At 42.5% G+C, this 144179-nt stretch overlaps 1 long non-coding RNA gene across 1 annotated transcript; it reads left to right on the top strand.

Annotated features, from left to right (window-relative positions):
* The first annotated feature begins 41917 nt into the window (after positions 1-41917).
* LOC140197251 (uncharacterized) lies at positions 41918-142606 on the top strand. Its single transcript, XR_011885894.1, has 3 exons — positions 41918-41960; positions 125696-126035; positions 142324-142606. It is a non-coding gene; the product is annotated as an uncharacterized lncRNA (long non-coding RNA).
* The last annotated feature ends 1573 nt before the right edge of the window (positions 142607-144179 follow it).

The raw sequence follows: 144179 nt of genomic DNA, 5'->3' as shown, positions 1-144179 counted from the left end.
CTTTTACCAGTCACCTCTGATCACCAACCCTACTCCCACTGGAAGCAGCTCTTCCATATCTTCTCAATCAAAACCCTCAGCATGATTGTGCACAGCTCCATCAGCTCCAGTCTTAAGCTGCACGGTAGCATAGTGGTTAGCACGATGCTTTACCATAGAGGCGACCCGGGTTCAATTCCTGTCGCTTCCTGTAAGGAGATTGCACGTTCTCCCCATGACTGTGTGGGTTGCCTCCGGGTGCCCCGGTTTCCTCCCACAGTCCAAAGACGTATCAGTTGGTAGATTAATCGGTCATTGTAAATTGTCCTGCGATTAGGCCAGGATTATATTGTGGAATGGCTGAGCAGCGTGGCTCGAAGGGCCTGAAGAACCTACCTCGTGTTGTAGCTCAATAAATAAGCTAATTTAAGGAGAACAGCTCCATCTTCTCTGCACAACTGAAGTCCCTTGCCACAGTATAATTTCATCCAGTCACACAAAATAGACCTCCTCTAAACCTACTCCAAGGTCTTGACAAACATCCTATAATACAGGGACCAGGGTTATGCACGATGTTTCATCTGAAAGGCCTAAGCAGAACTTTGTAAAGGTTTAGCATTACTTGCTTGCTTTTGTATTCATTGCTCTTCCGTGTGGATTTGCTTATTCCGTGCTTTCTTAGCTGCCTTTATTCTAGAATAGTCAGCCATTCATGCTCACAAGGGCACATGACAGGTGTTCAAAAGGAATCTGTCATCTAACGCTGAGTCCTGGCAGGAAAGAAAAAGCAATGCAAGAGATCTGAGTCAAGGAGAAGAATATGGATCAAGCATCCGAGGGTAATCTTTCTGTGTACAACCAGCTCCTTCAGGATGCCGTATACTCTCACTTCACTGTGCACTAGTTTAACTGAAGGAAGGGAGCTTTCTCGATAGATTATTCCATTGTTTTACCACGACAGATTTTCCCATTTCTGAACAACTGCTTCATATGGATGGGGGAGGGATGGTAAGATCAATTAACTGATTAAAGCAAAGTGAAAGGAGCATCCTGATCTAATCTAGGGCTTGTGCAGCACTATTTTGGAGGATTAAACGCACGCTTACTTTGTTTAACAAATAATACTTCACAACAATGTTTATTTGGAACCAACTGTAGTTTTAGAGGACAGTGTGTTGGTTTTATGTTGTCATACCAGTTATACTTCAGAATGTGTTTTCTACAGCACACCTCATATCTGTACAGTGCAACCAGCCCCATCTGTGTGAATTCCCCTATTGATCTACGCACCTTCTTTGCCCTCTTTTCACAAACCCACTCAGTCTCTAGACCTACAACTTTATTTTTATTGTTTATTTATTGTTATTTAGATTTACAGCATGGATAGGCCCTTCTGGCCCTTTGAGCCACATCGCCCTGACAACCCCAATTTAACCTTATCCTTTTGTATTCTTAACTACAAAACATAAAACTAATCAAAAAAAAACACGGATAATGTGTTTAGTTTTGTTGTTGTTTTTTGAGGTGCACACATATGACATGGTGACATAATGATGTATGTCATTCATGTGTGGGCACGTGGCCAAGTGGTTAAGGCATTGGACTAGTGACCTGAAGGTCGTGAGTTCAAGCCCCAGCCGAGGCAACATGTTGTGTCCTTGAGCAAGGCACTTAATCACACATTGCTCTGTGACGACACTGGTGCCAAGCTGTATGGGCCCTAATGCCCTTCCCTTGGACAACATTGGTGGGAGAGGGGAGACTTACAGCATGGGCAACTGCTGGTCTTCCATACAACCTTGCCCAGGCCTGTGCCCTGGACAGTGAAGACTTTCCAGGTGCAGATCCATGGTCTCACAAGACTAACGGATGCCTTACTTCTACATATAATCTGTAATGAATTATATTACTCAAGTATATATACACACATACACAGATATACAACATATATAGTTGTATTACTATATAATACAACTACTATAAATACATCAACAGCATAGTAAGTCAGGCCTAAAGATTTAATTACTGTAGAGGATTTCTTATTCTTGTGAGATATCATCTTTCATGGCAAGGTGGGGGGATCACTCTGCTTGGCAGGTGAGACTGGTGGTTGTGGAACAATCTCAGGATCTGGGGCCTTCTCCATGGTGATTGTAGGATTTGACTCTGGGACTGCAGGAAGTGGTTCTGACGGCAGGTGTACACTTCTTCTCTAACGACTGACTCCGCTCCCTTCAACTGATCAATGTGTCATCTCCAGGCGACATCAGGCGCAGTCTCAAGTTCCGTCCTTCATTTTCCCAAGCACCCACATTTGATCGTCTCTGTAGTCCCTTGTCAGGACTGCTTATCCAGGAGTGAAATATCAAACATTCTTGTTTGAGGATCCCTCAGTTTGTCTCAGCTATTTGTCCTGCATACTCCTTCTCAGATTGGATTTGAGGAGATCCAAGTGTGAGCGCAAGAGATGACCCAGGGACAGCATTGCTGGTGAGTTGTGGCTTGTGGAGTGCGCTGCATTGTGATATGCAAGAAGGAAATTGGCAAGCTTCTGATTCAGTGTCAGCACAGCGTGTTCTGTTGACATTGCTTGCAGAGTATTCCTTAAACTCTGGACAAACCTTTCCACCAAGCCATTTGTTGCTGGGTGGTACAGTATAGATGTAATATGTCTTATTCCATTCATTTTCAGGAATGACAAACTGTGGGCCATTGTCACTGACTAAATGTTCTGGAACACCAGTCCTTGAGAAGAGGCTTCTCATACATGAATAGTGTGCGAGGCTATAGTGGAGGCTATTGGGAACACTTCTGACCAATTTGTAGCTACGTCCACTACTACCAAGAAATTTGTGCCCATGAATAGTCCAGCAAGTCTACATGAATCCTCTGCCTGGGCAAGACAGGGGTAGAGAGGTGCTGCGCTTGGCATCTACTGGGAATCCCAAACGGTGCATAGCAAGCTGCTCGATCTGTTGGTCTACCCCAGGCCACTAGAGAAAGCTTCAAGCCAACATTTTCATTTTGACCACACCTAAATGACCGGCATATACCTTCTCCAACACTTTAGTTGTTGGCTTGGATGGTACAACAATACTCAATCCCCACATAAGGCAACCTCCTTCAAATTTCCCTTAGGATTATCTCTGTTGTAATAGGGTAATTTTTGATATGCGTCAGGGAGAATATGTCAAGGGGAGTGTCCCCTTTTGTAAATTTTTCATGTATTTCCTTTTCCAAGAGTAAACAGGACAATCTATCAGCATTTTCATGATTAGTTGTTCTCTTACACCCCAAATCAGATTCAAGGCCTCTCAATCAATGCGTAATTTTTCTCTGCAGCAGTAAGGAAACATGGTGCAAAGGCTCACGTTCACTTCCATCGCACAACCTGTGACATGACCGCACCTACACCATAAGGCAAGGCATCATATACAACCTTCACTGGATGATGCAGATTATTATGTATGAATGAAGTGTCAGACGTCACCATTTCCTTCACCTTTTGGAAAACCACCTCACGCTGCTTCGTCCATTGCCATTGCTACCCAATCTGTAGTAATGAGTTTAAGGAGTGGAGCACAGAAGGCAGCTTTGGCAGGAACCTGTTATAGCATTTGGCAAAACCTAAAAAGAACTGCAACTGTGACGCGTCCTTTGGCCTTGGAGCATCTACCTTGTGTAAAACTTGTGTGCCAATGGTGTGACCACAGAGAGTGATGCTTGTTTTAAAGAATTCACACTTGTTGCATCGTGCTCTGAGCCCATAATCTTCTAATCTATTTAATACTGTCTTGAGATTTTGGCAATGTTCCTTGTCATTGTCACTGATAATAATGAAGTCATCCAGGTAACACTGAGTGCCTGGGCAGCTTGCAACACCTGATGCATAGCTTTCTGCCAGAGTGCAGGTACAGCTGCTACTCCAAAAATAAGCCTCCATGTGATCTAGTTCACTGGCTATGTTATTACAGATGGTATAAGGAACTGACCGGCTTTTTTAAAACTTGGGTGTGGCATTTTCATGTAACACTATTTTACCCTTTGATGTGTTTGAGTTTTCTAATGCCATGCTTGAACACTGCTTCCAGTGGGAGAAGGGTTGGTAGTCTGTGGCATTATCAAGTCCCGTTCTTAATTTGCTTTCCGCTGACCCTAAGACCATAAGACATAGATCATTTATCCCATCGAGTCTGCTCTGCCATTCCATCATGGCTGATCCTGGATCCCACTCAACCCCATACTCCTACCTTCTCGCCATATGCTTTGATGCCCTGAACAATTGGGAAACGATCAACTTCCGCCTTAAATATATGCACGGACTTGGTCTCCACCACAGTCTGCGGCAGAGCATTCTACAGATTTACTACTCTCTGCTAAAAAAATTCCTCCTTACCTCTGTTCTAAAGGGCCACCCCTTAATTCACTGTTGAAAGGACTAGATAGGGTGAATGTGGAGAGTAGGTTTCAAAGAGATCCCCCTGCATTCTTCTAAATTCCAGTGAGTACAGGCCCAAAACTGCCAAATGCTCCTCATATGTTAACCCCTTCATTCCCAGAATCATCCTTGTGAATGTCCTCTAGATTCCCTCCAATGACAACACATCCTTTCTGAGATATGAGGTCCAAAGCTATTGACAATACTCCAATCTGACTAGTGACTAATAAACACACAGCATTATCTCCTTGCTTTTATATTCCCCTTGAAATAAATGCCAACATTTCATTTGCCTTCTTTACCACAGACTCAACCTATAAATTAACTGTCTGGGAATGAGGTGTGGCGTGCAGATGGTGGATGGATCTCCAATTAAGTTCTCTCAAGAAATCACAACCCCAGAATGCTGGTCTTCCTGTTTTTACCACATACAAGCCCAATGTAGCTTGTTAGTTGTTGTATTTCAATGTTTGGAATGTCATTCCCACAGGAGTTATCTTTTCTCCAGTATAAGTTCTTAGTTGGATATCTGCAAGTTTCAGTTTAGTATCTTTGAACTCATTTTTTGGAATGACTGAAATAGCCAAACCAGTGTCCAATTCAATTTTAATTAATTTACTAGTCACTTCTGGTGTAAACAATATTGCTTGTGGTATTGTTTGTTTACACATTATAAATTTCAAGGCTACCCAGCCCTGTATCACTCTCATCATTACCCAAAGTTTCATCAATAGCATGCAGATTAGCACTCTTTTTAAAACTGCTATTTGACTTTTTATCTTTTTCTCCTCCCAATGCAGTCCATTTATTTTTGTCTGCCCAACATGCTCTTTGAATGTGTCATTCTTTGTTGCCTTTTCTGCAAGCTTCGCCTTTAAACTTGAATTGGTCTGACGTATATGAGTCTCGGATGTGAGTTATGCTTCAGATAGGAGCCATTTTTGAATGCTTTCTTGTGAGATTCCACAAACTAAACAATCTCTCAGTGCTTCATTAATCCCATCACTGAGCGTGCAATGCTCTGACAATTTTTTTAAGTTCAATCACGTAAGCTGAAATGGATTCCCCTTCTTTTTGATTCCACTTATAAAACCTAAAATGTTCTGCAATCAACAATGATTTTGGTTCTAAATGTTCCTGCATTACTTTCACAATATCAGCAAAGCTTATTTTGGCTGGTTTGATTGGAAAAGTCAAACTTCTAGGCAAACCTTCTGCCTTTCCACCTAATGCACTCGGTAAAACTGGCACTTGCTTCTCATTGCCTATTTCATTTGCTTCAAAATACTGCTCATTTTGCTCAGTATACATATTCCAGTTATCCCTTGTGCAGTCGAATGTGTCTATCTTTCTGATGTAGCCAGCCAATTCTGTTGTTATTTGTCTATTATTATCACCCGGTACTCACCGTTTATGAAGCCATGAACTTTGCCTGTTTACTGCCATTTTTTTTACTCAAGAGTTTCTCACCCATTGCGAAGAAAGTGTACAGCACTTTTTTAAAAATTCGAAGTCTCGCTGTGCTTCAGCAAAAAGGTAATTGTCTCGGACTCTTTTTAAAACTTTCTCATTACCACTGCTATGTTTTGTAACTCTCCAAGAAATAATATTAACAAAAAGAGCCGGGAATAATGTGTCTAGTTTTGTTTTTTACATTTATTGAGTCACAGACATATGACATGGTGGTGTATTGGCATATGCCTTTCATGTACTTTTACATATAACCGTAATGAATTGTGTAAGCAACAAAGAATGCATTATCAAACAGTATATTAACAATATTATTCAATATTACTGAAATATTAAATACACAACGGGACAATTTACAATGACCAATTAACCTACCTGGTATGACCTTGCACTGTTGGATGAAACTGGAGGACCCGGGGGAAACTAGAGGACCGGGGGAAACCACAAATTCCATGGGGAGGAAATGTCACAGTTTGAAAATTCTATCCCTTGTTTTCAGGTCTCAAACCCTTTCCTTATTTCTGGAATCTCTTTAGCCCTACTGATCTCACGTTCTGAGCCCTCCTGCATGCCTGAGTTCCTTTGTTCCTTTGTTTTGTCATTGGCAGCTGTGCCATCAGCTGCCAAGCACCCATTCTGAAATTGACTCTCTAAATCTTTCTGCTACTGCTTCTCTCTCTCTCTTCCTTCCTCTTTAAGGCATTTTATTGAAACGTTAATCCGTCTACACAGATATCATATTGTATTGCTCACTGTATATTTTTGATTGATAATGGTCCTGCAGCTATATTAAATATGTCTTATCCAAATATTTTTGTTAAAGGTGCTGTATAATTGCAACTGTATAATTCCTTATTGCAAAGAAATTGATGACTACCTATCCACAAAGAGCAGGAGCAATGTGTGTGAGATGTCTCCCTGGACTCTACAAGTGTCAGGAGAACCTAAGAGATGAGAGCAGGCTACATGCATAACCCTCTGTAGTTACAGTTAGCAGTCTTTCTTGATATACCTTTGACAGATCTGGTGGATTTAGCATTTTTCTTGTAGTAAGGCACTTGACAGGAGTGCAGTCAATCACTGATGGAGATTGAGCCTCTCAGAGAGGTAGTAAAGTAGAACCCTAAAGGATTGGTTGAAGATACAATCAGAAAATGATGTAGCCATATCACCAGCCCGGGCATTCATTACAAGGCCTATATTTATTTTCCATTATCAGCTGACCTTGAGAATGTTATAGCTGGCCACTAATTTGAACCTAGTGTCATGTTAAACCGTTTTAGGAGTAGTAAGAAGCCAATCATATTGCTATGAACAGATCAGACAAGGTAAGGAGGCCAAATTTCATTTCCTTGAAGATATTTGTGTACCAGGTAGGTTTTTTTTTCAACAGACTGTCACTTCATGATCTATGTTACTGCTGCTTGCTTTTTTATTCCAAATTACTTAATTAAGAGAATTTCAGTTCCCCGGCTGTTATGGGATATGAACTCTTGTCTCTGGATAAGTGGTTCTGTAATTTAATAACTGTGCAACAGTCCTGTGCCAAACATTTACCCAACAAACATTATGAAGGACACAGGATTAAAGGATTGGGTTAAGAAAGTCCAGCAAGGGAAGGGTTTGCAGTTTCCAGCTTGCTGAACGTTTGTATTTCTCTGTGAATCAAGTCAAGTCCAGTGGATAAGTTCATCTTCTCTTGATGTTTGTGCCACCTTTCTGCAGATGGTGGAGTGCGAAAGCTGGGCAAATCGTTTGCACCCTGGAGCATCCTTTCAGTGACTCCTGTCCCTGCCGGGTTTGGTGGGCTGACTGAGAGAGTGGATTTGTGAATTCTACACCATTGGCTTGCTGCCACATGGGAGCAGATGGGGTTTGCATATTCATAGCTTCTGCCTGAGTGTAAAAAAGCCTATTCATACTGTATGAAGGGTACTATCTTCAGTTAAACACGAGAGCCAAACTGCCGTTCTACTTCCCTTTGTTCCCATCAACACCACCCCCCAACCCAAAGATCAGCTGAACAGCACAAGGCAAAATGGTTGCGCAGAGATCTCTTGCTGCTTTAGCAGCCAGAAGTGGTTTTGCATCAATATTCAGACCAGCAGATCCACCAAAAAAGTGGAAAACAATGTAATCACACTGAGATAAATACAGGTCTTTCAACTTGTTCTAGAGCTATCGATAATACCCACTCGTGTGTTTGGGTAGGCATCACGTGCACTCTATGCTGATCCTTCTAAGATTTAAAGTTCCATTTTCGAATTTGCCACGTGTATCTGCTCTGAATGCACCAGTGCATCACTTCACAATGTAATTTACATAACTTAACGCAGAATGAGTGGCCAATCAGCTCAATGTTTCGCTGGCAGTGCCTGTGCTCCATATAATCCATCTTTCACCCTTGTGCCCCCAACCACCACCCCCCCGCATCTCTGCCTATTACATATCCTACATGTCCTTTTGTTCCTTGGGCGCTTATCTAGCTTTTTCTTAAATGATTCTCTGCTGTCTGCCTCAACCACTCCATTGTTTCTTTTCATATGAGAAATAACTTGAGCAAGCTCTATACCATATTCTCATCTGGATATAATGCTACATTGTTTAAGGGGGGGTCTATCAGATTTGTTTCATTCTCCCTTTATTTCAAAGGAAAACAGAACAAGATCCTCATGTTTGGTTTTTATTGGTGTTACTTTTCAAAAAAAAATCTGCATTTTTTCTGTGTCCAGACCTTAATGTTAGGATTTAGAGAGAGTACAGGTCATGGAAATGCACTCACTGACAACCTTCACCTGGCCATAAATGTGACATTCCCCTTGAAACTAATCACAAAGCTCCAAGACCAAGGCCTCAATGAGCAACTGGTTCCTCGTTTTCCTCACCTGCAGACCCAGTCAGTTCAGATTGGTAACAACATCTCTGCCACGATCACCATCTGCACAGGTACTGTGTGCCTAGCCCCCAGTTCTGCTCACTTAATACTTATGACTATGAAGCTAAGTACAACTCCAATGCCATACTTAAGTTTGTTGAATGCACCACTGTTGTTGTCTGAACCAAAGGTGGTGAACAAACCAAAGAGCTGATTTTTGACTACAGGAGAAAGAAACCAGAGGTCCATGAGCCAAACCTCATTAGGGAGATCAGAGGTAGATAGGGTCAGTAACTTTAAATTCCTTGGCATTATCATATCAGAGGATCTGTCCTATGAGCAGCAAGTGAGTGCCGTTATTAAGAATGCACAACAGAGCCTCCACTTTCATAGAAGTTTGCACAGATCTGGCATGTCATCTAGAAGGCGGGACTTAGGAGGATAATGGCACCTAACAACAACTCCTTTGTTTGCATCTTCAGAAACAGCTCTATTTCTACCTTTAATATCTTTATTTTTCCCTTTCAGAGTTCCTTTGAAGACGCAGACCTGGGGTTACTTCAGTTCTTTGCGGGAATGGGACTTGTTTTCGGGTTTCCACGACTGGCCATTATTCGACATGCCAATGGCTTGCCTTGAGAGTCTCGATCGTGTTCGGAAGCCTAAGATCTCGGGGCTCTGGAGACGGGCGGATCGAGGATCGGTATCATAGCAGAAGACTCGTGTGTCGTTGGGGAGGCCGGAAAATCTTTTGCTGTGAGCCCGAAGACCCGAGGTCTTTACGATCTTCAGACACTGAGCTCAAAAAAAGCAACAAAATGGACTTTTAACATTGTAAACCAGCTGGTTGTGGTTGTGTCTCCTGCTCGCTGTGAAAATGGGGGACACCTCCCTCTCCCTTGCCAGGGAGAGAGAGAACCTGTGGTTTGTAGAATGTCGGATGAAATGCAAAGCCTTTGGGGTAACCTTGGTCTATGTCTTTGCTATCGCTTAGCACACACTTGGGTTTGGTGATGGTACCAATGCACGTTTTATTTTGCTGGTGGGGGAGGCGGGGGATAGTTGCTCACTGCCACTTTCGCGCGGGAGGGGGAAGTTGGGGGGAGACTTTGGGGTTCTCACGTTTAACTGTCATTCATTCTTTGGAGCACTTCTCTGTTTTCGTGGATGTTTGCGAAGAAAAAGCATTTCAGGATGTATATTGTATACATTTCTCTGACATTAAATTTGCCCTTTGAACCTTTGAACTTCTATAGCTACACAGTGGAGAGTATCCTGACTGGCTGCATCAAGGCCTTTTATGGAAACACCAATGCCCAAGAGTGGAAAACTCTATAAAAAGTAATGGATACAGCCCAGACAATCACAGGCAAAGTCCTCCCTAACATTGAGCAGATCTCCAAGAAGCATTGTCACATGAAAGCAGCATCCATTATCAAGGCCCCTGCATACAGGCCATACTCTCTTCTCGCTGCTGCCATCAGGAAGGAGGCACAGGAATCTTAGGTCCCACACCACCATGTTCAGGAACAGTTATTACCCTACAACTGTCAGGCTCCTGAACCAGCTTAGGTAACTTCTCTCATCTCAACTCTGAACTGATTTCACAACCGATGGACTCACTTTCAGGGACTCTACAATGCATGTTCTCAGTTAATATCTATCTATTTATTTACTTATCTGTCTATTTAATCAATTTATTTATTGTTGTTGTATTTACACAGTTTGTTTTTTTGTCACTCTTTGTGTGTAGTTTTTCATTGATTCTATTGTATTTTTTTCTATTGTGAATGCCTTCAAGAAAATTAATCTCAGGATAGTATAGGGTACTTTAATAATAAATTTACTTTGAACTTTGGAACTTTGAGATAGATGATTATGGGTTCAAGTCCCACTCCAGAGGCTTCAGTTCAAAAATATAGGCTAATAATCCAGTCTGGGGAGAGTGTCGCACTGCTGGAGGTGCCCAGTTTAGGATGAGGTTTCTTCTGCCACCTTAGGGTAGTGTAAAAGGTCCCATGCAACACTTAGAAGGAAAGCAAGGTCTGAAATAATCAGAAGTTATGGGAATCAGACCGGGGAAATAGGATCATCTGTGATGGACTTGAAGGTGCAACAGACACAAGGGGGCATATAGCTTGATGTGTCTTCTGTTTCTTGTGCTTCACTGCACCAATGTTGGCAGCTGAATTGATAATATTGGCTGGTGTGGGAGACAGTGGGTCTTGCATCTTCAAAGCAAATAATATAAAGGGCCAATTTAACATTTTGGGTGATCAAGATAATGAGGGTAGATGGAGAAAAACTATTTCCTTAGCTAGATGTCTAGAACAAAGGGAAATAGTCTAATATTAGATTCTGCTTGTTCAGGGAGGATATCAGGAAATATTTCTTCATAACAGTGAGAAGATATTTGGCAACTCATTTTTTTTTAAAGTTAATGCAACTTGAAGCCAATTGTAAGGTTTCAGGAAATGGTTTTGGCATTTTTGTTAATTAAGTTAAAATACAGCCCAACTACAATGTAATTGAAGATCGGAACATGTTTAAGGGTGGATTGGCCTTCCCATGGTTTGAGTTTCCAGAAAGCATTCTTCCAATACAGCTGATTCTGGTTAATTGGGGAATCGGATATTCGGGGCAGCTGCTTATTTGGGACAACACTTAAAGAACAAAAACTAATAGAGTAAATATCCAGGATTCCTTTTGTTTATTTGGGACACTGTGCCACTTAATTGGGACAGGAGGCTGTTGCTGAGCAGTTTCCATCGCATACACTAATGTGGCCATTAGACACTACACTGAACTTAGAGCAAATAGTTTTTAAATAGCGTCAGTTGCGCATGTTTGTATTCAAAAAGTAGTGACTCTTGTCACTGACAGTTGGTGAGAAATAAGCAGTAAAACTGTTCAGAACCAATTTGCTCACCGTAGTTTCAAACATTCAGGCTCAGAGATGCCAGAAACAGCTGGGAGTGCAAATGAAATAACTTCACGACATTAAAAGTTAGGAACCATGAAGAATGTGAAGGTACCGACATTCATCTTGAATGTTACAATGAATACGATGATCTGCAGTGTGCAATTGTCAAAAGCCTTATATGAAGGCAGTCCATTATCTGCACGAGGTACCTGGGCTGATTTAGTTCGTTTACAGTCAATTAAAATAACACAGCAGCATGCACTGGATGATTTCCTCCTTCAATAACTATTAGGAACTAATACACAGTTTTATAGTACTGGAATAGTATCAGTAATGTTCCAACTTGATCCATATTTCATTTCATTTAAATACATAATTTGTTATTCAATTAAACAGTAGTTCATCTTTTTTATACCCTTTTAATTGTTTCAATGTAACTTCAGCTAATTGGGGCTGCCGCTTAATTGAGTCAAAATGTACCAGTCCTGATGTATCCTAATTAACCAGAATCCGTGGTATTTCTTCACCATCAAACAACCCAGTGAGGAATAGGGGAAGAATGTTAAAAGTAGATTTGCTTTTCTACAACACCTTCTCAAGAAGACCCAAATACATGAAATACCTTTTGAAGTGTTATGACTGGTACAGTACAGGATAATGGTGCATAGCAAGATCCTATAAAATGCGACATGAAAATAATCATTTTAGCTGTTTCTTTAAGGGATAAGTATTGGCCAGCTTAGGGGATCTCCTTTGTTTCCTCACTATACAGCAACATCAGGGCACAGGAAGAATGATAATCTTATTGATGGTGGACCAAGGCTAGCAAGACTTTGAGGAGAGGTGAGGTGATTGAAACAGCTGGGTTTCTCTATTACCAACTCAAAGAATCATGTGGCTTCCTTTTGTGCCCTAACCTTTCTGTGATTTGGTGCAGCATATGTTTTATGTCAAGAACAGATGTGGATCAGGCACAATGTCTCAATTGGAAGATATGTAATATTTTGAGATGACCAAAGATGACAATACAAAGATATAAAATGGAATGTGAAGAAAATTTGGAGAAGGTGGAATGAAGGCAAACCAGTATTTTAAAAAATCAATAAAGGCAGAAGTTTACAGGAGCCAAAAAAAAACTGAATGCTGCAGGAATTCAACAACTATGAACAGAAATGGACAGTTGATATTGCAGGTCAGTATCTTTCATCTGGACAGTTCATTTCCCTCCACAGATGCTGCCTGACCTGTAGAAATCCCTCAGCAGTTTGTTTCTCTTCCAGATTCCAGCAACTGTAATTTGTGTTTCCTACAGTTTACAGAAAGATATTTGAGGATATATACATTTTATCATAAGATTTTCCATTAATAGATGTCTTCCTTTTATTTCTGTTCTATCCTGATCATTGGTGGAGGTTGCTTTTGTGAATTACATCTCATTCAGAGTCCTGGATCAAAACATATGTGCTGTTTCTAAATTTAAACCTTTCGATGGATTTATGAAGCTGCATAAACCAATGTAGGGCATGAAGGGATATGGGAAAAAAGGCAGGAAACTGGGGCTGATGGGGAAATGGATCAGCCATGAGGAAACAGCGAAGCACTTGATGGGCCAAATGGCCTGCTTCTGCTCCTATATTTTGTGGTATGTTAAATTCCATGCAAACCCATAGGATATCCAAACGTACAGCCCAGTGGTTGGGCCACTGCCTCATAGCATCTTATACCCACTTAGTTTTGACTTCTACATAATGAAAGCAAATAATCAGGGGTAAGGATTTCCATCCTTGTCCCAAGTTCTATCCACGTCGTGCTATGGCTGTGAAAGGATGGCTAGCAGTCTCCTCAAGAAGAATTAATGGACTTATAAAAATTGAGTGCAATGCCTGTCAGCCTGTCTGTGTGGAGTCTCCATGCTCTCCCTGCGATTGCATGGGTTTTCTTTGGATGCTCCGGTTTCCTGCCCCCTCCCAAAGAAGTGTGGGCTGGCAAGTTAATTGTCCCTAGTGTGTTGCCGAGGGGTAGAATCTGGGCCAAGTTGATGGGAATAAACATTGGAATGAATGTAGAATTGGTGTAAATGAATGGTTGATAATCAGATTGGATTCAGAGAGCCAAAGGTCCTGTTTGTAGAAGGTAACACGCTATGACAGTGACTCTATGCTTATTAACATTTAACACATTTCAATTTTTAATATACAACATACTAATTCCTGATGCAGCAGTTTTACCCAAAATGATGACAATTCCTTTTCTCCCACAGATGCTGCTCGATTGGCTGAGTTCTCATAGCAGATTGTTTGATATTAATTTCACATCAGTTTTGGAAATAAGATTTTTTCCCCACACAAGATAAAGACTTAGTCGAGTATGAGAACCTACTGACCATTACAGTAAAACATTCAGACATACCATATGCATTTTAAAAAAACAGGTAAATGAGAATACAGACTCCTTTAATAATAGGGATTTTGATTATTAGAAATTAATGCTGCTTTTACTGAATGCCAATTACAAAGCTTTTAAATTTCTACGTACGACAGAACAGCACAGGCACTATGGCCCAGTGTTTTGCCTACCTTTTGATCCACTCCAGGACCCAACTAATGCTTCCCTCCTGCACAGCCCTCCACTTTTCTTTCATCCACATGCCTAAAAAGAAAATCTTTATTGCTCTAATGTATCTGCTTCTATGACCACCCCTGGCAATGCATTCTACACACCCACCACCCTCTGTGTTAAAAACCTACTTCTGACATCCCTCCTATAACTTCCTCAATTACTTCAAAATTACGCTCCCTCCTATTAGTCATTTCCACCTTGGGAAAAAAAGTCACTGACTACCATTCTATCTATGTCTCTTATCACCTTGCACTTTCTATCATGTTATCACTCACCCTTCTTTGCTCCAAAGAGCAAAACCCGAGCCTGCTCAACGTTTTCTCATAAGACGTGCTCTCCAATCCAATCCAGGCAGCATCCTTGTAAATCTCCTCTGCACCCTCTGTAAATATTCCACATCCTTCTCTTATAGGGTAACGAAATTGGTGGAAATGTACATAATTCACAACCAACGAGTTGGGGTTTCACTTTAAGAGGCAGTCTGAGCTGATGACGTTATTATGTAAAGAATTTTAGTGCGCTTTTGTGTGTGTGTGTGTGTTTGGGAGTTCCTTATGGGTTGTTATGCATTTCCTTATACATAAAACATCTCATGTTGTTTTACTTGAGAAAGTCTACACTGGTGACTCCAATGGTCTAGGACGATTCCAAGTTATTGAACATGCCGGCCAATGCAGTTGCTTTGAAGCGACTGGAGTTTTGGGAGCAAAATGCCATCGATAGGATTGTACAAGCTGAGCCCAGTTTGCTCTGCGAGGAATCACCACCAACAACACTACATTCTATTACGTGGTAGCGTCACTCAGCAACTCCAAAGATGTGAGGATGGTGAGTCTGCTTGAACATGATAAATACCAATCGCTGAAAAATCCCCCTTAACAGATTTTTGGACTGTCGGAGTCTGAGCACACCAAACAGTTGCTTTCCCTACCCGGTCTTAGCAACGCTATGTCTTCAGAGCTAATGGACCATATGCTGTCTCTACTGGGAAATCACCATCATTGTTTTATTTTTAAAGAGCTCTTCATGCAGCAAATGCCTGATTAAGTTTGCATAGCCTTAGCTAATGTACCCGTGAAGAACAATAAGGAGCTTAATAAAAATGGCTGACAGTCTTCAATCAGATAGCCAGTGGGCAAAAATTAACCGTCATGTTCAGGGACCACTGGCGCCTTTTGAGGTCCATGAGCAACAATTTGATCATGTCAATGTGGACTTTGTTGGTCTTGTTCTCCCTTCTCACAGTTTCACTCCCCTTCTTACCATGGTGGACCATACCACAAGGTGGCCAGAAGTCATCCCTTTGGCATTAACAACAGTCACGGACATGGCTTGAGTGTTCATCAGCACTTGGGGTTGCTCGGTTTGGTACCCCATCTGATATTTCCTCTGACTGCGAACCTCAATTCATTTCAGATCTCTGAGCTGGGATGGTCCGGAACCTTGGAGTTAGGCTACGTCACACCACAATGTATCATCTGCAGTCCAGTGGCCTATGCAAGTGGTTTCACTGCTCCTTAAAGGCTGCTCTGAGGGCTTCCCTGATGAGCAATTGTTAGCATGATTGATTCTCATGGGTCCTGCTGAGGCTCAGAACAGCTTCAAAAGAGGACCTGCAGTTGTCCGTGGCAGAGTTGTTATATGGGGAGCCATTCAACAATGTTCCGCCTTCCTCAGTGAATTCAATCCTTTTTCACCTATTCTTACCTTCTATTATGGCGTAGAGCACTTGAGCTTCTGTTGACCTACATTCCACCTCTTTTGTTTTTGCCTGCCATGATGCGCACCAACATCCCCTTAGGCCCCCTTATGGTACCCCGTTCCATGTTTTGGAATGGGGAGAAAAGACTTTTATCATAGAAAAGAGGGGTAAACCTGAACATATTTAGGTAGATCGTCTTAAATCAGCCCACCAAGATTTGGAGCATTCCGCTAGCCTGCCCCTGGTGTCACAACATGGCCATGAGCATGTCAAAACACCTTTGAGATGAGCCAGAGGCCCCTGCTGTTCCTCCTCCCATGGAACACAGGACCCGAGTCGGGCGGCTCCTCTGAGCTCCAGACAGGCTCACAATGCTGGCTTTAGTGAATTTAGGATATCTTGCGATAAAACTTAACATTCAAACTAATAAATAAATAAATACTTCATCTGAGAGTTTGTGAAAGGTCATCAGAATAATGTGCATATATGAGGCTTGTTGCAACTCATTGGGCGCTTCTTGGATAATTCAGTGTTTCATTCAATGATTTTGGTGCAATCCAAGAGATATGTGAAGTCCTGGGTCGCAAGTCTCCGTACTGCAGTTGGGATGTGGTCAGGTCAGTTTGTGTAGCTTACGCTCTCATCTTAAACTTTCATCTGATTCTTGAAATTAGGTGAATCAAAATGACTGAATGCAGGTTCCTTGAGTGGTGGGAATCTCAGAAAGCGGGTAAGATCAATGTCACTTCTACATTCACATGATTAAGGGTTCCCAATTGCTGAGAGCAGAACTGTTCTTAAAAACTCCACCTCCTTCCATTCATTTGGCCCATCTAGTCTGCTCCACCATCAAATCATGGCTGATCCGTTATTTCCTCTCATCAGCCCAACTCCCTAGCTTTCTCCCCGTAACCTTTGATGCTGTCTCCAATCAAGAACCTATCAGGCTCTGCCTTAAATACACCCAACAACCTGACCTCTACAGCTGCCTGTGGCAACAGATTTCACAAATGCACCATCATTTGGCTAAAGAAATTTCTCTGCATCTCTGTTTTAAATGGATGCCCCTCTATCTTGAGGCTGTGCCCTCTTGTCCTAGGCTCTCCCACCATGGGAAACATCTTTTCCACATGTACGCAGTCTAGGCCTTTCAACATTCGAAAGGTTTCAACAAGATCCACCCTCATTCTTCTAAATTCCAGTGAGTGCAAACCCCCAGCTATCAAACATTCCTCATATGATCTATCTCTACTTAAAGCTGTATACGGAAGCACTGCAGAGTTTTGAACTGATCCAATTTTTATGGATCATTTGGCTCTGGCTATTGTATGGAGCTTTCAGAGTCGAACATGAATTCAGTCCTTTGTTGCAGTTTGCTGCCTCATTCGCAGCTAATGTTCCTAGTGTGTTCTTCCAACATTTCATTAAACCAGGTTTGTGAAGAGGACTATGCCGGACCACGAAATTGCCGATTGTGGTGAAATACAATTCTCCTGATGGCCCACACCACTCAATTTTTTAGCTACTATGCATTGTAAGCCTCAATGAACTTGATCAGAAATGGTGTTGCCAAGTCAGTTTTGCTGTTGAATGTCAAAGATCTCCACCTGAATATGTTTGGAGCCCTTCTCTGCTTTCAATCCATCTTGCAAGTGCTGTCCAATAGGGATGCAGGTCTTCATGCTTGTCTTGAAACTTCCTGTGATCCAGAATCAAGAGGTTATCTGGAAAGGTTTTGCTTTATTTCATCCCTTTAATACCTGATGCCTGAAGCACATAATCAGAATCAGATTTATTATTACTGGCTTATATAGCATGAAATTTGTTTTGCAGCAGTAGTATAGTGCAAAATCATAAAATTAATGTAAATTACAAAAATATGAATTGTGCAGAAGAATGGAATAATGAAGTAGTGCCCATGGGTGCATGGACCATTCAAAAATCTGATGGCAGAGGGGACGAAACTGTCTCTGATTCATTGAGTGAATGAAGTAGAGCCATTGGCATGCCTTTGTCATGATTGCATCAATTGGCTATGCCCAGAATAAATCCTCTGAGAGGTTAACATCCAGGAATTTCAAACAACTCACTCTTTCCACTGCTGACCACAATGATAAAAAAAAATTATGACCAATGCTTTCAAATAAAATTGATGAACATTTCAGTGAAATCCCCCTTTCAACGGCATTGTCAAGTTCAGCTTCATGAGATAAACGGAGTTCATTCCTGGTGCAAGGACATTATTGATATGATCACCCAAGAGAAGAATGAAATTCTGACAAACAATCATAGCCTTTTTTGTCGCACTATGGTATTAAGCTGCTGGAGAATACACAAGGAAGAATTACAGGTATTATTCCGCCTATCATTCCTGGAGGCTCTACCTATCGGGAACAATTTGACTGGATTAGACAGAAGACTTGAGGTGATCTGGATACACCTTAACTTATGAAGGATTTGATGAGGTGGACTAGAAGGTTTCCATTATGGGGGAGACAAAACATAAGTGTTATGAGGGCAGGTCCAAGTGCAGGTCACGGGGAGTAGGCAGAATAACAGTTTGACTAGGGCTAGATAGACCAAAAGGCCTGTTTCTGTGTTGTAGTATTCTATGACTATCAGGTAGAGCATTGAACAATACACCAAAGGACCATGTCCTTTGGCCCATGATGTTGTGCTGAACTAATTACCATAGTGATCTTAACCCTTCTGTCAGCCATATCCTTCCATTCTTTGCATATGCAAGTGCCTACCTAAGACCCTCTTAAATGCCTCAATCATATCTGCCTCCACTACCACTCCTGGCAGGAGATTCCAGACACCCACTACCCTGTGTAAAAAAAAAGACAGTGACCCCACACATCTCCTTTGAATTTTCCTCCTCTCACCTCAAATACATGCCATCTATTGTTAGATATCTTGACTCTGGGAGAAAGATACTGGCTATCTACTCTACCTATACTTCTCATAATTTTATCAACTTCTGTCAGATCCCTCCTCAGCCTCCACTGCTCCAGAGAAAGCAACCTAGTTTGTCCAACCTCTCCTTACTGTACATGGCCTCTAATCCAGGCAGGTTCCTTCTAAACTTCTTCTGCAACTTCTCCACAGCCTCCACCTCTTTCCTATAATGGGACGACCAGAAATGAACACAATACTCCAGAAGTGGCATAACCAGAGTTTTATAAAGCTGCAACATAACTTCCTAACTTTGAAACTCAATGTTCCAACTGATAATGAGATTTTAATAAGGTGGAGTCAGTATTAATCCAGATGGAGTTCAGCAGAATCCCCTTCTCTAGAGAATGGCAAGAATCTGGAACTCACTCCCATAAGGAGTCATTGAGGTGAATAGAAATGTCTTTAAGGGGAACGTGTTGAGTCTTGGCTGTAGGTGAATATCCCAATTATCCTGATCACTCATCCCGAAAACTATCCTCATAAATCCTTTACGTATCCTCTCCAAAGTCCTCACATCCTTCTTGGAAACTGTAGTTGGGTTTGATACTGTAACTGAGGCCAATTCCAGTTAATCAGAAGATGGCGAGACAGACAATGACTGGAAGACACCAAGAATAATTCACTTGCTGTACTTTAAAATGGTGGAAAGGACCTTTTTACATTCACTTGTGGTGGTAAGGGGAACCTCATTCTAAAGTAGGCAGCTCCAGTAGTTCAGAGCTCCCTCCCATACAACTCTGGGTTATTGGCCTAATCTTTGTTCTAAAGTCCTTGGAGTGAAACTTGAACCAACAAACCTTTGATTCATCCAAACCCAGCTGATGATAATAACTTTACTTGGTGTTTTTTAATTGTATTGTTTTAACCATAAGTGGGAATTTTAATTCCCTGAATAAAGGATTATGTTTAATTCCACCTGTAGAATATTTCACATGTTGGAAGATCATGTGCCACTGTCATCAAAAGCTAATATGTGACCTTTTCAATAAAATATTTCCAAACACAGAGAAAAGAGAATGGATTAGCTGCCAGGTGATTTACAGGAGTTAAGCGACACAGAAAGATCTCACAATAGACTTTTAGTTCTTGCATGTAGAGAGACAAATGGACATTCTCTATAACTTGCATTGATGTAGGACATGTTATACCACATATAGTCACAAAACTCAATGTAATGTCATTATTTCAACTTCAGGGGCTATGCTAATTTGTAACCCATTAACCTTACTGACAACTAAATCGTCAAGTGTATCAGCTCATTTTACTCAGAGGAAGGGTAAAGAGTTTCAATGTGGTCTGCATTATAGATATAGAGTATTTACTCCTATAGTTGTTCTCCCTGTCTTCTCTGTGAAGGAAGCCAGGCATATCAAAGTGTGCATTCCTCATAAAATGCTCTCAAATGTTCTCAGAGCCTTGGCTTAACTTAAGAAAAGAAAACAGTCCACAGAGACCTGGCAAGTGAATGGTAATTTGACCTCAGACTGAATCCCATAATGGAACTAATTGTAGCCAATTTCTGGAACAAAGCGAATGTTCTTGAGATCCAGGATGATCCTTTTCCCAATGATCTGCTTTTGTTAGATTGTCTTTCTGGATTTTTTGTTCAATGCTTTTAAAATGGGAAGCACCACCCCCTCCCCTCCTCCCTCAGGGAGAGATTTGAGCTGTCACATTGTTTAAAAAGTTGTATTATTTATGCCCTGTATAAAACCATATTTAAAAAAAATCTTCTTTCAAGAGAATCCTGCGCTGATTAATTAAATGCAGGCAGTAAGAAGTTCTACATCTTAAGCAGCTAACAGAGGTTCAGACACAGGCTGTGGAAGGAATCTGAAAATGGTGGCCAGTTTTTCAAATCATCTCAGGCATGTAAACCAGTCTACATGCCATTTCAATCCTCGCTGCACTGCACTGCACTTCCAGATAGATTGTTTGAAATGATTGCTGCTCAGATCTCAAATCCCTTGGAGCTGATTCAGTGGTTGCCATGAGAACTGCTTGATCTGACCATTCTGAAGCCTTCCACAGCAGCCATCTGTTACACCCATTTTTCTCTGCACAAATCACTTCTGAATGCCAGGAACCAGGATTCTCAACATACCTTACCCCAGTGTGTAAAGCTCAAATGCTCATGACCTACATTCAAAAGGCTTTGACTTCAGGATATGGATTAGAGAGAATCCAGCAGTCCATCAAAACAGATACAGTATATTGGATTGGAAAGATAAAATGCAGAAAGAGTCAATTGGATCTGCTGTGTAGCAACAGCATTTCTGCCTACTTTTGACGCACAAATAACAGCATACGTTGAAGGTTAAGTGCTGTCACATGGAATAGAAGCTAAAATTAAGGAAGGCAGAAGCGTGTTACAGCAAGCACAGTTATCAATGACAAGTGGATAGATTAAACAAGGATTCATGAGACTTCAAGCTCGCTAATGCTGGTTTGATGATACTTTCCCTGTCATTACAAATCCAGTCCTGCAGGAAGTGAAAGGACCAAGTGTTAAGATTGCCTATGTTGTTTTGTTCTCTGTTTGATAAGTGGCCATGGAAATTGACTGGAAGGAAGGTGGCAATATGTAGAATTTGAGCACGAATTAAACACAACTGCTTTCAACTCCTGGTTCTTACTGAAAGACAGCTTTGAGAATAAAAAGGAAGCACTTCGGGTGAAATGAAACTTAATGAATTTAAGGATGCAGCTTTATTTAAACAATTTATACTAAGTATACTCTTTTAATTCAAAATACCTTTCTATTTAATACAAGTGATTTCACCTGCTTTTTGTGCTTTTGCAGCTCAGCTCTCACACAGCTTATTTTTTACATCTTTCTCTCTTTTAGCTTCAGAGCCTATTGTCAGCACATGGAAGAGTCATCAATCAGCATGTTTTATACGCCTCGTTCTCAGATAAAGTAACCAACCCAGGAGAACCTGAATGGGGGTTGAAAATCCCACAGAACTGAAAGAGGCTGTTCTGCCCTTTGTGTTTATGCTGGCTGTCTGAAAGCAGTATCCACTTAGTTCCAAGCCTGCTGTTCTCTCCCCAAGGCAGCAACTACCTCCTTTACGAGCATTTATAGAAATTCCCTTTGAACGTTGCTATTGACACTATTTCCACTGCCCTTTACACCAGTGCATTCCAGATCATGACTTGCTGTGATTTGAAAAACGCTCTGGCTCTTTCTTCAATTATCTTAAATATGTGTCCACTGGTTACCAGCTCTCCTGCCACCGGAAACATTTTCTGCTTATTTACTTTATCGAAAACCTTCATGATTTTAAATGGTTCTGTTAGACCTCCCTACCATTCCCTGCTCCAAGGAGAATGAGAGCAGCTTCCCTCCAGTCTTTCCAAATGGACAAGGCAGATAAAAACTCCTTCCAAAATGTATGCCTAATGAGAGCCAGAGCAAAACCTCTCATCCAGCACTTAACATCAGTACCTATAAACACAATAATCACTCACAGCTGTGCTTCAAGACTGCAGATCTTTTATTCTTGGGCCACGTCAGACTGGGAACAAGTGTTCATTCTCAAATACGTTAGCAGCTGGTGGCTGCACTGGTGTCAGCCAGCATTCATTAGACAGGTAAAAGGGGACGAGAACTTGCCCAGGATGGAGGGAGGATAAGGACGGGAGGGGTGGGATAAATAAGAAGCAAACCCATCCATAGACTCCAGTGGCAGGGCAGGATTTCTTGGGTTTCTGGTGTTAAGTTCTTGTAAAATTATTTACCACACTTTGTTTTTCACTTTTCAATGTTGAAAATTGCGAGATTGGTTGGAAGGTAGAGTTTGAAACAAGGTGCATAAAATTATAAGGGGCTTGAGAGGAATTATCTATTCCCCTGAGCCGAGAGCTCAATGACAAGTGGGCAATAAATTCAGGTAATTGGCAGAAGAGGGGAGTGTTAAGGAAAAATGCTTTCACCCAAAGAGTGGTGGAGATCTGGAAATCACTGATTGAAAGGGGAAGTGGAGGTATAAATCTTCATCACATTTTTAAAATAAGCACCTGGAAGGAAATATAATGGAACCTAGAACTGTACAGCACAAGAACGATGTTGTGCTGACCTAAATAAATTAGTAATCAAATACCCTACTGAACTAATCCTTTTTGCTTACACAATGTTTATATCCTTCCATTTCCTGTACATTCATGCGCCTATCTGAAAACCTCGTTTGTCTCCATCACTCTCTGTATAAGAAACCTGACCTGTACATCTCCTTTGAACTTACCTCTCCCCCCCACCTTAAATGCATGCCCTCGGTATTAGACATTTCAACCCTGGAAGAAAGATATCGACTATCAACCCTGGAAGAATGATATTGACTATATGTCGCTCATAATTTTAGTAAATGATATTGGGTCTCCCCTTCTGCCTTCACTGCTCCAGAAAGCTCCAGTCTGCACCCTGTCCAATGTCTCCACATTCTTCATACAATGGGGCAACCAGAACTGAACACAATACTCCAAATGTGGCCTCACTATAGTTTTAAAAAGCTGCAACAAAACCTCCTGACTCTTGAACTCAGATCCTTGACTAATAATGACAAATATGCCAGACGCCTTATTTACCAACCTATTAATCTGTATCAACACTTTCAGGGAGCTTTGTCAATGAGAGCTCTCTGCACATGAACACTGTTAAAGGTCGTGCTGTTAAAAGTGTACTGTTCCTTTACATTTTATCTCCCAAAGTGCAATACTTCATGTAACCTTCTCACTGTAGGCTCATAATGAGGTAGCTATTACAGTGAATCCAAACCATCAGCAGCATAACTCTACAATGCATGGGGAAAAACAATAAGAAGGTCATTTCCAACAAATAAACATAACTAGGGTAAAGATGATTCAGAAAAACACAACACAAAAGTTTGAATGTCCCTTTAATCATTTGTATAAACACTGACACACCCATGCAACTTTACTGTTCACCAGGAAGCAATAATTTAACTAAAAAAAGTAAAAAAAACTTAAATTGAAATTGTATTGACATAATATTTTAAACTTTAACAAACAATGTAAAGAAAGGGTCCATTATAAATATATTAGCCTACAGTACAGCCTGTTAGCATAGTCACTGGAGCTCACTGTTGCGTAGACAATACAATTTACTTCACTTGGTTTACTCACAGTACCAAACAACTCTGCCTGAAAAAACATTCCAAGTGAAACATGAATAAATATCCATGCAACATCCGAGTTCAAGGTGTTGAACTTTCTCCACGGTTGTGTGATAACTAGCTAATTAAAAGTTACCTGTACATTCTCCATGAGGCCGTTGCCTGCATGAGAATTTTCCGACAGCAGTATCAGTCCTTCCAAATGGGTTCAGTGAGCATTTCACCATATTCTTTACTCATGTTTGTCATCTGTCTCCATTCTTTCATTTCTCTCCTTCTTTCTCCAGAAAAATAGCTACACCCAATCCCGCTAGAACGTTCCGGGGCATCTTATTGGGCAAAATATTAACAAGACAAATACTATTGGCTATTACAACAAGTCCAACTTAATCAACTGAATTATTATATTATACAGCAAAAAAATGTAATACCTGATTGTATAATGTAATTAAACAAACACAATGCACTTTGAGAAAATCAACAGAAAATAAAATAACAGTGTAACTGTATTCATACAATAAAGCATGGTCTTAAACCAGGATAGTACACTCACATTTAGCCAGTTTAAGTTACCTACCATTTCTCTGCTCATATCTGCAACTGATCTATATCCCATTGTATCCCTCATATGTCTTCTACACAGTCCACAATGCCACCAATCTTTGTAGTATCTGCAGACTTACAAACCCACCTGTCTATATAACAAACAACAGGAGTCCCAGTACAGATCCCTGTGGAACACCACTAGTCACAGACCGCCAGCCAGAGTAAGTCACATTGATCACTACCATTTGTCTTCTACCCGCAAGCCAATTCTGAATCCAAATGACCAATTCTATGCATCTTAATCTTCACCTTACTAAAATCCATGTTGACAATAACCACAGCTCTACCTTCATTACCTCCTTGAAAAATTCAATCATAACTTGTCCTGCACAAGGGGATGAAAACTCATAAGGCATTAGGCCCCAATGGTATACCTGACTGGATACTGAAAACTGGTGTCAACCAATTGTCTGGAGTAGTCAAGGACATCCTCAATCTGTCTCTGCTGCAGTCTGAGATTCCCACCTTCTTCAAAATAGCAGTAACCATTCCAGTGCCCATCAATGACTGTTGCCCAGTAGCATTCACATCTACTATAATGAAGAGATTTAAGAAGGTGGTCTTGGCTAGAATTAACTCTTATGTGAAGAAGAACCTGGATCCAGTGCAATTTGCTGACTACCTCAACCGGTAAAGAGAGGCCATTATCTCTATGGTTCTCCACTCTGCTTTGGAACACCAAGACAAGCGCAAGACATAATTTAGATGTCTGTTTATTGACTTCAACATGGTGTTTAATACCATCATTCCCTCAAATTCTGATCTTCTCTCTACAAATGTATCCTTGAATTCCTTATTGGGATACCACATTCAGTGTGGATCGGTAATAAAACATCCTTCTCACTAGCAACACAGATCCTCCTCAAGGTTGCATGTTTAGCTCACTGCTCTACTCTCTCTATATTCATGACTGTGTAGCTCAAATGCCATCTATAAATTTGTCGATAACAAACCTATTATTGGTAGAATCTCAGATGATGAGGAGGAGGCTTACAGGAGTAAAATGGTAGGCTGGTTCAGTGGTATCATATCAACAACCTCATGCACAACATTAGCAAGTCCAAGGAACTGATGCTGGATTTCAGGAAGGGGAAGTCATGAGAACACATACCAGTCCTTACTGAGGGGACAGCAGTGGAAAGGATGAGCATCTTCAAGCTCATGGGTGTCAATACCTCAGAAGATGTTTCCTGATCCCAACGTAATGATGCAGTCATAGAGAAGGCACTCCAGTGGCTCTACTTCATTAGGAGTTTAAGTAGATTTGGTACGTCACAAAGACTCTTACAAATTTCTATAGATAATTGGAAGAGAACATTCTGACTGGTTACAAGCCTCCAATGCACGGGATTGCAAGAGGCAGCAGATGTTTGCAGACTCAGCCATCTCCATAAGGGAACAATTCTCCCCATCATCAAAGGCATCTTCAAGAAGTGGTGCCTTAACTAAAGATCCTCACCATCCAGGTCATGACCTCTTCTCTTTGCTACTATCAGGGAGGAAGTATAGGAGCCTGAAGGCACACACTCAGCGATTTAGCAAGCAGCTTTTTCCCTCTTCCACCAGATTTCTGAATGTTGAATGAACACTACTGTTACGGTAATCGCCTGACCGTGCCAGCCTCTGGGGTTTAGACACTCGAATTCTCTGGAGTATAGATAGTTGCTGCAGCCCTTTAAAGATTCTGGCCTACTCCACTAATTGGCAGACATGTTTTGGTACCAAGATTTAGATATTTAAAGAGCACCTGAATTTAGGTTTGGTGTTCAATTGTCGGCCCAACATTGAATCAGTCTGAGATAACATTTAGGATTTCTGGCTCATTTGGATTCTTGTCTAGTCTAGTCAGGTTCTTGTCTAGCATCTATTCGAGAACCCTGTTCTTGTTTCAGTCGCAAAATCGTGTCTCAATTCTAGTCTCAGATAACTCCAGCATTTGGGTCCTTACCGTCCTCAGTTAGGCCTCTTATCACATCTATGATGTTATTCCTTTTTTTAGTATTTGTTTATTTTTGCAAGTTATGGATTTTAATGTCTTTGCTTCCATGAAACAATAATTTGACATCATAATAAATCTGATTCTGATTTAAAGCTGCGCTGACTGCTCCTAATAAGAACATAGGGTAATATAGCATAGTACAGGCCCTTCAGCCCATGATGGTGTGATATCCCTTTAACCTATCCCAAGTCAATCAAATTCTTCTTTCCCATATAGCCCTCCATTTTTCTTTCATCCATGTGCCAAATTCTATCTTTAAAAATCTTTTCCAGTGACTTTTCTGCAACTGATTTGAGACTCACCAGTCTATAATTTCCAGGATTATTCCTATTTCCAATCTTGAATAATAGAACAACATTAGCTACTCACCAGCCCTCCAGGACCTTGCCTAGAGAGGGCACAAAGATTTTGATCAAGCCCAATCTTCTCTCTTGCCTCTCTGGGTATATCCCATCAGACACTGCGGACATCCACCTTAATAGTCTTCTAGAGGCCCAACACTACCACCTTTTAAAAAATATCTCAAAATACCCAACAGGGGATCCAAACCTTCTTTATGCTATGGACCAATTCCATTAAGCAAGGAGTCCATGCACCCCCGGTTGGGAACCCCTGCCCTAGCATATTAACATCCTTCATGTGCCTCTCCTTGGTAAATACTGATACAAAGTACTCATTGAGGACTTTACATTCTGCGCTTCCAAGCACGTTACCTCCTTTATTTTTAAGTGAGTCATGCCCACTCCCTGGTTATCCTCTTGCTTGTGATTTATGTATAGAATGCCTTGCTAGCGATTTTTCATGGCCCCTCTGAATTCCCTTCTTGAGTTATTTTCTGACTTCTTTATATTTTTCAAGGGCACTGTTTGATTTTAGCTTCCTAAACCTTACATACACTTCCTTTTTCTTTTCTCACCTCCTCTCTTGACATCCAAGGTTCCCTTTCTTTGCCATCCTTGTTCTTCCTTCTTACTGGAACACACCTGTTCTGTACCCTGTGCAACAGGCCTTCAAACACCCTCCACATATCAGATGTGGCCTTGCCAAAGTCAGTTGTTCCCAATTACCTCTCCCAAGTTCCTGCCTAATAGTCATATAGGGGAGTCTAAGACAAGAGGGCACGACTTCAGGACTGAAGGATGTCCATTTAGAACAGAGATGCGGAGAAATTACTTTAGTCAGAGGGTGTTAAATCTGTGGAATTTGTTGCCACAAGCAGCTGTGGAGGCCAAGACATTGGGTGCATTTAAGGTAGAGCTAGATAGGTTCCTGATTAGTCAGGGCATCAAAGGGTATGGGGTGAAAACAGGGGAGTGGGGATGACTGGAAGAATTAGATCAGCCCATGATTGAATAGCGGAGCAGACTCGATGGGCCAAATGGCCTACTTTTGCTCCTATATCTTATGGTCTTATGGACTATCTATATATTAATTTAAGGAACCCTCCTAGATGCATTTAACAAATTCTGCCCCATCTAAACCTCTTCACTAAGGAGGGCCCAGGGTATATCAATGAAGCTGATATCACCCAAGCAATGATGAGGATTATTACAGACCCCGTGGATGAAGAGATGTAAGCTTTCATTAAAATGTCAGCCTTCCTTGGGAGTTTCTGCATTGAAGCAAATGAGATGGGGAAGGGACATAAAAAAATTAACACATTCCGGCTGTTTGTCCAGTTTGAGGAGTCTGCCTCCATTGACTCTGCATTCGAGTGTTGTCAGGTCTAATATGGATCCTTCTGGTCCGTTCCTCTGTTCAGTGCTCATTGCCGGTAACAATAGTACTGACCCTCCCCAGAGTATACTCACCATGCTCTTGTCCAGACTAACCATCCCCTTCCTTTTTCTTGGCAGCAGCTTCCATTTGGTGAAAGATCAGGAGGCCTACCTTCACTTTTAGAAGGGGGCTTGTAGAAAGCTGTTCTCAGGGGAGATGTTCAGGACAGGGTCAGCCCCAGTGATTGGTGTTTGGTTGTGGATGAGCCTTAGCTCCATTTCTTTCTTGTATGTGGGTCCCCATTTATGGAAGAATCAAAGGTGTTGAAGACCCTGCCTGACTTATCACAACAGCTCATTCCCTTCTACAAATCAGAGCAACTTTGTTGGTGGGCTCACGCACCTACACATTGAGAAGTGTTGGCACAAGTATCTTCTGTTCCGTTGGTCAATTGAATTATAACATGCTATGTCTACCATTGAACACATAGCCCTTACGTGCTCAGCATAATTCACAGCAATTATGATATTTAATTTGTAAAAGTATTCATCGTAAGATTCAGCTTTAAGCATTTAATCCTCCCCACATCAAGGTCCAGTGACAGGTCTACAAGCCCTCTCCCTCCCTTGGGTCAATCTGAATATTGGTTGTATTTGTAATTGGGCATTATGCTCCAACTGGAATCCTGCTGGTTCTTCATGGATCACTGATCCACCATGACGTCTGATTCTCCTGAGAAGGATACCCTCTCCACATGCAGAATTGTGACAGAAAGTCTTCTATAACACTTATGGCCTGTTTCAAAAAAATGACAGAGACAGATACCTTTCTGTCATGAAGCCTAGCAACTATCCATACCAGTGGTTCTCCCTCAAGTCAACCTTATTCATTACTATGTTGTGTGGCATCCTATCAAAAGCTTCTGGATATCTCCATACATTATATACATTGATTTATTCTGGTCTCCTCTCCAACAGCTTATACAACAACATAACACCCCAATTCCTGTACTCTTATATTTTGATTTATGAAGACCAATGTTCCAAAAGCTTTTTTAACCTGATCTACCTGAATTCCCAGATTCCCTTGTTCTACCGCACTCCTATCAAAGTGCAAGAGCTCGCACTTGTCTGCATTAAATTCCACCTGCCATTTTCAGCCCATTTTTTCCAGCTGGTTCAGATCCTGCTGCAAGCTCTGACAGTCTTTCTCGCTGTCCACTACATTCCCAATCTTGGTGTCTTCTGCAAATTTGCTGATCCAGTTAAGAACATTATCATCCAAATCATTAATAAAGATGAAAAACAACAACGGATCCAGCACTGATCCCTGAGGCATTCAACTAGTCATAAGCCTTCAGTCAGAGGGGCAACCATCTACTACCACTCTCTGGGTTCTCCCACAAAGCCAATGTCTAATCCAACTTACTACCTCATCCTGAATGCTGAGTGACTGAACCTTCTTGACCAACCTCCCATGCAGGACCTTATTACATGCCTTGTTAAAAGGTCTGAGAACACAAGCAGACTCATGGAAAAGACCAGAGACAAGGCGCGGGGTCATGAATGACTCCTTCTCGAAGTGACGGGGAAGGTTGAAGCATTGAGGTGAATGCGGAGGGGGTCAGGGATGGCTTGGCATGAGATGGTCGGCAGCTGGACTGGTGCATTCAGCCTGGTTTGGCCCCAGGTTGGCGGTCATTCTTTACGGAAACACTAAGTTCATGTGGCTGCTCTGCACGTGCGCAGCGAAACGACGTTTCCCATATTCTGAGATTTATGTGATTATTGAACTGTACTTTATATTGGCTTCCTTCAGTTCTTTGGGGCTTTCTTTCTCGTGGATGATTGGTGGGTGGGTGCTGGGTTAATTTTTTGTGTGTGAGAGGTGGGCTGGGGGTTTGCTGCTACAGTTGCTAGTCTTCTCTGCGAGGGAGGGGGTTTAGGATTGTTATAAGTAGAGGGCTGTTAAGGGTTGTTATGTGTAGAGGGCGGTTGTTTTTTGCTGTGAGCGAGTGGGGTGTGATTTAGGGATCTGCAAGTTTTGTTTCTTTTCTTTTTTGTGCTTGTTGGGGGTGGTGTTGATCTCTTTTCTTTCTTCAACTCCCTTGGTCTTTCTGTGTTTAATGGCCATCTGAAGTAGACAAATATCAAAGTTTTATTATACATGCATACTTTGATAATAAAGAGAACCTTTGAACCTTTGAACCTTTGAACCATTAAAGTCCATGTGAATAAAATCCACTGCCTTGCCTTCATCAACCTTCCTGGTAACTTCTTTGAAAAGCTCTATAAGATTGGTTTGATATGATTTACCACAGACGAAGCCATGCTGACAATCCCTAATCAGTACATGTCTATCCAAATACTCATTTATCTGGTCCCTTCGAATACTTTCCAATAACTTTCCCACTACTATCAGGCTCACCGCCCGATAATTTCCTTGTTTAATTTAGAGCATTTCTTAAACAGAGGAACATTTGCAATCCTCCGGTGCCTCACCTGTTGCTAAGGATGATTTAAATATCTCTGCTAGGATCCCTGCAATTTCTCCACTTGCCTGCTAGCGTGGATCACCTTGTCAGACCCTGGAGATTTATCCACCTAATTTGCCTCAAGGCAACAAATACCTCGTCCTCTGTAATCTGTATAACGTCCGTTACCTGATTGCTGTTGGCCTCACTTCTATAGACTCTGTGTCCTTTTCCTGAGGAAATGAAGATGCAAAAAAAAATCCATTTAAGATCTCCCACAGCTCTTTGTCTCCATGTATGAATCACCATTCTGATCTTCCAGAAGACCAATTTTGTCCCTTGCAATCCTTTTGCTCTTAACATATCTGTAGAATCCCTTAGAATTGTCCTTCACCTTGTCTGCTAGGGCAACCTCTTGCCTTCTTTTATCCCTCTTAGTTTATTTCTTAAGTGTTCTCTTGCATTTCTTATACTTCACAAGTACCTCATTTATTCATACCTGCCTACATTGTTGTTGAGTGTCAATGAGTCATTGTCAACTCATGGTAACCCTACCCTATGGATATAGTTGTCCATAGGGTTTTTGTGGCAAGATAGGGAAATAGATTGTCAGGCCTTCCTTCTGCATAGATACTGCTGCTGCCCAGGTTGGGACCCAAAACTCAGGACCACCCACCTCGAAGTTCTGTGCTGATGCCACTACACCACCGGCTGAGCCAACGCCTACCATACTCCTCCTTTTCTTTTGTAACTAGGGCCTCAAAATCTCTTAAAAACTAGGGTTCCCTAAACCTGTTATCTTTACCTTTTATTCTGACAGGCATAGACAAAATTTCAAAATTTTACTTTTGAAACCCTACCAGTTACCAGGTACACCTTTGCCAGTAAATAGCCTGTCCCAATCCACACTTTCCAGATCCTGGCTGGTACTATCAAAATTGGCCTTTCTCCATTTTAGAATCTCAAACTATGGACTAGACCTATCTTTACCCTATTTACTTTGAAACTAATGGCATTATGATCACTAGATGCAAAGTGTTCCCCACACAAACTTCTGTCACCTGCCCTGTCTCATTCCCTAATGGGAGATCAAATATCACATTCAAATATCATTGGGATTTCTATGTAATGATCAACAAAACTTTCCTGAACATATTTGACAAACTCTATCCCATCTAGTCCTTTTACAATATGGGAGTCCCAGTCAATATGTGGAAAGTTAAAATCATCTACTATAACAACCTTATGTTTCTTGCAACAGTCTTACTTGAAACACGTTACTTGTTCATTTTTTTAAGTATCTTTGGTTTCTAGATTTTTATCTTTTTTTTCTTTAATAAAGATTCCATTATTTTGCCTGATACCAATTTTAAGCTTTCTGTTATGTCCTTCCCTGGATGTACTCAATCTTAGTTTTTGAATACAATTAGCAAATACTCTGCTCTACATCATCACCTTCACAACTCAACTGGTTTTATCTATCACCTGCCAGCCTGCTCTCCTTCCCCTCTCCTACCTTCTTATTCTGCCTTCTCCTCTCCTTTCCAGTCATGATGAAGAGACTCAGGCCAAAGCATCAACTGTTTATTTCTCACTATAGATGCTACCTGCTGAATTCCTCCAGCATTTTGTGTTTGTTATCCTCTGAGTTTGAAAAGTATGTCTAATACTTTTAAAAACATAAACTGCAGTTCTATCATTTCTAATTTCACCCTATGAGGTTGTCACATCATGATCCATCAGTTTTGTAAATACTTAAGCAGAAAAATTAGTGAATATTGTTTCCATTTTGTATTACTGCCTGTTAATTTTTATTGTCCATTGCTGAGAGGTTGTATACTTACATTCCTCTGAATAAAACAACTATCTGTGAGTTGAAAATTTAATTTTACAGTTCCTTTCTGGGTTCCTGATTCTTTTATCTCCCTCTTCTTTACTAATCTCTTAATATATCCTCCATTTGTTTTAGATTTCTTCCATGACATTTACACTACAAAATTTACATTAGTTCCATTGAGAAATTATCTTATCCCTGAAAACTCTGGAATCATGAATAACCAACAAGAGCGGAAAATTAAACCGTCATCTTGGCCAGTCCTACTCTTACTTTGCATAATACTTCAATTAGGTCACATTTGGAGTATTATGTGCAGTTCGAGAAACCCCATAACAGGACAAGTATGGAGAAGATGTTCACCAGAATGTTGTCTGCATTATAGAGCGTTAGCTATAAGGAGAGGTTGGACAAAGTTGGTTTCTTTTATCTGGAATGGGGTAGGGTGTGGATTGGGGGGGAGTGGTTGAATCTGATAGCAGGACAGTTAATAAAATTTTGAGAGAATTATACAGTATGTAGGGTAAACGATATGAGTCCTTTTCTCTGAGTAAAAACGTTAAATACTAAAGGGCAAAGATCTAAGGTGAAAGGGGGGAAATTTTAAGAAGATTTATGAGGTAAGTTTCTTTTAATCAGTGAGTGATAGGTAACTGGAACATGCTGCCGGGGAGGTGATGGGAGCAGATATAACAGCAACATTTAAGCGGCATTAAGACAGACAAGTTAACAAGCAGAAAATGGAGAGACGTAGACTTTGTGCAAGGAGATACGATTATCTTGCATTAACATCATGTTCAGTACAGACATCATGGGCAAAAGGGTTTAGTCCTGTTCTGTGCTGCTCCATGTTCATTGTTACCATCAAATGGGGAATGTAATTATTACTATTACTGATATCAAACCAAATAACACCTGACAGGAAAATTTTCCCTGACTATTTAATTGTAGTATTACACCATTTTACAATACTTAAGTGGAAAGAAAATGTATAGAAATAAATACTTAGTTTTAGAAGGATGTGAATTTACTTTTCCAGATTAAGAGTCGTATTCATAGAATCACAGAAAAGTACGGCACAGAAACAGGTCCTTTGGCCCATCTAGTCAGTGCAAAACCATTTAATCTGCCTACTCCCTTCAACCTGCACCGGGACCATTGCCCTCCATACCCCTACCAACCATGTCCTATCCAAGCTTCTCTTAAATTTTGAAATCGAGCTTGCATGCACTACTTGTGCTGGCAGCTCGTTCCATGCTCTCATGGCCCTCTGAGTGAAGAATCTCCCCTTAAACTTTTCACCTTTCACCCTTAACCTTTGGTTGTAGTCCCACCCAACCTCTGTGAAAAGAGCCTCCTTGCACTTACCATATCTATACCCTTCATCTTGTGTATACCTTTATCAAATCTCTCAGTCTTTTATGGTACATTCCCAGAATAAAGTCCTAACCTATTCAACCTTCCCTTGTAACTCAGGTCTTCCAAAACCAGCAACACCCTTGTAAATTTTCTCGGTATGCTTTCAAATTTATTTACATCTTTTCTGTAGATTGGTGAGTAAAGTTGCTCGCATTTCTCCAAACTAGGCTTTACTAATGTTTTATGCACCTTCAACATAATGTTCCATCTCCTGTACTCAATAATTTGGTTTATGAAAGCCAATGTACCGAAGCTTTCTTTACAACCCCATCTACTTTTGACACCTCTTTCAATGAATTATAGACCAGTATTCCCAAATCTCGCTATTCTACCACACTTCTCAATGCCTACCATTCACTATGTAAGACCTACCCTGGTTATTCCTGCAACATCTCACACTTGTCTACATTAAGTTGCATCTGCTATTTTTCAGCCCATTTTTATAGCCAGCCCAGATCCCGCTGCAAGCCGTAATAACCAACCTTGCCGTCCACTACATTCCCAATCTTGGTGTCTTCTGCGGCTTTGCTGATCCAGTTAAGAGCACTATCATCCGAATCATTAAGATAGATGGCAGACAACAATGGACCCAGCACCGATCCCTATGACACTCCACTAGTCACAGGCATCCAATCAAACAAGCAACATCTACTACCGCCTTCTGGCTCCTCACACAAAGCCAATGTCTAATCCAGTTTATTACCTCATCTTGAATGATGAGCGACTGAACCTTCTTGACGAACCTCACATGCAGGACTTTGTCAAATGTTTTACTAAATCATATGTAGACAACATCCACTGCCTGGCCTTCATCAACTTTCCTGATAACTTCTTCAAAAAACCTCCATAAGATTGGTTGGACATGACCTACGAGCCATGAAGCCAAGCTGATTAAACTTAATTAGTCCATGTCTATCCAAATTCTTATATATCCGGTCCCTCAGAATACTTTCCGATAACTTTCCCACTACTGACATCAGGTTCATTGGCCTATCACTTCTGATTTATTTTTAAAGCCTTTCTTGAACAGCAGAACAACATTGGCTCTCCTCCAGTCCTCTGGTACCTCACCTGTCACTAAGAATGATTTAAATATCTCTTCTAAGGCCGTGGCAATTCCTGTACTTGCCTCCCACAGGTTCCAAGGGAACACTTAATCAGGGCCTGGGGACTGATCCACCCTAATTTGCCTCAGGACTGCAAACACATCTTCTCTGTCATCTGTATAGGGTCCACAAAGTTGATGCCACTTTGCCTCACAGCTACAGATTCTGTGTCCACTCACAATACGCTGGAGGAACTCAACAGGTCGGGCAGCACCGAAACGTCGACCGATCTTTTCCACGGATGCTGCCCAACCTGCTGAGTTCCTCCAGCGTGTTGTGAGTATTGCTTTGACCCCAGCATCTGCAGATTATTTTGTGTTTAAGATTCTGTGTCCATCTCCTGAGATGCAAAAAATTTACTTAAGATCTCCCCCATCTCTTTTGGTTCTGCACATAGATCACCACTCTGATCGTCCAAAGGACCAATTTTCTGCCTTGCAATCCTTTTGCTCTTAACATACTGTATCTGCAGAATTCCTGAGGACATTCCTTCACCTCATCTGCTAGGGATTCCTCATTCCTTCTTTTAGCCCCCTCCCCCCCCAATTTCTTTCTTAAATGTTCTCTTGCATTTTTTGTACTCCATAAGCATCATAGGATAACTCTGTCCATATATGATCACTTTTAAATAAACAGCAGCTAGCTGATGCACAGATGGTGAGTTCATGAGATTACATTACAAAAATTATTTTGAAACAATACAAAAAGCACAGGAGGATCTCATTGGGTTAGGCTACATCAACGGAGGGAAATGAACAATCTACATTTTGGGTCGAGACTCTTCATCTGGATTGAAAGAAAGTAAGAAGAAATCCAATGTAAAATGGTGGGAGGAAGGGCTGGAGCAAAATGCAGCAGGTTATAAGTGGATCTATGTGAGGGGGGTGATAGGCAGATGAAGGCAACAGTAATGACAGAAATTGGTATCTGAAAGGCAGAAGGAAGGGAAAGAGCTGAAGATGATGGAATCTGATAGGAGAGGACAATGGGACATAGAATAAAGGAAGGGAGCAGGGGAGGGAACCATTGGGAGAAATCTGGATGATTGGTGGATGGGGAACAAGAGGGAGAGGGAGGAAAAAGATGTAGGGTGTGTCCAAGTTTCTTCCAAAGTTGATATTCCCAGACTCAGTAAACTTCCATTTCCAACAGCATAGCTTTTATTTTATGAATATTCAAAAAGAAATTTAAATATTGATCAATGGTGCCAAAACAAGTGAGTCTCTTCAGTCTGAAGAAATTTAATTTCACTTATCAGATTCTAGGACTGCTAACCTTTGTGTTCCTCATTATCACCCTCCTAGTACTCTCCACCTTCACCCTCCCATCTGCCCACCTGCAATCATCTGCCCTTTTTTATTCTGCCCATGTCTATTGTCTATCTGCTCTCAATCCAAACTTCACTTCTCCCCTGCCCCACCTGTCTGCACCTGTCTGATATCTTTCACCTCTCCTCGGTCCACCATTCACCTATTGGCCCTTGCTTACCAATCCTGCTCTTCTCCTCATTCTGATAACCTTCTCTCTCCAGACTTAGTCTTAATGCAGGGTTTTGACCCAAAACTTCAGCTGTTCCTTTCTCCCCACGGGATGTTGCTTGACCTACTGAGTTCCTCTGGTGGATTGTTTGCCTGAAACTTCAACATCCGGGGGGGTCTCTTGTGTAGTCTCTAACTTCACCTAAGTTTTCCTCTTTGATGCCATTTACATGACAGTGCTCGCACATTACTGGTCATTCAAATGAACACCAGTCTCGTGATTTTTCATTCTGGAGCTGTTTACACTTTCGTGTCTGCTCCAGCATTTATTATCATGGATAATCTTCCACTTCTTCAGCACTGTCCTGCACCAACCTCACATCCCCTGATTCCCTAAATCTGAAGTGATGCAGTCATATAGCATGGAAATGGCTCTTCTGCTCAAATGGTCCATGCTGACCAAGATTCCCATTTAACCAAGTTCCTCAGCCACTTCCTCTGGCAGTCTAATTCATATGCTCACCACTTTCTGGGTAAAAAGGCTGCCCCTTGGGTTCCTATTAAATCTCTTGCCTTCTCAATTTAAACTTATGCCCTCTAGTACTTGATTCCGCAGCCCTGAGAAAGAGACAGTGTATTGACCCTGTCTATGTCCCTGATAATTTTATACCTTTATACAACGTCTGCTCTCATCTTCCTGTCTTCCATTGAATATGTCCCAGTCTGCTCTATATTTCTCTATGACACAGCCTCTCAAGTCCTGGCAACATCCTTATAAATCTCCTCTGCTCGCTTTCCAGCTTAATAGAATCTTTTCTACAGTAGTGTGACCAAAACTGAACACAATGTTCCAAATTCAGTCCCACCAACATTATGCATGAGGTACAACTGATGAAGACCAGTATGCCAAAAGACTTCTTCATCACCCCAGCTTCCTATGATTCCACTTTCCTAGGTCCTTCTGTTCTACAGCATTCCCCAGGGACTGACCATTCACTGTGAAAGTTCTAACCTTATTTGTCTTCTCAAATTCAACACCTTGCACCTATCTGAATTAAACTTCATTTGCCATTCTTTGACCCACTTACTCATCTGATCAAGAACCCTTGATCATTTCAGAGATTTCAGTGGTAAGATAATAGAAACTGCCAAGTCCCAAATTGGTTCCAAAAAAATGTAAAATGCATTGAAAATTAGATTAGATTAGATTAGATTAGATAATGAGGACACTCAGTCCTCGTTTATTGTCACTTACAAATGCATGCATTCAGAAATGATACAATGTTCCTCCAGAGTGATATCACAAAAAATACAGGACAAACCATAGACTAACACTGACAAGACCACATAATTATAACATATGGTTACAACAGTGCAAAGCAATACCATAATTTGATAAAGAGCAGACCATGGTAAAAAAAAGTCTCAAGGTTCTGATCGACTCCCGATAATCCCTGGTAGCAGGTGGCAGAAGGCAGAAACTCTCCCTGCCATAAACCTCCAGGCGCCGACAACTGCTGATGCGTTGGAAGCAACACGGAGTCTGAGTCCGTCCGAAAACTTTGAGCCTCCGACCAGCCCTCCGACACCGAGCACCGAGCACCATCTCTGCCGAGCGCTTCGACCCCACCCCGGCTGCCGAGCAACAAGCAAAGCCGAGGACTCGGGGCCTTCTCCTCCAGAGATTCTGGATCACACAGTAACAGTGGCAGCGAAAAAGACATTTCAGAAGTTTCTCCAGACGTTCCTCCATTCTCTGATGTCTGTCTCCATCAAATCAGGATTGTGCACGGCACCCTACTTGACAGATTACAGATATCATTCACCGGAGTGCCCGCTGCGCACTGCGTCATACCGCCATCTTATCCTCCTCCATCTCCTTTGAATATACTCGGAGACTGAACTTCCATGATTTCCTTAGGTAGAGAATTCTAAAGATTCATTAACCTGTGGTTGAAGACATTCCCGTTTCATCTCTGACTGAAATTTTGAGACAGTGACCCCTTGTTCTAGACAACTAAAACTGGGAAGGACATTATCCCTGATTCCAAGAGGTCTCATAGAGATTTTCTTTGTTTTAAAATGCAGCGGCACAACCAGGATTAATGGTGCATAATCTTCAACTATTACACAGACTTTGGACCAAGATCCTGAAAACATTAGTGAAGGGCTGAATGGTTCAGTGAGTTATCTTTTCACTTTTAAATTTAGTCTAGACAGGCAGGATATGACTCCTGTTTTTAATGGTTGTAAGAATCCTATATTAAATAAGTGTAACAACAATCTCAGTACAATTGCTAGTTACTTTCAGCAGAAAGGACAAAGGTCCCTGTAATTGAATGTTAGTCTGCTTATTCTACATTCATCTTTAATGAACTTCCACCCCATGATAAACAAATCTTGTCCACTGCACCTCCACAGTTAATACTGCTCAAGCAGAACTAATGAATTACTTGCTTGAAGCAATCAAGTTAGTCCCTAGTTAACCCTATTCATTCACAGTTATTTATTTTATGTGAAGAAGCTCGAAATGCAGAAATGTACCCAAAGTTAACAGAAGACTTGGTAGAGATGTTCAAAATTACATATAGTTAATGTACAGAGTTATTCAAGCTGTTTCTGATTTCAGGAGGGAAAATAACCAAAGGACAGAGATCGATGGTGCTTGGTCAGTTGTTGAGATCTCAATGGTGTTGTCTGAAAGGCTGGTAGGAGATTATTTGGGACTTTCAAAAAGGGATTGAAGGGACTGGAAGCTGCAGATGGGATTTATTCTATATTTTCAGCACTGAACCTCAGATTTGTGCCAAACATTCGATTCAGAGTCAGTACAGGGACAGCAAATCGAGATTGATGGCCCTCAGTGAAAATAGGAGCAAAGGTTAACTAGTTGGTTTTGTATAGAATATTAAATATAAAACAGCAAACTTATTGAAACACTGTCATTCTACGAGCTGCAAGAAGACATGGTGATTAACAGCAAACAACTATTGTTCAACAAAACTGTTTGGCCAGAAAGCAAAGGCAAAAGAAATGACAGGGATAAGGTCACCACAAGAAAGACAGCGGGGGGGGGGGGGGTTGGGGGGTGGTTGTTGGTGCTGGAGGATGGGAGGCAGAGGTAGGAAATAGTCATGTACACAAAAATTTCCATTCACTTTCATTCACAAACACTTCCAAAATCTATGATTCATCTCACCAAATACAGATTGTAAACAAAGTAACACTTCCTAATTTTTCCAAATTTGATGCTTTAAAGCTCCAAGTTGAGCTCTTAATGAGCACTTTAAAGGAGAAACAAATGGTGGAGAAGATTAAAGAGGGAATTTTAGAGCTATGAAGGCATAGCAGCCAATGTTGAGCAAATAAAACCAAGGATACTTTAAAAAAAATTCTGTCAGTTAAATGACTTTGAAAGAAAATGTTTCCTTTTATGCAAACGTCAGTGATGTAGCTGATAGGTGGAGCAGGCGTTTCCATGTGGTTGTCAGTGAGGAAAGAATTTCTAAGCAACAGGAAGCTAACAGTGGCCTGTTTACGTTGGCATCCTTTCCATTTACTTTTTTATGCACCTTTAAGTACACTTTCTGTTTCAGCTATTAATTTGTCCCAAAACTAACATTCCTCAACAAAATAGTTTGAATTTATGCGTCATTCTCTACTCCAGCAATTGCTCCAAACAGCCTCATGGGAATGATATCAAGTAAAAGGACACTAAGACCGATATTTGTGCAAATGATCAAAAGCTTGCTTACAGAGGCAGGTTATAAGGAGTGAAAGTAAAGACAAAAGTACAGGTCAGCAGGCCAAACCACATTTGTGAAGAGGGAAACAGATTTAGCATTTCCATGTAATAACCAGAATTGGTAAAGGTTTGTGATAAGCAAGTTTCAGGTGGTGGAGAGGGGGTGGAATGGAAGAGGGGACAAAATGGAAGGATCGTGAAAGTCCAGAAGATGGGAGTAATTTACTACCAAAAGGGATAAGAGAGCAAGACTAAAAGGTACAGTGATGGAACATTTGAAGAAAGAAAGGTCGGTGTAAAGGAGAGAAAATAGGAAAATCAGGGTCATTCCCTGAAATTGATCAACTTGTTGTTGATTTTGGAAAGTTGCAATGTGCCAAATCAAAATAGTAAGGAGTGAGGGGCAAAGGGATCTAGGGAGGGAATTCCAGACCGCAGGAATTATCTAATAGTTCCAAATTTTGCTTTTTTGAAGTCTGTTTTTCATCATTTTGACACCTGGATTCCAGGTGTTTATCCTTCTTCATTTTCTGCTTAGAGCTAATGGATAGTCTTAAACTCAGAATGTGCTAACTTTGTACAGGCATTAACTGACCTCTCTGCTAGCTTGACAGAAACGTTTTCTCTCGTTGTTTCTAATCTTACCATATTGGAATCATATTTTTATTATTCCTAACCAGATCAGATGATTAGTGAATTCAACCTGTTTCCAGAGGGCAGCCAACAGATTGCTTGTCAATCTCGCCTATCGCCATCAATTAGTTTGTATTCTTTATCCTGCCTTCAGATCTCATTTGACCTCAGTGTTTAATTGGAGACTATTACAATGTTTTATTTGGATTTCATTCTGTTCTGTCATATTCCACCTCCCACACCATCCTATATTTAGAACACTAGCTACATATTTTCTCAAGTCCCAAAATGACATATCCACAAGCACCACCTTGGTCAATTCGAGAATCTGTGCAGCTATCTTAACTCCAAGTCCTAGACCCGTGGCTTCATGAGCAGCTGTTAACATGAACTGCCAGTCTTCATTGTTATTGTAACCACAGGAAAACTGGGTGTTTCCTCTGCACCTGAAACAAAAAGAAGCACTTCGTACAAGTGCGGCAAAATTATTTAAGTAACTCAATTCCATGGGCTAAGCAGCCAGCCTGCAGCCGTGGACAATGTTTTAAATCACATTGGATCAGCTTGACTGCTTCCCACCACCTTTGCCATCTTCTCCTGTTTAAGGCCTTGACTAAGTTTCTAGGCCACCCTGCTTACGTGGTTCAGCGTTTGTCGGGTAGGGTTCCTGTGAAGTGCCTCGAGTCGCTATATGATGCTAAACATGAGCTTTTTGCTTTTGAGATAAGTATGATACACACAGGAATTTGTATCTCTGTGGGTGGTTTCATCACCTCGGGAGTTTCAAAGTCGACGTGTTTGAAATGCTGTTGCAAACGAAGGAGCATAGCAGTATATTTCTGCACGGTAAGATCCCATAAGCAGCAACGTAGTGAATGACCAGACATTCTGACTTAATGATGAGGGGTAAATAACAAATGCCAAAACCATCATACCTCAGAATATGTCTCAGGTATGCAACAAGTTTAAATTTGAGTGTTCAGTACTGTCTAGCAGCCTGTCGCTCGTTGCTGCCGGAGAAGGTGTCTGTGTATGGAAGTCTCTTGCTTGCTGTCCTGAGGGAAAGCCCTTTTGTTCGAGTGATCTCTCTCTCTCCCTCCCTGCTGTTGGCGGATGGTGCTGGAGCAAGGTTTAATCAACACAGATTATAGATTTAGACTCTGATTCAGGTTTATGATGTGTTCTAGTTTCTAGTTCTAGTTCTGTTCACTCTTTTTTGTTACTACTTTCGCGTGATGTTTGAATTGGGGCAGCCTGCTGATAATGAACACTGAGCTGAACTGTACTGAAATATGCCTTTTCAATTTGTCTTTTATATTCTGTGTTTTCACTCATTATTTTTTGTTGCCGTTTGCGTGATTTTTTTTGCACGGGGGGGGAGTGGGTTTTGATGTGTAATGTTTTTCTTCGAATGGTTTGGCTCCATGGTTCTTCTTTGTCTTGTGACTGTCTGTGGAAAAGATGAATTTCAGGGTTCTATACTGCAGACATTCTTTGATAATAAATGTACTTTAAATCTTGAATATTGAACCTACCAGCATTGTAAGCTGATAGAACTGCTGCCACATAGCTTCAGTGACCTGCATTCAATCCTGGCCTCCCAAGGTGTCCATATGGAACTTGCATAAATTCCCCTTGGTCATCTGCCGGTACTCCGGTTTCTACCCACATTCCGAAAACATGCTGGCTGGTTGCATCTGGGAGGAGTTCATGGGATGTGTGTATAATAACATGGGTTAGAGCAGGGTTAGTGTAAACACAATGGTTGGCATGGACTCTGTGATCTGCTAGTACATTTGTAAGTATATCCAATACATCACAAGAGGTAGGCCAACGCATTCCTTTTGCTCTCAGACAATCAGCAGGTGATCAAATCGGGAACATTTGAGAAGTTGAAAGTGTTTCCTGATTCCCTGATTCCTTCCAAACTGTACAAAGAATGAGTGTGCGCAGAAATAGGGTTGGCAGGTTTCAGGACACTTACAAGTGGAAGATGTTTTGGCATCTTATTATTGGCTCTGCCAATGTAATACAGAGTGTTTACACTCAAGTTCAGAGAAAGGAAAGGAGGACCTTGTGTTTCTGTAGAAACTTTCGCGAGCTCAGGAAACCTCAAATTACTGTTAAGGTAGAGAAATACTTTGAAAGTGAGGTTGCAATGTAGAGAAGGAGCAGTTATGCAGCAAATGTTTCCCAGTAATGTACAGCAACATTTAACATTGGTTAATACTACAGCTGGGTGTTATCCTTGATTCAGGATTGACTTTTAAATCCCACATAAAGAAAGTGACCAGAGCGGTGCCTCTGGAATTAACAAATATTGCACAGCTACCTCCATTTCTGTCAAACAATGATGCTGAAAAGCTAATTCACATCTTTATATAGAATAGACTAGATTACTGCAATGCACTTTTTACTGGCTTTCCAAAGCAATCTGTTGGCAAACTTCAACTCATTCAGAAGGCTGACGCTAGTCTTTTAACTAAAATCAGGATGAGGGAACATCTATATCACTTCCATACTAGCTACTCTGTGTTGGCTTCCTGTATCTTTGAGAATTGATGTTAAAGTTATCTTAATTATTTTTAAAGGGCTAATGGTACATCACAGAATCATTTATGTTTTATAATTCTGCTCAAGCTCTCAGGTCTTCTTCTGCCAGACCCTTAAATTTAAACAATTTCCCGCACAAGATAATTGTAGGTCAACTTTTTGAACTATGCTCCTAAATAGTGGAACTTAATGCCTAAAACTATAAGGGATGCAGACTCGGTTGCCACTTAAAACACCAATTCAAAACCTATTTATTTAACCTTGCTTTTAACTAATATCTTTATGTCCAATGTTTATTTTTATTTTTCATTTTATTTTCATGTTTGCACTTTATTCCTTTGTAAAGCACTTTGAACGAGATTATCTCTATGAAAAGTGTACTAATAAATAAGTCATTACTTTTATTATTATTGTATTTTCTCAGCTCCAGCTGGTAAAACCTGAACTACGGGCAAAGCCAGGCACACTCATTTCTCATTTGCTAGGAACTCTCAGATTATTCTGGTAGTGTTTAATACTGTGTATTTATGTATATTTACATAAATATTGCTGTGCAGGCCCAATTGTTTAATGCTATTGGGCAGTGCCTTTGGGATGATACCAGCTGTAGATATTACTACTGGGACAATGTATACCCTATTCATGTTCCATAGTCTTTCAATTTCCTCTTTGAATTCAGCATATTTCTGATGTTTTACACTTATAGATTTCAGTATGGTATGTGTGCCTGTTTGAAATGACTATATCTATTAAGTAAGTTATTCTTGCTTGTTTATCCTGTAATATATCTGGATGGATTTTCTGTAATAATGGTTCGGTCATACTGTAATTTGTAGGACTCTGAATCTAAAACTAGATCAGGCTTCCATTTATAGTAAGGTATGGTGTCTTTTATGAGTTTGTCTTTTAAAGCAAAATTTTGGTGAATGATGTTTGCCTCTTGATTGTACCAGTGTAAGTAATCAGATTGAGTTAATTTGCTGCAGGGTTCCGTGATGTGTTGGATTGTTTCTGGATTCTCTTGGCATTTTCTGGATATATTATGTTAAATTTGTTGGTCTTTTTTGTGTATTTTGATCATTTTTGTGTTAACCACCTGGTCCTGTACTGCCACAAAAAAAACCTTCTCTTTCTGGGAAGAGTTCTCCAACTCTGAGCCAGGCATTTGACACTTTCTTGTCAATGTCTAGTCTGCTCAGATCGTGGAGATGCCTTCCATAGAGGGTAATGCTCCTCAATCGGTTAACCTTTTCTTTTATAGTGATAAATAGCTCATTTTTATGGGTTGTGTTTTCATTTAGGTGTAGTGGTGTGTACTTCTTATCAAATTGCATATGCTAACATGGAGCGCTGAATCCTGTTTATATTGATGAAAATACATCCTTAGAAGTTTTATCTAACCATTGTACAATTTTTTAATGTCTGTTATTCCTCTTCTTCCTTCTGCCCTAGGTAGAGTTAATCTAAGTGTATTTGAGTGTTCATAGTGTTTTCTAAAATTTGTCATTTCAGTTCTTATTTTTCTTGGTAAATTTTCCAGATTGGTTTTGACCCAATATGTTAGGATGGACACATCAAAAATGTTTATTGCCTTTGTTATATTTTTACTATTGAGCTCTGTTTGGAAGTCATCCTTGAAGTAAGTTTCATCAAAACTTAACCTGTTATCGAAATATGATCTCGTTTTTTGCTTGTTGATTTCCCAGATACTTATCTGTTTTTTTATATAATGTTCTGCACTTACCTAGTCCCAAGATCATGTTTATATCTTTAGAAAATATTTCTACTGTTTGAATCAATTACTTTAGCTTTACTGATGAAGAAGCATATCTTTTCAAATCATCAATGTATAGATTGTGCATTAAGGTATAATTTGTTTGGTTGTCTCTGATTTGATACCCTATTTTTGCCCAATTCATTTAATTAGAGAGCAGGTTTAAAGCTAGACAAAACCATGGTGGGCTTAGAGATTTGCCCTGGAAAAGGCCGTGGTTTATTTTGATTACAATGTTTGTTCTTTTTTTGGTTTTCATTGATAGGGTGATTCTAGTATGCCAATGTTGTAGGAATTTCACAAGTATTGGATGTAGTTTATACATATTAAGAGCTTCTATTAACCGTGTGTGGGACAGAATCAAATGTTTTTTAATAGTCAATATAACAACCTGAAAAATTTCTGCTTTCCTGCCGGTTTGATTTAGAATTACAGAATCTATTATCAGTTATTCCTTCCATCCTTCCATTCCCTTGCGGCATCCTTTCTGCTCTTCTGTAAGTATATTGTGGTTATCTAAGCGAGTGGTGATTAGTTGTGAGATCCATGATGTTACAATTTTATATATAGTTTGTAAGCAAGTAATAGGACGATATTTTGATGGGTCATTTGTGATTTCTCCTTTGGATAAGAGATACGTTTTACCTTCTGTCAAAAACTCAGACACTTTTTCAGGATTTTTAAGAAAATTTTTAATATATATTAATAAGTATGGATGAAGTCAAGTAAATTTTTATACCAATGATTATGAATATTATCACTGCTGGTACTTTCCAGGTGTGAGTATTTTTATAACCGCTTTTAATATATCCATGTCTTCAATCTGTGTGCATTCTTTTTCCTCACTAATACAGCTGGCTTCTTGGTTGGGCGTCACCCTGGTTGACCAGAAATTAGACCAAAAGTTCATTATCTCTGTGTTTGTTGGTAGTTCTGCAATAGGGTTGGTGATATTTTGCTGGGTCAATAAGAGTAATGATAATTATTATTATTTCTTCTGGATGGTGACAACAGGGTCTTTCATAGCCCCTTTAGAAAGCTGACAAGGCCTGGGTTCAAGGCACATTGTCCTCGTGAATGCATTGGTCACCTCTGCAATCCCACACAGACCGGCTGTCAGGGATTGAACTCCATTTTCAAGAGTCCAGTAATTCTTTCTGAGGAGACTTCTAGCAACCTCTTATGAGTTGTGGTGGGAAGTAGATGGATCCCCACACTCTTTGTTCTATACTTTCAGTGTGGAAAAGTCAAACCTAATTGAAGAGGCATTTCCATATAATGAAATCCATGATATTTATAGACCTACAACGAAAATGTAATGACTTGTAAGTCATAAACACGAGAAGTTCTGCAGGTGCTGGAAATCAAAATCAACACACATAAAACATCGACTGTTTATTCATTTCCATAGATGCTGCCTGACCTGCTGAGTTCCTCCAGCATTTTATGTGCGTTGCAATGAATTGTAAATGTTCGGGGTAGGCAGGATGTCGCTCCAACCTGGTGTGCAGGCTTGGAGCCGCTGTTGGAGATTCAACTATGCTCGCTGGCTGGGTAATGAGCACCAATCCATTGAATCTCTGCACCCTGGGATCGAATGGTATGGTCTAGGTTGCAACCCTGGTGTCCAAAGGCATGGCCAGGATGGCAACAGGGCATTAGGCAGCTCTGAGAGAATGCCGCACAAAGCACATCTGACAGTCTTTGACTGTTGGTCCAGCCGCTGATGGGTATTTGCCAACTATAATTATTTCTCTTCTGATTTTGACAGTTTTGAACTATGCTAAGTCAGGACTGAATCTGTCTGTTCAGATGCAGGATTCCCAGTGGAGCCTGATATTAAGGTCTGACTGCCTATGTAAAAGAACTTATCGCTCAGATCCTCTCCTCCATCTTCCTTCTCACCATAAACACGTGCTCCTGTGTTTTAAACCCTCTGTATATATTCATTATTTGGCAGGTTTCACATAGAGTTATTAAACGTAGCTTGAAATAAAAGAGAAAAAGAAATACCTGCATTTTTCAATGTCTATGCTCATCACAGGACATTTTGCAGTCACAGTTATTAGACTGGAGGCACAGCAGCCAATCAATGTACAACAAGCTCCCAAAGCAGCAAAGTGATAGTGTCTACATATTCAATTCGCACTGAGATTAACAGATAAATATTAGCCCAATCTTGCCCATCCTTCTTCAACATATTGCCTCAGAATCCTTTATACCCACTCTGGAGGGTAAGCAGGGCCACAGTTTAATGTCTGAACGGAGAGACTGCACCTCTAGCATTGTCAGACAGCTTCAGTACTGCACAGGAGTGTTAGTCTGAATTTGTATGGAAATCTTGGTGATGGGACTTAATCCCGGAGCTTTCTTGCACACAGCAATGTCTGGTCAGGGCTAAGATCACATGGAAGCTACACAGAGAAATGTATCCAAGAGTGCTTCTCACTGTCAGTGCTGAGTATAAATGCAGGAAGACTTTTCAGAAATACTAGAATGAAAGCCTTATCTCAAGAACAGATGCAGGCTTAAGGGAGAAACTGAGAATGGGAGACAGGGAGACAGGTGGGAGGGGACTAAGATCAACAATTAAAGAGATACAGTGGATTCCGGTTAATTGGGCCTTCAGTTAATTAAGACAGGTGTTTATTTGGGACAACACTTAAATAACAAACACTAATTGAGAAAATAGCTGGGATTCCTTTCACTTGCTTGGGACAACTACACTGCTTAATTGGGACAGAAGACTGTTGTCATTTGCATGCTCTTGCGTGACCATTAGATGCTACATTAAGCTTAGAGTGAACAGTTTCTAAATAGCTTCTGTGGTCACAAAACAGTGATCTTCGTCACTGACAGTTGGTAAGTAATAAGCAGTAAGACAATTTAGAATTATTTTGCTCAGTACGGTTCCAAGCATTCAGGTTTGGAGATGCTAGAAGCGGCTGTGAGTGAAAATGAAATGATTTCACTCCTTCACCATGTTAGGAATTATGAAGAATCTGAAGGCATCAACGATTATCTTGAATGTTACATTGAAATTGAAAATTCGGAGGACACAATCATCAGGTTGCGTGAAGTCAATCCATTATCTGCACTTGATGCCTATGTTGATTTTGTTCATTTATAGTCAAAAGGACACAGCAGATGAATTCCTCCATCGATAACTACAAGAAATTAATACACAGTTTTATAGTACTTTAGAGGTAGTGTTTTTATTTGTTCTGTATTTCATTCAAGTACATAATTTGTTACTCAGTTAAATGGCAGTTTGTCTTTTTTTATATCTTTTAACTTTTAACATAAAACTTTAGCTAAATGGGACAGCTGCTTAATTGGGCCAAAATGTACTGGTCCTGATTAACTAGGATCCACTATAGATCCAAGGTTCATCTTAAAAAGTAATGATAGTGAGATCAGCAAAACTCCGAGAGCACTTGTACTCACATACATTACAGAACATAGTATAGATTAGGCTAGGAACAGGCCTTTTGGCCTATGTTTTCCAGTTTAATTAAGATAATGACAAATAGTTTAACTACTCCCTTCTGGTTGCACATGATCTATATCTTTCCATTTCAGCTTCATTGTTGGTTTTGAAAACAAGACTGTGGATTAGAACATTGAATATTGTCTTCTAATATTTGAACAAGCACAAACACAAAGACTGTGTACAAGAAGGGGCAGAGTCATCTCTACTTTGTGAGGAGACTGAAGTCATTTGGAATATGCAGGCCTCTCCTTCACACCTTCTACCAGCCTGTTGTTGCTAGTGCAATCTTCTATGCGGTGGGGTACTTGAGCAATGGCATCAACAAGGGTGATGCCAACAGGCTCAATAAACTGTTAAGAATTAGAAAGGCTGGCTCTGTTATACGAGTCAAACTAAACACACTGGAGGCTGTGGTAGAACAAAGGACCCCACAGAAAATCCTGGCAATTCTGGACAATGTTTCTCACCCTCTGCATGCCACCTTGACTGAACAGAGGAGCACTTTTAGTGATAGACTAAAGACTGAATTACACTTCTGAGTAGTAGCCTATGCCATAGCCTACGCAAGTGACATACACCGTTGTGAGCATTTATACTTGGCCGTTGGTATGTCTGCGTTGCTCTGCAATTCACCGCCAAAATGCTAGTTGGCGGTGCGGTTTCTATGCCACTGTGTTGAGTTTCTTCAAACTCAAACTTCAAACGATGGCGACTGAAACTGATGGAGGATGAATTTTCTGTGCTTGTCCAGCTACTGAGAGACATGGACGAGGAAATGCATTTCAAATATTTTCAGATGTCGGCAGGTAGATTTGACGATTTGGTTCATCGTCTCCAACCATTTATTTCGCATCAATGTACACACAGTATACTCAGAGACTGGCAATCACCATTCGAGTTTTAGCTTCAGGTGGAAGTCAACAGGCTGTAGCAGCTAGCTTACAAACTGGCGTCAAGCACAGGGTCCTCCATGATTTCGGAGGTCTGTAAAGCTTTATGGAAAGCATTGCAGCCAGAGTTCCTTCCCTGCCCTTCAGTCACCCAATGGGAAGCTATTGCAGTGTAGGAGGAAATACGATGCTACCAAGCGGACCAATCACAGTTGCTGCAGTCTACGTCGCCACAATGCGTAGTTACATTTTTGGGGAGGTGCGCATCAGCCTACAGCGTAGGGTACGTGGCTACGCTGTACCTATGGCGTAGATTTGACGCAGAAGTATAAATTGGCCTTAAGACAACTGTGCCGCTCCAAAGAGCGCTGTATGAGATATTTCTTACCCTCGGCTATTAAGCTCTATAATGAGTCAATCTATAGCCAGGGAAGTGATGACACCCTCCTGTTAGACTGTTTGAGGTAACTTACTTTTTATTCTTTCTATTTTTCTTCTAATATTTGTATATCTGTGCACTTGTAATGCTACTGTGACACTGTAATTTCCTTTGGGGTCCATAAAGTATCAATCTATCTATCTATCTATCTACGGTGCTTGTGATCAACTCTAGAATAATTTCTGCCTTTTCATAACAAGAGGGAAACATTGACTTATTTCCCATGGAGGCTGATTTAATATTACGATGATGTAGTGCTGAGAGAAACAGCCTTGAACTGTTTATTCAGGTCAGATTATTTCCCTCCTTTAATGAAACATCCCTTTAATAGTGCATACTTGCCTTTTATGAAGTATTCACTGCTAGTTATAGCAACGGGTCAGACGCAAGTGGTTGACTGGTCAGTAAGATGTCCGTTGAATTTTATCATAACATAAAGTGATCAAATTTTATTGCACTATTAAATTTGGTGGGATAATTTTGGCCCCTTCATTTATATAATTTATGTATGAGTAAAACTTTGAAAATTCTACATTTTCATCAAAAGAGAAGACCAGCATTAATATGTCAAACACTAAGGAGTCCATAGCTGTCAAAATCCAGAGAGTGTGGGAGGATTAACAGCTGAGAAAGAACAATGTTCGATATTTTGTCTTAATTTGACAAAGAATGTTTGGTCTTAAAGCTGAAGGTGGAATTAGCAGCACAAGCTAACATTATGAAAGTACTGAGTTTCAGAAGCCTTGCCAAAATGTAGGTTGACCTTTAACAATGAGATATTAAGTCATAGCTTTGTTTGCTCTCTCAGGCTTATGTATGACCCCATGGGACTTGATCAAAGAGGAGCTGTGTGTGCTTCCCCATGTCCTGGCCAATATTTACACCCCAACCAAAACCCAAAAACAGATTATCCCAAAATTATCAGCAATCATGGAAACACCAATGCCGTTAAACGTAAAATCCAACAAAGGGTAGTGGATTCGGCCCAGTACATCATGAGTAAAGCCCTCCCAAACATTGAGCACATCTATGTGAAACAGCATGCATCATCAGAGATTGCTGCCACCCAGGTCACGTTCTTTTCTCACTGTGGCCATCAGGTAGAAGTTACAAGAGCCTCAGGACTCAGCTTCAAGAACATTTACTATCCCTCAGCCATCAGGCTCTTGAACAAATGGGGATAACTTCATTTACTTGCCCATCCATTGAGACATTCCAACAAACAATGATCTCACTTTAAAGATTCCTTATCTTATTATCTCATGTTCTCATTATTTATTACTAGTTATTGCTGGTTTGGGTTCGGAGGGGATGACCTGGCTGCAGACCGTGTTGCTGCCCGCTACTCGGAGGCATCGGAGTTGGTGCAGTATAACCAAGGGAGATTGTTTTGGATATTTCACTTGTAATCGCAAGATTCTATTGGACAGTGATAATCTAAGCTGCTGCAGGCCTGTTACCCTTATCTGGTGGAGGGACAGTCAACATGAGAGCGATGTAGCCTCAGTTGTAGTGAGAATTAGGCATCAAGCCTCGGGCTTGCCTGCTACTGCAGACCAGGTGAGAGACGCAGAAGCACCCCAGCATGGTTGAGCTTGGCAGGAGCCTGGCCTCACCCATAGGTGCTACCCTCCCATGTTCGAGCGGTGGAATGGCAGGCTGGATTGCATACGTCTGTACACTGCAGGGAGACTCTACCATTAAATGCTGTACATTGTTGCTCAGCGTCTTGGATATTATATGTTTTTTTTGAGTAAATATGCTTCCTTGCTCAAAATTTTGAATTGTGTTACTCACTATTTTTGAACGTTTTCTTGCTGTTTTGTATGCTTTGCACCTTGGCCTCAGAGGAATGCTGTCTCGTTCAGCTGTATCTATGTATGATTTGAATTATAATTAAACTTGATTTAATTTGATTTGATGGATAATTTTTGTTGAAGGAGCCCCTAGGAAAGGCAAAGAGGTAATGATCTGACAGTGAAACAGGTAAACACAAGAGATTCTGCAGATGTCATATGGGGGCACTGGGAGCGGACCCAAATGCAAGACACAGACACTGAAGTACTAGGAACAGGACCAGGTGTGTCAAGAAGGCAAGGGAAGGAGGGAAAAAAACAACGCTGTACAAGACACAGGCCCTGGACGAGACTAGGATACAGGGCCTGGGCTAGGACTAGTCAAGAAACATGGAACCCGGACAAGGAATTAGGAACAAGAAGCCTGGACTAGGGACACGGGAATCCGGAACTAGAGCTTGACAAGGACCCGGAACCTAGGTCTTGACTCGGAACCAGAATCCGGGTTTAGGCTAGGACAAGACATGAGACTCCTGGACAGGATGACGGAACTCTAGCACAGGGCTGGGTGAGGCACTCTTGGACTGGGTGAGGCACATGGACAGGATGAGAACACGAAGCCTTGACTTGGACTTGGGAGACAGGAACGCAGAGCCTTGGTCGAGGGAGAACAGGAACATGGAACACAGAGCCGGGACCCCTCCTTGGGAACAGGACTTGGGGCCAGGGATCTACACAGTGTCAGGATCCCTCCTAGGGAGCAGGATGTAGGGCTGGGACTCATACACAGCACACTGAGAAACAGATCTCCACTCAAGGTAGCGGCAAACAGCCGGACCTACCCAGCAGAGGTGACAGCACAAAGAGATGGTTCCCAACACAAGGTAGCGGCAAACGGCTGGACCTACCTAGTGAAGGCGTGGACACAGAGACAGTTCCCAACTCAAGGTAGCGGCAAACAGCCGGACCTACCTAGCGAAGACGAGGACACAAAGAGACAATTTCAAACAATGAAAGACAGTTCCTTGTCTAGACACAGCAAGGCCCCGATCTTGCCCTGGCGGTTGAACCTGATGGCGTTACAGGCAAGGACACAGGCAAAGGTAGCAGGCAAGGCTTCAGAAGGAAGGGGAAATGGAGGGAACAGTCCAGCAAATGAAACTGAACCCAGGGGCTATTTATGTAGCCAGCCCAAAATCAGAATCATGTGCCTCAATTAAGGCACACAACAGGACAAGGGAAAATCGGAAAACCTAGAATACGGATCGCTGGACCGGACCGTGAATCGGAATGCGGACTTCATGGACCGGACCATGACACCAGATGCTGGAAATCCAGAGTAAAACACATTATACATGGGTGCACTGACTGGAATAGTAGTTAGAAACAGCAATCACAAATAAGTTGGCAGTGCCTCCTCCCTTCTTCCTCTTTCTCAGCTGTTTCTCATACATATTTTTCCATTGAGGCAAAGTTGTGCAGAGTGCACCAGGCCATTGTGAATGGTAACTGTTTTGCCAAGTACTGTATCCCCATTCAGAGTGATCCAGGCAATAGAATTGTTGTTGACCATATCGATGTCTCCATCCATCACAATTTGTATGTCAGCACATTCTTTGTTATATGCATTCTGTCCCCGCATGCTTGGCTCATCAGCCACATGGGCAGTGAATGCCTCTAGTTCCCCAATTACCCTGCACTTCATTGCTATGCTGACACCAATGCCCTGATGGAAGAGCAGATTGCTGTAGAATGACAGAATTATGACTGGTGCCAGAATGCCCGCAGCATCATTTTTCAGGTTCCATGACACAACAGCTCAATCCCTTCTAGTTACTATGTCGGGAAGTACCAGCAAAGAAATAAAATAGTCCATGCACTATATTGCATCCCTCCTCCAGGAGTCTGTTCTCCTCTTCATTTACGTGAACAATGTTCCTCAGCATGCGTCACGTCTAGATAACACCAAACAACTGTATAATGTTAGCAGCACCCAGTAGAAATCAACCAGCAACCAGACCATAAGCCAGTGATCCCTTTAAGCAGAGTTACATTGGGGGGGGGGGAACGTCCACCCAGCTGCTGAATTTGTGTTGCGTTGTGCAAGGTTAATGAAAGGCATTGAGCTGTGAAATAACAGCACTGGCAGCAAGGCAGCCGCTGCAGGTTGACTGACATTGTAATTTTTAATCTCTTGCCAATGCAGTGCCCAGTGCAATGGGCCTTGTCAGAGCTCTAATGGAATCTGTAGTGCCCAAAAAATTGGTGTAAGAAGCAACAATTCTCGTCTAAGTTAGTTTATTTCATTATACTTTCCATTGCTTTAAAGATTGGAAGATGACAATCATTCTAATCTTAAAAGTTGGGTATTGGAATCCTAACTATGATTTCAGCACACTCAGCGGAGGGCCAGATTGACAATCTAAATCACTTCTGATGGCCAATCGCATGAAACCTATTTCTTGTAAAACAGGTGAAGAAGATGGTGCCAGCAAACAACACTACCAAAGGCGACATCCTCAAGATGGGTCACGAAGCAATTCTTTTCACTTCGTTTTATTTCAGATACAGTTCTGCTACTGCTAGAGCCTGTAATCTATATCCTGGCAGTGTGATTTTGGGTCAATCCGGTGATCTGTCGCTTTGCTGTCTCCGGGAGTGTTTCACGAGGCTGTGACCAAAGTGTGTGGCATGGAGGACAGGAAGCCAGGAGATGGAGTGGCGTTGAGCCTATGATCAACTCCATCTCTCGCTGATCTCACTGATTAAAGCACTGAGGAAGATTGAACTCATTGAGGCGAATGCGGAAGGTGAGCAAGTGTTCAGTGCCATCTACCAGCCTCTCACTCACTGCTGCCAGAGAAGGTGTCTGTGTGTGGCTATTTCTCACTCTCCTGCGATGCTGTCAGCAGATGGTGCCGAAGCAAGTTCTAACTGACATGGAGTATCAAGGTTAAACCTGGGTCCCTGGAGCTCTAAGGCAGCGGCACTACCTGATGCAGTGTCATATTTCCCCTCCAATATTTAGTCTTTTTTTTGAAGTCACAAGTTACAGAACAACCTGATTTTCTTCAGGTTGCTGCAAAACAGCAGCAGGAATGTAATGTTTCCTTATTTAAAATTCAGAGAATTTTTGCTTGAGGATTTATGTATTTGCTTGAAAACATTTCTAACCTTGTTCTGCAGATGCAATGTCACTCCCAGCTTTTATCAAAACAACATCCTATTGATTTTAACACATTTGTTATTTTTCAAATCAAATGAAATTTAAATTATTAAAACCTTACCACCTCATGCTCAACCAGAATAAATCATTTTGCTTTGTTAGACACCAGGTTCTGTTGCTTCGTGTTACTGAAAACTCTGAAGCTCCATAATCAATCTGCTGACATAAATCAACAGGTTCTGTGGGAAGAAAGGAATGATTGGGGTTTCAGGTTGAACCCGTGCATCAGAACTCACGCTGCTGCTCAACTTGCAGAATTCCTCCAGCAGATTGGTTGTTGCTTCGGATTTCAGCATCTGTTGCCTCCTGTGTCTTCTCTGAAGTTCCATAACTTCTGTTTGTCTCATTTGCTCTACATGGTATTTCCCTCTCTCGCTATCAAACCACACCAGGATCTAGTTTCACCAGTCTTAGTGCAAAGAGTGGACAGGTTCTGTTTTGGTATACTGCCAAACAGATAACAAATAAATTGACACAAGGTTAACACAGTACTAAGAAAACACAGGGCGCACTACTGGTTTAACAAATTAAACATCGAACAGAGCTCCAGTAAATTTGCAAAGTCCAGGACAGAAAGGGGATCATACACTCACTTGCCCATCCATTGAGATATTCCCACAACCAATTTTCTCACTTTAAGGACTCTATCTTGTTATCTCATGTTCTCATTATTAATTGCTGTTTATTTATATTTGCATCTGTACAGTTTGTTGTCTTCTGGTTGATCTTTCATTGATCCTGTTATGGTTACTATTCTATAGATTTGCTGAGTATGCCCGCAGAAAAATGAATCTCAGGGTTGTATGTGGTGACATGTATGTGCTCTGATAGTAAGATTTACTTTGCAGTTTGGTTTTCCTGGGACAACTCCTGGATGGACTGTATCAATTATCAAGACATTGGTGGGCAAGGTAGGGAACAGCTAGATTTTGGGCTGGGGATAGATAGGTTGTGGAGTGAGATGAGCCTGATGCATATACCAAATCAGTGAAAGAGTAGCTTTAGAAGTCCGGATACATTGCCAGCTTGATTTGCATGTCTTTAAAGATGATGGTAGTAATCCTGATTTGAAAAGAGTGGCCAACAGAAAAAAAGGAAAATACATGAATTTTGACACCCCAAGGGCTGACTGAAAGAAACACACATCAACCACCACCCACCACACCCGCCGCCCCATGCTTACTTCTTGGAAATTTTCATCACCACGTTAGTATTCTGCCGCGGAACAGTGTAAAATACAATACACTCTTAAGGTGGGAGGAGGAAAGTTTCAACAAAATCCATGGAGTAAGTCTTTTACACAGAGACTAATAGATTCCTGGAATGGGCTGTCAAGGGTAATGGTGGAAACAGAGCTCATAGTAGTATTTAAGACGCTATTAGATAGACACATGCATATCAACTGTGTAAGTTATCCAGAGGCCAAGTGTAATTTCCAGTGTGTAGAAATGTGGATAGAATTGGATAAATAGCATATTTTACTATCTTTACTTTTCTTCTTTTAACTCTCCTCACGTTTGTAATACTCTTATGATTTTCCTATGATCAAAATGATGGCTTCTTGAATAAAGCTCTCTTATTTAACTGGTTCAGTTATGCAAAAATTAGGTTTTCCTCACGGTTAATGATATGTATCAGAAGAGTTCATGACTTCTAATACAACATTTAGAAGCAGGAGGTGTCACAATGGCGGGGGCTTTGGGAGCAAGGGTGGACCCAAATGCAAGATGCATCTTGTGAGGTTACTTAAATTTAGTTTATTGTTTGAAACCAGGAGAGCAAGGCAGGAGTAGGAATAGCGAACTGGACAAGGACTGAGGACTAAGGCTAGGCTGGGACCAAGGATCTGGGCTAGGACTCGGAATCAGCTCCCAGAACTAGAGGAGACATGAAGAGGCTAGGGTATGGACTCCGAGCTAGAGACTGGACAAAGACCCAGTACCTGGGTCTTGCCTTGGGCTCGGACCCCAGAACCAGGCAAGGACATGACATGGGCTAGGGAGGGGAGGAACATGGGAACACAGAGCCTCGGTCTCGGGGAGCAGGTACATGGAACCATGGACACATACACAGAACACAGAGTTGGGGCCCCTCCTTGGGTACAGGACATAGGGCCGGGACTCACACACAGAACAGAGAGCCGGGACCCCTCCTTGGGTACAGGACACGGGGCTGGGACTCACACACAGAACAGAGAGCCGGGACCCCTCCTTGGGTACAGGACATAGGGCCAGGACTCATGACCCTCCGTGGGGCAACGGCAAGATGGCCTGACTTACCCCACAGAGGCGAGGACAAGACATGACTCCCCGCGGGGCAATGGCAAGACGGCCATACTTACCCCCACGGAGGCGAGGACCAGACAAGACAAAACATGACCCCCCGCTGAGCAACGGCAAGATGGCCTGACTTACCCCACAGAGGCAAGGACAAGACAAGACCAACATGAATGAAGACCAGACAGTACCTTTCTAGCTCCGGCGATCGAACTAGACCGAAGTGCAGGCAGGGGCTGCAGACGAGAGCTAGAGGCGAGAGGGGCAGAGAAGGGATTCAGACAAGGGGGTAGGACAGGAATCACAGACCACCAGGGCCAGGACTTGACTCAGAACTGGGAAGCCGTCGGGGCCAGGACTTGACTTGGTGCTTGAATGCCGCCAGGACCAGGACTTGATTTGGTGCTTGAATGCCGCCAGGGCCAGGACTTGACTTGGTGCTTGAATGCTGCCAGGGCCAGGACTTGACTTGGAACTTGAATGCCGCCGGAGCCAGAACTTGACTTGGAGCCTCTGGGTAGTGGTGAGCTCTCGACTCGGCCCAGGAACAGTAGACAGCGGCTCCTGATTCTCTCCGGCGGGTTAACCCACCTTGATGAGGAAACTTTGCAGGCTCGCTTCGGTGAGGTAACTGGACAGGGTTGCTCCGGTGAGGAAGGGCGAATTACCAGCACTCGCTTCGGCAGAGACTAGGCTTGCTCCAGCCAGATGACAATGGGACACCATACCTTTGATGACTTTGCAGATGCTCCCATGCTGAGCGGCTGAAAGCCGAAGACTATAAACTACCGGTTCAGCCGAGCGTTAATTGCCTCTAATCACCAAAGTCGAGGGACACGGGAAAACAGGGAATCAACGGTCCAGATCGTAACATAAACAAGGTAAATTTTAAGGGATCCCGATCCGGACCATGACAGGAGGAGGCATTATGGACTTTAAGCTTGTTCTGTCATCTAATGTAATGCCTGGACTATGCCCAATTTTAGAGGGGTATAGCATAGAAACAGGCCCTTTGGCCCACTATGACCATGCTGACCTTTGTACAGTATTCCCATTCACCCACATTTGACCCATTACCTTCTTTGTCTTGGTGATTCATGTGCTCATTGGGACAATTCTTAATTTCTCTGCAAGTCATTAGATCACCAGTCCTGTGAATTAATTGTAGGACTGCGCTCATTACTGTGTGTTCTAATGGAAAGTTAGATGTTTCTTCAATATCATGAGAGCCTCTGCTTTCACCAGATTCCGATTCAGATTTATTCATCACATCTATGTCGAAATGTTCAGTGAAATGCTTCATTTGCATTAACATCGAAAACACTGGGAGATGTTCTGAGGGCAGCCTACAAGTGTGACCACACATTCCAGTGCCAACATAGCATGACCCACAATGCTCAGCAGAACAACACCGAAAACAGCAAGCCACAAAGCAACAACAGGAAAACAAGCCCCATTCCTCTTTCCCAATGCACATAGACAGTCACCTAACTTAAAGACAGGCCATCTTTGGCCTCCTGCCTCCAGTGGACATGAATTTGCCTCTTCAAACTGCACTTTCCATGCTCTGTGTGAAGAAATTTCTCCCTCAGCTCCCATTTAAAACTCCTACCTCTCACTTTATTGCTGTGCATTCTTGTCCTAGACACCTGCATGATGCGAAAAAGATTTTTGCTAGCTATACTATTTATCCCCCCCATAACTTTATATACCTCTATCAGGTCACCCCTTCACCCACCATGGAAGACAAACCCAGACTATCCAGTCTTTCTCTTTAACTGCTTTGCTCGAATACAGGCATTGAAGGCACAAGAGTTTGCAGATGCCGGAAGCTGTGGGAGGAGCTGAGCAGATCGAGCAACATCTGTGGAGGGGAGGAATTGTTGCTGTTTTATGTTGACACCCTGTATCAATTGAGGGGAGTGAGTGGTGGTTGCTTCTTCACTACTGTAAGTTTCCGGTAAGACTTGGCTCATTTTAACAACAGAGATACAAGAGAATTGAGATACAGGAATCTGGAGCAACAATCTGCAGGAGGAACTCACTGGGTCAAATAGCATTTGTGTGTGCCTTGAGGGGCGAAAGAATTGTTGACATTTTACGCCAGGGTCATGCACGAGTTCTAATTCAGGATTTTGACCAAAAATGTCAATAATTCCTTTCCCCCCTCAGATGCTGTTCAACCCGCTGAATTCCTGCAGCTGATTGCTTGTTGGCTCACTTTAAACTGTTGCTTTAATAGAGTACTTAGCTTTTCAATTTAGTTCACTTCTGACGTTCAACACTGGCACACTTCTGGGACGTGTGCTTAGCCTACTGCTCTACTCTCCCTGCACCAATGACAGTGTGGCTAGGCACAGCTCATATGCCATCTATACCTTTGCTAACGACACAACTATTGTTGGCAGAATTTCGGATGATGACGAGAGGACATACAAGGGTGAGATATATCAGATAGTTGAGTGGTGTCACAGCAACAATCCTGCACTCAATGTCAGTAAGACCAAAAAACTGTATGCGGACTTCAGAAAGGGTAAGGCGAGGGAACACACACCAGTCCTCATAGAGAGATCAGAAGTAAAAAGGGTGTGGAATTTCAAGCTCCTGGGTGTCAACATCTCTGAGGATCTATCCTGGGCCCAACATATCAATGCAGCTACAAAGGAGATATGAGAGCGGCTATACTTCATTAGGAGTTTGAGGAAATTTGGTGTATCACTAAAGACACTCACAAATTTCTACAGGTGTATGGTGGAGAGCATTCTAACTGGCTGCATCACTGTCTGGTATAGGGGGTGTCTACTGCACAGGATCAAAATAAGCTGCAGAGAATTGTAAACTTAGTCAGCTCCATCATGGGTACTAGTCCCTATAGTATCCAGGGCATCTTCAAGGAGCAATGCCTCAGAAAGGTAGCGTCATCACTAAGGACCCCCATCACTCAGGACATGCCTTGTTCTCAGTGCATCAGGAAGGAGGTACAGAAGCCAGAAGACACACACTCAATTATTCAGGACCAGCTTCTTCCCCTCTGCCATCAGATTTCTGAATGGACATTAAACCCAGGAACACTGCCTCACTACTTTTATTTTTATTTTTGCACTACTATATTTAATTTAATTACTTTAATGCAGAAGATCGTGAACACAGCCTAGCACATCACACAAACCAATCTTCCGTTCTTGGACTCACTTTACAGCGCACGCCGTCGGAGCAGTGCTGCCAGGATAATCAAGGACATGACCCACCGGGAGAAGGCTCAGGAGCTTGAAGACTCGTATGGCCAGATTTGGGAACAGCTTCTTTCCAACTGTGATAAGACTGCTGAACGGATCCTGACCTGGATCTGGGCCGTACCCTCCAAATATCCGGACCTGCCTCTCGGTTTTTTTGCACTACCTTACTTTCCCTTTTCTATTTTCTATTTATGATTTATAATTTAAATTTTTAATATTTACTATCGATTTGTACTCCTGGGAGCGCAACGCGCAGAATCAAATATCATTGTGATGATTATATGCTCTAGTATTAATTGTTGGGCAACAATGAAGTAAAGTAAAGTAAAGTTATATATATTCACTGCAATTCACAGTTTTTCTTTATTATTATGAATTGCATTGTACTGCTGCTGCAAAGACAACAAATTTCATAACATATGCCAATGATATTAAACCTGATAATGATTCTGATTCTGATGTAAAAAAGAGGTTAACAAGGGAGGAGGCAAGCACAGCTAAGAAATTCATCTAAGCCAATTGTTCTAGGCTTGAACCAGAATTACAACCAACAAGCAACTAAGGAAATGCTTCTATGCAGTGTGGTAGAAATTTTTAATTGTTTTCCGTAGATGACAATCAATGCAAAATCAATTGATAACTTAAAATCTGAGATTGATAGACTTTTGTTAACCAAATGTATTAAGCCACATTGGAGGAGGTATGTATAAGGAGTTTAGCAGTAGTTCAGCCGTAATCTCATTAATCAACAGAAAAGGCTTGAGGGGCTGAAAGGCCTTTATTGTCCCTATATTCCACTTGTCCAAAAGGTTTGCTGCTCTCCATTTGATTGAGGAGGCATAACTTAAAGGAAATTCCCTGAGCTACTAGTAAAGAGACAGATCAAAGAGTAGGGCAAACATCTGCAGACAATAGACGGCAGGTTTGGAATTGACGTGTTCCTTCTCCTGGCTTGTGAAACAATGTGTGTTCACTTAGCTGCAGGGCACGGGTGATTGATCCATTACAGGAGGGGGAGTTGGAATGTCAAGACCTTGAGTTTAAAGCAAAATGGAAGGAATTCTGGAAGACAAAGTGATGGCTTCTTGAATAAAGCTCTCTGCAAAACAACCAGATGTTGAAAAGGGGTTACTGCTAATTGTCCTTAGTTCATAACTCTAACTCTAATGGTATTTCCTTGAGTGCAAAAAATATTTCAATTTCTCAATTGTTTCTTAGAACTTCATCACGTTCCACAATGCTTTATTGCAAAGAAAGTACTTATTGAAGTGTAGCCAATGTCATAATAAAAGAAATGTGATGGCCAATTTGCACAAAGGAAGCTCCCAGAAATAACAGTGGGATAATGGCTCTTTTAGTTGCATTGGTTGACAGAAAAATATTGATTCCAGGGTGCAGTTGAAACCGATTACTCTTCTCTAAAATAGAGACACAGAGAAGATTGTCAAACTGGAGAGAGTGCAGAATAGATTTATGAGGATGCTGCTTGGACGAGGGGTCCTGAGTTATCAGGAGAGGGGGGCCATGCTGCATCTTTATTCCTTGGAGTGTAGGAGAATGAGGGGGTAGGTAACCCCATAGAAGTTTATAAAATTATGAGGTGGAAGATTATAGTTGTTTTCCAAGTGTTGGGGAGCCCAAAACTAGAAGGCACAGATAAAAGATAAGAGAGGAGAGATATGAAGGACACCTGGGAGGTAACTTCTTTACACATACTGTAAGTTAATGAGTATCTAGAATGAGCTGCCAGAGAAAGCGATTGAAGTGGCTAAAATTGCACATTTAAGCATGAACATTGACTTCTCAAACTTCTGCTAATGCCCCACCTCCCCCTCGTACCCCATCCGTTATTTATTTATTTATACACACACACTTCCTTTTTCTCTCTCTCCTTTTTCTCCCTCTGTCCTTCTCACTGTACCCCTTGCCCATCCTCTGGGCTTCCCCCCTCTCCCTTTTCTTTCTCCCTAGGCCTCCTGTCCTATGATCCTCTCATATCCCTTTTGCCAATCACCTGTCCAGCTCCTGGCTCCATCCCTCCCCCTCCTGTCTTCTCCTATCATTTCAGATCTTCCCCTCCCCCTCCCACTTTCAAATCTCTTACTAGCTCTTCCTTCAGTTAGTCCTGACAAAGGGTCTCAGCCTGAAATGTCGACTGTACCTCTTCCTAGAGATGCTGCCTGGCCTGCTGGGTTCACCAGCAACTTTTATGTGTGTTGCTTGAAATTCCAGCATCTGCAGATTTCCTTGTGTTTGCGTTTAAGAAGCATTTTGATAAATACATGGAGAGGAGGTGCTTGGAGGGTTATGGTCTGAACATGGGAACTGGAACTAGCAGGAAGGATGCTGACAACACACAAAATGCAGGAGAAAATCAGTGGGCCAGGCAGTATCTCTGGAATGGACGGTCAGTGTTGTGGGTGGGAGACCTTTCATTTCGATTCAAAGATAGAAAGCCAGTATGAAAAGCTGAAGTGAAGAGGTGGCCAAAAAGTTAAAAGCAGCAGAGATCACAAAGGTGGAGCAGTGAGAGAGAGTCAGTAGGTTGGTACTTTTGAACTATGCTTCTGCTTGCAGTTCCAAGGTACAATCTGTACAACAGAGTGAGAAACCCTCTACTCACTTAACCTTATAAGAGACTGACTGTTTTTGAGAATTGCCTGAATATAAAAAGGTAAGAAATAAGTGCAGGATTATAGGCAACTTAATACATGCTCTATTATTCAGTTACATCTAAATTTCCATATCAGCTCCACTTCCTCACTTAATTGTCATATCTTGCTTCCAAAAATATCCATTGAATTCAGCCTTGAATAACTGAATTCATAGAGGTTTTAAGATTCTACAGTATCTAGGGTACAAATTTCCAGATTAACAGACCTCAAAGAAAAGATATTTTTCCTCTCTTCACTGTTATTGCTGAGAAAATGCTGCCCCCAGCTCCAAACTCCAAGAGCATTTGATGAGAACATGCCTGTAACTTCAGACTGTCCAGCTACAGAACACTTTTGCTTTAGCCCCCTCAAACTCTCAAAGCATTTTATACATTTCAGTGAGACTGCCTCTCATTCTTCTCAATTCCACTGAACACGGATCCATTATACTCAATAGTAACCTTTTATCTTGGACTTGAATGTAGATTAGCAATGACTGTGACCAAAAAAGTCTTGCCTTGGAATATTCCAGATTTGACTTCTGCTCCAGATCTGCAAGCACCAGGTTCACAGAGTAACCAGATCAGTGAGGTGTTGGGAAACTGCATCAATGGAGCTCAGAACAAAAAAAGTACAACAGACACACACGGTAAGGCAAAATCCAGAGAGAACGAAATAGGTATATTTCCGGGTGACAATTGGTTAACAGTCATTGACCTGAAGTAATAGCTTGGTTTCTGTCTCCGCAGATGCTACCCGAGCATTACTAACGCATTCTGTCCTTTCTCTGCATGATGGCTCCAGTAAACCACAGTGACGTTCTGCAGACTACGGACAATACTTCTAAATATACCTCTTGAATTACTCTCACTGCAATCTGCAGCATGTAATTTCTCTCTAAGCAATGTATTTTTAAATCAGCTGAATGATCTACAAACATCCATACTTCATTATCTTCTGAAGAACTCGGCAAACCAAGCAGTTATGGTACCTATAAGTGGACAAAAGTTCATTGCCATGGCCATAAGCAAAGCAGGAGGTGGTGGGGGGGAGCTCCAGCAGGCTGAAACACAGAGGAATGAGGCCTCTTCTACCCAGCATCTTGTTAGCAAATATACAGTTGCTGGAGGACAAAATAGAGGACGTGAGGGCAAGATTGCTGTATTGGAGGGAAATGTGAGATTGAGGTGTTCTATGTTGAGCGAAGCATGGCATTCTCCAGCATGCTAGACATGACGGTCAGTCGAGAAGGCTTCTCAGTTTGCAGAATGGATTGAACTGCTGATTTGGAAAAGGTAAAAGGTGGAGGTGTGTGTTTAATGATAAACTCTTGGTGGTGATCCGATGTGGCGGTTTTGTTGAACTCAAGTCAAGTCAAGTTTATTGTCATTTCGACCATAAGCTGCTGGTACAGTACACGGTAAAAACAAAACAATGTTCCTCCAGGACCCTGCTGCTACATGAAACAACACAAAACTACACTAGACTATGTGACACAGCACAAGGCCACACTAGACTACATAAAACAACATAAAAACTGCACTAGACTACAGAGCTGCACAGGACTACATAAAGTGCACAAAACAGTGCGGGGCAGTCGTCATCATCATCATCAGGTGCCATGCCCAATTTGAGCTTTGACTGCCATGGCCCACACACTTCTGTTTCAGGTGAAGTGGATCATTTCATTGGTATTCGTTCCAGTTCTCTGGCTGCTATCTCCATCATCATTTGTCTTTGTCTTCCTCCTGCTTTCTTCCCTTCAATCTTTCCCATAATTACCATGCATTCTAACTCCTCTTTCCTAATCACAGGTCCAATAAAGTTACGTTGCCTTTTCATGATCTCATACATTAGTTCTCTTTTTGTATTGGCTCTGTTCATGACATCCTCGTTAGATATTCGTTTCGTCCATGATATTCCTTGCATCCTCCTCAAAAACCACATCTCTGCTGCTACAATTTGTTTCCTCATGTTACTAGACATTGTCCAACATTCTGAGCCATATAACATAACTGGATAAACGTAACATTTCAGTACTCTGAGGTGGGTTGCCATGCCTAGTTTAGTATTGGTCAGTATACTCTTCATTCTTGTAAAGGTGTCTTTTGCCATCCCTATTCTTCTTTTGATGTCCATGTCGCACGTGCCATCTGATGTCACCCAGCTTCCTAAGCACCAAAAGTTCTGTACCTGTTTTATGTCTTCTCCGTTTATTCTCAGCCTGCAGATGGGATTCTCCTTCTTTTTGGATATCACCATACATCCTGTCTTTTTGCAATTGATAGATAGACCCACTTTTGCACTTTCTTCAACAATTATATCAATTAAGTTTTGTAGTTCTTCCTCCGTACTTGCAATTAACACAGTGTCATCTGCATATCTGAAATTATTGATGTTTTCACCGCCAACTTTGATTCCCAAGATGTCTCTTATTTTTTGTAATATTGTTTCACTGTACACATTAAACAAATCAGGGGAGAAAACATACCCTTGTCTAACATCTCTCTTGGTTTTCGTAAACTGACTCACTTCTCCATCTATTCTTACAGCGGCAGTTTGTTCCCAGTACAGATTTCTGATTAGGCGGAGGCCTTTCGAATCTAGATCTAGAGTTTTCTGTAATATCTCAAATTAACTTATTGTGCTTCACTTTATCAAATGCTTTAGTGTAGTCGATAAAACAAACAAACAAACAGGGCGGTACAATAATTAATAAACAAGACAATAGGCACAGTAGAGGACAAATTACAATACAATAATAAATGATGTAGATGTCAGTCTGGAGTCTGATGGCTTGGGGGAAGAAACTGTTGCACAGTCTTGTTGTGAGAGCCTGAATGCTTCGGTACCTTTTGCCAGATGGCAGGAGGGAGAAGAGTTTGTGTGAGGGGTGCGTGGGGTCCTTCACAATACTTTTAGCTTTGCGGGTGCAGCGTGTGGTGTAAATGTCTGTAATAGTGGGAAGAGAGACCCCGATGATCTTCTCAGCTGACCTCACTACCTGCTGCAGGGTCTTGCGATCTGAGATGGTGCAATTCCCGAACCAGGCAGTGATGCAGCTGCTCGGGACACTCTCGATATATCCTCTGTAGAATGTGGTGAGGATGGAAGGTGGGAGATGGACTTTTCTCAGACTTCGCAGAAAGTAGAGACGCTGCTGGGCTTTCTTGGCTATGGAGCTGGTGTTGAGGGACCAGGTGAGATTCTCCGCCAGGTGAACACCAAGAAATTTGATGCTGTTAACGATTTCAACGGAGGAGCCGTCAATGTTCAGTGGAGAGTGGTCGCTCCATGCTCTCCTGAAGTCAACAGCTTAGTACTCTCTTGAAGTCATATTCTCCCAACCTTCAACACCTAATGGGCAAATGTCATCCATTCCATTTACCTAGGGGGTTCTGCTCCATAATCCCAACTACAGTTTAGATACCACCAGCGGCCAACTATGATCAAGCACTTGAGATACTGTGTGATGCTGTCTTCAAACAAGGAATAGTCCATCCTGACACATTTCAAATCATAATCAGGAATTGAACCAGGCTTGTTTAAAGAAAACCCTGCCCAATTACCATCAGCATATAGTCTATAGCACTAGACCACTCTTATATTAAGATAAGGAATGCCACCCATTTCATGTCCAGACCACACTTCAGGGAACCTGATCACTTAGCTGTCCTTCTCCTACTTACATATGGGCAGAGGCCAAAGAGCAAGGCTTCAGAGATTAGGACAACCAAGAGGTGGTCGCAGGAGGCAGAGGAATGACTATGGGATTGATTCAAGTTGGTAGACCGGCCATGTTTAAGGACTCATCTGTGGATCCAAAATAATACATCTTGGCTATAGCGGACTTCACTAAGACAGTTGTAGATGAGTGTGTTGCCACAAAATCATTTGGAGTATTCCCCAATCAGAAGCCCCAATGAACCATGAGATCTTCAATCTGCTGAGGGCCATATCAGGGGTTTTCAAGTCTGGTGACCAAGAAGTTTATAAGAGGTCCAGGTATGATCTCCGCAAAGCCATTTCACAGGCAAAGTGGCAATTCCGGACTAAACTTGAATCAACAAAGGATGCTCGACAGTTGTTGCAGGGCTTGAATACTAACATCTCTTATGGAGTTATATCAAGCAACATAGGCAATGGGACTTCACTTCCAGATGAGGTTAATGCCTTCAATGCTCGCTTTGACTGTCAAAACATGGAGAAAACATCACAGTCTCCCACAGACACCAATGATCCAATGGTTTCAGTCTCTGAGGCTGACATGTGAGCAGGAGACTGAACCCATGAAAAGCATCTACTCTGGACAGGGTACCTGGCCAAGTACTCTAAACCTGTGCTGATCAATCTCTTAAATTGGCAGTCTGAGTTACCCACCTGCTTTAAGCAGGCTTCAATAATCGGAGGATCAGAGGTGGAGAGGGTCAGCATCTTTAAATTCCTTGGTGTTATCATTTCAAAGGACCTGTTCTGGGCCCAACACGTAAATACAATTAGAAAGGATGCACAGCAGCATCTCTACTTATTTTGGAGCTTACAGAGATTCAGTACAACATCTAGAACTTTGACAGACTTCTATAGATGTGCAGAGTATATTGACTGGCTGCATCACAGCCTGGTATGCAAATACCAATGCCCTTGAATGGAACATCCTGCAAAAAGTAGTGAATATAACTCGGTTCATCATGGGTAAAGCCCTCCCCACCATTGAACAGATTTACACAAAACATTGTTGCAGGAAAGCAGCATCCAATATCAGTAATCCTCACCACCCAGGACATGCTCTCTTCTCAAACACAAGAAAACCTGCAGATCCCGATGAAGGGTCTCAGCCCAAAATGTCGACTGCTTACTCTTTTCCATAGATGCTGCCTGGCCTGCTGAGTTCCTCCAGCACTTTATGCTCCCTTCTTGCTGTTACCATCAGGAAGAAGGTACAGAAGCCTCAGGACTCACACCAACAGGTTCAGGAATTGTTATTATCCCTCTTGAATCAAAGAGGATAATTTCACTCAAGTTTACTTGCCCTTTCATTGAAATGTTCCCACAACAGACTCACTTTCAAGGACTCTTCATCTCATGTTCTTGATATTTATTGCTTATTTATTTATTCCTAATATTTCCTTCTTTTTGTATTAGAACAGTTTGTTGTCTTTTGCACACTGGTTAAACTCCCAAGTTGGTGCAGGTTTTCATTGATTCTATTATTATTCTATCATGGATTTATTGAATAAGCCCACAAGAAAATGAATCTCAGGATTGTATATGGTGACATATATGTACCTATATGACAGATAGGTACCTATATGCCCCGAGCCTTTCGCTGCAGCTGGGTGCTAGTACAATGTGCTGTTTAGACAATTTAAATGCTGGCCCAGATCGGAAACAAGAGCCAATTTTGCTTGCTCTCCACAATGGTCTGTCCTCTCCATGGCGCTGATGCTATGAAGGTTGCCGTGGCGGCTGTACTCTGTGCCCGCTAATACGATGAACTGATAAGCAAGGCCTTGGGCCTACTCCGGGCTGCTCGGGGGAGGACTCAGTTTTGGTTGGGAATGCTGTTGTTCACTTCAATTATTTGCATGATTTTTTTTTCTCATGCGCATTGAATGTTGGTCTTTTTTTATTTGTATTCTTTTTTTTCTTTACTTGTTCTTTCGGGTATCTTGCTTTGTTGCTACCTGTGAGCAAGCAAATCTCAAAGCTGTATGGTTTATACATTCTTTGATAATAACTGAATCTTGAATCTTGAATCTTGCTATTTTTGAAAAGCAGTTAAATTCTCTCAGGTATCCTTGCCTATATTTCCCTCTCAACTAATACCTTAAAGAAATTGGGAATAGATTTCTGTGGTCAGGGTGAATAGACAACACTAGACCTTCATCACCATCACTCACAGACTTTCCGTGAGACTGGAGCAAACTGAAATAGTCTGTTCCTATGGAGGATGGAGCCCTGTATAAAATAGACCAATCGATCTCTTGTTAACTAATCAGATTGACAACATCTTACCAAGGTATGCCTCGAGGTGTCAGAATATTTAATTCATTGTCATCTCAGTATCATCAGACAGAAGAAAGGAAAAATTGATTTTTAAAAAAATCTTTGAAAAATCATTAGCAAGAATCTGCTGGAAGAACTCCTCATGTTGAATTGTATCTGCTGCAGATGTATCTGCTTCCAGCATTTGTTGCTCCAAATTCCAGATCTATGTTTCCATTCGATAAAGCATTTACTATTCTGAATGTTTATAATACCCCTGCCAATAATTAAAGTCTAAGGTAATGGGACTCCATACTTGTTAAAGTTGGCTTTCGGAGAATGTCACAAAACAGCTTAGCTGTCCATCCAGAGGACACAATCTTTTACCCTATTATAGACCATCCCCTTGCTCCACCCACCACCCTCCCCACCATCTCTACTAACTCAGCTAACTGGCTGTCTCTCTTTCTCGGTTCTGATGAAGTGTATACAACCCAAAGCAGTGACTGTTCCTCTTTGCGTCGATGCTGCCCGGCCTACTGGCTTTATTCAGCCTTTTCTTTCATTATTTATAAATAATTTTCAGAGTTTGCTTGGCAGGGATTAAGATCAATAGAGCTGTTACAAATTCACATCACTCAAAAAGACAAGCTCTATCTTCTTCTGGCATGTTGGGTGGGTATCTGCCATGCCGGGGCCCATCTTCAGCATGACCCAGCTGTTGCGATATTGTGTTTCGGGAGGAACAGGGCAGATTAGTCACCAATGCTCTAATTTCAATCTTCAACAGTGAACATGCCGCATTAGAAGTTCCGCCTTTACAATTATCACTGTGATTCTTACTCCAAGATTCAGCACTTCATTGCATCTTTTGGACAGAACCACAGCTTTTTTGGGGCAGCATCGTAGCGTAGTGGTTAGCACAACATTTTACAGTTCCAGCAACCCGGGTTCAAATCCCACAGCTGCCTGTAAGGAGTTTATACATTCTCCCTGTGACTGTATGGGGTTCCTCCTACAGTCCAAAGATGTACCAGTTGGTAGGTTAACTGATCGTTGTAAATTGTCCTATGATTAGGCTAGGATTAAATCGGGAATTACTGGGTGGCATGGCTTGAAGGGCCAGAGGGGCTATTCCATGCTGCATGTCAATAAATAAATCAATAAATATTTAAATTTTCCCCTTAGTGTTATAGTAAGAAAATAAATAACATCAAACCTGCTAATGATGGTCTTTGAAGTTTCACTGGGACTTCCATCAGCTTGTGGACTGAAATCTGAAGCTTTGCACTGGATTGAACACTGGAATCTAGCTAAATAGAAAGAAAAACAGACATTTATCATTTGCCTTACGTAGTCCTGGTTTATCCTAATATGTTCATTTAACACCAGTGTATGGTAACTGAGCCAGAATGTTAAAAACACAAACTTAAAACAAAGCAGAGGAATCCTGAAAGTCATCTGTAATGACTACATGAATAAAGGCTTCTGCAAAACGTCCAGGTAGTGTAAGACAAATTAGTGGACATTTCACTATATCTCCTTAGGACTTGGAAGAAGGTATTGAACCTATCAATTTCAACTGGCTCTTGAGGCATTTCCATCAGTCACTTTTCCCTGCAACCCCTTCTCTCTCACGTGAACTCCCCCACCCACTGACTGTCCCTCCACCCAACTACATTAGGAACAAAATATCGTCGTCAATTAATTAACCTATTGGCCCATCTCTGGGATGTGGGAGCAACCTGGAGCACTGGCATGAAACCAAAGTGGTCACAGAAAGAACGTGCAAGCACACAGATGGCCCCACACAAGGTCCCTGATGGATGCTCGTGATTCAACGGTTTTGCGTTATGATTAATTAAATAATAGTTGTCAAGGTGGGGTTTCAGCATGAATACAGTTCATTTGATTGCTAGTTTACAAGTCCAGAAACATGACCCTTACACTGGAGACGTGAACTGTATAATCCATAGAGTCTGTGAAGACTTTAGTATGCTTTGAATTGATGTTAGTAATATTCAGATGGGAGATAAAGTCCCAGAATTAATTAGCACCTTGTCAATGGTCCAACAGCTTCTAGCTGTGCAGTACCCTTAGAATTCTATTGGTCAAAGTTGTGGAACCAAGTGGGATTGGTGGGTTTATAATACAGGTCAACTGTGGTATAACTGAATTTCAGGATTGTTTCCTCCTAAGATGTCCCTTCCAGAAAGTGTTATTTTTGCTTTGTGACACAGATGGAAATATTTATTATTCCAATAAATTTTTCAAAAGAGTGTGACAGGGCAGACAGGCAGGGAGATTTTAACATCAGATCTGGTTACAGTAATCTTGTCCCCATATTTTCAAATTCATGTTATTCCTACAAATAAAATTCCCTACATATGGCAGATGTGAGGGAAATGTAGTTCTATATCAAAGGGATTTAGCTGTAATCCTGGAAGCAACACGGAAATTAGAAACTAAGAAAATCTACAGATGCTGAAAATCAAAATAGGACAGACAAAGTGTTGGAAGAACTCAGCAGGCCAGGTGGCATCAATGGAAGAAAGCAACCAGTTGACATTTCGAGCTAAGGCCCTTCATCAGGACAGAAATTTAGAAGCACATTATTGAAGTAGATTTACACTGATCTTAAGTGTCTGGAGCATGCAGTAAGCAGCAAAGTGAAGGCACTGGTCACTGATGTAAAAGAAAGCTGACTACAAATAACAGACAAGCTTTTCCAACTCTTCTTGTCTGATATTCAGAGGATTGTCCAGCTAAGCAGCCAATCACATAAGCCGGACATGCTCACCATGCAAAACTCCACAACCTGATCTCTCCCAACCCAACATGTACATCCATCAGCCCTACCCTCAAACCTAATCCTTAGGTCCAAGGGGGCACACACTCCCACTGACCATAGGCACGCCCTGATTAACCCTGGCCACACCCCCACAAAGCCGATGACTTATGTAAGGATGGGCAAGATCCAATAAAGGCGAGTGTTGGACCTGGTTAATGAAGGTGTGGGCCAGATCAAAGTGGCAGGGTTGCGTGACACTGAATCTCAAGTGACAAGATCAAGAAGCACAAGAGGGCTGATTCGCCCACTGCCCGAATAATCTCAACCTAAATTCCCACAAACTGCAAAACAGGAAGCAACAGTAATTAACTTTTTTTAGAATATCTTAAGGGACACATACATTTAGTGTACATACTGAAATAAATATCTTTTTTTAAATTTTAAAATCTCTTAAAGTTGAAAGATTTACACTCAGTGACCACTTTATTAGGTACCTCCTGTATCTAAAAAAATGGCCACTGATTATTTATTCGTGCTATTCTGCTGCTGTAGCCCATCCACCTCAAAGTTGTGTTCAGAAATGCTCTTGTAGAGACTGTTGTGTGGGAAAAACCACAGAAGATCAGCAGTTTCCGAGACACTCAAACCACTCCATCTGGCACCAACAATCATTCCATGGTCAAAGTCACTTAGATCACGTTTCTTCCTCATTCTGATGTTTGCTTTGAACAGCAACTGAACGTCCTAATCATGCCCTCATGCTTTTATGCGTTAAGTTGCTGCCATATGATTGGATGATTAGGTATTCACATAAACGAGCAAGTGCACAGGTGTAGATTACATGGTCGGCACAACATTGTGGGCCAAAGGGCCTGTAATGTGCTGTAGGTTTCTATGTTCTGTGTTTTAATAAAGTGGCCACTGAGTGTGTGCCTCTCATAGTCTTAAAAATGTCTATCAGATCTCCCTTTAGCCTCCACCACCCCAGAAGAAAACAACCCAAGTTTGTCCAACCTCTCCTTATAGCACATGCCCTGTAATCCTGGTGAACTTCCTTCCCCTCTCCAAAGCCTTGGCATCCTTCCCAGAATTAGGTGACTGAACCTCTGCCCCACAGGAAGTGCTCTCCTATGTTTAGAAGATTTATCAGCTGAGATTGTTAAGTTTCTTTCTAAGGAATGGAATTTGAAGTTGAGTGCCGTCTCTAAAGAAGCACTATATATATGGGGCTTTCTGGAACAGGTCCCAGAATCTTTAAAATCATCTTAAAGAAATAAAAAGATGCCCTTCTGCACCCGTGGTGTAACGTGGTGGCTGTTTGAGGTACTGTCATCTTCTGGTCAGCTTGGACCAGTCTGGTCATTCACCTCTGACTTCTCTTATTAACAAGGCATTTTCATCCTCCAAAGTGCACCATTCTCGGTAAACTTTAGAGACTGTTGTGCATGAAAATCCCAGGAGTTCAGTTCTGACATACTCAAACCACTCCGACTGGCACCAACAATCATTCCACAGCCAAATTTACTTAGATCACATTTCTTCCCCATTCTAATATTTGGTCTGAACAACAACTGAACCTCTTGATCATAGCTAGAGAGATTGCGGAGGCATTAACGATGATCTTTCAAGAATCAATAGATTCTGGCATTGTACCAGATGACTGGAAAATTGCAAATGTTACTCCGCTGTTTAAGAAGAGTGGGAGGTAGCTGAAAGGAAACTGTAGACCTGTTAGCCTGACATCAGTGGTTGGGAAGTTGTTGGAACAGATTATTAGGGATGAGATTACGGAGTACCTGGAGGCACATGACAAGATAGGCCAAAGCCAGCGTGGTTTCCTGAAAGGAAAATCCTGCCTGACAAACCTACTGCAATTCTTTGAGGAAATTACAAGCAGGGTAGACAAAGGAGATGCAGTAGACATGGTGTACTTGGATTTTCAGAATTTGACGAGGTGCCGCACATGACACTGCTTAGCAAGATAAGAGCCCATGGAATTACAGGGAAGTTACTAGCATGGATGGAGCATCGGCTGACCAGCAGAAAACAGAGAGTGGGAATAAAGGGGTCCTATTCTGGCAGGGTGCCGGTTACCAGTGGAGTTCCACAGGGGTTGGTATTGGGACCACTGCTTTTTACGATGTATGTCAATGATTTGGACTACAGTATTAATGGATTTGTGGCTAAATTTGCTGATGATACAAAGATAGGTGGAGGAGCGGGTAGTGTTGAGGAAACAGAGAGCCTGCAGAGCGACTTAGATAGTTTAGGGGAATGGGCAAAGAAGAGGCAAATGAAATACAATGTTGGAAAGTGTATGGTCATGCACTTTCGTGGAAGAAATAAACAGGCAGACTATTATTTAGATGGGGAGAGAATTCAAAATGCAGAGATTCAAAAGGACTTGGGAATCCTTGTACAAGATATCCTAAAGATTAACCTCCATGTTGAGTTGGCTGTGAAGAAGGCGAATGCAATGTTGGCATTCATTTCTAGAGGTATAGAATATAAGAGCAGGGATGTGATGTTGAGGCTCTATAAGGCACTCATGAGACCACACTTGGAGTATTGTGTGCAGTTTTGAGCTCCTTACTTTAGAAAGGATATATTGACATTGGAGAGGGTTCAGAGAAGATTCATAAGAATAATTCCAGGAATGAAATGGTTACTGTAACAGGAACGTCTGGCAGCTCTTGGGCTGTATTCCCTGGAGTTCTGGAGAATGGGGGGGATTCTCATAGAAATATTCCGAATGTTAAAAGGCCTGAACAGATTAGATATGGCAAAGTTATTTCCCATGGTAGGGGAGTCTTGGACAAGAGGGCATGACTTCAGGACTGAAGGACGTCCATTTAGAACTGAGATGCGGAGAAATTACTTTAGTCATAGGGTGGTAAATCTGTGGAATTTGTTGCCACGGGTGGCTGTGGAGGTCAAGTCATTAAGTGTATTTAAGGCAGAGGTAGATAGGTTCTTGATTAGTCAGGGCATCAAAGGGTATGGAGTGAAGGCAGGGAAGTGGGGATGACTGGAAAAATTAGATCAGCCCATGATTGAATGGCAGAGCAGACTCGGTGGGCCAGATGGCCTAATTCTGCTCCTATATCTTATGGTCTTATACCTGCATGCTATTATGCATTGATTTGCTGCCACATGATTGGCTGACTAAATATTTGCATTGTCAAGCAGGTGTACAGGTGTACCTAATAAAGTAGCCATTGAGTGTACATGAGGAAGTACACTCTGCAGAACTAAGGACCTGAAACTTTGATTGTTTACTCTTTTCCATAGATGCTGAGTTCCTCCAGCATTTTATGTCTGTTGCTCTGCATAAATAAAATTAATTTTAAGTTGTTAGTCGAATGATGGGAATGATGCCATTAAAATGTTCTCAAGAATTTCTTAGTGAGTTGACAGCAAATGGCAAGCACTTTTTTATCATCATCACAGCTAATTTTAAGCTATATTCTCTGCCTTCATATATAGTCTGTTTATGATTTTCTAGCTATTTAATCTATGGGCAACTAACACACACTGTTGTGTGTTAGAATTAAGTATATCAGTCACTATCTAATCACCTATCACATCAGTTCAAAATTCTTTGCATACTGCATCATCAAACTCTCACTTTCCCCATTTAATTAGTTTCCAAACAAGTTTTAAGTCCTTAATAGAACAACAGACTTTGCCCCTGTAGTGCCCATGAAAGAATACTTCACCAGGTACCATGAAGTGAATTCTTGTCAGTTTCTTTGACACGTTGCTGAATTCACTCAGTGAATAAGTAACCTAGTTAACAGCTTACAAGCTCACTCAGTTCAGAGTTATCAGGGGCACCACTGTCAGTTGGAATTGCTAATAGTTGTGCAGAATTCTTTGAAATCTGAACAGAAGGTGCCTCTCATAATAGTTAAGTGCTACCATTCAAATCCAGCATTTGTCCAAATTTCCATTAAGGCCAATAATTGTATTGAGAAACCCTTATAGTTGCATTCATGAAAAACAAAACAGGTCCCAATTTACCTCACTAAGGGCCTATTCAGTAAGCAATGGCAACTCATCCATTTGAGCATGGGTAATTAAAAGATCTCACGGTGTCTCCTCCACCATTGCATTCTACTCAAGATACTAATGTATCTTGAGGTCCCTTCCTTGAAAAATTCTACTCTTAATTCTATGGAAATTGGCTCTTCAACCCAGCTCATCTGTGCTGATCAAGATGGTTATTTCAATTTACCTGTATTTGGCCCATATCCCCCTAAATCATTCCTATCTGTGTACCTGTCCAAATGTGTTTTAAATCTTTCCTATCTGTGTACATGTTCAAATGTGTCTTAAATGTTGCTGTACCTGCTATAACTACTTTCTCTACAGACTGCTTTTATCAGAATTTAATTTAATCACGAGGACATCTGCAGGTGCTGGAAATCGAAGCAACAGATACAAAATGCCGGAGGAACTCAGCAGGTCAGGCAACATTTAGGAAAAAGAGTAAACAGTGAACATTTTGGACCACAACCCTTCATCAGGACTAGATAAAAAGGTGAGAAGACAAAGGGGAAAGGAGGAAGAAGTACAAAGTGGTAGGTGATAGGTGAAACTGGAAGAGGGAGAGGGGTAAAGGAAAGAGCTAGGAGTTGATTGGAGAAAGTGATAAAGGAAGTTTGAGAAATCGACGTTCATGACCCTACTTCTGGTAATTGCCCCCTTCACCATTCCCCTATTCGCATTTCATTCTCTCAACTTATCTCCCTACCTGACCATCACCTCCCTTTGGTGCTCCTCGCCCTTCCCTTTCTTCTGTGGTCTTCTACCCTTTCTTGTCAGATTTCCCCTCCTCCAGCCCTTTATCTCTTTCACCAATCACCCCTCCACCTCTCTCGGTTTCACCTATCACCTACCACCTTGTACTTCTTCCTCACATTCTGCCCCTAACCCCTGCTCTGACTTCTCATCTTTTTGTCCAGTCCTGATGAAGGGTCTCGGCCCAAAACATCGACTGCTTACTCCTTTCCATAAATGCTGCCTGGCCTGCTGATTTCCTCCAGCATCTTGTGTTGGGTATCAGTTACACCATTTCATGTGAGATCCTCCTGCTGGCCACAGGAGTCAGATCATTAGGTAACGTTCTATTTGTGCTGACTGAACTGGTTGGATGCAGAGAGAAGAAGGGCAATTCATTGATGCTATTGACTGACTATACCATCCTTTCCTTTCTCAACAACAACTGGTTGTTGCAGATTAAGCTACTATTTACCAACAAGTGTATGATCCACCACTCACCTAATTTATTGCAGGCCTGAGATTTTACCTGATTTCTTGGAACTGAAAAGTTGTATCTACAGTGCAATTCCAAATGCATTGATTATTTATTTTTAATTGACCAATCTTTGCAAGTAACTGTGATGTATACAATTAGCAATATATAAAATGATTAATAACAGACAATGAAGATTATTCAAGGAATAATCACTGATGCAATATAGGCAGTATGTAATAACCAATGGATAATCTGCTTTGGTGCAGTTGGGTGATAAATGTTGATTGAAGCATGATAATAACTCCCTTGCTTTTCCTCAAATTATTGATAAGGGGTTTTTTATATGCACTGATAAGAGTTAATGAATCATTTAAAAGGTACCGCACACAATGTAGCTGTCCCTTAGTACTGCACTGGAGATTCAGACTAGAATTTTATGCACAAGTCTTTGGAATAGGATTTAGGCCCAAAAATCTTCCATATAAAATATAGCTATAAAAATATCATACAAGTATGTAACTATTTTTCATGGAGATTGCAAGAGATTGCAAATGTTAGAAATCTAGAGCAACACACAGAAGAGGTGAGAATCTCAGTAGGTCAGGCAGGAACTCTGGAGGAAAATGAACAGACTGTGTTTTGTGTCGAGACCCTTCATTGGGACTGGAAAGAAAGTTGAGAGACAATCAGAATATAAAAAAGGACAGAGGGAAGGAACACACATCAAAGTTGCTGGTGAACGCAGCAGGCCAGGCAGAATCTCTAGGAAGAGGTACAGTCGACGTTTCAGGCCGAGACCCTTCATAAGGGAAGGGTTGGAATAAAAGTTGGTAGTTGAAAGATAGCTAGAACTATCCCAAAAAGTGATAGCCAGCTCTTGTTTCACTTTACCTCACACCTTTTTATACCGGCCTGATGAAGGGTCTCGGCCCACAATGTAGACTGTTTATGCCTCTCCACAGGTGCTGCCTGAGTAAGTTCCTTCAGCATGTTGTGTGTGGTGCTTTTGTACTGGCTATCTCTCCTCTTCCTTTCCAGTCCGGATGATGTGTCTCGATCCAAAACGTAGACTGTACATTTCCCTCCATAGATGCAGCCTGACCCACTGAGTTCCTCCAGCTCCTTGGTTTCATTCCTGCTGTTTATTCTTTCCCATAAGATACTGAGATAAGATAGGATTGGCATCAATACATATTTAACTTCCTGAGCATTTTTCAGATTCATTAGAAGATTGTAAATCTTTCCTTGAGCTAATGGTCCTCCATGGAAATTCCAGGATTTGAAGAACAAAGTAAAAGAATTAAAAGACATGTTTGGAATTCCAAAAAACCAAGTTGTCCTTTATTAAGGTAGTTCGGTCTTTCATGCTAAAGCACTGCTTTATAACGGTAAAGATGTCTTAAAATTAATATAAAATCACTGCATGTAGTTTTGATCTCCAGAACTAAGGAACCTAAGGAAAGGCATATTTGCTCTGCTTGTCAATTAAGGTTTACCAAACTAATTCCTAAAAGAGGTTGGAGGGTAATTTTCTTGTCAGTGGAGAGTGAGTAGAAAAGACCTAGAATTGTTTGGAAAAAACAGGGATTATTTCATAGAATTAAACAATTCTTCAGAATATTGACAAGGTAGAAGGTGGGAAGATCTCCCTAGATGAAAGTCTAAACAAGGAACCCACTTTCAGAATAATATGTCAACTACTTACATTTGGAGTGTGAAGAAAATTGTAATCCAAAAGATTTTAACTTATAGAGTCACACAGAACAGAAGCAGGCCCTTCAGCCCAACTGATCCTTGCTGGCGAAGATTCCCACCTAAGCTAGTTCCATTTGTGTGTATTTGCCCATATCCTTCTCAACCTTTCCTTTCTATGTACTTGCCCAAGTACCTTTTAAATATTGTTTATGTACCACTTCCTCTGACTGCTCATTCCATATACTGACCACTCTATTTCTGAAAAAGTTGCCCCTCAGGTTCCTTTTAAATCTCTTCCTCTCACCTTAAACTTATGCCCTCTAGTTCTTGATTCCTCAGCCCTGGGAAATAAACTATGTGCATTCACCCTATCTATGCCTCTTATGATTTTATTCACCTCGATAGGATCAGCCACCATTCTCCTTCACTCCAAATTGTAGAAGTCCCAGCCTGGTCAACCTCTCTCCATAACTCAGTCCCTCAAATCCCAGTGACATCCTTGTAAATTTCCTCTGCAACCTCGCTATCTTGATGGCATCCTTCCTCAGCAAAGTGACCAAGATAGAATACAATATCCAGATCCGGGCCTTACAACTGAAACATAGCAGCCTGATTTCTAATCTCAGTGCCCTGACTGATAAAGGGCAGCATGCCAAGAATCTTCTTCACCACCCTGTCTACCTGTGATGCCACATGTCGAAGCATGCATTTTATCCTAGATTTCTCTGTTCTACAACTCTCCACTTGAATATCCCTCTTTAGTTAAAAATTCCTTGAATTTTTAACCAAAGAGCTATATAGTATTAACTTATTGGGTACATTCAAGGTTGAGCTGGATAGTTTTTTGGATACCCAAGGATTCTGATAATATGTGGATAAGGTGAAAAGGCATGATCTTATTGAATGATCCAACAAGCAAATGGGGTCATGTGGGTTTTCCAAATAACCAGTTGGAAGATTATTGGAGTTTTATTTGTAGCTACTAATTGAAAATGGCAGATAAAGTCAAGGTTGGTGCATTCTTCTGCAACTTCTCTTACACTTAAAAAAACTATTTTTACAAATGTGGATTCTCAGTTCAGATTTACTCCTTTGGTCAATATTTAAGAAATAAAATTCTTATTTTTTTTTATTCATTTGAGTCCTTTATCTCAATCCCACCCCTCTTTTTCACTTTTTATGTATTATACTGAGGTAAATACTTATGCTTCCTGGATTAGACTGCACAGCTCATTAAGGATTCTTCATTGATGAAGAGCTCTATTGCTGCTTTCAACAAACAACCTGCTGGAGGAACTCAGCAGTCGAGCAATGTCTCTGGAAGGAAAGGAACTGTTGATGTTTCGGATTCAAACCCCCCAAAACACAGACAGCTTTCCTCCTACAGATGCTACTTGACCCGCTCAGTTCCTCCAGCAGATTGTTTATTGCTTCAGACTCTAGAACCTGCAGTCAGCTCTGTCTCTGTTGCTGCTTTGCCTGCTCTCACATTTAACAGAACCCTTGGAAGAGAAGGTACGTTAGATCATTCAACTGATTACAATATGTCTGTGCTCAATAGTCTACTCAAAGTCTTTGGGGAAGATGTGGGTGCAGTGTAAAGAAAGCAATTCCTTTTCCCCACTGACCACCTGATCTATGCCATTGTCCTGGTGGAAAGGAGGTACCAAAGAAATGAAGACCTATTATGAATGAATATTTAAAAATGTCTTTTGAGGAAAGTATAATTTATAACGAAAATAGTGTGATTGACTGTGCATTGTCCAGAAGCAAAGCAGGCTTTCATTGGATCTTGAAAAATTTAACCAGGATTGCACCAATGTGCGGGTTTTAAGCACTGAAGGAACTGATAAAGAACAAAGGAATAAGGTTTAAAAATAAACAGTTCAACTAGCACATTTCATGACCTCAGAAGTCTTCAAGTATTTTACCCTGAAGCAGTAAGACAGTACACTTATGGAAGTTAATTTGCAGTGCCGAGGAAATTGTTTTGGTGTAATTAAGACCTATTACACTCATACAAATTCACTCCCTCCTAACCTTTCCTGTCATGTTCAGCAGATAACAACAGGATGTCGAGAAGGATAATGCAAAGGCACAGCAAGCTCCCACTAAAGCAATGTGATAATGAAAACATCATCTGTGTTTTTAAAATAATATTAATTTCGACAATAAATATGGGCAATGATAACTCTTACTTCTCTTCAAAATGCTGCTATAGGGTATTTAGCTCTCCTGAAAACTTCATCCAAATTATAATACTTCTGAAAATACCAGCATTCCCTCAGATTGGTACTGGAGTCCCAATGTTGAGGGTCATCAGACCTACCATTGAGGCATGGCGGATATATATTGAGCCATACCATTAAATTGATGAACAGATATCTTTTTCACCCATTGAAATGTATTGTGGTATAACCCTGTTGGCGATTCAGCTCAGACTTAAGCCCTCTGTGATCTAAAATTTGATCGGCGTCCAAAATCAATAATTTCCATTAAACAGTGCACAGCATCAGTGGAACTGATCAATGTGAATGGGAATCCTAATTTTTTCCTTTGAATGCTTGTCTGGCGTCCCGAGCACAAGTAGTTATACCTTGCACATAATAAATGGTATGATTGTGACTGGCACTTGCAGATAGATATCCAGGTGAGCTCTTGGAGAGGAGGCTGCTGTAACCATTAGATTCCACTTAATGCACCCTCCCTAGTTGATTAAATACATTGTTGAGCAACAAAGAAAGTACCGGATGAGCTCGGGACGCCCGCCTCTGTGGAAGGAAATGGACAGCTGAGCATTCAGCTTGAGACCCTTCATCTGGACTGGAGGACTAGAGCGGGAATAGCCAGTATAAAGAGGTGAGGGAAAAGGGTGGAGCAAGAGCTGGCAAGTAACAGGTGGATCAAGGTAAGGAAGTTTGATAGACAGGTGGAGGAGGGAAGAGTGGGACTAGCAACGGAGACTGGGAGGTGATAAGCAGAGGCAACAAGCAGCTGCACTTGTTGGAATTTGATATGAAAGGAAGGTGGAGCATGGAACCAAATAATGGAGGTGGTGTGAGCAGATGGGGAGGGACCCGGTAGAAATAATATGTGGGTGATGGGTGTATAGAGTGGGGGGAGGGGAACAAAAGAGGATGGGGAGGGAGCTGAGGGTGTACAAGGAACTGGGTAGAGCAGGAGGAGAAAGAAAAGGGAAAGAGGTGGTGAGTGGAGAATTCAGTGTTCATGCCATAGGGCTGTAGGCTACCCAGGTGGAATAATAGGTGCTGTTCCTCTAGTTTGTGTTTAGCCTCGCCTGGCTGTGGTAGTGGCCAATGACAGACAGGTTGGTGTGGGAATGCAAATGCAGATTAAAATGGGCTAGCAAATGGCAGCTCCAGAAGGCCAAGGCAGATGCAGCATGGGAGCTCATCGAAGTAAAACCATTGCTTATACTGATGTTAATTAGATTGCCATTATGAGCCTATGTTTTCCAATGTGGCTGTAGTTAACAGCTTCTTGTTTATATTATTTTTTTTTCTGGAGCTGACATCAATATTAAGGCCAGCATTTATTGCTTCTCTTTAACTGCCCTTGTTCAGCTTCCTTCTCTCACGGCTCCTGAGGGGGATGCGGCTTCAGGATTTAGAGCCAGCAAGGAATGGCAACACTTTTCCATCTGAGCTGGTGGTATTACCATCCACTGTCTGTCCTTGCTGGTATAATTACAGGTTTGGCAGATGCTTTTGGAATACCTGAGGTGTGTTAGATAACTGAAGTGCACATTGTAGAATGCGTGCATGCAGGCAGTCTGCACTGCTGGTGGAGAGAGTACACGTTTAGAAGGGTAGATGAAGTTAAATCATGCTTTTTCCTGGATGAGCATAGAGTCATAGCATAAAATAGTACAGAAACAGGCCTTTTGTCCCCACTTGTCCATGTGAACCAAGATGACCATCTAAGCTAGTCCAATTTGTCTGCATCTCACCCGTATCCCTCTAAACTTTTCCTATCCATCTACCCACCCAAATGTCTTCTAAATGTTATTGTACCTGTTTCAAACACTTCCTCTGGCAGTTAATTCCATGCAGATGCCACCCTCGGTATGAAAAAGTCACCCCTGATGTCCCTTTTAAATCTTACCCCTCTCTTCTTAAACTCATGCCCTCTAGATTTTGTTTCCCTTCCCCTGGGATAAGATGGTCTCATGCTTCATGGGAGTTGTTGAAGTTGCACTTATCCATCCAGGCAAAAAATAGTAATCATTCCATCACACTCTGCTTTGTGCCTCACAGATGGTGAAAAGGCTCTGTGATATCACGAGGAGAGCAGAGTACCCAGCCTCTGTAGCCATGAAGTATACAGTATGTAGAGTTGGTGCAGTTGTGTTTCTGGTGGGTAGTCACTCATCCAGATGTTGATGATGGGGGATATGGCTGTTGAAAGTCAAGATAGGGAGTTAGACTCAATCTTGTTGGTGAGTCATTGCCAGTTACTTCATGTCACATATGTTATGTCACTTCTCAGTCCATGCCTGAGGGTTGTTGAGATCTTACTGTGCACAGGCATGGAGCTGTTGATAGAATTGAACATAAAGTGGTCATTAACAAACATTCCCACTTCTGAATGCCTTTGAGGAAGTAGCTGAAGATGATTGGGTCTAGGACATCTTCCGAGGAAAGCCTGCAGTAATATCTCAGGGTAAGGATGCCTGTCCTCTAAACATCTCCCTTTGTGTAATCTTTTCCATTGATGCTGGTTTTACCCTGATGCCATTTAGTCAAATGCTGCCTTGACGCCTTGAGCAGTTATTCTCATCACACCTTTGGAAGTCAGTGTTTTGGTTTAAGGTTGCAGTGAAGTTTGAAGCAGAGTGATACTGATGAAACCCAGCCTGAGCATCAGATACTAAGTCTGACAGAACTGCCGATGATCACTTCCAGCACTTTGCTGCTGACTGATATTTGACTGCTTTGGCAGTAATCAGCTGGGATGGATTTCTCCAGCTTTCTCTGAATAGGATAAGGTGGACATTTGTTCACATTGTCCTATTGATGCCAATGTTGACTCCATGTTGTAAATGGTTTGGGATTCAACTCGTCCTGGATCGTAGGTCTTCAGTACTACAGCTGGGATGTTGTCTAATCTCATATCCTTTCTGAATCCTATGAATCAGCCTATTTTTGACATTAAGGGGAGCAAATTGTAATGACTGAGGACCGGCTTCTGTGATGACAGGGATCTCAATAATCTGAAGAGTAGATTGAGAAGTCATTTTATGGCTATCAATAAGAGTCCAAAGAGAGGTACACATTTCATAACCTACAGATTCCTCATAGCACTGTAAAACCAATGAAACACTTTGAAGTTATATTTTAATAGAGGTTCTATATTGAATACAGCAATCTCCCAGAAGCAGTGAGGTAGTAATAAACAGAGAACCATGTTTTTTTTTCACTCTCCTATCCCATATATTATAATACCTGAGTGAAGGACATGATTGGCTGCACAGCTTTAGGACGGGGAAAGTCATTTTAAGAATCCAATTGTTTCATTCTTTTAACAATTTACAAGTCTCTGCAATCACCAAAAGGAGTTGGGGAGCAGTGCATAAGGCTATAATACTGAACACCGATGAGAAGAAAACCTTGTACAATCACTGCCACATTCATTACACAAATTGCAAATTCCTGCAAGCGATCACATTCTTGTTGAATCCGTGTCATCAGTGTGACGAGAGAGGCGGCTGTACGCAGAAGCCATGTATCAGCTCAATCTATTATTCAGCGCTGGGGTTGCAATCAGAAGATCACAAGCCTGTCCCAGAAGTGGCCTGACACTTGAACCAGCCCCTCGCGCTTGAGTAAGCAACCTCTTAGCTGGGCTGCTGGATAGAGTGCCACATGTGAGCTAGACATTCCATCTGGAGAGAGGGGGGAGGGGAACAGAGAACGATCATTATTCAACTGGCTCTGCTATGAATCATCTGCCCTGCCAAGCAACCGAGGAACACTGCATGCAGCCACAAAAGAATCCCTGAGCCATGCTATTCCTAACCCTTCACCGGCAGAGGACCTGCATTATCAGCCGACCAAATCTAAAGAGCTGCATCAAGCTTTCTAACCATTAATCCTGCATGGGCATATTAAAGAATAACTATCACCTGGTCATTCTGAGGGTAAAACTGTTAAAGTTCATCTTTAAATTCCCACAGTTGTATTAGATGGAGGCAAATCGATAATTTATGTCTTTGTTTCATCATGGAAGTTTTTGGCCACGGGATGTAAATTGGGAGTCTTTTCTGTCAAGTAGTAAGGAAGGTTGTTACCACGTGGTGAGGTTGTATAATTGCTCTTCCTACACTGAGAGCAGAGTTTGAACTGAGCCAAGATTGATGGGCTGTCCCTCTGAAAATTATGGAAATGAGATTCAATGGATTTCTTATTTACATATATACACTGTATATTCTTGGATGGTAAAGAGGAGGGCTATTCAGCCCATCAAGTCCATGCAAGTTCCTGGGGAGCAATCCTATTAGTCCCACACCCACTTGTCTTATATCCCTGAACTCTTGCAACTTATTCTCTCACACATGTCCTTCTCCTCCTCTTTGATTCCTTTTGCTACTAACCTACATCTGAGGTAACTTACAGTGAATAGTAAATTCATCGTGGTCTATTACAGTCTACCACCCATCTTTGGGATTTGGCAGGAACAGCTGACAGAAATCTGCACAGTCACAGAGAGAACCTGCAAACTCTGCCCAAACAACTCCCGAGATCAGGATGGGCTGCTGGAGCTGTGAAACATTCCCAGTGAGTTGCTGGTATTTTCACTCTGGAATGCCACAAAGGCAGCTAATGTTGATGAGGAAACAGGAAGGAAATGTCCTCTAATGACCTGGGGGTAGGGCCATCTGTTACTGGACCTTGAAAATCCTTTCCTCATTATTGTCTTAAGATCTCTCCACTTTTGGTGGAGTTAGAAAAAAAACAGGAGCTATCAATATAAGATAAGGCAGAACGACGACATAAGCAGTGGAGCTGAAGGGCATTATTATGTTTAGAAGCTGAGTAATCAGGACAGCTGTCTGTGTGCAGCTTTTGAAAATTTACAGAGGTTTCTACAGAAATAGAACAGTATGATTCACAGAGAAAGAATCATCCAGTTCCTGAGATAGAATGTTTCCTTCTAGTTGAGTTCCACCTCCAACTCTTCTCCTGGAAATCGGCAATAAAAGCAAATTAAATATGGATATCCTCAGCAAGTCAGGAGGCATCTGTGGAAAGGGAAATGCTTCACACTTTGGGTTCAGGACTCTTCATTAGAATGATTCTGATGCAGGGTGCTGAACCAGAAACATTAATGATGTATTTCTCTCTCTGTAGGTGCCATCTGACCTACAGAGTGTTTCAGCATTTTCTCTTTTTTTAAGTTGGCCCCAGTGGACAATCTCTAACTCTACATCACCAAAATAAATTGTTCAGTCATTGATGTTTGTGGGAGCTTGCTACGTACACGGTGGTAACTCATCTCTGACAGGAATGAATAAACGTCAAGGGCATTTCATTGGAGTATAAGGGCCTTTAGAACATCCTGAGGCAGTGAGGGGCATGATAGAAATGCAAATCCTCTTTTCCAATTAAGGCTTTATTGAGCTTTAAACAAATTTTAATTGAAACTTGGGATTTTACAACATTATGGTATTAGTATATTAATTAGTTGTTGTAAATTGGTCCTTGCGTATCTTTGAGTGGTAGGAACTGTGGGGAGTTGATGGGGGTGTGGGGAAAATCAAGTAGGATTAGTGTAACTGGGTGCTTGATGGTCAGCATGAAATTTATGAGCCAAAGGGTCTGTTTTTATTTTCTATCTCTCAATTTCTCTGTGACAGTAGGCATCCATTCTACCTATGATGAGTTAGACTTCTCCCATTGATATGCCCTTTGCTTTATGTTTTCCTTCTCTGGTGCATCTTTAATTTCCATTTCATATTGATGAAAGAATACATCATCTATTGCTTGAAGATCAATATGAAAACTATGAGTCTATGTGAATGCTGAGATATATCTTAGGATGCAGGTTCATCCGGGAGAATGAGAGTTTTCTGGACAGGACTTACAGTGAGGTCATTACACCCAGGGTACCGGAAGAGAGAAGGGGAACGACGATGAGCAAGGAAAGGATGCTTGAAGTACAGGAGACCCTGGGAGATGTGCCTTTCGTAAACAGGTTCTCCCTCTTGGAAGCTGCAGCAACAGAAGACAGTGCCAGTCTGAGAGGCGAACGGGTCTGCGAGTCAACAATTGGCGCTGAGGCAAAGCCGAGGAGACAGACGTCAGGCAGAGCCGTGGTAGTAGGGGACTCCATAGTGAGAGGTACAGAAAGGGGTTTCTGTGGCAACAGGCGAGATTTAAGGATGGTGTTTTGCCTCCCTGGTGCCGGGATCCAGGATGTCACTGACCGATTGCAGGGAATCCTCAAGAGTGAAGGTGAACATCCAGAAGTGGTGGTGCATGTTGGCACAAATGACGTGGGGAAGAAGAGGAAAGACATTCTACAGCGTGACTTCAGAGAACTCGGAAGAAGGCTGAAAAGCAGGACTTCCAGGGTGGTTATCTCCGGTTTGCTTCCAGTTCCCCGTGCTGGAGTGGTCAAGAACAGGGAGATAATGGATCTGAATGTGTGGCTGAAGAACTGGTGCAGGAAGCAAGGATTTACATTCTTGGACCACTGGGATATGTTTCGGGGTGAGGATGAATTGTACAAAAGGGACAGGTTGCACCTTAATAAGCGCGGCACCAGCATTCTGGCAGGCAGGTTTGTCTCTGCAACACGGGTGTGTTTAAACTAAGTAGTGGGGGTGAGGAGATGAACTGGAAATGTAAGGATGGAGTTAAAGGGAAAGTGAGAATAAGAAAAGTTAAGAAAGACAGCAGAATCAACAGAGCAGAAAGCTCAAGAAGGGATCGTACAGTATGGCCAAGTGAAATAGGAATTGATATGGGAGGTGAGGGGAGTAATGAATTAAAAGTATTGTATATGAATGCACGGAGTATAAGAAATAAAGTGGATGAGCTTGAGGCACAGTTGGAAATTGGTAAGTTTGATGTTGTGGGAATAACAGAGTCATCGCTTCAAGTGGACAGGGCCTGGGAAATGAATATTCAAGGTTACACGTCCTATCGAAAGGACAGACTGATGGGCAGAGGGGGTGGGGTGGCTCTATTGGTGAGGAATGATATTCAGTCCCTTGCGAGGGGGTACATAGAATCAGGAGACGTAGAGTCAGTATGGATAGAACTGAGAAATTCTAATGGGAGTTATCTACAGGCCCCCAAACAGTAGTCTGGATATAGGGTGTACGTTGAATCAAGAGTTAAAATTGGCATGTCGCAAAGGTAATGCTACAGTTGTTATGGGGGACTTCAACATGCAGGTAGACTGGAGGAATCAGGTTGGTACTGGACCCCAAGAAAGGGAGTTTGTGGAGTCCCTCCGAGATGGATTCTTAGAACAGCTTGTACTGGAGCCTACCAGAGAGAACGCAATTCTAGATTTAGTGTTGTGCAATGAACCGGATTTGATCAGGGACCTCAAGGTAAAGGAGCCATTAGGAGGTAGTGACCATAATATGGTAAGTTTTAATCTACAATTTGAGAGGGAGAAGGGAAACTCGGAAGTGTCAGTATTACAGTTGAACAAAGGGAACTATGGTGCTATGAGGGAGGAGCTGGCCAAAGTTCAATGGAACAATACCCTAGCAGGGATGACAGTGGAACAGCAATGGCAAGTGTTTCTGGGAATAATGTGGAAGGTGCAGGATAAGTTCATTCCAAAGAGGAAGAAAGATCCTAAGGGGAGTAAGGGGAGGCCGTGGCTGACAAGGGAAGTAATGGACAGTATAAAAATAAAAGAGAAGTATAACATAGCAAAGATGAGTGGGAAGCCGGAGGATTGGGAAACTTTTAAAGAGCAACAGAAGGTAACTAAAAAGGCAATACGTGGAGAAAAAATGAGGTACAAAGGTAAACTAGCCAAGAATATAAGGGAGGATAGTAAAAGCTTCTTTAGGTATGTGAAAAGGAAAAAAATAGATAAGACCAAAATCGGGCCCTTGAAGACAGAAACGGGTGAATTTATTATGGGGAACAAGGAAATGGCAGACAAGTTGAACAGGTACTTTGGATCTGTCTTCACTAGGGAAGACACAAACAATCTCCCAGATGTAATAGTGGCCAAAGGACCTAGGGTAATGGATGAATTGAAGGAAATTTATATTAGGCAGGAAATGGTGTTGGATAGGCTGTTGGGTCTGAAGGCTGATAAGGCCCCGGGACCTGATGGTCTGCATCCCAGGGTACTTAAGGAGGTGGCTTTAGAAATCGTGAACGCATTGGTAATCATTTTCCAATGTTCTATAGATTCAGGATCAGTTCCTGTGGATTGGAGGGTGGCTAATGTTGTCCCTCTCTTCAAGAAGGGAGGAAGAGAGAAAACAGGGAATTATAGACCGGTTAGCCTGACGTCGGTGGTGGGAAACGACGATGCTGGAGTCAATTATAAAAGATGAAATTATGACACATCTGGATAGCAGTAACAGGATCGGTCCAAGTCAGCATGGATTTACGAAGGGGAAATTGTGCTTGACTAATCTTCTGGAATTTGTTGAGGATGTAACTATGAAAATGGACAAGGGAGAGCCAGTGGATGTAGTGTACCTGGACTTTCAGAAAGCCTTTGATAAAGTCCCACATAGGAGATTAGTGGGCAAAATTAGGGCACATGGTATTGGGGGCAGAGTACTGACATGGATGAAAATTGGCTGGCTGACAGAAAACAGAGCAGCGATTAATGGGTTCCTTTCTGAATGGCAGGCGGTGACCAGTGGGGTACCGCAGAGTTCAGTGCTGGGACCGCAGCTGTTTACAATATATATTAATAATTTAGGTGAGGGAATTAAAAGTAACATTAGCAAATTTGCCAATGACACAAAGCTGGGTGGCAGTGTGAAATGTGAGGAGGATGTTATGAGAATGCAGGGTGACTTGGACAGGCTGGGTGAGTGGGCAGATGCATGGCAGATGCAGTTTAATGTGGATAAATGTGAGGTTATCCACTTTGGTGGTAAGAACGGGAAGGCTGATTATTATCTAAATGGAGTCAAGTTAGGAAAAGGGGAAGCACAACGAGATCTAGGTGTTCTTGTACATCAGTCACTGAAAGCAACCTTGCAAGTACAGCAGGCAGTGACGGAAGCTAATGGCATGCTGGCCTTCATAACAAGGGGAATTGAGTATAAGAGCAAAGGGGTCCTTCTGCAGCTGTACAGGGCCCTGGTGAGAACTCACCTGGAGTACTGTGTGCAGTTTTGGTCTCCAAATTTGAGGAAGGACATTCTTGCTATTGAGGGAGTGCAGTGTAGGTTTACAAGGTTAGTTCCCGGGATGGCGGGACTGTCATATGTCGAAAGACTGGAGCGACTGGCCTTGTATACTCTGGAATTTAGAAGACTGAGAGGGGATCTTATTGAAACATATAAGATTATTAAGGGATTGGACACGCTGGAGACAGGAAGCATGTTCCTGCTGATGGGTGAATCCAGAACCAGAGGCCACAGTTTAAGAATAAGGGGTAGGCCATTTAGAACGGAGTTGAGGAAAAACTTTTTCACCCAGAGAGTGGTGGATATATGGAATGCTCTGCCCCAGAAGGCTGTGGAGGCCAAGCCTCTGGATGCTTTCAAGAAAGAAATGGATAGAGCTCTTAAAGATAGCGGAATCAAAGGTTATGGGGATAAGGCAGGAACTGGATACTGATTGTGGATGATCAGCCATGATCACAGTGAATGGCGGTGCTGGCTCGAAGGGCCGAATGGCCTACTTCTGCACCTATTGTCTATTGTCTATTGATGCGCTGGGATGTGTCATCAGTGATGTAACCTGGGGTTATCAGGTGTTTCTGGTCTTTCAACATCAGACACCCTCACCCAAGTGACCTAGCCAGAATAGATCATGCCCAGACTTGTGTCCCAGCAGCATTGGTCCACGGGTCACACCTCTTGATCCACAGCCATCTGGAGGCTCGCTCAGCAGCCCCTGTGATAGTCCTGGTGATTCTTTTCTCTGCAGCCCCCATAATGCCAAGGAGAGAGTAGGTTCTGTGCAGCGAGCAGCCAGAAAAACAGCTACACCCCACCTCTATAGGCTCACATCATGCCGTCTGCCTCTATCTCTGGCACTAGTATTTGGCATTCTTACACTCAAACACCTTCTCAATCCTGTCTTCCTAAAGAACTGTCAGTTCTACCATGACTACCTGCTCGAGGTTTCTGACAGAATGACAACGTCAGGCCTCAGTGATGATGATGCAATGAAGTCAGGAAACTTAAACTGCTTGCTAAGATTGACTTCCAGTTGCCAGTGAGACGCCGTGGTGAGCAAGCCTGCTAGTGATCTGGGCTGAAGCTCCAGTCAGTTTTCAGCTTTGACAAAGGCTAAGGGCTTTCTGGGTTGTGGAGGTGTTTACTGTTGCTGTTGGGTGAGGAGATACTTTCTGCCATGCCTTCAGCACCTGGTCATGACACCAGTGGTAGTATCCTTCTCCCAAGGCTTTTGAGCAGCTGCTAAGGAAGTGTCTCAGGGTCCTTCTGCTAGAACAGAGAGGACGTGATGGTGCCTCAATTTTGACCCAAGCAAAAAGGTTCACTGGACTGGTAAGATGTTATACGCTGCCGAATATTGGACCAGGAGATCATCTGCTTCAGCGCACAATCCCAGCTGCCCTATTCCTTCCATCCTTTTGGTACATACTTCCTTGACAGCTACTTGCACCTCTTCCCCGGCCAGTTTGTGTCTGAACCTGTCCTGGGCCCTGTCGAAGCCAGTTGAAGGGAAGCTGCCCAGCCCTGACTGACCAGACACCATGACCAAATCCCTGTGCCTCAGACATGACTCAAACATCTCCACTGCATGCTTGACCTGCCATTTCCTGCCTGTCCAGACCTAATTCCCTGCTGATGAGACTTAGGGGTCACTGGAATCTCTGAACAGCAGCAGTTCTCTTACATGGGAAACCATGGACACCTCGTTCAGGCTACTGAAGGGAAGCTACAGTTTATTCCTCATCCCACACAGAGCAAAGCTGCTCAAGCTACATGGGAGGTCCAGCCATCTTTGAAGGTAGCCTTTGATATTTCTCTCAAGAGCCTCAACAGTTGAAATGGGTGGGTACTACATATACTAGCAAGGCCCAGATGATTCGGGAGAGGATGCCATGCTGGTAGATCCATGCTTTGAACTTTCCAGGTGGGCCTGACTTGTCCACACTGGTGATCCAGACTTCTAACTCTTTGGTGGTCTTCTGGATGGAAGCTGCATCTCTTAGGCTGCAGTCAAAGACCTCCCCCTGGCTTTCTCAGAGATGGATGGGATAGCAGTATCATCCAAGAAGAAATAGAACTTGCCTGTGAATCTGAAGTTCCCGTAGTAGTCCAGGATGGGGTTTTTTATCTTCTTCGGAGAATGATGTCAGTTCAGTGCAATCTCTGTTAACTAATTGGTATTGATCTGTATGTGTTGGCAAGGTCTAGCCATAGTACATCGAGGTCTCCTTTTCCTTTTTGTGCTTCCCTGATCAGCTGGGTAACCACTCCCATGTGTTCCAGGCACCCTGGCACTCTGAAAATTTTTTCTTTCTGTATGGATGTATCAATGTAGCCATTTTCAAGGAGAAGCTCAGACAGGCAACAGGAAATGATACCGAAAAATATCTTCCCTTCCATACTGAGCAGCAAGATGGATCTAAGCAGCTCAATGTTGTTGGAGTTCTCCTCTTTGGAGATCCAGAGTCTGCATACCTCCACTGGTCCGCAACCTTACCCCGTTAAGGAATTTCCAAAGCAGCTGGAGGATCTGAGGGTAGTGCTTGTGAACCTCGCAGTGTACTCTGCTAGGACCAGGGGTAGAACTTGCTCTGGCTGCCCTGACAACTTCATGCATCTTCTTCCAGCTGGGCTTGTATTGAACTCAGCCATAGGAGGAGGGTTTTTCAGGGCGCTATGGTTTCCTAGCTCTCGCTCCCTCTCTGAGTTGCTGAGGTGGTTCTGAAGTTGTAGATGCATCTCTTGTTTGGAGGATGCGAGGTGACCACTATGTTCCTTCCTAGCAGCTGCTTGGTGAATCTGTAGGGGTTTGCAGTAAAGGCAGCTCACTTACTGGCTCTCTCTCTCTCTCTCTCCCCATCTTCCATGCCATTCTTCTCCGTGCAGTATCAATAGCTTACTTCTGAGGATGTAGCAGAGCTCAGCAAGTGGTGGGTTCTCTTCTTCATTTGCCCTCCCTGTACAGTTTAGTCAGGAGTCAGAGCTCTTGACGTAGCTGGTGTATTTTGTCTGCCCTAGGGTTCATCTTGTAGGGGTCTTTGCTGGCTTTCTTCTACACTAGGCCAAATCTCTCAATAGTTGACATGGTCTAGAATCATCTATCGACATGTCCCTTGGCATTTTCCTCAATGATATCAACTATATCTTCCTCAAGTGTGGGCACGTGGCCAATTGGTTAAGGCATTGGACTAGCTACCTGAAGGTCGTGAGTTTGAGTCCCAGCCGAGGGAACATGTTGTGTCCTTGAGCAAGGCACTTAATCACACATTGCTCTGCGACGACACTGGTGCCAAGCTGTATGGGTCCTAATGCCCTTCCCTTGGACAACATTGGTGTCGTGAAGAGGGGAGACTTGCAGCATGAGCAACTGCTGGTCTTCCATACAACCTTGCCCAGGCCTGCACCCTGGAGAGTGAAGACTTTCCAGGTGCAGATCCATGGTCTCGCAAGACTAACGGATGCCTTTGCTTCCTCAAAGTGCAGCCACTCCCTCCAGTGGCTTGCTGGAGGCCACTTAACCAGTTGGTCTTCTGTTACTTTGCCTGGAGTGGGCGTTTCTGGAGCTTGGAAGTTCTGGGCACTGTGTGGTGACTCCAGGCCAGGCTGCACCTATTTCTCACCAGGAGCAAATTATGTGCACTGTGTTGCCCTCTCCAGCTCCAGGCATTTCATTTTGGCCTGTTGTATTTTTAGGCTACGCGTGTTCTTGCTCACCTTGCCGCAAATGCAACTGTCACTTGTATTCGATGGTACGTTCACAAGGGCTGGCCTTTCTTAGGTCGGTCCTAGTGGGGTACTCATTTTCCCCCCACCCCTTGGGCTCAGTCGGGGGTTTATCTCTGTAAGTCTGTCCGTAGCTTGTAGGGTTTCTTCCTCTTGGAAGATGCAAGTTGGGTTGCTAGCCCTTCCTGCCATTTTTCTGAGCTGTCAACTACCTCTGCAGTCATCACCAGCCTGTTCTTGGTTGTCACCCAGACTATTCCTGGGTGTCACTGGCTGAGCCAGAGCATATGATGCTGTGATACATCCTAGGATGTGCTGGCACACATCATCAGTGATGTAAACTGAGGTCATCGGGTGTTTCAGGTCTTTCAACATCGGACAACCTCACCCGGGCAACCCAGCCAGGGTTGATCAGGTCCTGGCTTGTGTCCCAGCAGTATTGGTCCATGGGTCACACCTTTTGATCCATAGCCATCTGGAGGTTTGCTCAGCAGCCTCTGCGACAATCCTGATGCCTCTTTTCTTTGCAGTCCCCATAATGCCAAGGAGGCAGTAGGTTCTGCACAGTTAACAGCCACACCCCATCTCTATAGGCTCCACCCCTGTCTCTGGAACTGCTCTACCACCTCTTGATATTTGGCTTTCTTACGCTCAAACACCTCCTCAATCTGTCTTCCCAAGGAACTGTCAGTTCTACCATGACTACCTGCTTCAAGGTTTCTGTGAGAATGAACATGTCAGGCCTTGGGCATGATAATGTTATGAAGTTGGGAAACTTTAATTGCTTGCCAAGATCGATTTCCAGTTGCCAGTCAGACGCTATGGGGTGCAAGCCTTCTGGTGATCTGGGCTGAGGCTGTGGTTGGTCTCTAGCTATGACAAAGGCTATGGGCTTACTATTGCTCTTGGCTAAGGAGATACTTTCTGCCACTGCCTCCAGCACCTGGTCAGGGTGCCAGCAGTAGTATCCTTCTCCCAAGGCTTCTGGGTAGCTGGTGAGGATGTGTTCCTAGGTCCCTCTGTAAGGGCAGAGAGGACAAGATGGTGCCTCACATTTGCGCCAACCAAAAAGGTTCACTGGACTAGGCAGGATGCTGTACACAGCCTGAATCATGAACCTGATGTGCCGGGGTTCTGCCTGTCTGATATTGGACCAGGACATCTTCAGCTTCAGTGCACCCTCCCAGCTTGTCTAAGCACCCTGCTACCCCATTCCTACCATCCTGGTGTTTCGCACTTCCTTGACAGCTGTCCTGCAAGGAAGCTGCTTCCTGGACCAGTTGGAGTCCACCCCTGCCTGGGGCCCTGTCAAAGCGGGTTGAAGGAAAGCTGGCCAGCCCCTCCTGACTACACGCCACTGTCCCTGCCAGAACTCTGTGCCTCACATGTGACTCAGCCATCTCCTCTACGTCCTTGGCCTTCTATTTCCTGCCCATCTAGACGTCAATGCCTGCTGTTGAGACTTTGGTGTCACTGGAATCTCTGTACAGCAGAAGTTCTCTTGTACGGAAAACCATAACTTCTCGTTCAGGCAGCTGAAGGGATGCTGCAGTTTACTCCTCTTCTCCCACAGAGCAAAGCTGCTCAGGCTACATGGGAGGCCCAACCATCTTCGAAGGTAGCTATTGATCTTTCTTTCAAGAGACTCAACAGTTTACATGGGTATTTCATATACCAGGAAGGGCCAGATGATTCGGGGGAGGATGCCATGCTGGTAGATCCAGGTCTTGAACTTGCCAGGAGGGCCTGACTTGTCCACATTGGTGAACCAGACTTTTAACTCCTCAGTGGTATTCCAGATGGCTTATATGTTATACTTTAACTGTAAAAAAACAATTTGTAATATAAATATTGGCAGATTTTGTAAAACAAAATCATGATGTCATTTGGAAAGATTATGGTGGTAAGCTGCAAGAAGACAAAAAACTGGGGAAAAAAAGAAAATTTGACGTAACATTGTTAGACAGGATAATGCTTAGGAACACTTTCTGAGATGTTTGTAATTTTCATTTTAAGACTACCTAGGTTGCAAAATATGAATGGCATGGTTTTAAAAGCATGAAGTCTCAACGGACACAAAGGAAGCTTTTGTGATGGGCATAGCCAAATTAATGGAAATAAGCTGTCTAGATTTTCAGAAGCATTTGATATGAGCCCCGAGTTTTCCATTTAAAGTTCACCTATGATTTAAATGGAAACTAGTTTGCTGTATTGAAAATGACCTTGGCAGTTAACTTCATCTAAGCTCTGCTGCCTGTGTCTGAACTCCTGTTCAACCAAGACCCCTGTGGTCCATGAACTACTTTAGCTCCTGGTCTTGGAACACCTCCAGTTTAATTTTTAACATTCTTCACAAATTATGCCATGATTCACCTCTATCTGTTTCCTGCACGCTATGGAATTCCTGGGGCTCCTTCAATTCTGATCTCCTGAACAACACTGCTTTTAATTAATACATCATTCATGACCATGATTTCACGGCTATTTTTCTCAGAAAACCTCACTACTCTCCCCAGTTTTAATTTTCTCTTTGAAATCTACCTCTTTAACTGAGCCTTTGGTCATCCAGCCCAATGCCTCCTTTTGTAGTTCAGTGCCAACTTTCTTCTGTTAACACTTATAAGACCATAAAACCGTGGAAGACACTAGTAGTGTGCCAGGTGTTGAAGCGTGTGAAGGAAGAGAAGCAAGTGCAGTTACTATTACAAGGAGAAGGTCTGGTAAAGCCGAAAGACCTAAAGATGCATAAGTCACCCAGACCAGATGGACTGCACCTTAGGGTTCTGAAAGACGTAGCGATAGCGATTGTGGAGGCTTTAGTAATGATCTTTCAAGAATCATTGGACTCTGGCTTGGTTCTGGAGGACTGGAAAATTGCAAATGTCACTCCACCCTTTAAGAAAGGGGGAAGGCAGCAGAAAGGAAATTATAGACCAGTTAGCCTGACCTCAGTGGTTGAGAAGATGTTGGAGTCAATTGTTAAGGATGAGGTTATGGAGTACTTGGTGACACAGGACAGGATAGGACAAAGTGAGCATGGTTTCCTTAAAAACTCTGTTTCAAATATCCCCAATGACTTGGCCTCCACAGTCATGTATAGTAAGCAATTTCACAGATTTATCACAAATCATGCAAAAAATAGAAGCCGGAACAACAACATAGCATTCCAAACCAAATTGAATCCTCAGATCCAAATCCCCAGAGCTGCCCAGAGTAGGCCCAAAGCCTCAGTATTCAGTTCAACATATTAGCAGAGGGCAAATTGCCGCAAAGTTTTCAGACATGAAGCACTGCCGCCAGGAGCAGTCTCGCATCCTTAGCATCACCAAGAGAGGAGCTCTCAGCCAGACAGAGGCCAATCTGGGCATCAGAAGTTTGAGAGGAGGGGGCTTCAATCGGGTCCACTACCCAGGGATAAAAGACAGCAGCAGGTCAGAACAGCAAAAAAGAGTTTTGACCAGTGACCAATCGGCATTAGGGATTGACTACCAAGAGTAAATGAAAGGAAGGCAGGGGCAAGCGCAGCACCCATCATCACAGCCACTGTCGCCTGAGTGGACACAGAGTGGTGATCTTGAAGCTTTAGCTCTTCCAGGCTTCCACAAAGAGAGGCTTCAGTCAGAGAAAGCAAAGGAAAGAAAATATCAAGTATTTTCATTCTCTTCTTTATATTTACTCTGCTAGAATGGCAGGGGTGGCAGGCAGGGTAGCTGAATGCTCCCCTTACGGGATGTGGGAAGGCAGGGAGACCTCCAGTGTCCCTGAAAGCTAGAGCTGCAATAAGTGCATCCAGCTGCAGCTTTTAACGAACCCTGTTAAGGAGTTGGGGCTGGAACAGGTTGAACTCCAGGTCACTTGGGAGACTGAGGGGGTGATAGATAGAACATACAGAAAGGTGCAGGACACAGGAAAATAGGTGACAATCAGGAAGGGGAAAGGGGTTAAGGAGCCAGTGCAGAGTACCCCTGTGACTATCCCCCTCAGCTTAATGTCCAAGGATACCAATTGTATCAAAAGGACAAGCAGTTGAGCCCATTGGAGCATAAACTATTCTGGATTGAGTGTTGTGCAATGAACCAGAATTAATTAGAGACCGAAAGGAAAAATTAATTTTAATAATATTAAAATTATTATTCACCCTGAAATTTAAGAAGGAGAAGCTAAAGTCAGATGTATCAGTATTACAATGGAATAAAGGGAATTACAGAGGCACAAGCAAGGAGTAGACCAAACTTGATTGGAAAACAACACTGGCAGGGATGATGGCAGAGCCGCAATGGCTGGAATTTCTGGAAGCAATTTGGCAAGCACAGGATATATGCATCCCAAAAAAGAAGAAGTATTCTAAAGGAAAGACGTCACAACAGTGGCTAACAGGAGAAGTCAATGCCAACATAAAAGTGGACATATAATAGAGCAACAATTAGTGGGAATTTAGAGGATTGCAAAGCTTTTAAAAACCAACAGAAAGCAACTAAAAAAGTCACTAAGAAGGTAAAGATGGAATATGGACGTAAGCTAGGCAATAATATTAAAGAGAATACCCAAAGTTTCTTCCAATACATGAAGTGTAAAGGAGAGGTGAAAGTGTATATCTGACCGCTGGAAAACGATGCTGGAGAGGTAGTAATGGGGGCAACAAAATGGCGGATGAACTGAATAAGTATTTTGCATCAGTCTTCACTGTGGAAGGCACTAGCAGTATGGTGGATGTTCTAGGTGTCAGCGGATATGATGTGAGTGAAATTTCCATAACCAGAGAGAAGGTTCTTGGGAAACTGAATGGCAGACCAGGCTCGGTGTGCAAAATGGTCTAATTCTGCTCCTATATCTTATGGTCTTATGATCTTATTACCTCCCCTCCGGCATCATTTTCCAGTAGTCTGATATCCACTCTCATCTCTCTTATATTCTTTATACATCTGAAAAAATGTTTTGTATTCTCTTCTATATTATTGGCTAGTTAACTTTCAAATTTCATCTTTTCTCTTGTTATGGCTTTTTTAGTTGCCTTCTTTTGGTTTTTAAAAGCTTCCCAATGCTCTACCTTCCCACTAATTTTTGAAATGTTGTACACCCCCATTTTCCTTTTATGCTGTTTTTCACTTCCCTTATTAGCCACTTTGTTTCACTCTCCCTTCAGAATATTTCTTCACCTTTCCTGTGCCTTCTAAATTTTCCCCAGAGACACCAACCTTTGCTGTACTACCATCATACTGGCTAGTGTCCCCTTCCTATCAACTTTGGTCAGTTCGTCTCTCCTGCTTCTGTAATTCTCTTTACTCCACTGTAATACTGATACATCTGATTTTAGCTTTTCCTTCTCAAACTGCAGGGTGAATTCTGTCATATTACGATCACTGCCTCCAAAATGTTCAATTACACTAAGGTCTCTAATCAAATCTAGCTCATTACATAACACCCAATCCAGAATTGCTGTTCCCCTAGTGGGCTGAAACACCAGCTACTCTAAAATGCCACCTCAAAGACATTCTGCAAGTTCCCTCTCTTGGGATCCAGTACCAACCTGATTTCCCCAATCTACCTGTATATTGAAATCCTCCATGATTATCACAACATTGCTCTTTCTACATGCCTTTTCTATCTCCCATTGGAATTTGTAGCCCACATCCTGCTTGCTGTTCAGATATCCGTATGGAACTCCCTTGAAGTTTCTTAACGCTACCCACAAGATTCTGCATCTTCTGATTCTATGTCACCTCTTCCTAAAAATTTGACTTCATTTTTTACCAACACAGTCACCCCACCCCCTCTGTCTACCTGTCTACCCTATTGGTACATTGTGTATCTTCGGATGTTAAGCTCCCAACTTTGATCTTCTTCAAGCTATGACTCAGTGATGCAAACAGAATTATACCTGCCAATCTCTAACAGCCCTACAAGATCATTGACCTTATTCAGTATACTTTGTGTATTCAAATAAAACACTCTCAGTCCTGTATTCATCATCTCTTTTGATTTTGCCTCGTTACATTTTAATGCATCCCACCGGCTTCAGTTTTGCTCTGTCATTTGCCTGTCCTTCCTCATAGTCTGGCTACACACTGTATCGAGTTGTATACCAATTTCCCATCCCAGTATTATCACTCAGGTTCCTAGCACCCTGCCAAATTATTTTAAACCATCCTAGCAAACCTGCCCACATGTCTCTTTCATGTCCACAGAACCTGCTTCCTGCTCCTTTAATTATGGAATCCCCTGTTGCGAATATCATCCCCTTCTCCTCCCTTCCCTTCTGAGCCACAGAGCGAGACTCAGTGCAAGAGATCGGGATATTGCAGCTTCCCCTGTAATGAACTCTGCAAGTCTGTGTGGGGCGCCAGAGAGCATTGGGCTAAAAGGTTTTTAGAGCACCTGAATTGGTTAATTGTTGTTTAACAAGAGTTATTAATATTCAGAGTTCCTTGTATTTCTTTTGAGCGACTTGAGCGTAATGCAGTTTCCTGGTGCTTTCTGTTTAAACTTGTTAAGTTTATTTTGATGGGCTCCGGGCTTCTGTGTTGCTTGTATTATTTAAGTGGACAGCTGATAAGCGCCAATCACCTAGTCCTGGTTTTGAGAACATTACGTCTCATGGCGTCGCTTGGCAGAGCCATCAATTTTCTGATGGAATTCTTATGAATTGGTTGCAATCTTTACATTGGAGTCTGTCTTTCCTCCGCATTTGGGTTCCGACATTGCCAGGGCACACCATGACACCCCCTAGCAGGTTGTTTCCTCCTCCAACAGTATCCAAAGCGCTATACTTATTATTGAAGGGAGCAGCCATGGAGGTAATCTGCACTGGCTGCCTATTCTCTTTCCCTCTCCTCACAGTCAGAATCAGAGTCAGGTTTTGTTATCACTGGCATGTGAGGTGAAATTTGTTAACTTAGCAGCAGCAGTTCAATGAAATACATAATCTAGCAGACAGAAAAAAATTAAATAAAAATAATAATAATAAATAAATAAACAAGTAAATCAATATTTATATTGAATAGATTTTAAAAATGTGCAAAAACAGAAATACTGTATATTAAAAAAAGTGAGGTAGTGTCCAAAGATTCAATGTCCATGCAACCATAGAACCATAGAAACTACAGCACAGAAACAGGCCCTTTGGCCCTTCTTGGCTGTGCCGAACCATTTTCTGCCTAGTCCCACTGACCTGCACACGGACCATATCCCTCCATACACCTCCCATCCATGTATCTGTCCAATTTATTCTTAAATGTTAAAAAAGAACCTGCATTTACCACCTCGTCCGGCAGCTCATTCCATGCTCCCACCACTCTCTGTGTAAAGAAGCCCTCCCTAATGTTCCCTTTAAACTTTTCCCCCCTCACCCTTAACCCATGTCCTCTGGTTTTTTTCTCCCCTTGCCTCAGTGGAAAAAGCCTGCTTGCATTCACTCTATCTATACCCATCATAATTTTATATACCTCTATCAAATATCCCCTCATTCTTCTACGCTCCAGGGAATAAAGTCCTAACCTATTCAACCTTTCTCCGTAACTGAGTTTCTCAAGTCCCGGCAACATCCTTGTAAACCTTCTCTGCACTCTTTCAACCTTATTTATATCCTTCCTGTAATTTGGTGACCAAAACTGAACACAACGCTCCAGATTCGGCCTCACCAATGCCTTATACAACCTCATCATAACATTCCAGCTCTTATACTCAATACTTTGATTAATAAAGGCCAATGTACCAAAAGCTCGCTTTACGACCCTATCTACCTGTGATGACACTTTTAGGGAATTTTGTATCTGTATTCCCAGATCCCTCTGTTCCACTGCACTCCTCAGTGCCTTACCATTAATCCTGTATGTTCTACGTTGGTTTGTCCTTCCAACGTGCAATACCTCACACTTGTCAGTATTAAACTCCATCTGCCATTTTTCAGCCCATTTTTCCAGATGGTCCAAGTCCCTCTGCAGGCTCTGAAAACCTTCCTCACTGTCTGCTACACCTCCAATCTTTGTATCATCAGCAAATTTGCTGATCCAATTTACCACATTATCATCCAGATCATTGATATAGATGACAAATAACAATGGACCCAGCACTGATCCCTGTGGCACACCACTAGTCACAGGCCTCCACTCAGAGAAGCAATTCTCTACCACCACTCTCTGGCTTCTTCCATCGAGCCAATGTCTAATCCAATTTACCACCTCTCCATGTATACCTAGCGACTGAATTTTCCTAACTAACCTCCCATGCGGGACCTTGTCAAAGGCCTTACTGAAGTCCATGTAGACAATATCCACTGCCTTCCCTTCATCCACTTTCCTGGTAACCTCCTCGAAAAACTCCAACAGATTGGTCAAACATGACCTACCACGCACAAAGCCATGTTGACTCTCCCTAATAAGCCCCTGTCTATCCAAATGCTTGTAGATTCTGTCTCTTAGTACTCCCTCCAATAACTTACCTACTACTGACGTTAAACTCACCGGCCTATAATTTCCCGGATTACTTTTCGATCCTATTTTAAACAACGGAACAACATGAGCCACCCTCCAATCCTCCGGCACTTCACCCGTAGACAGTGACATTTTAAATATTTCTGCCAGGGCCCCCGCAATTTCAACACTAGTCTCCTTCAAGGTCCGAGGGAACACTCTGTCAGGTCCCGGGGATTTATCCACTTTAATTTTCCTCAAGACAGCAAGCACCTCCTCCTTTTCAATCTGTACAGTTTCCATGGTCTCACTACTTGATTCCCTCAATTTCATAGATTTCATGCCAGCTTCCTTAGTAAATACAGACGCAAAAAACGTATTTAAGATCTCCCCCATTTCCTTTGGTTCCGCACAAAGCCGACCACTCCGATCTTCAAGAGGACCAATTTTATCCCTTACAATCCTTTTGCTCTTAATATACTTGTAAAAGCTCTTTGGATTATCCTTCACTTTGACTGCCAAGGCAACCTCATGTCTTCTTTTAGCCCTCCTGATTTCTTAAGTATTTTCTTGCACTTCTTATACTCCTCAAGCACCTGACTTACCCCCTGTTTCCTATACATTTCATACAACTTCCTCTTCTTCTTTATCAGAGTTGCAATATCCCTTGAGAACCAAGGTTCCTTATTCCTATTCAATTTGCCTTTAATCCTGACAGGAACATACAAACTCTGCACTCTCCAAATTTCCCCTTTTACGGCTTCCCACCTACCAATCACATCTTTGCCAGAGAACAACCTGTCTCAATCCACGTGCATTTAGGAATCAGATGGCAGAGGGGAAGAAGCTGTTCCTGAATTGCTGAGTGTGTGCCTTCAGGCTTCTGTATCTCCTACCTGATGGTAACAGTGAGAAAAGGGCATGCCCTGGGTGCTGGAGGTCCTTAATAATGGATGCCACCTTTCTGAGACACCGCTCCCTAAAGATGTCTTGGGTTCTTTGTAGGCTAGTGTCCAAGATGGAGCTGACTAAATTTACAACCTTCTGCAGCTTCTCTTGGTCCTGTGCAACCCCTCCATACCAGACAGTGATGCAACCTGTCAGAATGCTCTCCACAGTACAACTATAGAAATTTTTGAGTGTATTTGTTGACATGCCAAATCTCTTCAAACTCCTGATAAGGTATAGCCGCTGTCTTGCCTTCTTTATAACTACATCGATATGTTGGGACCAGGTTAGATCCCCAGATATCTTGACATCCAGGAACCTGAAGCTGCTCACTCTCTCCACTTCTGATCCCTCTGTGAGGATTGGTATGTGTTCCTTCACCTTACCCTTCCTGAAGTCCACAATCAGCTCTTTCATCTTACTGATGTTGAGTGCCAGGTTGTTGCTGCAGAACCATTCCACTAGTTGGCATATCTCACTCCTGTATGCCCTCTCGTCACCACCTGAGATTCTACCAACAATGGTTGTATCATCAGCAAATTTATATATGGTATTTGAGCTATGCCTTACCACACAGTCATGTGTATATAGAGAGTAGAGCAGTGGGCTAAACACACACTCCTGAGGTGTGCCAGTGTTGATCGTCAGCAAGGAGATATTATCACCAATCTGCACAGATTGTGGTCTTCCGGTTAGGAAGTCAAGGATCCAATTGCAGAGGGAGATACAGAGGCCCAAGTTCTGCAACTTATCAATCAGGATTGTGGCAATGATGGTATTAAATGCTGAGCTACAGTCAGTGAACAGCATCCTGACGTAGTTGTTTGTGTTGTCCAGGTGGTCTAAAGCTGTGTGGAGAGCCATTGAGATTGTGTCTGCCATTGACCTAGGTACCTGCAACCTAAGGGTGGCTTTCTCCCTGTAGTTCCTATCTATCACCTCCTCACCTTCCCATATGAGCTGGAGGCCGTCCTGCTGCAGCTCCGGTTCCTTAACACGGTCTGCTCACCTGACTTGGAAATAGAGACTTAAGAGATGGAAAATGCTGGAATCCAGAGCAAAAAAAAAACAAAATGCTGGAGGAGCTCAGTGGATCAGGCAGCATCTGTGGAGGGAAATGGGCAGTTGATATTTTTGTCCTTAACCTGGACTTGGAAATTGTTCTTTCACCATCTTTGTATCTATATCTTGGAGCCTACTACCCAAGACACTACCACTCTACATGGTGGCAGCACACGCCAACTTCTTCAGGCTGTTAGAATTGAATGAAATTTATAACACCAAAGGCTTGTATGTGGTATCTGGTACGTATATGGAAGGTTTAGGCACATCCAAAAGGAGTGGACTTTAAGGATTGCAACCACATTTTCCTGGTAGGGTAGTAACATTCCCCCTGACTTGGCTTCACACAGATTAGGGAAAAGCAAGCCTTTCAATATCCTCACCATCAATTTTTATCTGTCATCACTCTTTTCATTAATTTCATTGATTCTGTCAGAGAATTTGCTGAAGCTTATGTTAAAATGGATGGAAAATGCCAAGTGCTGTGCACTCAGAATAACAAAATATGAATAAACTGTCCGAGCATTTCAACCAAAGAATCCATAATTCTTTCTCCCAATTAAACTAACTGAATCAGAAAATTACTTTCAAATACAAAAATTCTGGGTGAAAAAATAGCTAAATTCGATTTGAATCAGTAAAGATAACCTACTCTTAGAATAGGTTAAAGGGTCAACAGAACATTGTCTGCTGAAGGGCCTGAATTGTGCTGTACTCTTCTATGTTTTATGTTCCCTAAACATACACTGGGTTCTGAAAATGAAGCAGGAGGACTGTGTACATTTCTGGCTGGCACACTTGGGTACGAGAAAGCTCAAGAGGAAATTTTCAAAGATGTTTCTAGAGCCGGAGCATTTTAATTATGAGGAGAGATCAGTCACTTTCTGTGGAAGAGAGTGGAGATTTAATCCGGTATGAAAAATTGTAAGAGGAATGGACAGGGTGATCAACAGGGAACTGTTTCTTCTTTTTGGAGGTCAATATTTGGGGGTTACAGATTAGTGGAAGGATTACAGAGGAACTGAGGAAGAATTGTTCAATGCACTGGGTGGCAGGGTCTAGAGCTCACTGCACTGAAAAGGAGATGGTGGCAGTAACCCTGACTATCTGAAAGTATCTTGTTGAACATTTGAGGAGTCGTAACCTACAAGACTTTAGGCCAAAAGCTGGGAGGTGTGATCAGCCTGATGACATGACTAAAGGGGTTCTATCCATGTGAAAAGTTTCTATGATCCCATGAATACAGAAATCTGAAGGTGATATTATTTGATTAGAAAAATTGCTGAGAAATGGTCCTATACATCACCCGGAATTCGTTTGCAATGGTATCTTTTTAGAATTTACAGGAGTTTCACTGCTGGTTCATTGCTATTGAAATGTTTTAACAGAGTGTGAAATAATCTCACAGAAACATTTTGTTTCAATTTACACCATAGTCATTAATGGTGAGGCCAGAATTTATGCTCATCGTTGGCTGCCTTTGACAAGATGGTAGCGAATCATCTTCTTCAACTACCGTTCTCCTTCTGGTTAAAGTACACCCAATATTGTTGGGGAAGTTGTTCCAACATTTTGACCCAGCAATGATGAAGAAGCAGCAGTTTAGTTTCCACTTAGGATGGTGTGTGACTTGCTGTCATGAGACATCCGCTGTTGCCCACCTTGCTGGTGGAGTTTGCATGTTTGGAGTAAACCAGGCAACTTTTACTTTATACTTTATTGTCGCCAAACAATTGTTACTAGAACGTACAATCATCACAGCGATATTTGATTCTGCGCTTCACACTCCCTGGATTACAAATATTAAATATTAAAAATATTAAAATAGTTAAAATTAGTAAATATTAAAAATTTAATTTATAAATCATAAATAGAAAATAGAAAAATGGGAAGTAAGGTAGTGCAAAAAAAACCCGAGAGGGTATGGCCCAGATCCAGGTCAGGAACCGTTCAGCAGTCTTATCACAGTTGGAAAGAAGCTGTTCCCAAATCTGGCCGTACGAGTCTTCAAGCTCCTGAACCTTCTCCCGGAGGGAAGAGGGACGAAAAGTGCGTTGGCTGGGTGGGTCGTGTCCTTGATTATCCTGGCAGCACTGCTCCGACAGTGTGCGGTGTAAAGTGAGTCCACGGACCGAAGATAGGTTTGTGTGATGTGCTGTGCCGTGTTCATGATCTTCTGCAGCTTCTTTTGGTCTTGGACAGGACAACTTCCATACCAGATTGTGATGCACCCTAGAAGAATGCTTTCTACGGTGCATCTATAAAAATTAGTGAGGGTTTTAGAGGACAGGCCAAATTTCTTTAGTTTTCTCAGGAAGTAAAGGCGCTGGTGGGCCTTCTTGGCAGTGAACTCTGCTTGGTTGAACCAAGTCAGGTCATTTGTGATATTGACCCTGAGGACCTTAAAGCTTTCGACCCGTTCCACTTGCACACCACCGATGTAAATTGGGTCGTGCGGTCCGCTACTCCTTCTGAGGTCAACAACCAATTCCTTCGTCTTGCTGAGGTTGAGGGATAGGTTATTGTCTTTGCACCATGCCACCAGGTTCTTAATTTCCTCTCTGTACCCAAACTCATCATTACCTGAGATATGGCCTACAATTGTTCTGTCATCAGCAAACTTATATATTGAGTTTGATGGAAACTTGGCTACACAATCATGGGTGTACAGTGAGTACAGCAGGGGGCTGAGTACACAGCCTTGTGGGGCACCGGTGCTCAGAGTGATTTGAGAGGAGAGCTTGTCCCCTATTTTTACAGCCTGGGTCCTGTCTGTGAGGAAGTTGAAGATCCAGCTGCAGATCTGAGTGCTAAGGCCCAGGTTCCAGAGCTTAGGAATCAGTTTGTTTGGAATGATGGTATTAAAGGCAGAGCTGTAGTCAATGAAAAGGAGCCTTACGTATACGGCTTTATTCTCCAGGTGTTCTAAGGAGGAATGTAGGGCCAAAGAGATGGCATCTGCCGTTGACCTGTTGCTCCGGTAGGCGAATTGCAAAGCGTCGATGTTGACCGGTAGGCTGTGGTTGATGTGTGCCATAACCAATCTCTCGAAGCACTTCATAGCAATTGATGTTTAGAGCCACAGGTCAATAGTCATTCAGGCATGCCACCTTGCTCTTCTTCGGCACTGGGATTATCGTTGCCTTCCTAAGACACAGGGGGATCTTAGATTGAAGCAAGGAGCAGTTGAAGATGTCAGCAAACACTCCAGCTAGCTCGCTTGCACAGGCCTGGAGAACTCGTCCTGGGACGCCATCTGGGCCCATCGCCTTCCTTGTATTTATCTTCAGGAAGGCCCTTCTAACGTCCTCCTTGGTGACGATGAATCTCGATGCCACCAGGTCCGGTTCATCTGGAGGGAGTGGGACGCTCCTCTTCTGTTCAATTCTTGCGTAGAATACGCTAAGTTCATCAGGAAGAGAAGCGCCACAGTATTGATATTCCCAGCCTTTTCTTTGCACCCAGTGATCTCATTTAGACCCTGCCATAATCTACTGGCATCCCTCTGGTTAGCCTGGGCTTCCAACTTGCTTGATATTGCCTCTTGGCACCCTTAATGGCTTTCCGGAGTTCACACCTGGATTCTGTGTAGCGACTGGTATCCCCGGACCTAAAAGCCGCAGCTCTAGCCTTTAAAAGGGACTTGACCTCATAATTCATCCAAGGTTTCCAGTTAGGGAATACCCAGATCGTCTTGCGAGACACACAGTCCTCCGTGCATTTCCAAGTAAAGTCCGTGACAGCAGAGGCATGCTCATCGAGGTTAGCTGCCGAGTCCTTGAATACTAACCAGTCCACCGATTCAAAGCAGTCACGGAGGACCTCATCCACAAGTAACCGCATTTAATAGATGTGCGTTTACATTTTGTAGGTGGTCCACACTGCAGCCACCATGTACTGATGCTGGAGCAAATGAATGTGTAGGTTTGCAAATTGAAAGTGAATTGCTTTGTTTTGGATGGCATAACTGGGCCTAAATGGAGAAGTTCATTCCCTTGACTAGAGTGCCCAGAACTAAGGGCCATTTCCAGGATAAAGGTGTGGGGTACTTAGATTTAATATAAGGAGAAATTTGTTTTGGAAGGAGCATTATCATAGACCATGGTTGCTCAGTGATTGGGTGTATTCAAAACTGAAATGGATACTACTGGAATAATGGGAAATGGAACAGTGGGTAGAAAATGGGGCTCAGAGATGAATGGAACCCATAGTAAACATTGCAATAAAATGGTAGTTTATATCCACTCATCACTGGGAACTCTTTTACAGCAGCATCTCTAAGCTTTTGACCACAGCTAGTATTTAGAATTTGCAGATTGGTTATAAAGACTATAAAAATGTTTTACCAGACTGTGAGAAAATCTCACAGAAACGCATGTTCCAGTTTAAGATGGTGCTGGTGAAGCCCAGTGACCACCTACTGGCAGCAAACAAAACAAAGAAAAGAACAAAATCCTTTATTAATAACATTTTTTCTTGTAAAATGTATGGTAAGCGATCACCGCAAACAATGGAGAGGTGAGCGAAGGTGAAGCTGAATCAAGGGTCTAAGTTAATAATAGGCCTCTGTTAGTCTCGTGAGACCATGGATTTGCGCCTTGGAAGGTTTCCAGGGCACAGGCCTGGGCAAGGTTGTATAGAAGACCGGTAGTTGCCCATGCTGCAAGTCTCCCCTCTCCACACCACCGATGTTGTCTAAGGGAAGGGCATTAAGACCCATACAGTTTGGCACCGGTGTTGTCGCAGAGCAATGTGTGGTTATGTGCCTTGCTCGAGGACACAACATGCTGCCTCAGCCAAGACTCAAACTAGCAATCTTCAGATCACTAGACGAATGCCTTAACCACTTGGCCACACGCCACGGGTCTAAGTGAGCAGGTGCAAAGCGAAGTTGGGGCAAGGTCGAGGCATATATGAGGTAAAGTTGGGGGCGAGTGGAGCGGAGGAGAGGCAGATTCAAGGCCTGTCCACCAAAACCAAGAGTGAGATTTTTATTTATTCTTTTTTTAAATTTATTCATTTATGGGATGTGGGCATCACCAGCTAAGCCAGCATTTATTGCCCATCCCTAGTTGCCCTTGAGAAGGTGGTGATGAGCTGCCTTCTTGAACTGCTGCAGTCCCTGAGGTGTAGGTACACCCACAGTGCTGCTAGGAGGGGAATTCCATGATTTTGACCAGGTGATAATGAAGGAATGGTGATATGTTTCCATGTCAGAATGGAGAGTGATTTGGAGGGAGATTTCCAAGTGGTGGTGTTCCCAGGTATCAGTTGCTCTTGTCCTTCTAGATGATAGTGGTTGTGGGTCTGGAAGGTTCTGCCTTAGGAATTTGGTGTGTTGTTGCAGTGCATCTTGTAGATAGTACGCACTGCTGCAACTGTTCGTCGATGGTGGATGGATTGGATGCTTGTGGAAGGGGTACCAATCGAGTTGGCTGCCTTATACTGGATAGTGTCAAGCTTATTGAGTATTGGTGGAGCTGCACTCATCCAGGCGAGTGGCAAGTATTCCATTACACTCCTGACCTGATCCTTGTAGATGGCGGACAGGCTTTGGGGAGTCAGGAGGTGAGTTATACGCCGCAGGATTCCTAGTCTTTGAACTGCTCTGGTAGCCACAGTGTTTATATGGCTAGACCAGTTTAGTTTCTTGTGAATGGTAACCCCCAGGATGTTGATAGTAGGGGATTCAGTGATGGTGATACCACTGAATGTCAAGGGACAATGGTCAATCTAAGCACCAGAACAATTTGAAAAGGTCTGATTTGGTCCGAAACATTGTGGTGGGGTCCAGGCCCAGAGCATATCGATGCAACGGGGTCTGGGTCCTAATGGCTGGATGACTTGAACACTGGGCCAGATGCATTGATGAGGCAGGGTGTCGGGATAAGGGGCGAAGGTTGGGCCGGTTCTGCTCACTGCTCTGTGATGTTTACTCAGCTCTGTGTTGAACTGAGGTTGAGGTTGTGGCCTGCTCCATTTGCTCCAGGCTCCGTTTCCGAGGGCTCCACAATGTTTACTTGGCTCTGGGCTGAACTGAGGCAGAGGTTGTGGTCTGCACTGGCTGCTTCAGGCTTCGAGTTTATGGACTCACTTTTGTTCTGAATGTTATTTGCTTACTTTTATTGTTTGCACTTTTTTTTTCTCTGCATATTGGGTGTTTGGCAGTCTTCTTTTTTATGGGTTCTTTTAGGTTTCTTGGTTTAGTGGCTGCCTGTAAGGAGACAAGTCTCAAGGTTGTATAATGTATACATGCTTTGATAATAGATGTAATTTGAAGTTTTACAAATGCCTGTGTGGCAAAGCACAACTCTGATGCCATTACAATTTGGCGATGGCACCACTGTTGTCAGGTGAACCACAGGTGGCAATAAGGCAGTATGTAGGAGTGAGATAGGACATCTGGTCTGATAGAGCCTCAGCTAAAATCTCTTGCTCATTGTCAGTTAAAGAACTGATAGTTGACATCGGGGAGGGAAAGAAGGATAAACATGCATAGTGTTTAGGTGGATTGGTGGAGGAGAGGGTCAGTAGCTTTAAATTCCTGGATGAGCTGTCCTGGGCCCAGCACATAGATGCAATCTCAAAGAAAGTGTGTCAGTATCTTTACTTTCTCAGAAGATAAGGAAGTTTGGCATGTCATCCAACTCTCTGACAAACGTTTACAGATGTGCAATACCTTTGAAAGTATCTTGGCTGGTTGCTTCATGGTACAGCAACTCAAATGCCAAGGCATAGGCACATATGAAGTTGCCTCAAGAACGCAATATTTGGCACCAAAGATCCCCACCATCCGGGCAATCCCCCATCTTCCCACAGCTACCTTCAGGTAGGAGGTACGGATGCTTGAAGTCCCACACCACCAGATTCAAGAGCAGCTAGCTCTCTTCAACCATTCGGTTCTTGAACTGAGCTGCATAACTCTGATTACTATGTCAGTATAGCAACACTGAGAACACTTTGCACAAAAATGGTTTCATTGTTCTAATTACGTTCTTATTAAAAATGTATATAATCTATGTTTAATATAAGTTTTCCTTGCAAATGTTGCATACTAATGTTAAGTGCCTTGGATGCTGCTGTAAGTAAGTTTTTCATTGCACTTGTGCATATAACAATAAACTTGACGTTGACTAAATTCATAGAGGCTTTTGCTTTCATTTTCTTTTACAACAAATGTTCATTAGGAACAAGGCCAGGTTTTATTGCCCATTTTACAGTCCATGAGAAGTAGTGGTGAATCATTTTCTTCAACCAACACAGTCCTTTTAGTCAAGGTACTGCCGCAGTGTTGTTTGGGAAGGTGTTGATAGATTTAAAGTCAGTGATAATGGAGAAACTGCTGTATATTTCCCAGTCAGGGCACTGTGTGACCTAAGGTTATTTGAGGCTTGTGCTGATGAGAGAGAGAGAGAGAGAGAGAGAGAGAAAGAAAGAGAGAGAGAGAGAGAGAGAGAAAGAAAGAGAGAGAGAGATAAAGAGAGGGGGGAGAGAGAGAGAGGGGAGAGAGGGGGGGGGAGACAGACAGACAGAGAGAGAGAGAGAGGGGGGGGGGAGAACCTATAATGTACTCAGTTACCATCCAGGCAAATATTAGCTAAGATCAACACAATCTGCGAATGGAAGCTGGAACCTCTCAACTAGTGACACCAGACACTGGGATTGCTGTTTTAGTTCGAAACATATATTGTGAGATTACTTTGCTTCAATAAATCAGAAGTCTCTGAAGTTATGGAACTTCCATGTTATAAATAGGAGCGCTTTTACCTGATGCAAAAATCACAAAGGTACAAGAACAGATGCCTGCAAAGAAGTTGAATAGGAATTGACCTTTCACTTCCTCAGTGCTCTTTGCTTTAACAGATTACACTGATATTTTTCTCCATGCAGTATTTACTAATTCCTTTAGGACATTTATTATCTGAACCTCCAAGATACATTTCTGAGCAATTTTCCAGCCAGCTCAATACTTAAGAAAATCCAGTAGTATCCAAGCAATTTAATCCACCTCTAAGGCTGATATGTTCTATATCAAAGATCCAGTTAATTGGCCCAGACTCCTCCTCATTCATTCAAAATATATTTTACACATACAAAATATCAGCCAATTGTTCCACTGCAATTCTATTCTGTAGTTATTTTGCATCGCTGCTCAACATTAGCACCTTCACTGGCAACTATATATTAAAGTATCAGAGTATCCCAAGATTGTATATAAGTATATTAAATTATGAAAGGCATTGAAGAGGTTTTTTTTTTCCAGGCTGGAAATATCAAGTACTGGAGTGCATAGGTTTAAGGTGAGGTAAGTTTAAGTTTAAAGGATATTTACGAGGCTTTTTTGTGCAAATAGAGAGTCTGGAAAACACTGCTAGGGGAAGTGGTGGAAGTTTAAGAGGCACTTAAATAGAAACAAGAACAGACAGGAAATGGAAGGATATAGACCATATGCAGACATACATGCTGTTTAACTTAGCATCATGGTTGGCATAAAAATCATGGGATGAATGGACTGTTCCGGTGCTGAATTGCTCTATGCTCTATAGAAGGGTTTGGAAAAGCATGGATAAAGTACAGGAAGGTGAGTGCAGGAGAGGTTTACTGGACTCTCAAGAATAAAGAATAAAGCAAAAAAGTTTCAGAAGGGATAAGAATTTAACTTCAGGTAACATGGAGACAATCCCACCATCAATGCTGCCCTCACTCATACCTCTTCCATTTCGCACACGTGTCCTCAACCCATCCTCTCACTGCCACATCAGGGGTAGGGTTCCTCTTGTCCTCCCTACCACCCCACAAGCCCCCGCATCCAACACATAATTCTCCGTTTTTTTTTTTTTTTTTTTTTTTTTAAATTTTTATTACAAATGTCGGTGCTATACAATATTTACAAACCCAGTGAATAACACATTTACTACACTACAAACAGACAATACATGTTAAACCAATATATTGCCATCCTCGTCAATGATGGCATTTACACCCCGCGGAGCCCAACGGTCCCGGAACATCTCGACGGTCGCCGTGGACTGTGCGTATTCCTTTTCAATGTTCACCCGGGCTCGAACATACCCCCTAAACATAGCCAGGCAGTCCGCCCGGGGAGAACCTCCTGCCACCCTTTTCCAGGAGCCACGGATGGCAATTTTCGCCAGCCCCAGGAGCAAGTTGACAAGGACATCCTCATCCCTCTGTGCCCCCCTCCTTACTGGATGACCATATATGAATAGGGTGGGACTGAAATGCAACCAGAAGGCGAGAAGCAGCCCACGCAAATACGCGAAAAGGGGCTGCAGCCTCACACACTCCACGTACATATGGTACACGGTCTCCTCCAGCCCGCAGAAGTGACACGCAGCTGGGAGATCCGTGTACAAACTAAAGAACTTATTGCAGGGCACCGCTTTATGCAGCACCCTCCAGCCGAGATCCCCAAGGTGCATGGGAAGGACTCCCTTGTAGAGGGACTTCCACTGGGGACCCCCCTCACCTCCAGGTGGAAAGACCGACCGCCATGGCGTGTCGGGACGGTGGACAAATGCTAGGAAGTGGAGGGTGTGGAGCAGCAGCCCATAAAGGTACCTCCTGCCTGCATCCCTAAATGGGATTGTGGGTGTTGATGAAAGACGGCTCAAGTTGTGTGGATTCGTCTCTCGGGTAAGGCTGCGGGGCCTGGGCCCGACGAGCAGCTCAGCCCGAGTCGTTCCACACACCTGAGCCGCACTGACATCCGTTGAGACAGGGCAAGGGTCGGCCAGGACCCCGCCCTCTGCCAGAGGAGGGGATTCCCGGCCTGAGGCAACCATGTTCCAGACTCTCAGTAGGTCCTGATAGAAGCCGGGCAGCCTCTGCAAAGCAGCACGGCTAACGCCCGCCGGTGGTAGCTGCATATCTTCGGCAAGACAGCAGCCCCTCCGGAGGAAGAAAGTCGCCAACACGTGCCACCTGGGAGGGTGCTCGGCGTACAGGAATCTCTGCAGCGTCCTGAGGCGGAGAGCCGCCAGTCGTGTGCGTACACACACCAGCGACTGTCCGCCCTCTCCGTCTGGGAGACTCAGAACCGCTGCAGAGACCCAGTGTTTCCTGTTTCCCCAGAAGAAGTCCATCTGCAACAGGATCCTGCCACCAAGCACATCTTTCCCTCCCCCCACCCCCCCTCCCCACTTTCCACTTTCTGCAGGGATCATTCCCTATGCAACTCCCTTGTCCACTTGTCTGTCTACACTGATCTCCCTCCTGGCAATTATTCTTGCAAGCAGATTCAGTACCACACCTGCCCCTACACCTCCTCCCTCACTACCATTCATGGCCCCAAGTAGTCCTTCCAGGTGAGGCAACACTTCACCTGTAAGTCAGATGCTGTCATTTACTCGATCTGGTGCTTCTAGTGTAGCCACATATGTATCGGTGACACCTGATGTAAATTGGGAAACCACTTTGACGAGCACCTTTGCTCCATTTGCCACAAAAAGTGGGATCCACCCATTTCAATTCTACTTCCCATTCTAATTCCAACATGTCAGTCCATGGTGTTCTCCACTGCTACGATGAGACCACATTCAGGTTGGAGGAGCAACACCTTATATTCCGTCTGGGTTGCCTCCAACCTGATGGCATGAACATACATCTCTAGAATTTCCGGTAATTGACTCCCTCTTCTCCTTCACCATTTCCCATTCTTGTTTTCCTCTTACACCTTCTTTTCTTACCAGCCCATCACCTCGTTCTGGTGCTCCTCCCACTTCCCATTTTCCATGGTCTTCTGTCCTCTCATATCAAATTCCCCCTTCTCTAGTCCTTTACCTCTTTCACCAATCAACTTCCCAGCTCTTTACTTCACCCCTCCCCCCCCTCCTGATTTCATCTATCATCTGCCACCCTGTATTTTTTCCTCCCCTCCTCCTCCTTCTTATTCTGCCTTCTTCCTTCTTCCTTTCCAGTCCTGATGAAGGGTCTCAGCCCAAAATGTTGATTGTTTACTCTTTTCTATAGATGGTCTGCTGAGTTCCCTCAGCATTTTGTGGGTGTTGTTTTGAAAGTAAGGATCTTACACCAGTCTTCACTGTAGAAGATAACAACTGCTTGCCAGAAATTCAGAAGTGTCAGGGGTATAAATGAATTTATTCACTATTACTAAGGAGAAGGTACTTGGCAACCTAAAGATGTGAAGGTAAATTAGTTACTTGGACAACACCTCAGCATTTTGAAAGTGGTAGCTGAAGAGATTGTGGAGGCATTAGTAGTGATCTTCCAAGAATCACTAGATTCAGGAATGGTTCCAGAGTACTGGAAAATTGCAAATGTTACTCAACACTTTAAGAAGGAAGAGAAATAAACAGGAAATTATAGGCCTGATTTCAGTGGTTAGCAAGATGTTAGAGATCTTATTAAGGATGAGGTTTTGGGGGACTTGGAGGCACATGATAAAATAGGCTGAAGTCAGCATGGTTTCCTTAAGGGAAAATCTTGCCTGACAAACCTGTTGGAATTCATTGAGGAAATAGTAGGCAGGATAGACAAAGGAGAATCACTGGATGTTGTTTATTTGGATTTTCAAAGGCCTTTGTCAAGGTGCCACACATGAGGGTGATAAAATAGGTAAGAGCCCATGGTGTTACAGGAAAAATACCAGCATGGATATAAGATTGGCTGGCTAGCAGGAGGCAAAGAGTGGGAATAAAGTGTGCCTTTTCTGGTTGGGTGCCAATGACTAGTGGTTTTCAGCAGGAATTAGTGTTGGGTCCACTATCTTTCACATTATATTTTAACGACCTGGATGTCAGCATTGATGGATTTGTGACCAGTCTGTAGATGATACAAAGGTAGTTGGAGGGTCATATAGTGTTGAGAAAGCAGAGAGTCTGCAAAAGGGCTTGGACAGCTCGGGGGAATGGGCAAAGAACTGGCAGTTAGAATATTGTGTAGAAAAGTGTATGATCATACACATTGGTAGAAGGAGTAAAGACATAGACTATTTTCTAAATGGTGAGCAAACTCAGAAATTGGAAGTGCAAAGGGATTTTGGAGTCCTAATACACAATACCCTAAAGATTAACTTGCGGGTTGAGTTGGTAGTAAGGAAGGCAAATGAATTTATTAGTATTCATTTCAAGAGGACTAGAACATGAAAGTAAGGATGTAATGCTGAGACTTTATAAGACATTGGTCAGACCACATTTGGAATGTTGTGAGCAATTTTTGGCCCCATATCTAAGAAAGGATGTACTGGGATTGAAGAGGGTTCAGTGGAGATTTACCAGAATGATATCAAGACTGAAAGAATTAATATTGAACAAGAATTTGATGGCTCCAAGCCTGTACTCACTGACTTCTGGTTTAAGATGGCACTACTGAAGGTGGGCAACAGCTTACTGGTAGTTTGAGAGCAAAGAAATTCGATTATAAACATCATTAATAACACTTCATTTGAAGTAAATTGTGATAAACTATCACCACAAACAATAAAGAGGCAAGTGAAGGCAAAGTGAATTTGGGCGATGTGCCCTGCTGGAGTTGAAGCCGTGCTGGTTGGAGTGAACGATTCGGAGAGGAGAAGAGGAGGCAGAGAATTTCCAATGCCCATCCAACTAACCCGGGTACAAGGGTAGGTCGCTCCAAGCTCTGAGCTGATTTGAAGAGGTCAAGTACAGTTTCTTCAGCGGTGAAATCTAGGGACAAAGCAAATTGCTAAGTGGTATATTCTAGGCCTGGAGTGATTCACTGCGGCAGGGCCTGGGTCCTAATGTGAGACATAATATGCTGTTTGGACAATTTAAACAACGGCCCAGATAAACTAGAAAAGTAGAGTGTTGAGAGTCGGGCAAGGGTGGATTGCTCTGGATGCCAAGCTAATTTGGAGAGGTTGAGAAAATCTTCTTTGGTAGTGAAATCTAGGCCCAGAGAGAATCACTGTGATGGAGCACGGGTCCTAATGTGAGGTACAATCTGCTCTTCGGATAGTTTAAATGCCAGCCTAGATAGACCATAAGACCATAAGATATAGGAGCAGAATTAGGTTATTTGGCCCTTCGAGTCTGCTCCATTATTTCATTATGACTGATTCAATTTTCCTCTCAGCCCCAGTCTCCTTCCTTCTCCCATATCCCCTAATGCCGTGTACAATCAAGAATCTATCAACCTCTGTCTTAAATGTACATAAAAACATTGTCTCCACAGCTGCCTGTGGCAAAAAAATTCCACAGATTCACCACTCTCTGTCATGGTCCAGTCCGTGAAGTCTGCATTCCAGTTCATAGTCCGGTCCATCGATCCATATTCCAGGTTTTCCGGTTTCCCATTGTCCTGTTGTGTGCTTTAATTGAGGCACATGATTCTCATTTTGGGCTGGCTACATAAACAGCTCCTGGGTTCAGCTTCAGTTGCTGGACTGTTCCCTTCCTCTTCCTTCTGTAGCCCTTGGCTGAAGCCTTGCCTGCTACCTTTCACCTGAAGCCTCACCTGTGTCCTCATCTGTAACACCATCAGGTTCAACTGCCAGGGCAAGATCAGGGCCTTGCTGTGTCTAGATAAGGAACTGTCTCTTTGTGTCCTTGCCTTCGCTAGGTAGGTCTGGCCGTTTGCCGCTACCTTGTGTTGGGAACTCTCTCTTTGTGCCCTTGCCTCTGTTGGGTAGGTCTGGCCATTTGCCTCTAACTTGAGTGGAGACCTGTCGCTCAGTGTTCTGTGTATGAGTCCCAGCCCTACATCCTGCTCCCTAGGAGGGGTCCTGATGCTGTGTTGAGCCCTGGCCCCAAATCCTGTTCCCCAGGAGGGGTCCCAGCTCTGTGTTCCATGTTCCTGTTCTCTCATGACCAAGGCTCTGTGTTCTGTGTTCCTGTGCCCCTCGACCAAGGCTCTGTGTTCTGCGTTCCTGTGCCCCTCGACCAAGGCTCTGTGTTCTGCGTTCCTGTGCCCCTCGACCAAGGCTCTGTGTTTTGCGTTCCTGTGCCCCTCGACCAAGGCTCTGTGTTCTGCGTTCCTGTGCCCCTCGACCAAGGCTCTGTGTTCTGCGTTCCTGTGCCCCTCGACCAAGGCTCTGTGTTCTGCGTTCCTGTGCCTCTCGACCAAGGCTCTGTGTTCTGCGTTCCTGTGTCCCTCGACCAAGGCTCTGCCTTCCTGTCTCCCTCGACCAAGTCAAGGCTTTGTGTTCTTGTCTTGTCCATGTGCCTCACCCAGCCCAGTGCTGGGGTTTCCTCGTCCTGTCCTGAGGTTCCCTCGTACTGTCCAGGAGTCTCACATCCAGTCCTGTTGCCACTCCTCGTCCTGTAGCCACGTCTTGTACTCGCCTAGATCCAGGGTCCAAGCCCGAGTCAAGACCGAGGTTCCGGGTCCCTGTCCAGTCTCGGGCTCGGAGTCCTTGTCCAGGTTCCAAGTTCCTTGTTCCTCGTCCAGGTCCCGCTTTCCTAGTCTAGTCCTAGCCCAGGCCCTGTATCCTAGTCTCTTTCAAGGTCTGTGCCTTGTCCAGCGTCGTTTCTTCCCCACTTTCCTTGCTTTCTTGACACACCTAGTCCTGTTCCTTGTACTTCAGTGTCTGTGTCTTGCATTTGGGTCTGCTCCCAGCACCCCCCCTTATGACATTTTCTGGCTAAAGAAATTCCTCTTCATCTCCATTGTAAAAGGACACCCCTCAATTTTGAGGCTGTGTCCTCTGGTGTTACGCTCTCCCACCCTAGGAAACATTCTCTCCACATTCAATGCCTCTCACCATTCAATAGGTTTCAATGAGGTCATCCCTCATTCTTCTGAATTCTAGTGAATACAGACACAGAGCAATATGACCAGCCATTCAATACTGGAATCATTTTTGTGAACCTCCTTTGAATCCTCTCTAGTTTCAGCACATCCTTTTTAAGGTAAGGGGCCCAAAATTGCTCACAATATTCCAACTAGGGACTCACAAGTGTCTTATAAAGTCTCAGTATTACATCCTTGGTTTTATATTCTAGTCCTCCTAAAATGAATGCTAGCATTGCATTTGCCTTCCTCACCACAGACACAACCTGCAAATTAACCTTTAGGGAACACACATAAAAGTTGCTGGTGAACGCAGCAGGCCAGGCAGCATCTCTAGGAAGAGGTGCAGTCGACGTTTCAGGCTGAGACCCTTCGTCAGGACTAACCTTTAGGGAACCTTGCACAAGGTCTCCCAAGTCCCTCTGTGCTTCAGTTTTGTGTATTTTCTCTCCATTTAGAAAATAATCATCCCTTTCATTTCTTCTACCAAAGTGCATGACCGTATACTTCCCGACACTTGCCATTTCTTTGCCTATTCTCCTAATCTGTTTAAGTCTTTCTGTAGCCTCTCTACTTCCGCAAAACTACCTGCCCCTCCACCCATCTTCAAACCATCTGCAAAATTTGCAACAAAGCTGTCAATTCCATCATCCAAAATCATTGACATATAATGTAAAAATAATTGGTCCCAACACAGACCCCTCTGGAGCACCACTTGTCACCAGCAGCCAACCAGAAAAGGCTCCCTTTATTCCCACTCTTTTCCTCCTGCCAATCAGCCACTGCTATATCCATGCTAGAATCCTTCCTATAATACCATGGGCTCGTAGCTTGTTAAGCAGCTTCATGTGTGGCACCTTGACAAAGGGCTTCTGAAAATCCAAACACACAACATCAACCAATTCTCTTTTGTCTATCCTGCTTGTTAATTCTACAAAGAATTCCAACAAAGACTTTGTATTGGTGAAAGAAGTTGATACGTATTTTATAGCAGTCTTCATTGTCGAAGACACTAGCAGAATGCCAGAAATGTGAGAGTGTCAGGGGCAGAATTGTAGATGGTCAATTAAAGGATTGGATCAAAGCCCAAAGGTCGAGGCACAAACATAAACTTGTCATACATTTATTAGCCAAATGGCCAGTTTTTGTATCGTAACATAAATTGCTGTTGATACTCTTTAAATTGAAATTCTAATAAATTTTAATGAAATGTGACAGAAATTTTACATAATGATGTTGCACATAGGCTATAATGTTTCTGTTTTAATCTTTCAGACACTGTGACTCAAAACTCTGATCACATGGGGATGTGTATTTCTTGGACAGCAAACATATTTCTAGTTCTGGGTGGACATCTACTGCCGTTGATCCAATGTTATTTGGCAGTCCATAAGACCATAAGATATAGGAGCAGAAGTAGGCCATTTGGCCCATTGAGTCTGCTCTGTCATTCAGTTCTTCCAGTCATCCCCACTCCCCTGCCTTCACCCCATACCCTTTGATGCCCTGGCTAATCAAGAACCTATCTATCTCTGCCTTAAATACACCCGATGACTTGGCCTCCACAGCTGCTTGTGGCAACAAATTCCACAGATTTACCACCCTATGACTAAAGTAATTTCTCTGCATCTCAGTTCTAAATGGACAACCTTCAATCCTGAAATCATGCCCTCTTGTCCTGGACTCCCCTACAATGGGAAATAACTTTGCCATATCTAATCTGTTCAGCATTTTAATATTCGGAATGTTTCTATGAGATGCACCCCTCATTCTCCTGAACTCCAGGGAATACAACCCAAGAGCTGCCATACGTTCCTGTAACAGTAACCCTTTCATTCCTGGAATCATTCTTATGAATCTTCTCTGAACGCTCTCCAATGTCAGTATATCCTTTCTAAAATAAGGAGCCCAAAACTGCACACAATACTCCAAGTGTGGTCTCATGAGTGCCTTATAGAGCCTCAACATCACATCCCTGCTCTTATATTCTATACCTCTAGAAATGAATGCCAACTTTGCATTCGCCTTTTTCACAACCAACTCAACCTGGAGGTTACCCTTTAGGGTATCCTGCACAAGGACTCCCAAGTTCCTTTGCACCTCTGCATTTTGAATTCTCTCCCTATCTAAATAATAGTCTGCCCATTTATTTCTTCCACCAAAGTGCATGACCATACACTTTCCAACATTGTATTTCATTTGCCACTTATTTGCCCATTCCCCTAAACTACCTAATTCCCTCTGCAGGCTCTCTGTTTCCTCAACACTACCCGCTCCTCCACCTACTTTTGTATCATTGGTAAATTTGGCCACAAGTCCATTAATACTGTAGTCCAAATCATTGACATACATCGTAAAAAGCAACAGTCCCAACACCGACCCCTGTGGAACTCCACTGGTAACCGGCACCCAGCCAGAACAGGATCCTTTCATTTCCCACTCTTTGTTTTCTGCTGACCAGCCAATGCTCCACCCATGCTAGTAAGTCCCCTGTAATTCCATGGGCTCTTATCTTGCTCAGCAGCCTCATGTGAGGCACCTTGTCAAAGGCCTTCTGAAAATTCAAGTACACCACATCTACTACATTGCCTTTGTCCACCCTGCTTGTAGTTTCCTCAAAGAATTGCAGTAGGTTTGTCAGGCAGGATTTTCCTTTCAGGAAACCATGCTGGCTTTGGCCTAACATCATGTGCCTCCAGGTACTCCGAAATCTCATCCCTAACAATCGATTCCAACAACTTCCCAACCACTGATGTCAGGCTAACAGGTCTATAGTTTCCTTTCTGCTTCCTCCCACCCTTCTTAAACAGCAGAGTAACATTTGCAATTTTCCATTCATCCGGTGCGATGCCAGAATCTATCGATTTTTGAAAGATCATCGTTAATGCCTCCACAATCTCTCCACCTACTTCCTGCAGAACCTAAGGGTGCATTCCATCAGGTCCAGGAGATTTATCCACCCGTAGACCATTAAGCTTCCTGACCACCTTCTCAGTTGTAATTTTCACCGCACAAACTTCACTTCCCTGACACTCTTGAATGTCTGATATACTGCAGGTGTCTTCCACTGTGAAGACTGATGCAAAAATACGCATTCAGTTCCTCTGCCATCTCTGCATCCCTCATTACAATATCTCCAGTGTCATTTTGTATTGGTCCTATATCTATCCTCGGCTCTCTTTACCCTTTATATACTTAAAAAAACCTTTAGCATCTTATTTGATATAAGTCACCAGCTTCCTTTCATAATTCGTCTTTTCCTTTCTAATGACCTTCTTAGTTTCCTTCTGCAAGCTTTTTAAAGCCTCCCTATCCTCGATCTTCCCACTAGCTCTGGCTTCCTTGTATGCCCTCTCTTTTGCTTTTACTTTGGTTCTGACTTCACTTGTCAGCCATGGTAGTGTCCTTCTTCCATTTGAAAATTTCTTCTTATTTGGAATATATCTGTCTTGCATTTCCCTCATTTTTCACAGAAACTTCAGCCATTGCTGCTCTGCTGTCCTTCCTGCAAATGTCCCTTTCCAGTCAACTTTGGCCAGTTCCCCTCTCATGCCATTGTAATTTCCTTTATTCCACTGAAATACCGACACACTGGATTTTATTTTTTCCCTCTTAAATATCAATGTGAACTCGATCATATTGTGATCACTGTTCCCCAAGGGTTCCTTAACCTTCAGCTGTTTTATCACCTCTGGATCATTGCACTACACCCAATCCAGCACAGCCGATCCTCTAGTGGGCTCAACAACAAGCTGTTCTAAAAAGCCATCCCTTAGACATTCTACAAATTCTCTCTCTTGAGGTCCAGTACAGTCTGGTTTTGCCAATTCACTTTCATGTTAAAATCCCCAACGATTATCCTGACATTGCCTTTCTGACACACCTTTTCTTTCTCCTGCTGTAATTTGTAATCCACATCCCAGCTGCTATTTGGAGGCCTGTATAATCTGCCATTGGGATCCTTTTACCCTTGCCATTTCTTAGCTCAACCCACAGAGACTCTACACCTTCCAATTCTATGTCATCTCTTTCCAATAATTTAATATTATTTCTTATACACAGAGCCACACCAACCCCTCTACCTACTAACCAATCTTTCCAATAGACCGTATATCCTTGGACGTTCAGCTCCCAATGGCACCCAAGTTTCAGAGATGGCCACAACGTCATATTTGCCACTCTGTAGCTGAATTTCAAGATCGTCCATTTTATTTCCTATGCTGCATGCATTCAAATATAATATTTTCAGTCCAGTATTTGTTGCTTTCTGTTTTAACTGCACCACGCCTCTATTGCCCTGTAACTCATGCTACTGGATGTGATTAAGCCTCATCTCCTGCCTGTTCTTTCTATAATCTCTGTTGCACGCTGTCTTTGATTTATTTCTGTTTTCCCCTTCCTCAACTCTATCACTCTGATTCCCATCCGCCTGCCAAATTAGCTTAAACCCTCCTGAACAGCTCAATAAATGTGCCCACTGGGATATTGGACCCTTTTGGGTTCAGGTGTAACCCATCCTTTTTGTACAGGTCGTATCTCCCCCAGAAGAGGCCCCAGTGATCCAGAATCTGAAGCCCTGCCCCCTACACTAGTCTCTCAGCCACAGATTAATATGCCTGATCATGCTATTCTTGCGCTTGTTAGCACATGGCACAGGCAGTAATCCTGAAATTATCACCCAGGAGGTCCTGCTTTTCAGCTTCCTACTCAACTCCCTGAATTCTCTCTTCAGGACCTCCTCCCTTTTTCTACCTATGTCATTGGTACGAATGCGTACCAAGACCTCTGGCTGTTCACCCTCTCCCTTCAGAATACTCTGCACCTGATCTGAGATATCCCGTGCCCTGGCACCTGGGAAGCAACACACTGTACGGGTATCTCTATCAGGCTGACAGAACCTCCTGTCTGCTCCCCTCACTATGGAATCCCCTATGACTACAGTCTCAGTCTAACCAGCTTTTCATAGCAAAACTAGAAAACACTGGAACTACTCAGCATTTCAGATGCTACACACGGACAAAGTATCTTAAACCTGAAGCGTTAACTGTTTCTCATTCTACGAATGCTGAGGATTTCCAGCATCTTCTGCTTTTGTTTCTAATCATCAAGTCTATTGTTAAGACAGTGAAGAAAAAGACTGCAAAGAGAAAAAATTAGGGTAAGACACACACACACACACACACACTTAGAGATAATGTCCATGGTAGTGCAAGAAATGCTCCATAGTGTTCCATTGATAAGGTAAGGGTAGGATTGTGCAGTTTAATTCAAGAACCTGAAGTTGGTTGTATGAGACTTTAGGTTTCTGGAGCAGCAAGAGACCATGGCCCAGATGGCAGGGATACAGTACTTGACGATAGATGCCAATTTTGAGGCAGTGCCTCATGTAATCATGTAAATATGTTCAATGTGGAGAAAGCTGTGGTGAACCTGTGATGGACCAGGCTGTAACCACTACCTCTCTGTCTCACCTGAATCTCAATCTGCAATACCCTTTCCCCTCTGAAGATGATGTTATCTGGTTGATAGTTTGATAGGTTAATAAAGTAATTTAGAGAGAGAAAACACAGAGAAAGGTATGTAATGTAATATGTCTTATGGTAATAGAAATTAAATGAAGAGCCATGGGAAAGCGAGATTGCGCTCCTGAATGAGAAACTCTGAGGTAAATGACTTACCATGACTTCAAATGGGCCATATTTGATCACAGAGTTGATCAATGGCAGAAGACAGAGTCAGCTGAAGAGAATATAGACAGAATGAAAAAGTGGGGCTGATCATCAGTGGGCTGAAGAGGCTGTTTTTGTGCTGTATTTCTCTATGATACAAATAGAGAAGGGAACCTACTAGATGTTGTCAAATTGAGTTCTAAACAAAAGCAAAGATGGGGAGACCGAGAGGGACTGATGTTTAAGCTAAAAGAGGTTTAAAACTTGCTACGTAATCCCACATGTTACTACATGTAACTGTGAAATATTGCATATCTAAACAAAATAAATTCAGAAACCATATGCTTTTCAGAATGTCTCAAAGTGGTATTAGTTTTGGCTTATCAGTATTGGTTTATTATTGTCACGTAATTCAAGGTACAGGAGAGGGGAGACGAGAAAGACTGGACTGAGCTGGGTCCTTGATTGTATTGGTCAAGGTAGCGGGTGGTTTATGTGGTACTTAATAGACAATGAAGTACCTTCTGAAACTCCAGCTAACAAATTGTCTGCAGTAAACTTGTAGAGGCATTAATATTATAATGATCAGGTATTTATTTTTACAGATTTTGTTGAGGAATAAACTTCTGCCAGGACTTGGGAGGTACTGTAACTATTCAGAATGGATCTTGGCATGAGTTCTGTGAAGCAAGCCGATGGGTACCTCCGATTAACGCCTCAACTGAAGAACAGCACTCCTGGAAATGTAGCATGCCCTCAGTGTGCCCTGTCAGACCACCGCATGTTGGAATGATGAACCACTGGTGTCAAGACTTCTGATTTGCACTGGTGAATCCTGATACTCTTGGAGTAGGTTTGGACAAGTGTAGGCAGAAAGTGCTGTGTTGACATCATGCAGCAATACCAGTGGAAATAAAAGAGGGTTGGAATTAAATATGCGTACAAGTGAGTGATCCACAAATCAATTTGAAACTATAGTTGAGATTGTAGGTGACCCAATTAATAATAGCTATATAGGGATCCATATTAAAACTCTTCTATCCAGGAAACTGCTTTTTCCATGCTGTGTGGTTTTCACAGTACATTAAGATTACTTGAAAATTCTGCTTTACCTCATGTTGCAAGTATTGGAGGCCTTTGACACCCATTATGGTAAACTATTGCCCCAAAGGCTTTGGACACAACAGGGAGCGTACATGTGACACTATTCATTAATGGACGCCATTGATCAATTCAAAATTCCTTGAGACAATAATTTTAGCAATTACAACAAATTATAGATTACAACCACCATGCATTTATTATTCCCTTGGGTTGAATTAAATACAAACCACAGAAAGCTTTGCTCAGTTTTTTGGTAAGCCCTAAAGTGTTGCACAAAATCTGTTGCACAGTGCCAGAGGGTAGTGAGATTCTGGTCGATTTTCTATTTGGGTCAGCCAAAACAAGCTTTTTCCCACATTCCGTTCCAATTCTAATTAATTCTGTTTAATGCTCCCCTCCACTCCCCCCACCCCAAGTAAGGAACCCGGTTCAGAATCCATTCATTGATGTTAGCCTTTCTTTGATCCCACTCTGTAAATCTGAGAACATAAAGAAAAATTAGCTTTTCCATAGTGCTTTTCATGACCACAGAATATCCCAAAGCACTTTTCAGACCCAATTAATTTTTTCTGGCTGTACAGTAGGTGTGATTTTAACACTCAAAACTGGGTCCATTAAGTGTGAGTCAGATATTAAAATTCCAAACCAGAATGCTGGAAGAATTCATCAGACCAAGCAGCATCCAAGGAGGTAAAAGGTTTATGTCGTCCTGCCTTGACTTGAAACATTGACAAAAATCTGTTGCCTACACTGATTACTGATTGATCCAATCACTTTTTTACAGCATTCTGTTTCCTGTTCCAGATTCCAGAATTTCTTTCAAGTCTTCATTAAAATTTCAAAATATGACCTCAGCAAAGATCTGACCCACTCACTGGGTTCAGCAGAGTGGGATAAATGGTTGGCAGGCAATTCACTTACAGAAGGCACGCTAGCAAATAACTATTTTAATGAATCAGTGACCTTTTCTTTTAACCTGCTTTGAAGGTTTAACGTAAGTCAGCTAGGCTTTCCCAAACTTCAAGAAACTCAGCTGCTGAATGAAGGTAAGAGGACAGCTTCAGAGAGAAGGGAAATTCCCTTTAAAACTATGCATCTGGGCTAGGAAGAGCAGGATTACATTTCAACACTCCGCAGGTCAGGCAGCATCTATGGAGAGATTGAGTTTAGACCCTGAAGTGGGACTGAAGATTAGAGGGGATGTAGTCAGTACAGAGGTGAGGGGAAGGGGTGGAACAAAAGCTGACAAGTGATTGGTGGATCCTAGTGAAGAGGGGTGATAGGTCAATGAAGGAGTGGTGAACAGAAATAGTGACAGAGGCTGGGGGAAGATGTGAAGGCCACAAAGGGCCAAATTTGATGGATCGGAGAGGAAAGTGGAGCACTGAATCAAGACAGGAAGGTGGGATGGGCAGATGGGAATGATGGGGGAGAGGAACCAGTGGGAGGAGAGTGTGAGCGGTAGACAGGTGGAGTGAGTGGAAGAGGAAATGAACAGTTAGATAGGATCTGGGGTGGGTTTAGAAGGAAATGGATAAAGTGGAGGAGAGAGAAAAGGGGGACAGAGGGTGATTAGTTTACTAGAAGTTGGAGAATACAATGTTCATGCCGTCACTCTGTAGACTATACAGGTGGTATATGAGGGCCTGTTTAGCCTCACTCTGTCAGTAAGGGAGGCCAAGGACAAACAGGTCAGTGGTGGGAAAGGGGCAGGGAGTTAGAATGGCTAACAACAAAGAGCTCCAGAAGGCAGAGGTGGGTGGAGCACAGGTGCTCGTCGAAATGGTCACCCAGTTTGTTCTGGTCTAAGTGCTAGGTTCAAGATTCAAGGCACATTTATTATCAAAGAATGTATATATTATACACCTTGAAATTTGTCTGCTTACAGGCAGCGACAAAGCAAGAAACCTGAATAACCAAATTTTAAGACCAAAAACGCAGAGAAAGAGAGAGAGAAAAGCTCACACATCATGCAAACAATAGAAGCAAGCCAACAGTATCCCACAACCAGACTGAATTTCAGATCTGCTCCCGCAGCAGCTGGAGTAGGCCGAAGCCTCGGCCCCCAGTTCATCACACCAGCAGGGCAGAATCGCAGAGCAGCCGGATCAGTTCACAGCCTTGGCATCGTGGAGAAATGAATAAACATTCATGGGAGGGAGAGCAAAATCAGCCTGCCCCTCACCTCCAGACTATCTGTGCCATCATTTAAATTATCCAAGCACCGAGTACTGCCATGTTCCACGACCTCAATCCTAGTGCCCCAATATGCTTGGGGCACCCAGCCCGAAGCCATCCTCGATCTCACCAAATCGGCTTGGCACTTGGAGTGATCCAATCTCACACCCAGGTTTGGTGGACAGGCATTGAGGCTCCTCCCCAGATTGCTTACTCTTCCGGCAATAATGCTAGCTCCATCCGCTACCCTGGTTCGAGCTCGCTGCGCCTTGTAAGTGTCTTGCCTTATGATTTACCATTAAGCTGTCACGCAACTTTAGTGGTGCCATCTTAAATGAGAACTGGAAGCTGGGCACACAGTTAAAAGAAAGGGCCTGGAGGGTGGATATCTAAGGACTGCTACCTGTGTTATGTGCTAGAAAGGCTAGGAATAGGAAGATCATACAGTTTAACATAATGCTAAGGAGATGACACAGGAGGGGTGGCTTCAGAATTTTGGATCATTGGGCTCTCTTCCAGGGAAGGGAGGGCCTATGCAAAGGGAACAGTTGGCACCTGAACTGGAGGGGGATCAATATCCTTGTGGGAAGGTTTGCTAGAACTGCTCTGGGGTGTTTCAACTAGAGTTACAGAGTGCCAGGGCAGCTAGTGGAATGGTTGTTGGGAAAGCAGATGTTAATCCTACATACAAAGACAGGAATAGACATGTTGAATATGCAGAGTCTAATATCATATGTTGTGTCTATTTCATTGCAAGGAGTATTTGCGGATGAGCTTAGAGCATGGATCAGCATGTAGATTTATGACATAGTAGTCATTAGTGAGACTTGGTTGCAGGCAGGGCAGAACCAGCAGCCTAAGGTTCCTACATTTTAGGCATGATAGATCAGAAGGGATTAAAGGAAGAGGGGTGACATTACTCGACAAGGAAAATGGCGGTACTCCTTCAGGACTAGCTGGATGGTTCATCTGCTGAAGCTATGTGGGTGGAACTGAGGAATAAGAAAGAGATGAGCACGTTAATAGGATTGTATTATTGACCACTTGATAGCAGGATTTAGAGTAGCAAATTTGTAAAGTGGTATCAGACATTTGCAAGAAAAATAAGGTTGTGATTTTAACTTTCCACATATTGACTGGGTCTCCAATACTGTAAAAGGACTGGGTGGGATAGAGTTTGTCAAATGTGTTCGGGAGGGTTTCCTTAAATAATGTATGGAGGTCCAAAATAGAGAGAGTGCAATACTGAATCTACTATTAGAGAACAAGACAGTGCAAGTGACAGAAGTGCGAGAGAACAGTCAGGAGAGAAATCAAGAAGGCTAAAAGAAGGGATGAGTTTATCCTGGCAAGCAAGGTGAAGGAGAACGTTGAGGGCTCCGACAAATAAGAGCAAAAGGATAGTAAAGAACAAAATTGGTCCATTTGAAGATCAATGCGGTCATCTATGCATAGAACTGGAAGAGATGGGAGAGATCTTAAATATTTCCAAGTAAATAGAGATTTTTTACATCTCTATTTACTCAGAAGGACACAGAATCTATAGAACTGAGGCAAAATAGTAGTAAGGTCATAGACTGTACATGGATCACAGAAGAAGAGGTGCTTTCTGTCCTGAGGCATATTCGGGGGGTGGCGGGGTAAGTCCCCTGTGCCTGACAATGTGACCCTTCAGGCCTTGTGTGAGACTAGTGCAGAAATTGCAAGAGTCCTGGCAAAGGTATTTAAAATGTCCTTAAACGGAGGTGAGATGCAGAAGGACTGGAGGATTTCTAATGTTGTTTTGCTGTTCAAGTAAGACTCCAAGAATAAGCCAGGAAATTATAAGCCTGTGACCCTGGAATCAGTAGTGGGCAAATTATTGGAAGTATTCTAAAGGACGGACACTTAAGTATTTGGATGAACAGGGCCTGATTAGGGATAGTCATTGAGGCCTTGTGCTTGTTTGATTGGGTCTAACCAATCTTATATTCTTTTTCAAAGAGGTTACCAGGAAAGTTGATGAAGGAAAGGCAGTGGACCTTCGGCTACATGGACTTTGACAATGTCTTTGGCAAAGTCTCTCGTGAGAGGTTGGTCCAGAAGGTTCGGCCACTTGGCATTCAGTACAAAGTGGTAAATTGGATTCAACATTGGATTGGGGAGAAAAGCCAGAGAGTGGCAGTAGATAGTCACCTGTCTGACTGGAGGTGTGGCACAGGGATCAGTGCTGGGTTCATTGTTGTTCTTCATCCGTATTAATGATTTGGATGTTAATGTAGTAAACCGGATCAGCAAATTTGCAGATAACAACAAGATTGGGCACATGGTGGACAGTGAGGAAATTTATCAAAACTTGCAGTGCGATCTGGTCCAGCTGGAAAAATACACTGAAAAATGGCAGATGGAATTTAATACAGACAAGTGTAAGGTGCTAAAGTTTGGAAGGACAAACCAAGGTAGGACTTACATAGGGAATAGTAGAGAACTGAGGAGTGTGGTAGAACAAAGTTATAGTCAAAATAGATTTACTATAAAAGTACATATATGTCACCCAATGTTACCTTGAGATTCATATGCTTTAAAGCACTTACAAGAAAATAAAGAAATACAATAGAATTTATTTAAAACTATATATAGAAAAACAAAAACTGACAAACAACCAATGTGCAATCAGAAAACATGCTGTGCAAATAAAACTAAAGGAATAAATATCACTGAGAAAAGGAAAAGTACATGGACAGGAGTGGTTGAGGAGCTAAGGTCCAGGTATAGGTTGATGAAACTAGGCAGAATAACAATTCTACACAGGCTAGATGAGCTAAAGGACTGTTTCTGTGCGGTGATGCTCTATGACTCTATGAGTAAGAGAAAACAGAAACTTAATACCAAACCATCAAAGGAGATACAGTTCATCCATGGGTAATAAATGGGTTCTGCTTTTGTCCATAATGTAATTTTGTCCAAAAGATGAAGAGTACACAAAGGTCATTCACTATGGCAATGACAGTGAATGAATGTTATCAAAACCACATACGACTGACAAAAATACAATTATAATAAGAGGAGAGAGAGCCGGAGGCAAGTTCTGTTGTCCATAAGATATCTTCATATGTCCGTTTTATGAATTTAATAATATATTGGGAGCTCATTCATATGTAAAGGTGTCAAACATGGAAGTGGCCTGTAATAGAACAGGCATCAAAGAGCTTTATCAAAAAAGCAGAAGGAGCATTATAAAGGAGGAGAATGAAAGGTGGAAAAGCTTAGGGAGAGAATTCCAGAATTGAGCATCTGAAAGCACAGTCATATTTAGTGGAATGATTAACCTCCAGAATGCACGAAGATCTGCAGAGATATAGAAGGCTTGGAGGCCAGAAAGATGTTGGGGTGGAAGAGAAAGGAAGCATGACTATGGAGGGACTTGAAAATAAGGCAAGGATTTTGAAAATGACTTGTTTTCACATGACTGGTCATTTGGATTTACACTCCCTGGAAGGGTGGTGAGAAAGTCACTGGGAGATTCCACAAAGCAGTGCCAGGGAATTACCAGACCTCAACGTGAACAACCTCAAATTCTCTATTTACTTCTCATAATAGATCTCATTCCTAATGTCTTTTATATATATTTGACTTGGAAGATTGCAACTGCCATTAATTGTGTTGCCAGAATTGAATCCAAACATTCCCAGTCCTGAAGGGAAAAGAAAATGAAAATTCCTGTATTCCCTTGATTCACATAAGGCCATGCATCCTCTGGCATTTCATTCAGTTCAAGTTAATCATTTAAAGTCTTGAAATGTCTCAAACTACTCTCATCCTTTATTAAGTGATATCATAGGTTTAAGGGTAAGATATTAGGAAGGGATTTGAAGACAATATTTTTTCACCCAAATTGTGGTCAGAATATGGAATATGGAAATGCTTGAGACAAAGACTCTCATAAGAACATAAGAAATAGGAGCAGGAGTAGGTCATCTGGCCCGTCAAGCCCGCTCCACCATTCAATAAGATTATGACTGATCTGACCATGGACACATCTCCACCTACCTGCCTTTTCCCCATATCTATTAATTCCCCTACTATGCAAAAATCTATCCAAAATTGTCTTAAATACAAACGTATATTTACTGAGGTAGCCTCCACTGCTTCATTGGGCAGAGGATTCCACAGATTCACCACTCTCTGGGAAAAGCAGTTCCTCTTTATCTCCATCCTAAATCTACTCCCCTGAATCTTAAAGCTATGTCCCCTAGTTCTAGTCTCACCTACCAGTGGAAACAACTTTCCTGCCTCTATCTTATTTCTCCCCTTCATAATTTTATATGTTTCTTTAAGACCTCCTCTCAACCTTCTGAATTCTAGAGTGTACAGTCCCAGGTGACTCAATCTCTCCTCATAGTCTAACCCCCTCATCTCTGGAATCAATCTGGTGAACCTCCTCTGCATCGCCTCCAAAGCCAATATATCCTTCTTCGACTAGGGAGACCAGAACTGCATGCAGTACTCCAGGTGCAGACTCACCAGTACCCAGTACAGTTGCAGCATAACCTCCCTGCTCTTAAATTCAATCCCTCTAGCAATGAAGGCCAACATTCCATTCACCTTCTTGATAGCCTGCTGTACCTGCAAACCAACCTTTTGTGGTTCATGCACAAGCACTCCCAAGTCATTCTGCGCAGCAGAATGCTGCAATTTTTTTATCATTTAAATAATAATCTGCTCTTTTATTTTCCCTTACAAAGTGGACGACCTCATATTTACTAACATTGTACTCCATCTGCCAGACCCTTGCCCACTCACTTAACCTATCTCTAACTCTCTTCAGACTCTCTGTATCTTCTGCACAGTTTGCTTTTCTGCTCAATTTAGTATCATCACAAATTTTGATACACTACACTCAGTCCCTCTTCCAGATTGTTAATGTACATTGTGAAAAGTTGCGGGCCCAGCACCGGCCCCTGTGGCACACCGCTCACCACTGATTGCTAAGGAGAAACACCAATGTATCCCAATTTTCTGCTTTCTATTAGTTAACTAATCGTCTATCCATACTAATACATCACCAGCAACTCTATGCACCTTTATCTTATGGATAAGTCTTTTATGTGGCACCCTATCCAACGCCTTCTGGAAACGATTAAGAAGGATCTAGAAGAGCACTTGAATCACCATTGCATGGACCAAGTGCTAGGATTAGTATACGAACTTCAGGGTTGGCATGGGCCAAGGAGACTGTTTCTAAACTGTATAACTCTATAAAAATAGAGGTAGATCATAAAAGTAGGGGATTATGGACATAGAGAAGAAAAACAGGTAGCTGGAATTTAGATACAGATCAGCCATGATCTAATTTAATGTTGGGTCAAAGCACTGTTTTTTGGGATCTCAGGACACAATACACAAGGCGGATTTGATACAGAGTGGGCCTTCATTATTTTGTCTTATACTTTATTTTGTTTGCTGGACTATAATGGTTCTCTGATTGACAATCCCTCAACTTTAAAATCCTCATTCTCAGCAAAATAGCAAAGTGAATTCAGATTTATTTATTTATTACGTGGACATTGGAACATACTGAAAAGCCTCAATAGAGTGAAGGAGTCCTTTCAGAGTTGAAGGAATGCAAGGACAAATGAAAGCAGGAACTGTTTTTTCCCAATACAAGAGTTGTGCTCCCTAATATCACTGCACCTTCCTTAACTGAACTTTGTTTGATAACACTCCAGAGAAGTGCCTTTTCTTATTTGACTATACTAAATAATATAAGTGCAAGATGTTAGTGCAGTGACCAGTTCCCCATTTACATCCTTTCCCTTTGAAAACTGACCACTGAATATTTAAGACCACAACTCTGATCTATTCTGAGAAAATCTGAGAGCTCCAGCATCTTATTTATCTGATTAGTGGCCTGAAACAACATTGCCAAAGCCACAGAAGTCGATAACCTCCACTCAGATGACTCCCTCATTTAGTTCCCGTCCTTAAATATAAAACCAGAACTTCCTAAAAATAAAACTTCCATTTAAGATGTGCCTTTAAAGTCTTAAAATGCCTCAAGGCATTGCACAAGAGTGTTACTAAATGAAATTTTACACCAAGCCACATGACAAGATATGTAAGCAAGTGGACCAATAGAATGAGATGGTGTCCTTTCAGTAGGGGTTCTAGGAGATTGCTTTAAGTAGTGGTTCATGAGTGTTTGAGTGTGGACTTCAATTCACATTAAGGTCAAACACAGAATGGGGGAATTAGTCAATAGAATCTTCCAGAGGACATTTGCCCTGATAGCAATAACCAATGAAGTTAACAGTGATCTCTTTTGAATGGACAAAATCCTAAGCAAGTCTGTGGAGAGGGAAAGAGTTTTAACAATTTCAGGTTGATCCATAGTAGGCATGATTGAGCAAGTACAACAGTGTGCTAAGGGGAGAAGGAAAAGAAGAATAAAGGAAGCTTCTGTGGTAGATTGGAAGCCAGCATAGATTAAATCTCAGAAAAGGGATGATCATGCAAAATGAATGCTTGTGCTAATGAATAAGCAAATAAATAAGAGTCCAGTGAAGTGTAACTGGCAATATGAAGCTCAGCACAATGGTGTGGCATTTAGTGTTACAGCCTAACAGAGCCTGAGACCTGGGTTCAGTCTAGACCTCAGGTTCTGCATGTGGAGATTCAGTACTCTCCCTGTGACAGTGTGGTGGATGCAGATGGGGTTGCCACCTTCAGTAGGGAATAGGATGAATTCTTGAAGGAGAAAAAGTGTGGGAGTGTGAGGATGGAATACGACTAACTGGTTTGCTCTTAGTAGACTCAGTAGGCTCAATGGCCCCCTTCTGTACTATCCCAATCTATGATTTAGAAACACTGAGCATGAAGACTTTTAGCTTCTGATTCAGGCAAGACTACCAGTGAGCCAACAGCTAACTCCCAAAAAATCCATTATCATGGGATCTTAATATAACCACAATTTGCATCAGAATGGAGATCCAGAAGAAAAGATTGGAATTCAGACCATGTATGGTCAAGTGCTCTATTGTATAATTATGCAGTTTATGCCTCTACAGAAAAATTAGAAAAAAATGTGAACTATTGACTATTGAATGTGAACTAGGGGAGGTTGGCCCAGCTAGGTCTTCACTCCTTGGAGAATGAGGGACAACCTTATAGAGGGTTATTAAATCATGAGGGGCAGAGATGAGGTTGAGGGTAGCAATCTTTTTGCAACGATAATGCAGTTCAAAACTAGGAGGCATAAATTTAATGTCAGAAGGGCAAGTTTTTTCTTGTGGTGAGTACATGGAATGAACTGTCAGAAGTAGTTGAAGCAGATATAATTTAAGAATAACTTGGATGGGTACATGAAGGGATGGAATGTGGAGTGATATAGGCCAAACTCAGGAAACAGGGACTAGCAGAGAGCAGAGGTCAGCATGGATTGGCCTGTATCCAAGCCATATTGCTCTGTGACTCTACGAAAATATCCGATCATTTTCACATTCTAGTTTATGGGAGTTTAAGTACGGATTAACAGTGACTACACTTTGTAAACAGTCTATTGGCTTAATAAGCTTTGGGATATCACACAAGGTAATATAGAAATGTGTTTTTTTCTTCTTGTCTAATTTTTTTTTGTTGAAAATTGTGTTTATCAAGAAATTACAGGTGCACGTCACAAATCATGTCATAAAACAATAATCGCGGAGAAACATAGTTGACATACAAACAGGCTAAACTAAACTAGCATTACTAGTATGGAGGACGAAGTAATCAGAATCAGGTTTATTATTACTGACATATGTCATGAAATTTGTTGTTTTGCAGCAGCAGTAGAGTGCAATACATAATAAATATAATCAATTGCAATAGGAAATATATAATAAAACATTAAATTAAACAAGTACTGTGAAAAGAGGGCAAAAATAGTGAGGTAGTGTTCATGGGTTGGTTCATTGTCCAGTTAAAGTCTGATGGTAGAGGAGAAGAAGCTGTTCCTAAAACACGGAGTGTGCATCTTCAGGCTTCTGTACCTCCTCCCTGATGCTAGTTATGAGAAGACACATGCCCTGGGTGGTGGGGGTCCTTAATGATGGATGCTGTCTTTTTGACGCATCGCCTTTTGAAGATGTCATCGATGGTGGGAAGGCCAACGCCCATGATGGACATGTATATCGGATGTATTTCTAGATGAGTATGTTAAGGAACCAAGTCAGCAGGATATTTTACAATAAGTACTGTGCAATAAATAAAGGCTCAAGAGCAATCTAGTAGTTAAAGCGTTTTAGAAATGTATGATCATAGTATGATAGAATTCTATGCAAAGTTAAAAGATATTTTATTTCAACCTGGACCCTTTGTTTTGGACAGCACAGTGACATTGCTGATAGAGTTTGCATGTTCTTCCTATGGCGGTGTGGGTTTCTCACAGGTATTCTACTTAACTGTCGCATTCCATCCTGCAAACTGCCCCTGGTGTAAATTGGAGGTAGGAAGGTCAGGGTCTGTTAATGGGCATGTCGGAAGTGGGTTACAGTAAAGAATGGTATTGATTGTAATTATCCAATGGGCCAACTGTCCTCCTATTTCATAAAGAAATGTGAAGATTTGAATATAACATAAAATGAAAACAAAGCAAACTATAAAGTTCCTTAGAATGCTTTGGTTATGGCAGATTGGGAAAGTACACTAAAAGTACATTAAAAGACATGATGGTAAATATACTTACGCACAAATAAACCCTTCTTGGGCTTCCAGCCAGGAACAGGTATCGATTTTAAATGACATTTCGATGACAAATTCCACCATCTTCATCAGGGATGATGCCTGGGCATGTCTAGTCTGGTGGCATTTATACCCAGTAGTCCGTCCCACCTGATTGGTTAGTCCTTATACAACCAGATTTCCGCTCTTCCACCTTGTTTCCAATCGAATTCCATTTCTTACTTAGGGCAAGACCTTCATCTTTGTTAAAATTCTTTTCCTCTAGTTTTATTTCAATGGCTTCCTTTACCAGGCAGTCCCAAATTTGCGCAGCACAGTAGCATTGTGCCATCAAAGTCAATCCATTGGCCATTGTGAATGCAATGTTCTGCTACCACCAATATCTCCAGGTAACCTACAGATACACCTCCTGTGCTCCTTGATGCGGGCTTCCGCCACGCGTCTCATCTGGCTGATACACGCTGCTCCATGTTCATAGGGAGTCCTGTAAACGCCAGTCAATCTGAGTCCCAGGTCATCTTTGACCCACGTAAGCTGTGATTTGAGCTTCCTTAGGAGTTATGGATGGTATTAATCCAGTATTTCTTCAGGATTCTGGCAATCCTTCCAGGAGCCGTGGAAATATAGAGAAGACAGGTGGTAGCCTCTTTTTTTTATATATACTAATGCAGTTTAGAATATTACGTTGAAGACACAATAACTCTACAGGAATATCTAACAGGAGAATGGAAGGATAATATTCAAAGTTCAAAGTTCCAAGTACATTTATTATCAAAGAATGTATTAATCATACAACCTTGAGACTTGTTTGCTTACAGGCAGCCACAAAGCAATAAACCCGAAAGAACCCAATTAAAAAAAAAATAAATAAAGACCTACACCTGAGGCACAGAGAAAGAGGGAAAAAAACATAAATCATGCAAACAATAGAATAATATTAGTTCAAAGGAAAAGAATTGAGGATTGAGAATTCAGCAGAGGACCATGTCAAGGCAACAAAACACAATCCAGTAAAACAGATGGTAAAATCATCTAATGGACAAATAAAAAGGAAAAGATTAGCAAATGTAAGACTAAAATATGAAAAATTATATGGAGAAACTAAGAAATATCACTGAAATTAAATAAATATTTTGTAACATTTCTCATGACAAAAAGTGTAGAAAATATCCCAGAAATAGTGGAGGACAATGGTCAAGAGTGTGAGAGCAGCTGAAAGAAAGTAGCGTCCATCCTCAAAATGAATTTGAGAAATTAGTTGGACTGAAAGCTTATAAACCTCCAGGATCTGATGACCTGCTATTGAAAGAGGTGGAGACATAAGAGAGTGAGATACTGAAATCAGGACGAACACACGAAACTCCGGAGGAATTCCTCTATGAAGAGGAATGGACACTCGACGGTTTCAATCAAGCCCCTTCGTTGAAAGAGGCCACTGTGAAGATAATGGATGTACTAGTTGACACCTTCCTTAAATCCAAAAACATTCCCACAAATTGGAATGCTACAAGGAGGTGAAATGACAGACCAGATGTACTGATATCATTTTGGGGGTTGGGGACGGAGGGTTGGCAGTATGCTGCAATATATTACTAAGGCAGAGAGGGAACAGGATGCTTAAAATTGTGGTAGGATTGCACAGTGTTGAACATTAACGTAAAAAAAAGAAAACTCATGTTTTGCGGAACAGCTGTAATTGCAGAATATATAAATATACTTAATGTAATTCGGTTTTCCTCTATTATTCGGTATTGCATCGTACTGCCGCCGCAGAGTCAGCAAATTTCATGACATATGCCAGTGATATTAAACCTGATTCTGATTCTGAAATGTTAAGGGTGAATGAGTAAATGTGGTATATTTGGACATTCAGATGGTCTTGGATAAGGTGCCACTCAAGAGGTTATTAAGTGAAATTTTAAGACTTTGGATCACAGGCTATATAGAGACATGATCTGAGGATTGGTTAATGGACAAAAAACAGAGTAGGAATAAATGGGTTATTTTTTATTCAGAGGATATGACCACTAGGTGCTTTAGGGATTGTTGTTGAGTTCCAACCTAAAACATCGACAATACATTTCCTCCCATAAATGCTGTTTCACTTCCTGAGTACTTCCAGCAGATTGTTTGTTGTTCACAACCTATAATCAATGCTTTGGATGTAGGGACCAATTAATGTCTCCAAGTTTGCAGGAAGATATAAAGTTAGGTGGAATTGTTCATAGCGAGGAGCATGCAGAGAGGCTTCAGGCAGACTAAATAAATGACAGGACAGGGCAGGCAAGATTTAATGTGAAAAAACATGGGGCCATCCAAAATGATAAAATCTGAATATTTTTGATATTATGAATGCTTGAAAGAAGCTTAGAATCTGGTTGTCCTAGTGCACAAATTACTGAAAGTGATTTTACTGCTACAGAGAGCCATTAGGAAGGCATATTGTATGCTACCCTTTGCTGTAAGAGGATTTGAGTACAAGAGTGAAGCATTTTATGCAATTATATAGGGCCCTGGTGTGACTGCATCTGGAAAATATTTGCACCTGGATGGATATAAATGTTTTAGAGGGAGTATAGTGAAGGTCTGTCAGAATGATTCCTCAGATGGCAGATTTATCCTCTGAGAAGAGATTAAACAGACTGGCCCTAAATTGTCTGCAACTTACAATAAGAGACGATCAGATTGAAAAAAACAAGAAACTTAAGGAGCAACAAACAATCTGCTGGAGAAACACATTTAAAAATATGGGCAGAGAAATGGCAGATGGAGTTTAATCTGGATAAGTGTGAGGTCAAACATAAAAGGAAACAATGTAGTGAAAGACAGGGTCCTTAGGAATATTAATGTTGGAGTGCAAGGCTACGGCTTCCTGAAAGTGGCACCACAAATAGTTATGGTGGTAAAGAAAACATACAGCATATTTGACTTCATTGGTCAGAACACTGAGTATAAAGTTGTGAAGTCATAATGTTAAACCACATTTGGGATATTATGTACAATTCTGGTCACCACATTAGAGGAAGGATATGTGGGTTTGGAGAGGGTGCAGAGGAAGTTCAATATGATGCTGCTTGGATTGGACTGTATTGGATACAAAGGGAGGCTGGGCAGGGAGGCTGGGCAAACTTGTATAGTTTTCCCTGGGGTATCAGAGTCTAAGGAGCAACCTGATAGAATTAGAAGAGGCATAGATATGATATGAGTCTTTTTGGGGGGTAGGAATGTCAAATACTTAAGGGCATAGGAAGAAGTTTAGAGGAAATGCACATGGCAAGATTTTTTATTCAGGAAGTGCTGGTGCCCAGAATTTGTTGCCTGTGGAGGTGCAGGAAGCAGTATTATACAACGTACAAAATATATTTAGACCAAACACATGAATGGGTGGGGAATGGAGGGATACAGACCATGTCCTGGTAAATAGGTTCAGTTTAAATTAGAATCATGGTCAGTACAGACATTGTAGGCCATAGGGCCCGTTCCTACACTGTGCTGTTCTATGTTCTAACTGATATTACCAGGGTATCACCTCATCAATCCTTCTTGGGGTACAGGTTGCTGGAATGCAGTAACACATTCATAAGCACATTTGAAAACTGATTTAGACAGCCAGAGGCCTGAACTTGCTTGGACGTTCCTAACTTCCTCTACAGAATTGATAAACTGAGTGACTTCTGGCTGAGTGGTAATAGAAGTGGTGACCTCTGCTATCATGCTCTACCCAATGGTTGGGTTCACAAGTGTTGACTTGGAACTGGTCACCACTTCCTTGGGCTTTGAGTTTCACACTAACCTATGTGTGCAGCTGGGGAGCTGGATCTCTCTGAACCTTAATACCGTATGAACGCTTCCTTGACCTTGTCCCAAATAAACCTACATAGTTACTCATCTGCTATATCTGGAGGATTTCCTACCATATATGGGACCATAACTCCCTAGCTTAGATGGTGGTAAGTGTATAAAGGGGCAAAGTATGAGGTAATTGATGTGGCGATTTTAGCTAGTAGTTATGAAAAATGGGAGTACGGAGCTTAGACTAGTGTGTGAATTTAGTGCTATACTTAGAATCATAGACTCATAGGCCATTTGGCCCAACTGGTCCACGCCAACCAAGATGCCTATCAATGTTAGTGCTATTTATCAGCATTTGACCTATTACCTTCTAAACCTTTACTCTCTGTGTACCTGTACAACTATTTTATAAAAATTGCTATTGTACCTGCCTCAACCATTTCCTCTGGCAGCTGATTCTACATTTATACCAGCCTTTGTGTAGAAAAGTTGGTCTCAAGTTCCTATTAAATCTCTCCCCTCTAACTTTAAGCCTATGTCCTCTCATTTTTGATGCATCAACCCTGGAAAAAAGACTGAATTCATTCACCCTGTCTATGCCCCTCAGGATTTTATACACCTCTCTAGGCTCACCTCTCAGCTTACATAAAAACATAAGAAATAGAAGCAGGAGTAGGCTATCTGGCCTGCTCCACCATTCAATAAGGTCATGGCTGATCTGACCATGGACTCATCTCTACCTACCTGCCTTTCCCTTATAACCCTTAATTCCCCTACAATGCAAAAATCTATCCAGTCTTGTCTTAAATATATTTACTGAGGTAGCCTCCACTGCTTCGTTGGGCAGAGAATTCCACAGATTCACCACTCTCTGGGAAAAGCAGTTCCTCCTCATCTCCGTCCTAAATCTACTCCCCTGAATCTTGAGGATACGTCCCCTAGTTCTAGCCTCATTTACCTGTGGAAACAACTTTCCCGTCTCTAACTTATCTATCTCTTTCATAATTTTATATGTTTCTATAAGCTCTCCTCTCATCCTTCTGAATTCCACTGAGAATAGTCCCAGATGACTCAATCTCTTCTCATAATCAAATCCGCTCATCCCTGGAATCAACCTGGAGAACCTCATCTGCACCGCCTCCAAAGCCAGTATATCCTTCCTCAAGTAAGGAGACCAGAACTGCACACAGTACTCCAGTTGCAGTCTAAGGGGGATAAGCAGAGGGGGATGAGGACCATCACTGGGTTCCGGCAAACTAGCAACAGAGGAGCTGAAGGCAGGGTGGACAGGGCCAATGAACTTAACCTGTTCTTTAACAGATTTGACATTGTGGCCCCCGCACATCCCCCACATGAGTCATCTGTTGTCGGCCCCCAACCAACATATATTCCACTTTCCCGTCCTACCCCTCCTCACAGTCCCCCACCCTGCTCTCATGACTATACCCCTTCCCCACAGGAAACCACCACGGTGGGTTTCACAGCTCTACAGGTGAGAAGACAGCTGAAACGTCTCAACCCAAGCAAGGCTGCAGTACCGGATGGTGTCAGTACCAGGGTGCTCAAAGCCTGTGCCCCTCAGCTATGTGGAGTACTTCGCCATGTCTTCAACCTGAGCCTAAGGCTCCGGAGGGTTCCTGTGCTGTGGAAGACGTCCTGCCTCGTCCCTGTGCCGAAAACGCCGCGGCCCAGCGGCCTCAATGACTACAGACCGGTGGCATTGACCTCCCACATCATGAAGACTCTGGAGAGACTTGTTCTGGAGCTGCTCCGGCCTATGGTCAGGCCACACTTAGATCCCCTCCAGTTCGCCTACCAGCCCCGACTAGGAGTTGAGGATGCCATTGTCTACCTGCTGAACTGTGTCTACATCCACCTGGACAAGCCAGCGAGCACTGTGAGGGTCATGTTTTTTGACTTCTCCAGTGCGTTCAACACCATCCGCCCTGCTCTGCTGGGGGAGAAGCTGACAGCGATGCAGGTGGATGCTTCCCTGGTATCATGGATTCACAGTACGTGTGCTTGCAACACTGTGTGTCCGACAGAGTGATCAGCAGCACTGGGGCTCCACAGGGGACTGTCTTGTCTCCCTTTCTCTTCACCATTTACACCTCAGACTTCAACTACTGCACAGAGTCTTGTCATCTTCAGAAGTTTTCTGATGACTCTGCCATAGTTGGATGCATCAGCAAGGAAGATGAGGCTGAGTACAGGGCTATGGTAGGAAACTTTGTTACATGGTGTGAGCAGAATTATCTGCAGCTTAATGTGAAAAAGACTAAGGAGCTGGTGGTAGACCTGAGGAGAGCTAAGGTATCAGTGACCACTGTTTCCATCCGGGGGGTCAGTGTGGACATGGTGGAGGATTACAAATACCTGGGGATACAAATTGACAATAAACTGGACTGGTCAAAGAACACTGAGGCTGTCTACAAGAAGGTTCAGAACCGTCTCTATTTTCTGAGGAGACTGAGGTCCTTTAACATCTGCCGGACGATGCTGAGGATGTTCTATGAGTCTGTGGTGGACAGTGCTATCATGTTTGCTGTTGTGTGCTGGGGCAGCAGGCTGAGGGTAGCAGACACCAACAGAATCAACAAATTCATTCGTAAGGCCGGTGATGTTGTAGGGATGGAACTGGACTCTCTGACGGTGGTGCCTGAAAAGAGGATGCTGTTTAAGTTGCATGCCATCTTGATCAATGTCTCCCATCCACTACATAATGTACTGGGTGGGCACAGGAGTACATTCAGCCAGAGACTCATTCCACCAAGATGCAGCACAGAGCGTCACAGGAGGTCATTCCTGCCTGTGGCCATCAAACTTTACAACTCCTCCCTTGGAGGGTCAGACACCCTGAGCCAATAGGCTGGTCCTGGACTTATTTCATAATTTACTGGCATAACTTACATATTACTGTTTAACTATTTATGGTTCTATTACTATTTATTATTTATGGTGCAACTGTAACGAAAACCAATTTCCCCTGGGATCAATAAAGTATAACTATGACTATGACTATAACCAGTACCCTATACAGTTGCTGTATAACCTTCTTGCTCTTACATTCAATCCTTCTAGCAATGAAGGCCAACATTCCATTTGCCTTCTTGATAGCCTGCTGCACTTGCAAACCAAACTTTTGTGATTCATGCACAAGCACTCCCAAGTCATTCTGCGCAGCAGAATGTTGCAGTCTTTTACCATTAAATAATAATTTTATCTCCTATTTTACCTTCCAAAGTGGATGACCTCACATTCACCTATATTGTACTCCATCTGCCAGACCCTTGCCCACTCACTTCACCTACTTAT

The sequence above is a fragment of the Mobula birostris genome, chromosome 5 (assembly GCF_030028105.1).
Source record: "Mobula birostris isolate sMobBir1 chromosome 5, sMobBir1.hap1, whole genome shotgun sequence".
Lineage (NCBI taxonomy): Eukaryota > Metazoa > Chordata > Chondrichthyes > Myliobatiformes > Myliobatidae > Mobula > Mobula birostris.
The sequence above is the reverse complement of the archived record's forward strand: the minus strand, read 5'-3'. Positions and strand labels throughout refer to the sequence as shown.